General features: G+C 40.0%; 1 protein-coding gene across 2 annotated transcripts; it reads left to right on the plus strand.

Moving 5' to 3' along the window:
* Window positions 1–4,735: 4,735 nt before the first annotated feature.
* FLT4 (fms related receptor tyrosine kinase 4) lies at window positions 4,736–115,617 on the plus strand. Of its 2 annotated transcripts, none has more exons than XM_060765416.2 (30): window positions 4,736–5,025; window positions 46,740–46,830; window positions 53,597–53,871; window positions 70,020–70,132; window positions 71,295–71,457; window positions 74,074–74,213; window positions 75,021–75,192; window positions 75,284–75,401; window positions 77,215–77,369; window positions 77,810–77,972; window positions 80,267–80,408; window positions 84,642–84,750; window positions 86,781–87,140; window positions 89,279–89,425; window positions 90,402–90,533; window positions 90,822–90,928; window positions 91,687–91,822; window positions 92,287–92,391; window positions 95,655–95,768; window positions 95,999–96,087; window positions 97,640–97,802; window positions 99,386–99,480; window positions 101,215–101,337; window positions 102,724–102,835; window positions 104,811–104,910; window positions 105,198–105,303; window positions 107,638–107,777; window positions 108,501–108,621; window positions 110,414–110,499; window positions 115,007–115,617. In XM_060765416.2, the coding sequence occupies exons 1-30, from the start codon at window positions 4,965–4,967 to the stop codon at window positions 115,224–115,226; spliced, it is 4,158 nt and encodes a 1,385-aa protein (XP_060621399.2). In that variant the 5' UTR covers window positions 4,736–4,964; the 3' UTR covers window positions 115,227–115,617. The 2 variants fall into 2 exon arrangements, with proteins under 2 accessions (XP_060621399.2, XP_060621400.2); XM_060765417.2 differs by having other exon boundaries at window positions 115,010–115,617.
* The last annotated feature ends 1,888 nt before the right edge of the window (window positions 115,618–117,505 follow it).

Consider the following 117,505-nt stretch of genomic DNA (forward strand, 5'->3'; position numbering starts at 1 on the left):
TCTCCTGACATTTCACCTGCATCTATGGCATGTATCCTCAGAGGTTGTGAGGTCTGTTGAAACTAGGCAAGTGAGGTTTATATATCTGTGGAATATCCAGAACTAATGCCTGTTTGAGGCAAGTGTGAATGTTGCAATTGGCCACCTTGATTAGCATTTAATGGCCTTGCAGCTTCAATTCTGTGCATATTTGGTTGGTCTCAAAAATATTGCATGACTGAAGCTTCTGTAATTTTTTATTCATATGGAATGCATAGCAGCATGAGTTTACGCAGTCTCCATGCAGATCTTTCCAATTCAACATATCGTAAATGGTTGCATGTCAAATCATGAACGATTATTACTGTTACATTGCCTCTATGGTCTTTCTTTTGTTCATTATTATTATTATTATTATTATTATTATTATTATTTACTATGCTTCTATACCGCCATTCTCAGCCCGAGGGTGACTCATGGCGGTTTACAAAATGGCACAATTCGATGCCCACAACAGTACAAAAATAATTTAAACATTAAAAACATTTAACACAGGTAAAAATTCATTACAATTAACATCAGTAACACAATAAAAACCATAAGTCCTCTGCATTTCATTACCAAATACAGTAGATTTGGTGTAGTAGCTAAAGGATTTCTGAAGAACTGTATACAGTATACATGAGCCTATTTGGGCACCACAACAGTTGAGGAAATATCTCTTGGCCCAGCCATAGTCATAGCTACATTTCATGAGGTTGCAAGACAGTACCTTCTTGGTAGCTGCTCTCAGGGTGTAGAAATCCCCTCCAAAGACAGAAAACTGCCTCCTTACCTTTTGCCACTTTAGTGGCAGGCAGAGACCTTCCATTCCAACAGGTTTTGAGCAGATGAGTGGATTTAGCAAATTTAGCATTTAACAGAGGGGTGCTGTAGGGTTTTTTGTGATTTAAATTGTGCTGAATTCTGAGGTTGCCAGCCATAGAGGTGGGTGAAATGTTAGGAGAGAATGGTCATACAGCCTGAAAAATTCACAGCAACCCAGTGATTCCAGCCATGAAAGCCTATAACAACACAGCTTTCAAATAGTCTCTAGAAAATGCAAAAAAGTTGTTGTTCCCTTGCATAAGGCTCATCAGAACTGATTGTTTCATTCTTAGCAAAAAGTTTTCTGAAACTTGTTGAATGGCTATTCTTTTTTGGTGATGAAAAAACCTATCCTTGTTTTTTCCATGTTATTTCTGCTCCTGGAACCAAAATTTCTGTTAAAGAAATAAAGTCCAGGAATTCATCTACTTTGTAAGCTGGGATATAACCTACCTGTACAGACTTGAATCAGTTGTATCTGATTCAAGTCTAAGCAAAGGTATCTTTCCTAATGTTATCTTCAACTTATCTTCATTGCTTTTTAGCACCAGATTTACGGAACACGTCGTTATGCACATATCTAAAGAAGGTGCATTCTCAGCCTTCCTCAGTGTTGGAATCTTGTTATTGTTTGCCTTCAAGCAGTTTCTTGCTTATTGAAATCCTAAGGTGAACCTATCAGGGGTTTGACTGATGAGATTTTTTTCAGAGCTGGTTTTGCCTTTGCTTTCTTCTGCTGTTGAGCCAGTGTTACTTGGCTATAGTTGCCCAGTGGCTTTTTATATCCCAGTGGGTAGACCTGTAGCCAGGCCGGGGGGGGGGGGGGAGTTAGGGGTTGACCCCCCCCCCCCCCCCCGAAATTTTTCAGGTTAAAAAAAAACCTGGTTTACTCATGAATTTTAACTGGTTAACTAAATCCCCATGCTAAGTCTATGAGATGCAAAAAATTAAGAGTCCCTCCAGAACTGCAAGCACTATCTCAAGCAAATATTGACAATTTATTCACACTGTCATTACTTGCAGCAATAGCGAACCAACCAAGTGGGGGGGGGAGCGGGGCGGGGATGTTGAATGCTCTCATTAAGGAGGCCAGACTTGGTGGAGGTGGTTGACAGGGGCGGAGCTGCAGGCTATTGAAGGCTGCTCTGCCCCCTGCTATGCTCTTGGCTTCAGCGTGAGCTACGAGGCAGGTTTCAACCCCCCCCCCCCATTTTCAACCCTCCCTGAATTTTTTTTCTGGCTACAGCCCTGACAGTGGGTATTTGAACCTGTGTCTCCAGATAATAATAACAATAACAACAATTTTATTTCTTACCTGCCTATCCTTGTGGCTTGAGGCAGGTTGCAACATCGCTAAAAACATATCATCATCATCTTAATAAAATAAAAATGAATAAAATAGACATTAAAACATATTTCTACAAATACATATAATAAAATACACAGAACAAAAATTAAAAGATAGTGGACACAAGACACAAGACGTTAGTTTAACATTCATGGCTAAAACTGAGTGGGTAGGCCTGCCGGAAGAGATTCAGGTGTGTTTTTAATTGGTATAGTCCAACATAGCGCTGCAATGTGTACTACTGACATTATAACCTAAAGGTGATAGAATCAAAGCCTACACACAGTTTGAGAAGTCCACCCAAACCCTTAGGCCCCTTTGCACCTCTGAAGTGCCACCGCAGCCTCTTATGTTCCTGACACCCCCCCCCCCCTAAAAAATAAACTGCCTGTGTGCAGGTAATGCATTCTTCTCACACTAAATCAGGAAAACCCTTAACTCAGGTACGGTCAAACTTTGGCCCTCCAGGTGTTGTGGTTAATATTATGATCCGGGTTGTTGTGAGTTTTCCAGGCTGTATGGCCATGTTCCAGAAGCGTTCTCTTCTGACATTTCGCCCATATCTATGGCAGGCATCTTCAGAGGCATCCTCACAATCTGGAACATGGCCATCGCAGCAATCCAGTGATGCTGGCTATGGAAGCCTTTGAGAAATATTATGATCTGTTGGGAGCAACAGGACATGAGGACTCAATTCCACCCTCCCTCTTACGTTCCTAAAGTAAAGGTTTCCCCTGATATTAAGTTTAGTTGTGTCCAACTCTGGGGGGTGGTGCTCATCTCTATTTCTAAACTGAAGAGCTGACATTGCCAGCAGACACCTCCAGGATCATGTGGTCGGCATGACTGCATGGAGCAGTGTCAACTTCCCGCCGAAGCAGTACATATTGATCTATTCACATTTGCATGCTTTCAATCTGCTAGGTTGGCAGAAGCTGGCAGAACTGCTAACTTGGCAGAAGCTAACGATGGGAGCTCATCCCGTTCTGCAAATTTAAACCACTGACCTTCTGGTCAGCAAGTTCTGCAGCGTAGTGGTTTAATCTGCTGCGTTATCACAGTCCCTTCTTATGTTCATAAAGCACTCACAAAAAAGCATCCCTTCTTATGTTCCTAAAGCACCCAAGGATGGTAAAACATCAAACATGTGGGCATCCCCTAGAAAACGTTCTTGAAGATGTCCAATTCTCTCACACCAGAAGCAACTTGCAGTTTCTCAAGTTGTTCCTGACACACACACACAAACACCAAAAAGAGGTAGGCTGCATCTGTGCAAGTGAGGCATTCTTCTCACACTACATCAGGAAAAACCCTTAACTCAGGCATGGGCAAACTTGGGCCCTCCAGGTGTTTTGGACTTCAACTCCCGCCATTCCTAATAGCCTCAGGCCCCTCCTTTTTCCTTATGCTTAAGCGGCTGAGGAGGGAACGGAAGAAATGGTGGGAGTTAAAGTCCGAAACACCTGGAAGGGAGGCCCAAGTTGGACCAGAGCTGGCTTTGCTGTCGTTCTCCTTTTACATTCTTCCACAGCCACAAGGGAGACCACAAGGGCCATCCAGGCCAACCCCATTCTGCCAGGCAGGAAAAGCATCCTGTTCCACCCCTCAATCCATCAAAACCCCTCATTCATTGTATTGTCGAAGGTTTTCATGGCCAGAATCACTGGGTTGTTGTAGGTTTTTTTGGGCTATATGGCCATGTTCTAGAAGCATTCTCTCCTGACGTTTCACCTGCATCTATGGCAAGCATCCTCAGAGGTAGTGAGGTCTATTGGAAATAGGAAAGTGGGTTTATATATCTGTGGAATGACCAGGGTGGGGCAAAAAACTCTTGTCTGTTGGAGCTAGGTGTGAATGACCACTGTGATTAGCATTTGATGGCCTGGCAGTGCCTGGGGCAATCTTTTGCTGAGAGGTGATTAGATATGTCTGATTGTTTCCCCTCTGTTGTTTTGCTGTTGTAATTTTAGAGTATTTTAATACTGGTAGCCTGATTTTGTTCATTTTCAGAAAGGAGGAAACCATGAAAATGAACAAAATCTGGCTAACAGTATTTTAAAACTCTAAAATTACAACAGCAAAACATCAGAGAGGAAACAACCAGGGACAGCTAATCACCTCTCAACAAATGATTCCCCCAGGCACAAGCAAGCCACACCAAAAAAAAATTGCCAGACCATCAAATGCTAATCAAGGTGGTCAGTTGAAACATTCATACCTAGCTCCAACAGACAAGAGTTCTTTGCCCCACCCTGGTCATTCCACAGATATCGAAACCCACTTTCCTAGTTCCAACAGACCTCACTACTTCTGAGGATGCTTGCCATAGATGCAAGCGAAATGTCAGGAAAGAATGCTTCTAGAACATGGTCATATAGCCCGAAAAAACCTACAACATCCCTCATTCATGTTTACCTCCTCCTCGCCTTTCCTCCCCTATGGAGCGAGCCCTTCGACGTGAGCCCGGGCCCAATTATGCAAATGAGATAGCCTGGGCCCCGCCCCTCTCCCTGGCCGCCCTTTCCTCATTGACAGACCCTGAGTAGCAGAGCCCACTCCTTCTGGTTGCCCCGCCGGCCTTTTCGGGGCTCCCCCGCGCGGACACGCGCCCTCCCGCCTCTTTCCTCCTCCTCCCCGCGGTCCGGCTCTTCCTCCGCAAGTGAGGGAAAGGGAAAAGGAAGGGGAGCGGACCGGCCATTCCGCGTTGGCGGCTGGGCTTTGCCGGCTTCTCCTCGCGGGCGCCTGCCTGCCTGGCTGCCTCCCTCTGGAGATGAAGAGCGGCTTCTCCCCGCGGCTCTCCTTCTGGCTCCTTCTCCTCGCCGCCGAAACAGGTGAGCCAGCCCGGAGCGGGGCTCCCGTCGAGGGAAAGGATCATAATGGGATTTGGGCGCCTCTTGAGCCCCTAGACCCCAATGCTATGGAACCAGGGGAGGGCTGGCCTTCCTCTGGAAGCCAAAGGAGCCCAAAGCATTGAGCCAGGGAGGCTCAAGTGGGGCCACGCCGCATCATTTCTACAGTGTAGATCCAGCCAGAGGGAAAGCAAGCGGGGTGAGCGAGGATGATGGTTTAATAACTTTGGGGAAGATTGTTTTTCTTACTTGCTGTTTTATTTCCTAATACTTTAGGGCAAAACATGGGCCAACTTTGGTCCTCCAGGTATTTTGGATTTCAACTCCCACCATTCCGAACAGCCTCAGGCCCCTTCCTTTTGTCCCTCAGCCGCTTAAGGGCCTGAGGCTGTTCGGAATGGTGGGAGTTGAAATCCAAAACGCCTGGAGGACCAAAGTTGGCCCAGGCCCGCTTTAGAGGATGCTTACGCTATTGTGAGCGCGTGCCTCTCTGTTCCGCGCGTGCCTCTGGACGCCGCTGTGTCCCATCCGGACACCAGAGGGCGCTCGCGGGCGAAGAATCTTTTCTCCCCCTTTTCCTTTTGCATTTCTTGGAAAGGACAAACCTGCTCAGGAAATCCTCTTCTCTCCTGCAGCGTTGGACCGGGTTATCTTCTCTCTGGTGTATCTCTACCCTCTACAGCAGTGGTTCCCAACCTTTTTTGAACAGGGACCACTCTCCAAATTTATTTATTTATTTATTTACAACATTTATATGCCGCCCTTCTCACCCCGAAGGGGACTCAGAGCGGCTTGCAAGTAAAAAGTAAATACAATATATTATATTATTACCATAGCACAATATTAATATTATATATTACATTGTACTATAATATTATACTGTAATATTATTAGTAATATTACATTTAACATAAAATATATAATTATAATATTAGTAGTAGTAGTATTATATTGTATTGCATTATAATATTCTCAATATTATATGTATATACAGTATATTACGGGAGCCCCCGGTGGCGCAGTGGGTTAAAGCACTGAGCTGCTGAGCTTGTTGATCGAAAGGTCGCAGGTTCGATTCCGGGGAGCGGCGTGAGCTTCCGCTGTCAGCCCTAGCTTCTGCCAACCTAGCAGTTCAAAAACATGCAAATGTGAGTAGATCAATAGGTACCGCTCCGGTGGGAAGGTAACGGCACTCCATGCAGTCATGCCAGCCACATGACCTTGGAGGTGTCTACGGACAACGCTGGCTCTTCAGCTTAGAAATGGAGATGAGCACCACAACCCAGAGTCAGACATGACTGGACTTAATGTCAGGGGACTACCTTTACCTACCTTTACCTATACAGTATATTATATTATATTATATTATATTATATTATATTATACTATATTATATTATAAGCACAGTGCAGTCACAAGATGGAACTGCCTTCCTGGCCCCTCTCTTCACTCCAATCTCATTAGTACCAAAAGGGTTACAAATATCAGTTTTTGGTCAACTTTAGATTTGGTTTGGTTATTTGGAGTGCTAATTCAGAAAATTGCATTAGATAAACCACACCAGCTCTAGTTTCTGATACAGAACATTTGCCATCCAGTACTCACCATCTGTTTGCCCACAGAAAACCATATTTAATAAACTTTGACACTATAAGAGGGTTTTGCTAGATCAGTCGCTCTCATTGCAATGTTGTAGTAACAGTGAGGCCACAGACCATCTTTTTCTTCTTGTGGACCACTGGTGGTTTATGGACCACAGGCTGAGAAACACTGCTCTATGGGATAGTACTCTTCTGATGCAAATAGTTGTGGTATCATTACCATTAATGCAAGTAATAATAGCAATACTGTTAATGGTTGTGATTGTTCTCTAAACAGTTCTAATATTGTGGAGAGGGAAGGGTCGGTCTCTAAGAAGACCCCTCTTGAATGTAGGGGCCCTCAGGGGGCTATTCTTTCCCCCCTGTTGTTGTAACATCTATATGTGACCACTTGCCCAGCTGGTGCGAGGCTTTGGGATTGAGTGCTATCAGTATGCTGACGACACTCAACGCATTCTGAGGATGGAAGGCCGACCAGACTCCATACTCGATAATTTCCATCAATGCCTTGAGGCCGTTACTAGATGGTTGCATGCCAGCAGGTTGAGGGTGAATCCAGCGAAGACAGAGATCCTTTGGTTGTGTTGCCTGGATGGAGGGGTGATCCGGTTGCCTACCCTGGATGGCATGACATTATGCCTGGCATCTTTGGTAAAGAGTTTGGGAGTCCTTTTAGACCCTCTTCTGATGATGGAGGCCCAGGCCTCCGCTGCAAGCAGAGTCGCATTTTTCCATCTGCGTCAGGCTCCCTATCTGTCCAGGGACAACCTGGCCATGGTGATCCAGGCTACGGTCATCTCAAGGCTGGACTACTGTAATGCCCTCTACATAGGCCTGCCTTTATTGGTGATCTGGAAACTTGAACTAGTGCAAAATGCTGCTGCCCAGCTTCTCGCAGGGGTCTCAGCGAGGTGTCATATTACTCCAATCTTGCAGCAACTGCATTGGTTGCCAATTGACCACCAGATCACCTTCAAAGTGCTGATTCTTACCTTTAAGGCCTTATATGGCCTGGGGCTGGGGTACCTGAGGGACCGCCTCACCCCCTACCAACCCCCAAGAACAATCCATTCAGATGATCAGAATCTCCTTGAAGTTCCCAATTTTAGGACCTTTCACCTGATGTCTACTAGGCGTAGAGCATTCTCAGTGGAAACACGAGCTTTCCGAGATTTACTATCTTTTCGTAGAGCATGTAAAACTTATTTATTTAGGCTGGCATTTGAATCTGGTTGATTGAAAATTTTCTTTGTTTTTAAATGAAATGTATTGCATATGTATGTTGTAAACCACTCCGAGTCTTCGGGGAGTGGCGGTATATAAATTCGATTAATAAATAAAAAATAAATAAATATTTCGTACAAACATATTGGGTATTGGAATCAACTCTGAAAGAATGACTCAACAAAGTGTAAAAGTGCAGAAAAGAAACACATGAACCCAGTAGTCACCATCTGCTTGCCCACAAAAAAACATATTTAATAAGCCTCTGCACTATAAGAGGGTTTCGCAAGACAAGTTGCTCTTGTTGCAACAATGTAGTAACCGTGAGGCCGTGGACCATATTTTAGTTCTTGTGGACCACTGGTTGTCCTGAGACCACAGATTAGGAACCACTGCTCTAGAGTGAGCCTCACTGCAACCATTTTCCTGTGTGCAGGATATAAACTCTACCAACATGCAACCAATGGATGGTTCTCTATATTCTTGTACACTCCAACTGTGACATTATTTACTATTGGTTATGTTGGCTAGAGATGATGAGAAGTGTTGCCCAACAACTTTTTTTAACCAGGGACCACATTTTCCAGGGAGCACTCTCCAACATCAGTACCAAAAGCATTACAAATATCAGTTTTTGGTCAACTTTAGATTCAGTTTTGTTATTTGGGGTGCCGATTCAGAAAATTGCATTGGATAGACCATGTCAGCTCTAGTTTCTGATACAGAGCATATGCCATCCAATAGTTGCCATCTGCTCACCCACAGAAAACGTCTCGGCACTATAAGAGGGTTTCGTGAGACCAGTCACTCTCATTGCAATGAGGTAGTAATATTTTAGTTCTTGCAGATCTCTGATAGTCCATGGAGCACAGGTTGGGAACCATTGGTATAGAAGGAATGCAGTTTGACACCATTTTAACTGTCATGGCTCAATGCTATGGAATCTTGGGAGTTGTAGCTTTACAGGGGCTACTGTCTTCTCTGATAGAGAAGTGCCAAACTACAAATTCCACAATTCCATAGCATTGAGCCATGACTGTTAAATTAGTGTCAAACTGCACCCATCCTACATTGTAGTAGATGCAGTTCATGTCATGCTTCCCAAATCCGCCTATCAAAACTGCTGCTTGTTGGCTGGTGATGGAGGATGCCAGTACTGAACTCAACGGGGGTTTTCTGTCTCTGAGTCCCAAACATGCTTGGGACTGAGACCACAATTTATGTGTGAAGACAAGTAATAAGATCTTCATGTTGTCAAAGGCTTTCATGGCCATAATCACTGGATTGCTGTGAGTTTTCTGGGCTGTATAGCCATGTTCCAGAAGCATTCTCTCCTGATGTTTCACCCACATTTATGGCAGGCATCCTCAGAGGTTGTGAGGTCTGTTGGAAACTAGGCAAGGGATGTTTATGAAATGTCCAAGGAGAGAGAAATAACTCTTGTCTGTTTTGAGGCAAGTGTGAATGTTGCAATTAGATCTTCCTATCTAGTTTAGGGCGATGTGTGAAGGAGGCATTTTTTATTCATGGGGCAGAGATTTCCTCATAGGCTCTGTGCTCTATAGGCAGTGAAAGCTCATTCACACTACACAGTTAAGGCACTTCAGCTGTGATGGTTCCATCCTATGGTATCCTGGGATTTTCCATTTAAGCTATTTAGAAGTCTTGGCCAGAGATATATATCTTTCCCCACAATGAAATCTCTGAGCAATGCCAAATACAGGCAGTCCTCAAGTTATAAACAAGGGGCCATGGTGGTGCAATGGAGTAAAGAGATGAGCTGATGAACTTGCTGACCGGAAGGTTGGCTGTTCGAATCTGCAGAAGCTCCCATTGTGAGCCCCAGCTCCTGCCAACCTAGCAGGTAGAAAACATGCAAATCTGAGTATATCAATAGGTGGGAAGGTAAACGGTGCTCCATGCAGTCATGCAGACCACATGACCTAGGAGGTGTCTATGGACAATGCAAGTTCTTTGGCTTAGAAACGGAGATAAGCACCACCCCCCAGAGCCAGAAGTAGAAGCCTTTACCTTTATCTGTGTTTAATTGTTTCTAGGCACTGAATGTTTGCCTTTGGGTTGTGTCTGCTGGAATCTGCCCTGAGTCCCCTCGGAATAAACATTATTATTATTATTATTATTATTATTATTATTATTATTATTATTATTGGTTCTGTAGGTTTGTTCTTAAGCTGAATTTTTATATAATTTGAAATAGGCACATTTTAAAATGTAACTCCACTCACCATATCCATTAGTTTTGGATAGCATAGGGAAGGTTGAACACTCCTGTATTGATCGTTTTATTATCTGTTCAGAAGATTTCAGCTCACTTTCGGTCCCTGTGATGTTTGGATTTTGAAAAAAAATTGGCTTGCTGTGGAAACAAGTATCAGTAATACAGCTTCAGTGGAGACACCTTTTCCCCATGATAGCTCTTTCAGGAGAGAATTTCCCTTCTGATGGGTAGATTTCTCTCACTTCCTGTTGTCTCATTCTTAACTATGAACCGTTTGTAACTTGAGGACTGGCTGTATATACATAGCCATTCTGGGTGATATGGGCTCTATTCTATAAGACAGGAATGGAAAGTCACTTCTGGTTCTCCTTGCTTCAGAATATCGAAAAGTCATGGTGTGACTAAACTCAACATGAATCATCCATCATTATTTCAAGTTCTATCACAAGTGAGATTGGTGGGGATGAGGAGCAAGGCCTTCTCGGTGGGGCCCCTCACCTGTGGAATTCACTTCCCAGGGAAGTTTCCTCTTTCAGAAGGAAACTAAAAACATGGATATGGGACCAGGCCTTTGGGTAATCTGGCAGATAGACAAAGGACAATGACAACTAGAATTGATAGGATTTGACAATGTGGAATGAATTTACGGACTCTGAGCTGGCGAACGTTGAACATTAGATTGGTTTTTATTGATTGTGTTTATAACTTGACTGTTTTAATTGTTTTATAATTGCCATTGATACATGTTTTGTTTTATTGTTGTTGTTGGCATCGAATTGTGCCTTTTATAAGCCACCCTGAGACCCCCCTCGGGGGTTGAGAAGGGCAGGATAGAAATGTGTGAAATAAATAAATAAATAAAGTGGTATCAGGCTCAGGCTGGACAGCCAGCTGAGAGTGTGAGGGCTTCTTTTGGCTTCATAAAGGTCCTCAATCTCACCATTTTCTTACTAGTCTTTGATTTTCATTTTTGTTTGGATTTATTTCTCCTTTAGTTTTAAGCTAAACTGGCCTCAATGAGCAGCAATTTCTCATTCTGGAACATTTTTGCAACTGAGTTTTACAGAAATTAGGAGGTCCATGGAAATCGGAGGGGTGGGGACACACAGAGGCCCAGATGAGATCTCACACCTCTGTGAAGCACACAATTTCCAGCCCTGCTTTGAGCCTCCAAATAGTATAAATAAATGAATATATTGGGGTGGGAAACCCCACCCATTAGAATAATACACACACAATCTTTTTTTGCTAATGCTATGGGGATTTTAAAACTTGATATAGTTTACAGCCCTCACATTTTAATTTTTAACCTGGCCCTGTGTTTGAGTGGTTTCAATTGGAAGCTGGAGCTGATAGCTAATGGTGATCTGTTGTTCTCTTGCTGAAGCTAGCACTGTAGAAAATTATTTCAGTTTGTCGGCTTGGCCTTATCACATTGGGCCCTTGCACACTGCCATATATCTCAGTTCAGAGCCAATAATGTGGTATTTTATTCAGCTGTGTGGAAGGTGCATAAGTCTCCCTATTTCTTCCACTCCTAATACAATCACTCCTGTGGGAAACACAACAATTACTGATTTAATGGGAGAGGACAGAAATGGATTCAAAGGTGAAGTTCCTGCCCTGGGGCTTTTTAGGGGCCACATAGATTGCAAATATTTCTCTATCCCATGGAAGATTTTTCTTAAAAGCAAAACAATACTATTATTGGGTTGCTGTGAGTTTTCCAGGCTGTATGGCCATGTTCCAGAAGCATTCCCTCCTGACGTTTCACCCACATCTATGGCAGGCATCCTCAGAGGTTGTGAAGTATATTGGAAACTAGGTAAAGAAGACTGAGGATGCCTGCCATAGATGTGGGCAAAACGTCAGGAGGGAATGCTTCTGGAACATAGCCATACTGCCTGGAAAACTCACAACAACCCAGTGATTCCAGCCATGAAAGTCTTTGACAATACTATTATTGACTAGAATTATACTTTTATTGGTTTTATTGTTTCTTTTTTTTTAGATATGTCATCTATTTAATACATTAAGACACCCTTAGAGGCCACATGTAGCTACAGAACCACATTTAACCACCCCAGTCTATGTGACTTTTATGAGATTATGATTAATTAGATCGCAGGTTCACTGACCATGTAAATGTTCTTGAATCAGGAAAGCACCATGCACACATTATTGGGTGGTTGTTGTTGTCAGTCAGTTTCCTGAGGTGTTCAATCTGGACAGGAACATTCTGGACTTCTTTCAATTATGGACAAAATTAATGATTGTCATAGAAACATGGTGTATATCCTAAGTGGAATAAGATGTTTCTCTAGGTCTTTGTGACTCCATTAATCAGAAAAGCATTTTCATCAGCCTACCATGGTTGCATTATGCTTTCAAAATGATAGGGGATGTAATTCACTTGTAAACAAAAGTAAAATTTGCATCTTAATGGAACGTGCAATAGGTTGTGCAATCCCACAGAGACTTAGTTGTTCTGCCTCTGCATGTATGAACATACAATAAAGTTGTATTTCACCTTTTCTGAGATGGGTGAAGGTTTTTGTGAAGAAAGGCTATCTGGAGTTCAGATAGATGACTATAAAAAATCAGAAGGACCGCAGGAAAAATCTTAGTGCAGGAAGTTTTAGGTGTGGTGAGATCGATGTTTGCCTCACAAGGCCATTTTCTTTAACCCCAGATCCATGAATCATCATTTCTGTGATGTATTGTTTACTGCACTGAAAAGTAATGCAAAAAACAGCTGAAATGTATACTACTATGGGACTCTACAAGTCTAATGAACTATAAGAGGGCTGTGTGGATTTTACACACTCTGCTTCTATAGCTGGAATCGAACTCATCTGCATTGTGATGTAGTGTATGACATTTGTAGGTGATGTTATGGCCCCTTCCAAACAGCTGTATAAAATCCATAATGAACTGGATTATATGGCAGTGTGGACACAGATAATCCAGTTCAACACAGATTTCGTGGATTATCTGCCATGATATTCTGGGTTCTATGGCTGTGGGGAAGGGCCCTATGTTATTATTAACTGGTCTGATTGAGACACTGGATTAGCATGATTGAAATATTACAAACCCAGCTTCATATTTATGTTTGCATTTGTGCCTTTAAGTCACCCGTCAACTTATGGCGACCTCATGAATGTCATTGGGTTTTCTTAGGCAAAGAATACTCAGAGGTGATTTTACCAGCTATTCTCTCTGAAATACCTACAGCCTACAGTACCTGATAGTCATTGGTGGACTCCCATCCAAATACTAAATAGGGCTGATTCATTACTAATGCACAATCAGATAGGATTTGATGCTTTCAGGGTATTTAGGCCATTCCCAGGTGATGCAGTGATTCAAATATAACTGTATGTAAAGATCATCAGATAGTGTTTTCTATCTGCTGGACAGGCAATCTGACATGAGATTAACAGCCTCTCCTGAACTAATAGCTGGAAAGGAATGGAGAGGATGACATCATAGACAGAAGTTAATAATGTGGCTTTAGTGGATTTACAATTCCTTGCAGAAGTATTCGTGCACACACCCCTTGACTTTTTCATGCCCTCTGAAAGTTCTTGGACTCTACCAGCCTTATATTCTATTATTTATATTGGCTAGCGTTGATAGGAATTGACGTCCGACAGCACGCGGGGAGTCATAGGTTTTCCATTGCTGGTCTTTTTTTTTTTTTACTTAAAGAGGGTGATTATTATTAGTCTTGCAGTTATTATTTATCAGAGCATATGGATTTTAGGAAACCTGGCTGCAAAATGTGGGACTATATACACCTCTCTGGGGCCAAGGCTATCCCCAGAAATACCAATAGTGTTCTGTAGCTCTTGGATTCAGACAGGAAAAAACTTCATAGACTGAAACTAGCCAGTCACGCACACATGATCTTGACCTAATATCCTTTGCTGAGTTACTGCAAGCATTAAGTGGCATAAATGAAATGATTCCTTACCACTTTGGATGAAGTGTGTAATAAAAATATTTGTTCTTTTATTAAATATGCTGTTGTTGTTGTTTCAAAAACTAGAGACAGGTTTGCATATTTTGGGTTATTAGGGAAAGCATATTCTATGCTGCCATCTTCATTTTTATGAATTAATACAGACTGTTTACTTGAAGCACATAAACAATATGTGTTTGAGTATTGGACTTTGACTCTGGAGACGGGGTTCAGTTCTTTCCCCAGTCATGAAAACCCACTGGAGTAACTTTCAGCCCCAGAAAACTCCATGATAGGTTCACCTTAGGGTCCTTCCACATAGCCCTATATCCCATAATATCAAGGCAGAAAATTCCATAATATCTGCTTTGAACTGGGTTATCTGAGTCCACACTCAGCGTCCCCATATTGGAAATTATTTGCAGGCACACAACAACAACCATAAACAATGCAAACCAGGGTAGTGTAGAAATGACTGATGCATTATAACAGATTGAAAACTCTGAGAGACTAGGGTTCAAATCTAAGCTCAAAATAGGTGACCTTGGGCCAACCACACTCACTCAGCTCAGAGGAAGGTAATGGCAAACTTCCCCTGAATAGCTTTTGCTACAAAAAAAATGCCCTGTGGTAGACTTTGCATAAGTTGAAGTCATAAAGCGGGGTGATTAGAAGCAACTCAATCACTTTACAATTTTTTGTGCTACTTTCATTGTTAGAAAAATGCATACATGTAGACAGATAGCTAAAAATCCTCCCAAAAGTCTCCACACGCTGCAGAGCATGGTTTAATTAGTAATGAGCAAAATGGTACATTTGTAACAAACAAATAGTTAAGGAGTATCAAACAAATGTTACTTGTTAAAAATATTATCACTTGTAAACAGTATTTTGCAAAAGGAACATTGATATACTCTCTTTGGTCCCAGAAGTAACACAATTGTTTCTAAACTCTGAAGTGTGCTGATTTTTCCGACCTGCAGTACCTATCCAACCCAGATCAGAATACTTTCCTTGCCCGGTTTCTAGATGAAGTCTCCATTTACAAGTAAAGTGCTCAAGGCATCCTTTTGGCAGAGGGCCAAGACAAACGCAAACCCACAGCTTCCCGGAATGCTGCTGAAGGAGGCAGACAAATCCTTGTAGCAGACGTCCGCTGTCCTCTTTATGGAGGGACAGGCTGACATTGACTATAGAGGGCATGTGGAATGTATTATTGCCTCACTTTTCCTCAGTAGATCTCCCACCCACATACAAATGCTGCAACACCTGCTGCAACAAGGATGCTTTAGCTCAACGTATTGAGCAGGACGCTGTCTGCCCCCCATCACCCGGCTCCTTGCAGTTTGTGTCTTGGTGCGTAGGCATTCCAGTGGATTGCAGTGTGGCCCTAATTCCTCCTCTGTGGGCATAGAAATACTTCTGCAGCTGTTCTGCTATCCAGTAACTGGTTAAATTAATCCCAGGATTTTTATTGCCTCTGGCTATCTTAGAACTCTGTTTTTCATTTGATGAGGGTGACGTTAGTCCTGTGGGTGCATTTCCACTAAGGTCAAAACTATAATGGTGATGAAAGCATAAATGTATTATTGCTTCTCTGAAGTGCCTCATCATCAAAGGAATACAACCAGGCCATACCAGCTTTGCTAAGTCAAGGTGGTCAAGGGTTTTATTTTGAACTTTATCCCTGTTATAAAAAAATAATCTTCTGCAGTCTGTCTTGGTAACTCCTGCACGGCACAACTGTCATTTGGTGAAGGACTCTAGCAGCTCACTTATAGAACAGATGCTTTTTGGACAAAAGGACTCAAATTTCATCTCTGATTTCTCCAAATGGCTGTGACAAAGGCTCCTATCTAAAGTGCCTCAGAGCCATGGCCATACAGTTTTGACAGCAATGGACTAAACGGACTCGAAGTCATCTGTCAGATGTGTCTTTTGTAAATCCACATAGACTACAAAGCAAGATCTCCAGTTCACTTCCTTCTTCCTAGTTGTTTTTGTTACATCGGTCTTCTCTTGTTACACCTAAATTTGTAGCTCAGCTCAACTCAATTCAGATGTAACTATTTGGCAATAAGTCTTATCCAGGGGCCAAATCAAGAACTGATGGAAAATCCAAAATAAACTAGCAAGTGTCCAACGGGAAATTCAATTACTGTGCTACAGTTCATGAACGACTCCTATAAAGGATACAAATGCATTTCTGCTGAAAAATCTATCACAAGTCTATCATGACTTAATAGCCATGGGAGAGAAAGGAAAGAATGTGAAGCACCATGATATACAGGGCAAGACACATCTTCAGTCTAGCAGATACGCTCTGAAATGCTGTCTTCAATTAGCCCTTCAGACTATTTCAAGAATATATAGAAGAATTTAAGGCATCTATATAATAATGACTGCCCACTTATTTACATTTTTGTCATTAAGCTCATAATCTTTATGAGATTAGAAGAGAAAACAGTAAAATAAATCAGGAAATAGAATGGCCCAATATAATATTCATAGGAAAGGCAGCTGTGAATATATGAACCTTCTGGACTTAATCTTTAGGCAATTATGACATATGGTAAGGAGCAAAACAAACTGATAGGATTGCCTGTTCACAGTACTAAAACTGGACATGGTGAGATGTTCTTGAAAATTAGTCCATCAAATGGCTTCACAAGAGAAAGATTTCTGTTCTGGGTCTTTCAAATGTTAGTATAGTTGGTATTGAAAACAAGCAAATACAAATCTGCCTGTAAGGAAATAACCAGTTCATTTTGTAGACATATATACTTAGATTATTTGCATGAATTTAATAAACGGCATGACCAGATTTCCTGTACGCATTAATTAAATGTTCACATTGCTAAATGATGCCTTTATTGAACTTTAGACACCTGAAACATCGTTGGCCTCCAACTCTCTTTTAAGTGACACACTGTTGTGTTCTTCACCCAAGTATCTATTATCTCCTGTTGAACAGGTACCCTCCATAGAGTTAAGTAAACATAATGAACTGTGATGCCAGGCAAGATATCCAAGCCCTTGCTGGTGGAGGTCAGCAGTGGTTCATGGGAAAGGAAAAATTGGCAGCTGGGCCGGATGTCCTGCATTTCCCCTTTTCCTGCAGCCGCTTGAACAACGTTCCTTATTTAGCTTTCCTGATGGGCAGGAGGAATCTGATGGCGGAAACTGTCATAGCCTGATAACAGCTCAGAAAGACAGAGAGAGACCTCTCCTTATGATTGGTGTCATGGCAGACAGTGGGCTAGTTTTAATTTGGGATGAAGTAGGAGAGTTGCACAGTTGGCCTCAGAGCACCCTCGGCCCATAGTCTATCTCTCATTTGTGCAGGGTTGCAATGAACATTTAATAAACAGTATTTTTCAGTTTTAATTTGTTCACTGATGCATATACAACTCACTCTACATCCTAGTCAGAAAGTAATCAAAGGTGCGAAGTTATGACGTCCTTCAGAGCAGTTCTGATATGGGCAGCTGAACCAGCTGATGCAGGGAGGAGTTTGAGGCAGAGAAGGGGGGTATCCTGGAGTAGATTATCCTGGCTGGTATCCAGGTCTGGGCAGAGTTTTCCAGTGACTCAGTAGTGGCAAAGTGTCAGCAAGGCCAGAACAACAATGGTTTGGTACGTGGCGATGCAAGGCATGTCAGCTGGAGGCAGAAACCTGTGCAGAAGCAGCATTAATGAAACATTTGGGCACGTATGCTCAGCATGCGGGTACTTCAGCATGATCCACATACTATGGTGCCCTATGTTACTATGTGGGCACTATTTCCACGTGCAATAACTAAATTTAGCAGAGTAAATACAGCTCTACCAAAGGCATCCCTATGTGTGGACTTCCACTATTTCCTTGTGGAATCAAATGCCTCATGGATTCTGGGTTCAATCAAGTATTTGTCGTCATGGGTACATTTAGCATATATTGTTAACATGTTTGTGTTGCTATCTGTGTTAAGTGCAACAGTGCTTAGCAATGAAGAGCGAATAATACATCAGAGTGGGCCGTAGTAATAGTGTTATATAGTTTGACCCAGAGTGTTCCCATTCCTTGTCTAGCTATATTGATCCTTCTGTGATGTAAACTGATATTCTTAGGAATGTTGCTTCCCACATCTTCTCTTCCTCCAGTCTCTCTCTGTTCTTCCCTACAATGAAACAACACTACAACTCTTATATCCATGGAACCAATATACAGTTTCACTTAACAACAGTTTGAACTATTCACTTCAAGTCTCATGTACAAGCTACATTTCCTTATTGGTCATCCATCCCATTGAAAATAATAAGTTTCACTACTGTTTGTGATTTTACATGTCCATGCTAAGTCTGGGAACATATCCACATGGATATGGGGTAATGCTGTAGTTTAGATCAGTAACCCTGAGCAACTTTCCTGTTTTAGAATTAAGTTCTTATAATAAAGCCTTTATAATAAAGCCTTTAGTTTGTTTCTTCAAGCCATTGGTGACCTTGCTCCCTTAAGTAGGATCTCTGACCATTGCACACACTCTCTATCATAAATGTGTTCTTATCAGAGGTTCCCTACTCTGTATGGGATGGGGAGACAACTACTCCACAGTGGAACTGGGGAAGTTTTTCAGGCTGAGAGCAGGATTGACCCCAAGGGGCAATGCTAGGGTTTCATGGCTGGAGTGTGATTAAGGGCATCCATCTAATGTGGATGGAGCCAGGCTCAAAGTGGATGGGTCTATCAGTAACAAAGAGTAGAGCCACTGCTGGCAGCACTGCCTCCCTCCCTCCCCACCCCCAATGCTTCCCAGCTTCCCTCCTCTCAAGCAGATCCAAGTCGGGAAGTAGAGGGGAAACAGTACTTTCATTCTCATTGGAATGTCCCGCATAGGAAGCCTTCACTTTGTGGGTCAGCCGATGTGCAAATGGGTTTGGACCCTTCTCATAGCATGCTTATGGTTCTGATCCTTATCTTCTTTGAAGCCCACTCTGTGGGATGTAAACCTTACCATCCAGCACACATTTGGCTCCTTCTGGATGACCTCTCCCCGTGGAACTTGAATCTTGAGGAACTTGATAGATTAGTAACCAAGGTGTTGGATAGGAATCCCCCAACCCCACCTTTTGAGTCCACTCTCCAGATTTCCTTGCCTCCATAAAACTCTTTGATACGTTTGACTGAAACTCACCAATAGTTAGAAATGATTGATAAAAAAATGACTGATCAAATCTAACTCAATGCCTAGATACGAATTAGACAAAAATATTTGCATAGGCTTCCCCACACACCAAGGAATACATATGTATACGGATTACTTTTTTTCCTCAAGTCTAAAATGCCAACAAAAAGTGCCACCACCATTACTCCACCATGACAATGAATGAAAGATAACACTGTGGATAGGTTGTGACAGAACTCCTGCAAGCAGTCTTGACTTCTCCTTTATCCTTGGCCATGTTGAGATCATAGGCCATATAATGAAAGTATGTCAGTGGAGTGTGGTGTAGAAAGCTGGAAGTGTGGTGTAGAAAGCTGGATGCCTCCTCCATCCAAGGTCTGTGATGGAGACCTTAGCCAACCCAGCACAGTATTCAAAATAGCATGTCCATCCATTCAGGCACATGTGAAGATGGCAGAAAATTACAAAAGGTGAAAAAGAGATACCTTACATCATTTTGGATGCCTTACCAAAAGGATGTAAGAAGTAGTGCTAAAAAGAGAAGATGGACTGGCATTTGCTGAAGATCTCATTGAAATCCTCCTTGGATTTTTAAAATGTTACTATCCTTTACCATCTCTTTCCTACATAATGGGCACTTACAAATTAATGTTGAGATCACTCTGGATTTGATGTTCAGGCAGTCTGACACGTTTTGTACTCCCAGGGCTTGGCATTTCCCAGTGGTTACAGCCCCTGCCCACCCCCTGTTGCTTAGACAAAGTATAATGCTGAGTGAACCGCAAGCATTTTGCCTTCAACAACAATAGCAAGACCTGGGTGACATTTCAAATAGTGTATCAGCAGGAGAGATCTTGAAATTAGCTAGCATGAGAATATATTTTACTTGACCTGGATAAGTAATGAAATAATTCGTATTAGAATAGACGAGTTATCTGCTTTTTAGTTGATATTGCTGTGGATGGAGATAGAAAAATGTTGTATCACTACCATAGTAGATAACAAAAATCAAACATTTTTCATATCTGTAGGCCCAAAAACAACATGTCATACGGAGCCCCCAGTGACACAATGGGTTAAACCCTTGTGCTGACAGGACAGGTTGACCGACAAGTTTGGCAGTTCAAATCCAGGTAGCAAGATAAGCTCCTGTCTGTCAAGCTCCAGCTCCCCATGTGGGGACATGAGAGAAGCCTCCCACAGGATGGTAAAACATAAATCATCCGGGCATCCCCTGGGCAACATCCTTGCAGATGGCCAATTCTCTCACACCAGAAGCGACTTGCAGTTTCTGAAGTCACTTCTGACACAAAAAAACCCACTAAAATTAGTTTGGTTAAAAGCTAGCTAAGATGCCTGCTTCTGCCACTTTCACAGTTTACTAGTTCCAGAGGCTGGATCCCCAGTTTTAGAATACAAAACCGTAGAGCTGTGCTTCAAATCATCAAGATCAGATTCAGAGCCATTACTGAAACATCAGGTCTGTGGCATACCTTACTTGCCCAGGAAACCATTGCATTTAAAGTATTAATATCCCACTATTACAAGAGAGTGGTTTCTTTCATAAGGACCCTTTCAAACTTCACAATTACAGTGATCTCATTCAGTTCACTGCCTTGAGTGCATTCTATGCAATCCTGGGGTTTGCAGTCCAGAGAAGTATTCAAGCTTTCTGACGGAGAATTTGTAATGCTCCTTGATAAATGGCAAATTCTGGAATGCCATATGATGTAATTAGTGGAACCATCATGCTTGAAGAACCTTAAGAGAACAATACATGCACATGCATAACTCAGTGCAGCATGCCTTGCTGTCGTTTTTGTTGTTGTTATGTGCCTTCAAGTTGGTTTTGACTTATGACAATTTACTTAGAGGTTTGTCTTTGACTACCTATGGGGTAGAGAGAGTGTGACTTGTCTAAAATGGATTTCCATGGCTCAATAGTGATTTGAGCCCTGGTCTCCAATGCTCACAGTACTACTCTCCAGTTTTCTCCTTCTTCTTGTTGTTATTTCTGTTTCATTGATAACCAACCTTTTCTCCAAGTTGCTATAAATAATATCAGATCTCAACTAGAATATATCCATTAATCAATGGAATAACCAACCAGCAATTGATTTGATTGTCTTATTCCAATTGAGTATAGTAGTTGGATTCAGGCCCATGGTCTGTCTTTTCATCATCATAATAACCTTGTGAAGGTTAGGTTAGCCAAGGTCTAAGAACATATTTGAAACTGTCTCCATCCAATGCCGTTCTAACATCCTTAGCATTGCAACACATTGGTATTTCATGATCCTTCATAGTACTTTCCTTGGATTTGATCCAATTCCTGTTTAGTCTCATTAGGTCATGATAATGGGAAGAAAGCCTCTGCCAAAGAAGGAATAGTAACCATCCTTTTCATGTGCTGTTCTCAGGATTCAGAAGCTGCTCAGCTCAGGGCATAGGCAAGAACCTCTACCTTTTCTTACTGGTCCCTTTTCACTTGTCCACAGCTATACGAGTAAATATGACATGGTTGGACCTCATGTCTCTTCATAGGTCTACTCTCCTCACAGCTCTAATTTTTTTAATTCCTTCCCTCACAATACTGCACGTCATCATTCATATTTTGTAACGTGATAATTTCCTGCTTCCTGAGCCAATAGGCACATTTTGAAGGCTGACCTCTGGTACAATGGAAAACAAAAACTTTTCACAGCCTTGAATGGGAGTAGGGAGGGCTACTTTTAAAAACGCAGGAGTAGTATTAAAAAAGATCAGTGGTGATCCAAAAAAAGAGGGAGAGGATGGTTAACCTACCTTCCATTCATAATTGACAGGCCATATCCAAAGGGGAATTGGCGTTTTCAGATGAGCAAAGAGCATTCCCTCCCACAGCAACTCAAAGCAGCCAACTTCCAACTCCCTGGGGGAACGGAGGGGCTGCTGACAACCCAGATCCGAGAGGAGGTCTGCAGCGTGGCCCTGGCTGACCTGCTGGTCCTGGGCCGGACATGTGGCTACCTGACAGGCTAACTTTGGCACAGGACATCTCTTCCCTGAAAGGATGGAGCAGGGGAGGAAAGGGCACTGGGGGAGGGGAAAGGAAAGCTGACAGGGAGAGAAATTCAAACAAGGCCCAGCAGTTATGGGGTGGCGGAAAAGAAGGGTAAACCTGGCAGGAGAACTCAGGAAGTCAGGCAGGAGCGAAGCAGGGGGATGACGAGATAGCGTTTCCTGAAGAGGCTACAGAGAAACACAGATAGATAAACACCCAGAGGGAATGGGTGCTACTCTCTGAGCAAAGTCCTAGATGGCGCTACATAGCTGGAGACCTATCTAGCATTTCGTTTCCAATCTCTGTTCTGTTAATTATAAGTAACCCAAGTTAAAATTATCTTACAAAAGGAATGACATCCAGTGGTTCTCAACCTGTGGGTCCCCAGGTGTATTGGCCTACAACTCCCAGAAAATCTAGCCAGTTTACCAGCTGTTAGGATTTCTGGGAGTTGAAGGCCAAAACATCTGGGGACCCACAGGTTGAGAACCATTGAATTATACTGCATCATGCTATGATCTAAGTTTTTATAATTATACAATTGTGGGAGAAGGATTAATCAGCAGTAACTAGGGTTTTTTTTAAATATATATATAACTGCATATTTTCAAGTTTTGACAGAAAGGAGCAAGAGATTTGCATGGTCTCCTTTGTGTTTTACTATAAACATTAGAGCCACTAATTTTATTCTGGTGCAAAAAGACACACTCTTAAGGATTTTTAAAAACTGAGTCCAGGAATTTGATTTGAGGAACATAGATAAATGGAATTTGAAGTCCATCCACATAAAATCCATTCCCTGGTTATCCATAAGCTTTCTTCATTTTAGGAATGTAATTTATGGCAGGGAACTAAGGCAAGGGCAAATAACTTCTGAACAAATCCCTGGATTATATAAAGGCTTGTTGTCTGAGATGTAACAGATCTGATTTGGCACAAATTTGGTGGGATTCTTTTTTAAAAAAATAAGGTAGCTAAGCTTTGGATTTATTAAATATATTAATTGTTTAAAATTCTATAGAATGTCAGAAAAATCTGAATGATGCTTAATAAGCTAATATTATGTTAATAATGGCAAGCGTTTGTTATAAAATGGAACCCCAACAAAGATCTCACTATTATAAAAAGACTCACTAAAATAACCTGTATGACCAAGTTTATAAAGTTGATGAATTTTGTGGAGAACAGACACCATCTGTGGAAGGGGATTTTCTTTCCTCCATTTTGCAGCTTTTTGTGAAATGCTGCCCCCCCCCCCCCCCGATGCAAAGAAAATGTAGAAGCATAGTGATTCCCCTTTATTGTATATTTTCATTTCTGGATTCTTCCTTAACTTCTTTTAAGTTTTAAATAACTTTATAGTAGTCCTACATGGAAAACTTCATTGATTTCTATTGTAAATGTAAAATTGTTGTTATGTGCCTTCAAGTTGACTAATTTGCAGTAGCCCTCCCATAGGGCAAGATTTATTTTACTTTGCCATCCTCTTAAGACTGAGAGAATGTGAGATACCTGGGGTCCCCCTGTGAGTTTCCATGGCTGAGTGTGGAATCAAAGGCTTGTCTCCTGGAATCTTGGCCCAACATGTAACTACTATGCTACCACCAGCATTGAAGCGATGGTCTTCTGCCATCAACTCCGCTGGACCGGCCATGTTGTCCGGATGCCCAACCACCATCTCCCAAAGCAGTTGCTCTACTCCGAACTCAAGAACAGAAAACGGAATGTTGGTGGACAGGAAAAGAGATTTAACGATGGGCTCAAAGCCAACCTTAAAAACTCTGGCACAGACACTGAGAACTGGGAAGCCCTGGCCCTTGAGTGCTCCAACTGGAGGTCAGCTGTGACCAGCAGTGCTGCAGAATTTAAAGAGGCACGAATGGAGGGTGAAAGAGAGAAATGTGCCAAGAGGAAGGCGCGTCAAGCCAACCTCGACCAGAACCGCCTTCTACCTGGAAACTGATGCCCTCACTGTGGGAGAAGATGCAGATCAAGAATAGGGCTCCACAGCCACCTACAGACTCACAAGAATTCTGATCCTGGAAGACTATCCTACTCGGCCAACAAGGGATCACCTAAGTAAGTAAGTAACTACGCTACAATGGCTCATGATATTTCCAGTAGGAAATACTTATGATTAAAACCATTACCACAATTGAAACAATCAAACTATTTCATTTTGAGCAGTTGAGAATATACTATAGAAGACTATAATTTGACCTCTAAACTGGAATTCTTTTACCCTCAAGATTTCTGGTACAGGCAATAAGGTCCAAGATTTTCACTTCCTGTTCAAAGGCTGCAGGACTCAGAGCTTCTCTCTGGCCATGATGCCTTTGGATTCAACTCTGCAGCAAAAAGGCAAAGGGGAAAGACAGCAAGAATGCTCTTGTATGCAAGAAATGCTGGACAAAAAATATTGAGAAATATGTTGTACCAGAAGGAATCACAACAAATATTGAAATACATCCGGACTCCTCCAAATGTGGAATTTAAGAACCCCATCCTGCCTCCCACTGTTTATGCTGGCTGGGGCACTTTAGTTTTGCATTGTCTTGAGGGTGACCAATGAACAGGAGTGCAGCTTATTATTGTAATGGCCAGTCAGCCAACCATGCTTTTCTCTCGGCTGCCAAGCATCTTATGATTCAATCAGCCAATTTGCTTTCTGGCTTTATTTCTTCCTTCTGTTCCAATTACTATTCCCAATTCCTTGGGTCTAAATGATCATTAAGTCTGCTCGTTCTTCAGTAGGGTTTTTTGACAATATGAACATTCTTTTCATTGAGCGCTTAAAGTATTTTTGTTGCATTTTCATATTTCTCAGGTTTCGCTTCAGCACACAGATTCCTTCTTCTAGTTATTTAGTGACTTGTTGAGGTTCAGGCCACTTCCACATAGCTGAATAAAATCCCACAATATCTGCTTTGAACTAGGATATATGGCAGTGTGAACTCAGATAACCCAGTTCAAAGCAGCTATTGTGAGCTATTCTGCCTTGATATTCTGGGTTATATAGCTGTGTGGAAGGGTCCTCAGTTTCTGATGTGGTGAAAGAGTTCCCTAGTAAAGTATGTTAATAGCAATTAGCCATCAGTATGCCTTTCTCTCTGGCAAATCTCACTGATTTCTCATACTTGATAGGCCAAATCAGATGTAGTGTGTAGTTCCTGTGGAATGTTCTTTTTTACCTGGGTGTTATAAAAAAATTAATTAATTGCTTCAGGAGGTGCTGTTTCACTAAGCCATGGACAAGTTGGTTGAAGGTAAGATGAGAACTTCTCTCTTAAAAATATCCAGAAGGTAACCTCCCAAATTCTTTGGCATTTGTGCAGTTTTTTCATCCTGTTTATCCCCCTCGATAATCCCAAGAGAGGGTTCTTACTATTGTTGTTGTTTTAAGGAACCTAAACATGCAAACTGATTCAGATCTGTCTCTCCAACTATAATAATGTTGTTACAAGGAACAATTTAAAGTTGCCAGATCTCTTGTATTAATCTATCATATTTCAAAACAGTGCAACTCCATAAAACAGAAGAACTCAGCTTCTTGGCATCATCCATTTTTATTTAACAGTTCTGTGACAGTTTCTTGTACAGCCTAAAAATGCACAAAAAATTCAGGGTAGATGCCAAATTTCACCATATTGTTCTATGACCTAGAGCCACCCTAAAAGTTCTGTACATAAGGGGAGAAACTCTCCGTATCAAACTAACATTTTCAAGTTGTACATAAACCTGCACAAGAAGAATAGGCAATTTGGTAGGTTTGAGAAGCATGAGATCCATTAACTGGTTCCATTTTATTCCAGATCTTGTTTTGGCCCAGATGATGTGTAGGAAAATATTGTATGTATCTATTCATCTAAATCATACTGAATTTAATAGGAATTAATTCTAGAGAAGTTGATATAGAATTGTAGCCACTGCATAATTCCACTATCTTTGTTTCTGCTTCACCGTCCTGAATAGCAATAAGCAGTATGATTTCTAGTCCAGGAGTTCAGTGGAGACAGTGGAAAGTGGTAATGATCCCAATATGACCAAAGTGCAGAGAATCACCAGTAGGTTCTAATTTGAACTTTAAATGAGCAATTCAAGGTGCAAAACACTATCTTAATATCTTGGATAATCCTTTCAAGTTCAAACTAAATCCCAGAGCAGATCCACCATCCCATTGACCTTGGAGACAACAACATCCACTGAAATGAATCAACAAATCTTTCAGTTATTAGTGTGAACGTTGAGATTTCACAAGCCCTTTTCTTGGCGAACATAATAATGTACCATCTTTTTCTTCAGCCACTTTAACTGCCCATAACAACAATTTCCCAAATAAGCTTTATTTTTCCTGCTCTGAAGAAGGGTTCTTTATGGCAACACTTGGTGACCCTTGATTTGGGATGCTATTTCTTCAATATCAGTTCTCAGAGAATTAACTTTGTTTGGTCTCTCATGAAATCAGAATGGGATAAGTTATTTTAAGGCTCTCTGGGAAGACCCTAGCAATCCAAAAACCAAAATAAAGGATTAACTCATGTAACTACCTTTAATAATCACCATCTTTTGATATTCTTGGCTCCCCCATTTTACCAGTTTCTATTTTTTCATGCAATCCATGACTATTTAGCTTCCTGGAGCAAGAGGTCTCCTTGTTGCTTTTGTTAGTCTTAAAATTACAACATGCATTGTTATTGTTGATGATGATAATCACAATTTACTTTACAACTTATCCATTGCTGAGCCTTCCCATCTCCTTTTTTTAAATTCACCTTTATGATGAATTTATATCGCTTGCAATTTATTTTGGAAAATATATATATAAAAGTTTAAATTTTCATATTTGTATGTTTGTAATGATGTGAGCTTCCATCTCTGCCTGCTTATCTGCATGTTTTTGTATCCTGCCTTGAATCCCAGAACTGGACAAAGGATAGGAAATAAATACATTAATAACAATCGCCTCATTTGTCACCCTCCTGTTTTAACTCATCCTCAAGTGGAATACAGGATCGTTCCTTCATAGAGTCCCTATTCATGTGGCCTTGTTCTTACAAAATTGTGAACTCATGTTTTAGCCTTTCATGGCAGATGGTGCTTAATTCTCTTTATGTAGAAACAAACGTATCAGAGAGAGGTCAATATAAAAACTTTCTCCTTGATGAACTGCTTTGTGACCCAATCCTGAGGGTGGGGGAAGTGTGATGATGGTGATGATGGTAACAATGAAGAAGAACATGAAGAAAAACAACCTTCTTATTGGAGGGTTCATCTTCCCAGTCAGACCAAGAGTTTCCTCAGCTACTGGCATGTAGCCGGGGAGGGGGGGGGCTTGAGGGGCTTCAGCCCCCCCCCCCACGAAATTCTCATGGTGGTCCGCGATAAGGCCTTACTGGTATATTATTTAAACTGTTATGTTTATTCATATCATGATCTGATCACCATGCTCAATATATCCCATATGCATGGGGGTATTGGGGGTAATGATAAAAAGGTTTGCTATGGTAGACCCTCTTTCACTCAGACTCAAACCCCCCCCCCCCCCAAATCAAACTCAGCTCCCCCGAATCAAAATCCTGGCTACGGGCCTGCTCAGCTAGATGACTCTGTGCAAGAGACCACTCCCAAAGTTCCTATATCTTTAGGGGAGAAAATAACACAATATCCTCATCTAGAGCTCAGAAATCTTGATGGTTGTAAACATAGGCAAGAGTACTCAGGGGAAAGGCTTCTCAAGTGGAACAGCCTCCAAGTGAAAAGGCCCTCCTCATGTGCAGGACTTCTGGAAAAAAAAACATGAATACTTGATTGGATTGCCCTGATATGAATTGCCTGCTTGGATCCTACCAGATTAGACTTTGGATGGTCTGGACTTTGCCCTTAGAAAGTGCCCGACCTAAAACAGGATGTAGAGGAAATCACATGAACATTGAAATAACTGTTGATCCTGGACTGTGCAGCTCAGACACAACGTGAAGCATGTCTGAGTTGCTTCATTAATCTTCAAGACAATCTCTAATTTCCCCTTTTTTTAAAAAAAAAGTGTTGGTCTCTGCAGTGAAAGAAGCCTAAATTGATTCCAACTACTACCAGCAGTTAATACATCCCAGATATTGAGATAGGGTAAATTTACTGCTATATGTAGATGTGCTGAATCTCTATCCTTAGGCTTTCTGCCTTCAACATTATTATTATTTTATTTATGTAAATGTTCTCCTCCAAACAACAGATAGTTTCTAAGTTATTATTACCCGAAAGCTCTAATTTTCTTGCATGTTTTCAAAGCATCATTTCTATTGAGAAGTTGATTTAATCAGTTAATGAATAGCTTTGCAACATTTTAGTTTGCTTTTAATTAATGATAGCAATTTATCTTACAAGTGTCATATACTATCGTAGAACTTACTTGGGCAGACATGGTCCAATGTTATGAATTATCTTAGGGTAGGCCTCGGAGACTAACCTTTTAATTAACACCAGGTGAACCAGGTTGGAGGGCATTGACTAATCATTCATGTATTTATTTATCCACAGTTGGGTAAATAATAGATAAGAAATTACTCTGTGTGTGATAAATTCTTTGTAGGAGGGCAGACGTGTCTATGTCAAAATCAACACCTTATACATTATAACAAGGGTTTGACTAGAAATTATTGTAATTAGTAGTACACTTCGAAAAGTTGGGGCAATAGCTGAAACCATGCAATTAATCTTGTGTGGGACAGGAGCAAGACAGTGATGGAAGACTTAACATTAACCCCCATGCGAAGCACACATGGGAGATTTTCTGATTCCCTCTTGTGAAGGGAAGGGGGAGGCTGTTGGCACTGATCCTATTAAAACAGCACATGGTATGAATTCTGCATGTCTGGTCATGGTACGAATTACTTATTTACATATAAATTTAGTATGCTTCAGAAATATCTTCATTCTCATTGCTAAGGCTCAAAACAGCTTATTTTAATGCAAGCTAAAAATGCACATCCAAATTGACCTTTTATCCACATTAACATCTTTTATGCCACTTCAGGGAAGTCTTCATTGAAAGCTAACAAGTTTTGTGAGAGTCATTGGTAACAGAATATGGCAATCCATTGTTTGTTTTTAAAGCATGGAAGATGCTAGTAAAATAAAAGCAGAGAAGATCACAAAGAAATATAGAGAAGAATTGGTCTCTGAACAGAGTTTGGAACTACTACTTGAAGTAATGTGCTGCCTGTTATCTCCAATTAATATAATGGGCTGTGTTATTAATGTGTTACTGTCTATATAATTATTCTTAGCATTTTTCTATAAGGCACTGCTACTAAACACTACTTGCATTCAAGTGATGCTTCTGCAATAATGACTAAATGTTATTAACAATTGTAAAAAATATATAATGTTTATTCATTTGGACGAAAAGATATAAAATGAATGCTATTGCCTCTTATTTTAAAAAGCAACAAAGTAATGAGTAGCTATGTTGCTTTTAATATGTTACCTCCAAGCACCAGGATCTATGTAAAGAAAAGGCTCACAGCATATTTCTCGTCTGCACTAAAAGTCTACTTTCACAACTGAATTCTCAGTGAAACATATCAGAAATGGAGGATTGATTCAAGCTAATCAGTTGTACTTTCTTTGGAAGTTTACTTTCCTTGGATTTTTGCTTTCACTGCTTCTTTGCTCGACTGCTGCTTTGGGGGGATCAGTATGCCTCAACATCTCAAGACCTTTGATGGAAACCTGGCAACTTTGTTACATATCTTCATCTCTTTCCCTGGGACTTTATGCAGCTTACAAAATATAAAACAGAGCTCACATCAGTAAAAACATAAAAAGCTTGAAATACAATTCAACTAAAAACAATTTAAAAGCATATTCATTTTCAAAACAAAAACCAAGAACATTATAGCACATTAGCAAAAGTCTGTTTCCAAAGGGCTGTCAAAACAAAAAACATCTCCAACTGTTGTTGAAGAATACGATGGAGTCTTCTGGTCAATCCCCTCTTGGTAGGAGGTTCAACTGCAGATACCTTCAGTCTAATTTACAGCCTCATCACATTGAGGCTTTAATGCAGGCAGCCCTGGCATTCTGAAATGAGCTGAATTCTGGGGAAATGTAGTTTAAGACAGGGCATTTTGAATTCTCTGCCACAGGAGTCCTTGCCTTCCCAAACTACATTTCCCAGAATTCTGTTCATACAAGAAGAACAGGGCTGTCCATATTAAAGCCTTAATGTGATGAGGCTTTTAATCTCCCTAAAAAGGACATTCCTGATCCTGGGGCATCTGCTAAAAAAGACCGCTTTCGCATTTCCACCAAATGTACATTTGAGGATGGTGGGGCAGAGAGATAGTCTTCAACATGAAGTCTCAATATTCAAGTAAGCATGTATGAGAGATTTCAGGTAACCTGGACCAAAGTCATATAAGATTTCATGGATCTTTTGCAGCACCAATGTTTTCACACGTTGAATGTGTGCAAGACAAGGTATGTTTCAATTGTGGGTGGTTCAGATCACTGCTTCTTAACCTCTAGGTCCTGACCCCAAATGGGGTCCACTAAGATCTATGTTGGTGTCACACACAAAATTGGCAACAGTAAAAGATTTCTAAATGCCATCCATTTACACAAATCTCTTAGCAACAACATGCAGTGTTTATAGTGGACTCTGCAGAAAATGCTTCAGTTGTACTTCAAAAAAAGAAGAACAAGTCAGTTCAACAAGCCTTGCAAATGCTGATTTACCATTAAATGTTTAATTTGTTTAATATCTGGGGTCAAGTATTTTTTTTCAGATGAAAGGGGGTCATGATGGAAAAAAGTTTAAAAAGTCCTGGTTTAGATGAGTTGTAAATGTTAAAGGAACAAAAATCCATTATTTGGTGATATTTGCATATTTGCAGTGAGGGTCCTGTCTAGCTGACCTTTCAAGTCCTACTTTTCTTCTAATTAATGACTGAGCCAAGATATGAAAAACCTCAATCTATTTCAGTACCTTCATTTGAAGTTACGTAAATTGTCCATTGTAATTATTTTTATTTTCGTAATGTTGAGCTGTAAACCCAGCATTGCACTGACAATGGTATTTGTTCTAGTCTTCTGACTTAGCTCGGGGTAGAGGTGAGGAAAAGTAAATGCCACTTTTGATAATAGGAATGGAATCCATTTATTTTAAAAAATCATAACAAGGGAAATGGCATTTCCTTTCTCGATATTCCCTCTCCTTCTTGTTTGTCTCCAAGTTGATCTCTGAGCATTTCCAGATTAGTGAATACGTTGGCAGCCAATTCAGTGTCTAGACGGCCTTTTTGGGTTAGTTCCTTGTGTCAACAAGAGCAGAGGTTACTGCTGACTAATGATGTCAGCACCAGAAGTGTCAGGACAAGGCCAGAGATTTTGCCTTCCTGATCTGGACCTTGGATGTTCTTCCGCTTCTTTATTGAAGATGTGGTAGCTCAAATTGTACCTCCAGATTGCCTTGAACCAAATTAGGATAACTGTTGTTGCCATATTTCTATATTTAAATATATTTTAACGTTTGTAATTCACACATTGCTATAGTTATTAGTGTTAGCTGCTTTGAGTCTCCTTTGGTAGAGAAAAAGCAGGATAGAAATATGTAGTAATAATAATAATAATACCAACAACAACAAATCAGTTTGTAAAGAACAGAATGAAAATGCTTGCGATTTTCTCATATATGCTTGGGAAGAAGAGAAAGAGAGGATAAAACAGGACTGTACATGTAATGATAAACTGTGATATAGTTTTGTATTAATGTCTAAGTAAGACGTGTGTGGAAGAGGTGCTGATGAAAGAAAGGAACTATGAAAAAAATGAGAAAGGATTGCTGAAGGGCTAAAGAGCAGATAATCAGATCCAAAACATTTTGGCTTCAAAGTGTACCTGTGTTTTAAATATGGTCTTTATACAGACAGGATGGTTAATCAGTCCAGTGTTAAATGCTCTGATCACCCAGCTCCACAGCCATCTAAACAGCTGCATTCTGTATCTGTTGAAGTTTTTGAATATCTTTAAAGACAACCCCCTACACAGAGTATATTACAGTATCCATAGTCTAATCTGGATGGGAGAAGGGCATATGGAGCTAAGACAAGGCCTGCTTTTTGTAACATTACAGCTGGTGATTCAATCAAAGCTGATAAAAGTCCCTCCAAGCCACTGACATCACCTGTACATCCATAGACAGCACCAAATCTAACTGCCAACTTGGGGCTATTTCAAGAGCCTCACACAGACTTGAGGAATAATTAAGAAAGGGTTTGTTCATCTAAGCTTGTGGCAAAAGTAACAGCTAGTGATTTCAACTGTTATCAGAGTGGGAAGGAAGTCAGTGAGAAGGATAGAATATGAAGGAAGTACTCTGCTAATCAGCAAATCTGACAATTCCTTAGAGAATGGAGGGGAGGGAGAGATGCAAAGAATGCTGAACCAAGAAGCGATGAGTCTGCAGAGGACTTCCTGATAGTCGGAAGGGAGGCTTTTAAAAATATGCCTGAACAATGTTATATATTCCAGGATGAAATTCTATACACCTTCCACCTTGCTTTTGTGAACTAGTGGGATTTTATAATTTTATGTGGTTTGTTATTGTTACTGTGATATTGGTCATGCACTTATTGTCTTTTATGTGTTTGCACCTTAAGTGCTTTTGTGAGCTGCCCTGAGTCCTTGCAGGGAGATGGTGGTGAGGTAGAAATAAAGTTTTATTATTTTTATTATTATCTTTCCATTTAGCAAATCAAAGACGCAGAATGGGAGCATCGACACTGTAAAATTAATGAAGTTTTGATACTACTTTAACTACCATGGCTCAGTTTCATAGGATCATAGGAGTTGTACTTTGGTGAGGCACCAGCATTATTTGGCAGAGAAGATTAAAGCCCTTGTGAAACTACTGTTCCTATGTTCCATAGCATTGAGCCATGGTAGTTAAAGTGATGTTAAAGTGCATTACTTCTATAGCCTTAAATGTATCCTTGATCTTGTATACTGCAGTACCCATCAAATATGAAAGCTTAACTGGTTACTCATGCAGCTAGTTATGTCATTAAGGAAAATATAGTATAAGAATAAAGTGTAAGAAACTTTTGAAACAACTATGAGGGGAGTCGAAGCTGCATGGAAACGTATTTCTTTCCAGTTTTTCCAAGCTGTAGCTACTCTTGATCTATTCCTTTACATTGGCTAGTTGGATGGTATGTGCCTATTCTATCCAATCATTTAGTGTCTAAGAAGCACACACATTGGGCAGGATCATATGTCACTGTGAAGACTAGCATAAGCTTTCATGGATTACAGTCCACTTCCTGAAATGCATTAGGATCCATCAATGTTTCCGTGGAAGTGGACTGTAATCCATGAAATTTGATTCCAAAATATATCAGTTAACCAAAGCAGGCATGCGGCACCTTTAAGACTGTCTCTTTCAAAAGTGCTAAGTAACATGGGTTTAATTCACCCAAGCAGAGAAGTGTACTTCAGTAACTAGTCAATGCTTTATGACACTACAAGAATTTGTGCAAAACCACTTGTCAATAAAGTGTAAGCAGTCACAGATGACAAAACACAGTGCAAAGTTTTTGCATGGAACTGTAGCTACTTACACTGTGTATTTTCAATGTGGATACATCTTTGTAATCTGTAGCAAACATTTGTCATGTTGGGTATCAGTGAGCTAATGGTTATCTAAGTATGTATTCTATATACAAAAGATGGGAGCACTTTGAACCTTATTAAAAATAATGGCACAGATGTAGCTGTGTAGATAAAATGCAGTGCTCGACAAGAAACTATAATCTATGTAAGTTCCATGGTAAAGGCAAGGAATCAGGTTTAATGGAGGCAAGCCAAAAGTGTCCTTTGTGGAGGGCAAAGTCAAATGCTTCAGACCTTGTGTGATTATTTTGAGGGAATATCTTTCATTGTTATGAGTAACTGTAGGAAATCCTCTAACTACAATATTACTCTGTAATTTCATATTCATCATATTCATCATAATTTCATATTCAACATATTAATCAAATTCATTATATTTACTGTAAATCTCCACAAAATGTAAGTGTAGAATAGTACCTGCAGTTAGATCGAGACTACTTGAAAAACTGTGCTTTCTGATACAAGTCTTCCTGGGTCTTATCTTTCCAGAAGAGCTTTCTTTCCATGCGCTCACCTTCCCAGGCATTAGCTTCAGATGTATTGACATGTGCTATGGACAATAGACACGCTGTGTTTAATACGTAGTATGTGATTTTATGCATTTTAATTGTTTATAAAATGAAGGGCTTAAAGTCATGTTTGAATAAGGAATGATTGTATGTGTGCGTGTGCGCATGTATGTGTGTGTGTGTACAGAGAGAGAGAGAGAGAGAGTTGCATTGGGTCCCATTTTGGAAGAAAGATGGGATATAAATAAACAAAAAGCAAATAAATAAATAAAGCCTCACAGAGTTCCTAAAGATTTTCCTTATCAATGCACCCATGCAATGAGTGTATGTGGGTGGAAATGTAACTGCTTGTTTTAAAAGAGGCCCAACTCACAAGATTTCTTAAATGTACCTTTTCCCCTTCTTTAAGGCTCAGGATCTTAGCATTTGATTTATGTTTTTAAAATACAGGGCTGATCTGGATAGTCCTTATTTTCAAAGTTCTTAGTCAAGGTTGTTCATAATTATTACACAAATTACTAATGGATTCAAGTTACAAGAACAAAAGGTTTCACCTAAACATTGGGGATAACTTTTTTGCTGTAAGAGCTGTTCATTGGTGGAATAGGTTGCACGGCTGATAGATTCTTTTTGGAGGTCCTTAAACAAAGGTGGGGAGTCATCTCTCAAGAGTGCTTTAGTTTTCAGGAGTACACGGGAGGGGGCTTCTGCCTTGTTAATATAAATATTGCTTAGTTTATTTCTTTTCCACAATAAATGAGTGAATGTGGTACCTCAGAAACAACATTTTTGTTTCCAAAAATGAAGGAACAAACAGTCCTTCCTTCCTTGATTCTGTTGTGCCACTCGCAAAAGGGGGCAAAGTGTGGCCCACAGCCAGTGGTCTTTGGGGTTATTTTGCAGCCCATGAAGTAATATGACAGAGGACAAGTCAAGACTGTTCCTAATGTGACAGTTGTGTCATATGGAAGTGGTGTTCCTGACCCCTTATTGCAATCTGTGTTGTGAATGTTGGGTACTAGGGCCCAACATTTGATCCCCAATGTGAAGTCGCTGCCTCAGGCTTAGAGATTGTGAAAAAAAAGAGGGGGAAGTATCTTAAGGAAAACTAGAGTGTAATTGCGGCATGACACAACAATGCCTAGACAACTAAAAGCTGTTTTATCCATCTGTCAACACACCGAGGGGTTGTTTTGATATGTGCTGCAATCAGTCACAAAATGCTGATTCAGAGCAATTAAGCCTTCCCAGGCAATGAGATATACTTATCAAGAACAAAGAAAAATGGACAACGTGGGAATTACTTCTTCCATGTGCCAATCATGATATAGTTCCTGTGCAAAAAATGCTGAATCAGCAAACTGAATTAATACAAGAAGTTTGGTGACAAGTAAATGTAAGCAATGACAGATGATAATTCCACTTGGGATACAGCCCCTCATCTGCAGCTTGCCCCTATAAGAACCATAAAATAAAAGATCAAGGTCTAGAAAAACCAATAGGAAGTGCAGTTTTCCAGAAATAGACAAAGTGTGAGTGGCTACGGAATCTTGCTTCCTTTTTCAACATCCCATCAATCCAGTTCTGTTTGTTTTAATGTTCTGTTGCCAGCTCTCTTGGAAACCATCTTGAAAAAACAAATAGTTGTGAAGAGGTGGCATGCCTTTTTAATTACACTAATTATTTCTCCATGTTCGCTGTGTGCATATTAGACTATATATATTAGACTATATATATATAGAGAGAGAGAGAGAGAGAGCTGGGTGATATATTTTACATCCATACTTGCTTGCTAGATGTTAACATGTGTCATCATGCATGCTTCTGAACCCACTTGGTGCCCTCCAGCATCTTGTGGAGAGAAAAAGCCCGAAGAGGAAATGTGGCAGGATATAAATCTTGCAGTGGGGGGTAATGTATTCTAGAAGAAAGATTTCCCTCACACCTTGGGATTTCACTAGAAACACAAACCATCTGTTTGTCTATCAATGCTATTCCCTTGATTTTGGCAACAGATAGGGAATCAGTGCTATTCCCTATTTGTTGCCAAAATCAACTGCTCAGGATTCCAACCTGATGGATGCCCTTTGTCAGATGATGAAAGTAGTGAAATAATTAAAGATTTCCCATATCTTGGCTCAGTCATTAATCAGAATGGAGAATGCAGCCAAGACATCAAAAAGCTAAAACTTGGAAGTGCAGCCATGAAGGAACTAGGCAAGATCCTGAAGCATAATGCTAGTTCCCACTTATATATCTATAGGTGATCACTCGTGGTCAAGTATGATTGTTTTCCAAAGGTGATGGTGGGTCCATAAGTGATTGTGGAAATCTATTCTGGATTCCCATGGTCTTTCGCTGTGAGAACATAGAGGTGAAAACAAGGCAATCCTGACAAGGGTTTGCTTGATGCTCCTTCCTCTTGGCCCATTTCTCCCTTTTGCCCTCTCTCTGTGTATCTTCAAAATCCACAGCACTGTTGTAATAATAGTTAATCTCCCATGACAACACTCAAGAGCCAGGGCTTCCCAGTTTTCAGTGTTAATACCATTTTTAAAGGATAGCTTTAAGCCCATCTTTAAATCTCTTTTGTTGTCCACTGATGTTTTGTTCCTGTTCTTCAGTTGAGAAAAAAGTAACTTCTTTGGGAGACAGTGATTGGGCATACCAGCAAAGTTGATGGCAGAGAATCGTTGCTTCGGTGCTGGTGGCCTTTGTGTCTTCCAGAATGCTGACATTTGTCCACCTGTCTTTCCAAGAGATTTGTAGGATTTTTGAAGGCAACACTGATGGAATCTTTATACAAGTCAAGAGTGATGTTTGTAGATGGTCCATGTTTTGCAGGCATACAATAGAGTTGGAAGGGCAATAGCAGAGGCGGCTCAACACGGTATGCAAATTACGCTTTTGCGTATAGCGTGCATCTCGGGAGGCGCTCTTGAGGAGCTCTTGAGGTGCACCTGCCCTCTTTCAGGACCGAATTTCCCTTCTGAGTGGTCAATTTCTCTCACTTTCTGCTGTCTCACCCCTGTTCTTAACTAGGAATTGGATGTTTGGGACTGCCTGTAGTATTTTTTAATGGGTGGGTTGTTGATTTGATCTTCGAGATGTGAAATAAGAGGGATTTGGGCAGTGTTGGCCCTTTTGCAATTGGCTGGTGACTATCTGAAATCATAGTGTTTTTTGAATGGATTAGAATATTGGGTTGCTGTGTGTTTGGCCATGTTCTAGAAGCATTCTCTCCTGACGTTTTGCCCATATCTGTGGCAGGCATCTTCAGAGGTTGTGAGTTCTGTTGGAAACTAGGCAAGTGAGGTTTATATATCTGTGGAATAACTACCAGGTACTGTTTACCCACAAACATCAAGAAATTACATATATTAGAAACCAACTTTCTCATTACTTTCTTTTCAAGATCACCAGACTGGATCACAGCAACGCGTGTCAGGGGACAGCTAGTGTATGTGTGTGTGTTTGTGTGTATCTTGATGGCATGGGACAACTTCGGCCCTCCATGTGTTTTGGACTTCAACTCCTACAATTCCAAACAGCCAGTAGGAAGTCCCAAATACCTGGAGGGCCAAAATTTGTCAATGCTCCTATATATATATATGCATACATATATATACACATGCCTATATATATATATATATATATATATATATATATATATATATGGTTGGGGAGGGGGCGCCAAAATACTGTTTGCTTACCATTGAAAATTACCTAGGGCTGCCTCTGGGCAATAGCTTTAGTTAAGATTGCCCATTCCATTGTATTTCTCATTTCTGTGTGTAGTTATGAAAGTGGGACATTGAAGAAAGATGATATGAGAAAATCAACTTGAGATGTGATGCTGGAAAAAATTCTATAGATATGTTGAATTGCAAGAAAGACAAATAAATTTGTCCTAGAGTAAATCATGCTTGAACTCTCCCTAGAAGCCAATATAACTAAACAGACTGATATATTTTGAGCATATCATGAGAAAAGGTTACTCACTTAAAAGGCAATAAAGTTTGGAAAGGTAGAAGACAGTAGGAAAAGAGAAAGAATGCATTTCAGTTGGATGGATTTAATCAAGGAAGCCATAGCATGAATCTGCAAGAAATGAATAAACCTGGTTATGATAGTGTGACTAGGAGTGCATCTGCACTGTAGAATTAATACAGTTTGTCATCACCAGCTGCTGTGGCTCAATGCCATGGCATTGTGAGAATTGTAGTTTACAAAGCCTTCTTTGCCAAAGAGTGCTATGACACACTAAACAACAATTCATATGATTCCATAACATTGAGCCATAACAGTGAAAATTGCATCAAACTTCATAATTCTAGAGTTTAGATGCACTCTTAGAAGTCTTTCATTCATAGAATCATCATAAATCAAAGCTGACTTAACAACAGTTAAAAACAACAGTTGTATGAAGAATGTACATAAAGAAGGGCTGGTTTGAGGTACAGGGAGATGGAGGGATACATACAAGCTTTTGATTGGAAAATCAGACCTCTTTTTAATACCTCAAAACCTGTGTCTCCTTCCAAATCTCTGGATTTTGGAAAGGGATGACAAAGTGGCTACCCGTGATGTCTAGAGACCAGTATTTTCAAGTACATCTTTATGTATCCAACAATTTAAGGACTATCCTTCAATTTCAATGGCTCACGTGGTGGCTGCCCCCACACTTTGCAACTCCATCCCTACAGTGGCTGAAGATGGCTTTTGTCTGGTTTTCCTTCTGCCAGCAGCTGAAGACTTTCCTATTCCATCAGGCTTTTATGAATTGATTTTGAGGTTCTTGTAATGGTGTGTTGTTTCATTAACTTTTTATATTCTCTAGCTTAATTAATTTTAAATGCTTTAAACTCTGTTTTTTAACCTAACTCACATAAATATACTAGTGTTCGCCAGAGTTTGGGAGAACCAGCTTTGACCCTCGTGCTGAACTGTGAAACCTGCTAGGTGACCTTGAGCCAGTCTCATCTCTCAGTCTTATAGACATTTCAGGGCTGTTGTAAAAGGACAGTCATGTATGCTGCCTTAAACTCATTACAGGAAAAGTGGGCTATAAATATAACAAATATTGCAAACAAATGAGTATCTGGAGGAAGAAACAAGATATTTGGGGAAAACTCCCTTTTGCTGCAGCAAAGGAAGAATTAAGGACAAATAGATGAGAGGAGTCCTTCCAAACTGACCGGTCAATGTTACAGATGTTTGTGTCACTCTCCCCCACCCTTCACACCGCTTGTGCTGTATTCCAGTGGAGAGTTTGTTCCTTTTCCTGTTGTACTTGTGGGGAGCCTCAGACAGGATACATCTGCAGGAATCCCACAACCTAAACCTGCACAGACCATGTATTTTCTTCCTCCCCCCATTCCTGTCATGGTGTTGTTGCCTAACAGGTCATAAAGTGAAGAGAGATGTTTCATGTTTTTGTTGCTTTGCATCCTTCCTTGTCTCCTCCACCCAGTTATATGTTTGTTGAGAATCTTTTATAGCTAGCCTTTTGATTGTATCTCTAATCAAGCAAATGGAGGGCACCCAACTCACCTATTATTGTTTGTATGCTCTGCCTTTACTTAAGGGAAACATTAGTTGATTGGGGTTATATGTAGCACAGCGGCCCAAGGACATACAATCTACTACACACTGTGATGGATGAATTGGAGGACAGCTTCCTACCTCTACTCCAGTGTGGAAAAAAAGTTTACATTGCAACAGCAATCAGTCCCACTTTGAACTGCATATCAAGTGGGAAAGGGGGCGGGACAACAATAATTTATATTCCTTCCTTCATTCCAGAATGTATGTGCTACTTTAAAAAACAAACGCTTTCTCACTGTTTATAAGGAAAGGATGCACATTGCAAGAGCACTGAGAACAACAATAACACAGTTCCACATGCAACTATTGTTGTGTGCCTATGTGCTTTCAAATTGATAGTGGCTCTGTGGTGACCCAAATCATGGGTGTGTTTTTAGGAAGATTTGTTTAGAAGTAGCTTACTATTGCTTTTGCCTGGACACTGATAGAGTGTGACTTGCCTTGATATCAGCCAGGTTTTTGTGTGTACGTGTGTGGATATGTGGGGTTTGAACCCTCATTTTTGTTGTCCTACTAGTCCAACACTCTTTACTGAAGCAATTGCCTTGCTTTTTATTTTGTATTAATTTTATTTTATTGCTTATCTTCTCTCTTTATAAGCACCACTGAGGAACCCCTACCAAAAAACTGGAAGAAAAATGGACCTTATTTCTCAGTAAGACAGACAGGGTTTACCATTCAGTGAAATAAGAAAGTGTTGTGTTCTGATTTAAACAAAAGAAAGCAGGTATATTGACCTTTGTTCCATAGAGAGTCCTTCAGCCACAGCCTTTAGAGCTGTCGTCTGTCAGAATAGATTGATTTCTAGATCAGGCGTGGGCAAACTACTGGCTGTTAGGAATTGTGGGAATTGAAGTTCAAAATACCTGGAGGGCTGAAGTTTTCCCATGCCTGTTCTAGATCATGCATGGAAGTACAGTCCCATTCTGTTTGTTTTTAGACAAAGGATGTATATGTTTTTCGAAGTGTATTTAGAATTGCTCCTGTGAACCTTATGTTTTTGATGTAAGGAGTCCTCCATATGTCCATAATGTCCTTCGATTTTGAGTTCGCAGCCCCACAGATGGTTCATGGTATCCTCACTTCAGTCCTATCATGCTTATCCACAAGATTCTTTCCTAAGCACATAGCAGAGGGACAAACTGATTCTGTATCAACAATATTCCAGCCATCTGGGCTCCAGAGTTTGTAGTAGAGTCAGACGTGTCCAGCATTAAATTGGAAATATGAACTTGTATTCAGGATGGATAAGCAATATTTTTGTTTTAAATGGATTCTATTTTCAGGGGATTTCACAAAAATGCTTCCATTTATTTTCATAACCACCGAACCCATTTTTTGTACAACATCCAAATGTTTTCTTTCTCTTTTTTGAATAGGACTTGTTAAGTGATTGCTTCAGGGAGAAAATGATGCTTAACCCTTTCCGTCTGTACATCTTTTTCTTACTTGTTTCTCGTGCCAATCTGGAACACGTTTTCAGTTTGAATTTGTCCTTCTATATTCTTTACCAAGGCTTGAAGTAAAAGGCTTGAAGGCTTGAACTCAACATGTTCTGCAGCCAGTCAGGCTCAGCTGCTGGGATGTCTGAAACTGGATTATATGGGATGCTCATTTTTAAATAAAGTAATGAAAATATGGTATTAATTATTTTTTAAATCACAGCTCCTAATTAATATGGTAAAAATTAAAACCTGCCAGATTTCAAAAACCGGAAGGGAATGAAAAATAAAGATGGAGTTGGATAGGTAGGCATAGGCATAGACATCTAATCAGTGGCTTTCAACTGTCATTACTTTCACTTACTTTTAATATCTTCATCTAATACATTCATACCTAAAAGTGTGCATGTATGTTGTATGCATGTTTGCTTGATTCTACTTCTTGTTTTTGTTCTTATCTTAGGCTTTTATTGCACGGAGGTGGCAAACTAGCACAGCAGCAGGACACTCACCCTTGGTGACGGTCCCTGTTGCACAATGTCAGGCAAAACCCATTTTGGATCCACAACTTCCCTGCAGTGAAACCATCAAGGATTATTGATGAGCAAACCCACAGGAGGAGGGCAGAGTTATGCCATCCATTTGGAAGTCAGGTTTTGCAGAGCTGAGGCATCACAATCATGTGATGCCAGTGGCTGTGCAAAGCAGTAATAGTGTGGGACAGCAGTAATGTCCCTATTCCCAAGGAATTCTTTTCTGTCATCTGACTAAATACAAATTGAGGATCTATGGTTATAACTTAAATTGTTCAAGTTCTGCATGGTGACTGGGGCTGTACAGTTGTGTAAAACACAACTTGTAAGGATAACGTGTCTGCAGCCCTCCATGGATTCAGCTGCTATCCTTTTTTAAAAAAAATTATATCTATTATGAATTGAAGTGCACTACATCCTCCTAGATGGTTGGTTGCCTAGTCAGGTAGAGATGTATTTAACTTTAACAACATAAATAAAAGCATTATGCTTTCTACAGCATTCCTTTGGACCAAATGTGTTTCACATAAGCCCTACGGGCTAAATCTAGCCCATCACGTCATTTTATGTGGTCCATGAGGCTTTCAGTGCCAGTTACATTTATACAAATGAGCTGACACCCTTACTCTAGGTCAACTTCTGTCCATTCTGGTCAGAGCTTGGAAAAGTGGAGCTTTTGTTTATTTGTTTTTTTGGTTGTGTTCTTGTGTTTTTGGTTTTTTGTACTACAGTATCTTGAACTCTGAGATTCAAAATTCAAAAAAGTAACTTTCCCAAGCTCTAAGTGTGAATTGAGTCATATGAGTGCAACAGTTTCCACTTGGTCCTTGTGGGTCCATATTAATAATCATTTGTTCACCTGAATTTTGGCAATCTGAACATGCTTTACTCAAATAATTTATTCCTAAGGATTTTTTGTTTTCCAATGTAAGTACAGTAATAAAGTTTGCTTCTTTGATCTACAGGTAACTCTATTTCACATTTTAAAAAACTAAAATCCATTAGCAAAGATGACAAGGACTTTAACTTAACAACAATCCATGGAGAGTCCACCTTTATTCTTTCATTTCATATTGGTGTTATGATAGTGACAGCAGGTTTTATTGCTAATATTACTCCAGCCACTACTACAGGAAAAGCATGGTTTGGAGATCAGCATGTTCCTCAGAGATATATGTATGAGACTGCTGATTCCAGTCCAGTTTCTATAGATATACTTAATCAAATGAAGTCAGTCTGAATTACTTCTTGGAAGGAAGGAAGTGTAAAACAATTAAAAGGAGCAAGGATGTCTACACAGAGCAAAGTTTCAAGCAGGTCATTCTGATTGGGCTATTAATATTCTGCACGTTTCTTAGGAGTCTGTGGGGAATCCGCTTCCCAAATACAGTCTCTTCTGCTTGTTTGGCATTTCTTACCTCCTTTGCCATACACTCCTTTAATCACACTCATAAAAAAAAACAAGCAGGACAAAGATGCTTTATATCTGAATATCTAAAATACAGAAGTAGAAAGACATTCTGTCACTTATAAAACAGTGCGAGTTTGGGGAAATGACGGGAGAATGTAACTATAAAAATCAGTACTCTTTGTTATCTTTGTTTTCAGCATTCATCTTAATAGGCACAGTATGTTGTCTATACATAAGAAGCCCATACCCATGGGGAATTCATTCCTGGCTTGACTGTTGTTTGTGAAACTACAGATATTACTCAATGCCATTAATTTGCCTCACTTCTGGTCAAGGCATACCATAGACTTGTGTTGGAAGGACAATTTGCTAGGTCCTCTGATGAAACAATATGTTCACTTCTGGGGAAAACAAAGGATAGAATTGCTTGGAGGACTAAAAAATGCCCAGAGAGTCAATTCTTTCTGGGAGCAGGTAAATGAAACCATAACTATGGATTCTGAACTAACATGGGTCTTATTGTATTTTTAAAAGGAAGCTAAAGGTAGAAAGAATTCTAGCAAATGTCAAGGTGAAATAGAAACCCTATGATAAATATATTCCTGAATACGAGATGGTAAAGTATATAATTTATAGACCAGGAAATGTTAAAACTGACCTTGCTTCAAAAGTATGAATGATGCTCAGGTTTTGGAAGGCCCATTCAGTATGGTCCATACAGGAGACCAATGGAATCCAGCAAATTCCTCAATGTTCTGGGTACCTTTCTGGTGTACAGAGCAAGTGCTTCTGCCAAGGTTGCTGTCTTCCAGTGGAATGGGAATATATGGTGGTTCATTAACATAGACTTAGCGCCTTCTCTGATATCGAAGAACCCACATTACTTCTGGTTATCCAGTGAGCTCTAAGTAAGTAACCAGATTGGATAATAGTTGGGAAAGGCTCCATGCAAAGTTGATTGTACACAAGTTTGTGATGGTGTGGGCAATGAAAAAAGCTTACTTTGTTGCCTCCATTGGATCATCATATTCATTCATCAAGACATTCTGGGTGGTATAGGACATAAGATTTGGGCAGTGGAGGTCTGAATTCAACCAGTAATCTTTATGGCCATCACTAAGTATTCTGAGAATAAAATAATGATTTCTTGTCATGACCCACAGGTTTGGTGTTGGGAGGGATAGCCAATACTCCAGAGGACAGGAGCAGGATTCAAAACGAACTTGACAGATTAGAGAGATGGGCCAAAACTAACAAAATGAAGTTCAACAGGGGCAAATGCAAGATATTCCACTTAGGCAGGAAAAACGAAATGCAAAGATACAGAATGGGGGACGATGCCTGGCTCGAGAGCAGTACATGTGAAAAAGATCTTAGAGTCCTCGTGGACAACAAGTTAAACATGAGCCAACAATGTAATGTGGCAGCAAAAAAAAAGCCAATGGGATTTTGGCCCGCATCAATAGGAGCATAGTGTCTAGATCTAGGAAAGTAATACTACCCTGTATTCCGCCTTGGTTAGACCACACCTGGAATATTGTGTCCAATTCTGGGCACCACAATTGAAGAGAGATATTGACAAGCTGGAATGTGTCCAGAGGAGGGCGACTAAAATGATCAAGGGTTTGTAGACCAAGCCCCACGAGGAGCGGCTTAAGGAGCTGGGCATGTTTAGCCTGAAGAAGAGAAGGCTGAGAGGAGATATGATAGCCATGTATAAATATGTGGGAGGAGGGAGCAAGCTTGTTTTCTGCTTCCCTGGAGACTAGGACGTGGAACAATGGCTTCAAACTACAAGAATTGAGATTCCATCTGAATATTAGGAAGAACTTCCTGACTGTGAGAGCCATTCAGCAGTGGAACTCTCTGCCCCGGAGTGTGGTGGAGGCTCCCTCTTTGGAAGCTTTTAAACAGAGGCTGGATGGCCATCTGTCAGGGGTGATTTGAATGCAATATCCCTGCTTCTTGGCAGGGGGTTGGACTGGATGGCCCATGAGATCTTTTCTTACTCTATGATTCTATGATTCTCAACATCATAATAAGCCTGGTTTTATATAAAGAGATTCAATTGATGTGATGCCTGCAATAGTACAAACAAGCACATACTCATATTATGCTTGCTCTTCTTTGACAGTTAAAGCCAGCAAGAGGGGAGAGAGGGAGAGGTCTGGGTTGGAGAAGCAAGCACTGTTATTCTACAATGCCGCCTTGTACCTTTCATATCATGTTAATGGATTTGCTGTAGGGTTTTGATCAAATTTTGAAGGAACTATGCAATGTGCTAAATCATATACTCCAAATCCAGCACCTTGGACAGCGCAAGCCAAGCCCAAAACAGATCTAGTGGGCCCTTGGTATTTAGGGGTTTGGCTCCAGGACTCCACCCCTCAGGGATAGTAAAATCTGTGAATGCTCAAGTTCCATTATCTCCAGTGGCTGGAGCTAGAATTAGGGAGAAGACTTGGACCATTGCAATTTTTTTTGGCAACAATGAATCTTCTTTATCCAACAGTGAGCATCTGTCACCCACAGTTATACTCCTCTCTTGCAGAATGTGTGGTTGTGCACATATTGTGGACATTATCATTATGTTCCAAGAGCATAGCATTTCTTGCCTTATAAGAGACTTGCTCATTTTTGAATGTTAGTACAAGACTGTCAAGTCCGTTTTTAAAATATACCCAAAAAATTAATACAAATTAAAATTGGACCAGAAGTTTAGGGAACGTTGTTAAATCACATACTGCTTTAATTAGGTGCAATTGAAAGCTGATTTTTTTAAAGTTATTTGTTTTGAAAAAAAATCCTCCTGCCCCTAGCCATTTCTTCTTCGTTCAATATATTCTCCAATGTAGAGGTTACAAAAGAGGTGTCAGCTAAGGCCACTAAAAGCCCACTGATCCACCCCCTTTCAGTTTGGGAGGCCATGCTTAAATGCAGGGAGATATGAGCCTCATCACAGTGGGCTTATCTGGATCAGAGACCCATATGCTTCATTGTGAGTAGAATAATACGTTTCACCTGCACACCATACATTTAATGCATATATTTCAACATTTACAGTTGTCAGTGAGAACTTTCTCTTGCTTTTACATGTTGACATAACGAAAATCGGAAAGTTTTACTAATTGGTTTTTTACCTGGTTTTAAATAAACTACCCTGAATTTTCAAACCAAACCGGGTTATAACTCATACTTGATAGAACTTCTGCAATAAACAATGTTAATGAGTTCATGACTGGACATACTGATTTTTACAGAATTGTTTCTTTCTTCCTCATCTAGTGAGTGGTTATTCTATGACCCCACCAACTCTTAGCATCACAGAAGAGGAATACGTGATCAACGCTAAGGATACCCTGAATATTACCTGCAGGTACTATAAAACGCCCTTTGTTCTTCCCAGTTGTTAGATGAAATGATTCTCAGTTATAAATACTCTGTGGGAGCCAAATCCACTCGACTTCTTGACATCTGTGAATGTTGCATTTAAGTATGCTCATGATGAATACCTCAAGTGCCATTTCCAATAGATGTTATGTTAATCTGTCACAGCATAAAAAGGGAAATGGGGTGGTGAGAAGAACATATTTGGTAGTACTATTTCAGCACGATATTCATGGATATTAATCCACTTCTGCACTGAACATTAATCAATAGATTGAAGCAGTGTTTTAATATTTAAAGAGGTCAAAATGGCATCCTATTAGCAACATACACAGGTCCACTATATACTTACCGATGCCTTTTTTTTTAGTATACTATTTCAGAGGCTAATTTCTTCCACTCTCTGCATCTCATTGCTGCATGTGATAGCACTCCCTGGCACACATTCTGTTGTTGATGGGAGAGCAGAGGAATAGGAGGAGTGTCTGGCTCTGCCCCTGTAGCCAGGTGCAGCCTCATGCCATTATCCACTGAGATTTCTGAAGGATTTTGGCTGAAACTGTTCTTATCTGTGCCCCTCCACAAGCAACAGACTATGTCCTATGTGTCTTGAGGTGGTGACCAGGGAACTACAGCAGAATTCCTCTCACATAATTTCTTTCTTTCTTTCTTTCTTTCTTTCTTTCTTTCTTTCTTTCTTTCTTGAATTTAGAACCTGCCTTTCTTTTGAAAGGTATTGAAAGCTACTTACAATAATTTAAAAAGATGGCTCTTAAATATGAATTTACAAAAGGGAAAAAAACTAATTAAACACTATTATTGAAAACATACTTAAAGACAATGAAAAACACAAACATATGTAAAACTTAGTTTCAATGAAGGGTTTAAAAATTAAAAACATCACATCACTTACACACACAAGAGAGCTCCACAATTCAAAATTCAAAGCCCGTGAAACTGAAAGACCTCCCCTGCACATCTTACCAATTCTGCTAACTTAGAATCATAGAATCCTAGAGTTGGAAGAGACCTCGTGGGCCATCCAGTCCAACCCCCCTGCCTAGAAGCAGGAATATTGCATTCAAAGCACCCCTGACAGATGACCATCCAGCCTCTGTTTAAAAGCCAAAGAAGCCAAAGAAGGAGCCTCCACTACACTCCGGGGCAGAGAGTTCCACTGCTGAACAGCTCTCACAGTCAGGAAGTTCTTCCTAATGTTCAGGTGGAATCTCCTTTCTTGCAGTTTGAAGCCATTGTTCAGTGTCCTAGTCTCCAGGGAAGCAGAAAACAAGCTTGCTCCCTCCTCCCTGTGACTTCCTCTCACATATTTATACATGGCTATCATGTCTCCTCTCAATCTTCTCTTATATTAGGAATTATTGTCTTTCAGATAGTCTGGGTCCAAGCTGTTGAGGGCTCTAAAAATTAAAAACAGCACTTTGAACTCTACCTGGAAATGGAGCAGTGGAGCTGTTTCAACTGGGGAATCACATGGTCCCTGTAGCCAGGCCACGTCAAAAGCCTGGTCGGAGTATTTTGAACCTACTGCAGTTTCTAAACAGTTTTCAAAGGCAGCCCCATGTAGAGTGTGAGACAGTAGTCCATTACTACCATTGCCAGGTCTGAGTTCTGAAGAAATGGGCATAGTTGACACACTACTTTTAATGGTGTAGATTCACTCCTGGCCACAGCTGAAACCTGTTCATATGGACTCAAAAATGAGTTCAGGAGTACACCCAAGGTGCAATCCTGAGATTTTAAGAGGAGTGAAACCCCATCCAGCACAGACAGAGTCCCTATTCCCTTATCTGCCTTCCATCTGACCAGGAGGACCTCTTTCTTGTTTGAGTTAGGTTTCAATTGGTTCACCCTAATCCAATCCATTACTGACAGGAGACACTGGTATAGTATAGAAACCACATCTTTGGAATTCAACAGAAAGGAGAAAAAGGGTTATGTTTCAACAACATATTGAAGACACAAAACTCAAGATAGCCTCTTCCAGCAGTTTGATGTAGACCAGTGGTTCTTAACCTGTGGATCCCAGGTGTTTTGGCCTTCAACTCCCAGAAATCTGAATGGCTGGTAAACTGGCTGGGATTTCTGGGAGTTGTAGGCCAAAAACCTCTGGGAATGCACAGGTTGAGAACCACTGATGTAGAGTCTTACGCAATGTTGAACCATTTAGGATTTCTGCCTGTGTTGAACAGTGACTTGCCATGTTCTTAGCAATCAAAAACTACAGCTGTTAGATCAGCTGTTATAAATATACATTCTCCAATTTCTGATTATAAACACTCAGGTGTTGCTGATACTAAAATTTCAACAATAGCCTCTAATATACTTTCAGAAACGTTATGGCATAGTGTCTAATACTCTTTATGTGCAGAATTATTATTTTCACCCATTTTCACAAATTCAAGGGAAAAAAACAATAAAAGCTAGAAGAGGGACATAGAACAAATATAACTGAAATTTGAAGCACATTAAAACTAGTTCTGCTTGCCAAAGGGGCTTTCAGCTTGTGTTTCTTGGACAGCAACTTTCCCAATGTCACAAAGCAAAACATACTTGGAATGAAAAGGGCTTCGCAGGACAGACTGTGATATAGCAAATAAAACAATGCAATATCCCTTTCATCAGCTGTACTTGAGGACCGATACCGGAAGACCCCCTACCCAGAGAGGCTCTGCCCCCGTGACTCAAGTCAAATAGAAACAACTGAGTATGTGCTCCTCCAGTGCCTGGTCTACAGGGACATTCGATCCAGACTTTTCTGCCTTTGCTATATGATTACCCAGGCTGTTCAGGACAATTTTACACCACCCTGCTGCTCTCAGATACCAACCCAGTTATAATTTATTTATTTTATTTACTATATTTATATCCTGCCTTTCTCAACCCTGAGGGGGACTCAAGGCAGCTTACAGCATAGGCAATGATTCAATGAGTCGCCCTTGGGCTGAGAATTGTGGTATATAAGCGAAGTAAATAAATAAATAAATAAATAAATGCCTTTAAAACAATATACATCTAATATACAACTACTGTGAATAAGCATTTCAATTAAAAATTAAATGTGATTAAGAGCATTAAAGCATATAAAACATTGCAATTACAATTATAAAACCACATTATCCACAATCATGGTCAGGTCATTCCGGTAATCATTACACATAAATCCAAGTCCATCTATTGCACTATGTTATTTGCCAAAGACTTGATACCAAAGCCACGTATTCACCCTCTTTCTGAAGGCCAGGGGAGAAGGGGCTCATCTAATATCACTGGGGAGCGAGTTCCATAGCCGAGGGGCCACCACTGAGAAGGCCCTGTCTCTCGTTCCCACCAATTGCACCTGTGAAGGAGGCAGGAATGAGAGCAGGGCCTCTCCAGACAATCTTAATCTCTGAGATGGTTCATAGGGGGAGAAACGTTCAGACAGGTAAGCTGGGCTGGAACCCTTATATAATATTGCCAAGTTTTGTGCAGCAGCACTTAAAATCCGCCAGATAATGACTAGTTCCAAAACTTAACAAACTAACTATCAGCTAACTGAAATGTAAATCAGTTCTTCCCACCTCAGTCTCCTCAAATTGTGTCCTGAATGCACCTACCCCTCCATCAATTTTCCTCCCTCTTCTAGTCCCTCCGCTTCTCTAAGTAGTTTTTGTGCTTTAACCTTCAACATACATTTGTTTTCTAGCCTTTTAGATTTTAATGTACAATGATTCAATGATTTGATGTGACTATACCTCACTCTCCATATGCTGATCTATGGCTGTAATAAATATTTTTGATTTGATTTGAATGTGGTATCCTTAATTACGTTTTCTTCCATTTTACCTGGAAAAGACAAAAAAATGTATAGATCTGCAATGTGATTGACTGCCAAGAAATCAAAATCAATGTCCACTGACATATCTGCATAGACTTTGCAACATGGTCCTGTGGCTGCATATTCTCCATACTGGGTCCTTCTAGTAAGAATGGCTGTCATCAGACCTTTTCCCACATACATTAGGAAAAATATAGCATAGTTGATGATACATCTCCATCCTACATGCCTACATACCTTAATGCCTACATAGCCTTGATGTTATGAGGTTGGACACAGCTCTTTGTTTGATACCCTTTTCCAGAAAGAGAAAGCAGTTGTGTTAACATTGACATTAACATTTTTGTTCAAATCACATCAAACATTTATTTATATAACAGACTCCCAGGGAGCAGGAAAATGCCTTATTTCTAGTCTGGCTTGTTATGTTGAAAGCTCCATTTGCCAAAGCAAAGAGACAGGGATGTTCATACAAAAGAATTTTCCCAAAGAGGGATTCACCCCTCACTGCTGTTTTGATCCAGCTCATCTTTGATTCTTCAAGGGAGATGTGCACACTTCATCCTAGGTTGAAAGCAGCAAGAAGGAAATGTTAGTTTTATTGCGACCTTGCAATTATTGAACATACTGCAGTGGTCTGATGCTGGACTAGGATGCTGAGAGGCCAGGGTTCAAATTCCACTCAACCAGGAAATCCACTGGGTGACCTTGGACAGGTTGTATGTTCTTATCCTCACAGAAAGGGAGGGACAAATCTTCCTGAAAAAATCCTTGGGTTGCCATAGATCAGAGATTACTTGAAAGAACATACTAACAAACAGGATTCATATTCTTTTACAAGATTAGGCCCCAAAATTCCTGCCTCTACCACAGTTTAGCTTCTCATTCTGTGAACAGCTACAAAATCAGCCCTCTGTGAAATAAGAGCAAACTATATTGATTGTGTGCCTTCATCTTGGATAGCTCTGATGAAAATTACTGACACCCTTACTGACAGTATCAGCCATGCATGAAAGCCTTTCCTGCTCTTAAGAAAAAAACTATTTTTCTCCCTTCTCAGGTGTAGGTGGTAGGCTTTTCTTTCTCTAATGCTTCAAGACAAGTAGGAGGAAGAACTAAACAATCAATTTTTCACTAATTCCAGTCCAGAAACTGAAATGATGAGCATATGTCCTCCATTCTACTTTGTTACAGCCCTTCCATTTGTTCCACTCCACATATCATTCAGTTTAACTTGAAGACAAGATGCCCCTCATGACCATGGTTCTATGACCATCTCTCAGACTGAGCACAGCTGCAAGTAAAAACCCAACCACTTTCCCTAGCTCTCATCTGGGAGAACTAGGTTTGGTTCTTAAGTGCTGAACCATGCAGAACCTTGCCAATTTTGCAAGCTTCTCCATAGTTGAATGACAGTCATATTCCACACCAATGTCCCAAGATCCAAATCGGTTGGGGAGGGTACCACATCTTTTCAGTGGCAAGATAACATTCCACCCACAGATCATGGGCCACCAGTAATCTTCTGCCATTGATAGAGAAGCCCACAAAAATGGGGAAGGGAGATCTTGCACTGATCTTCAGAGATTCCTGGAAGTCAGGTAAAGGACACACTGTTTTAGCATTCTTTTGTATCTCAGAAAAAGAATTAGTAGAAAAGAAACTAGTCAGAATTATTTTTTTAAATTCTCACAAGGACAAAGTGGTGAATATATTTGTTAAAGTATGACACCCTTGGTTTAGTAGCCATCATTTTGCTTTTGATGGAGAAACGTGTACCATATGCCACAATCCCTAGTCACTTGGTCTCCACATCCATACAATAATCTCTGTGGCTATGTTGACTTAAAGATGTGAAGTGACATCATAGTAATTCCTATTTATCATGTTACCATGAGCATTCTGGTTATGTGAGAGCAGCTTTCTCTGTCCCAACACTGATTCTCAATGTGTGGGTTACAAATAGAAGATCCCAGTTGCAATTATTGGAGAGTTTATGTATTTATTTATTTAATTAATTAATTTCATTTGTATGTCACCTTTCTGTCAGAGTGGGACCCAATGCAGTTCACAAAAATCTAGCTAAAGAGATCCACTAGCACAGTGCTACTCAAAGTGGTGGTCCATGGACTGGTGGAAGTCCCTGAACCACTGGCTGCTGATCTCTGGTGAGTTTCCAGGAAAGAAACTATGTTAGCCAATGGGCACAAATATGATGCTGGTCTCTGGCATACTTTGGGCAAAATAAGTGATCTAGCAGGTGATGAGAAAGACCTCTAGCTGAGATCCTAGAGTGCTTCTGCCAGTCAGAACAGAATATACTGAGTAGATGGTCAGATTTCTGACACAGTAGAAGGCAGCTTTCAAAATTCCATTAGGATTCACCAAATTACAACTCCCAAGAGTTCTTTGTGGAAGTTGTATCAGTTAATAAATATAATTTACATTGTATAATTTGAATAAGTTGGTAATGCGGCTGTGTTTTATGTAGACCTGTTTCATGCATTTCAGGACATCATATTGGTTCTAATTCTTGACTGCAGGGTGGTTTTTATTTTGTCAGACTCTTGCATCTTCCTCAAGCACATGTTTATTTCTGCTAAAACTCCTCCTTACTTCTGAGTACTTTGTATCCCGGTGGTTCTCCTCACAATATTCATTTTGAGAGGCCAATCAAGAGTCATTTGCAGGCAGAATTATAAGTCTGCCTATCTCGTTCTCTGCTCAGCTTTTCTGCCTAGCTAAGATGGGAACTCAACACCCACTTCGTTTATTAGAGGAGGTTACTTGACTTCTCTTTGTTGTTGACATTAAAAAGTGGAAGAGGGAGGGCAGGTTAGAAAATAAGATACAGCACAGGAAGTCATTTAACAATGTTGCTAATTCTCTTTCTGGTGTTCCTTTTGTTTCTGCACAGAGGGCAGCATCCCTTGGAGTGGTCGTGGCCTGGGGGCCGAGAAGACTCCATTCAGATTGGAAAGGAAAGTGATTCTGTGGTGTTAGTGAGTCTTGATGGTATTCGAACAGTCAAGGAAGAAGATTGTGAGGGTACTGAAACCAAGCCTTACTGCAAGGTGTTGACAGTGATGGGGACTCAGGCTAATGACACAGGCTACTACCGCTGTTACTACAAGTACATCAATGCCAAAATTGAGGACACTACTGCAGTCAGCACCTATGTATTTGTGAGAGGTAAGAGAGCAAAGACATGTATGGCTAAACACAGGTTGCGCACCAAGTGAACAAGCACGTTGGCCACACTATTTTATAGTAGATTAAAGCATTATTGAAAGACTTTATTATAAAGCCAGTTGATAGCAGAGAGCCTTTTGGCAGTGCAAATCATTGGAAAGAAAAAGAGAAAGGAGAAATGAAGCAACCTGTGAATTCCAATATGCAGTTTTGCCAACTTGTCTCTGTGTTCCTGATCTGCTCCATCATTCACAGTGTTGTAGCTGGTATCATGCGCCATTCTCTTAGAAGGATTATCTTGGTAGACCAGAAACACTTTAAGCAAATATCTTGGCATGTGTTGATCCCAAAGAACATGCACGTTTGTTTGTTTGTTTGTTTGTTGTTGTTGTTGTTTGTTTTCAGTTTGTTGTTTGTTGTTGGGTTTTTTTGTTTTTTGTTTTTTTGGTACCATCAGACTTCCACATTCCCTGGGATTAGACATAGAGGATCATCATAAAAGTGGAAAAATCACAAATAATAAAACCAGTATTTTTGTTATTTTTTGCCAAAGAGAACTTCTCTCTGGAAATCTCTAGATCCCCCACTGTAACTCTATGGTCACCTTCCTTCAAAGCAGGTATACTTGTTCCAGAGGGAGTGTGACTCCATCCAAAACAGACTGAACCTTACTTCTCTGGCCTTCAAACATTCTGTTGTGTCCTGATAGGAAGAATTGTCTCCAGCTTATTGGAGTTCATTGAAACCAGGCACTAATTGTGTAGTGCCAGAGAGACACACACTTTGTATCTCTGAGTTGCTGTGACCCTCCTTATGCTCTTGTCATATGTAGCCATGGATATGAATGACAACTAAGAGAAACAGACTGTTGATTGAACTGAGTATGTAAAGGAATGTAGAATCATAGAGCTGGAAGAAACTACAAGGGCCATCCAGTGCCCCACCATGCCATGCACAATCAAAACACTTCTGACAAATGATCTTTCAACCTCTATGTAAAAAAAAAATGAAAGCTCCCTTCTGCCCTTTCCTTCCCAAAGTTCTGAGTTTTCATCCTTATGCAGCATCTGATCAGAGCAAAAGTCATGCTTCTTACTCTCCAAACATTTCTCTGGATATGTGTTGGTTCCCTTTCTCATCTGCGTAAGGCTGGTTGAATCCAGAAAAATAAGAGTGAGAGTGTAAATCCTTATCCTCCTGCTGAGAATAAATCAATATGCATCTTCTTGTGTGGGACTGCTGAAGATCTGCTCTGTCTGGGAGGATTCAATTACATTGGTGCCTGGGGGGATGTTGCTATTGGACAGGAACACAATAGTTTTCAGTCCCAGTGCACCCTAGAACTACACAAGTGGTCCTGGCTTGTTACTGTTCAGGTTTGCTTTTAAAAAGAAAGAAAGAACATGAACCCCCTGTTTGGGAGGGATGGATGGAAAGTGGGGTGCTATTTTAAATTAAATGGAATTAAAGAAGGATGAATAACTATAATGTTGTACTAGAAGAATGATAAGAAGCATGGAAGTTTTTCTTCTTTTTTCCCTCACTGTTTTGCCATAGCTCCTGAGTGATAAACCTGGATTTTCAATATTTCCTAGATTTTTGCCAGTTAATGATGTGCTGACTTGCAATGTATTCTGCTTTTACTTCTCCAATGAATTGATTGTTATTCTTGACCAGGAATTAGGCAAGACTGCCAAATCAAAAACAGGTTATTCAAATATGAAGATCAGTATGGATTTGATTTAAAATGTGCAATGTCTGCCTTGTTCATGCAGTCACTCACTATTTTTAAGTTTTTCTGGTTGCAAAGATATCCCACACTAATTATCTGGGTTATTTTTTTACTGCATTTGCTGAAGAATTCTAACATTGCATTCCTAAACAGATATTCAATAGTAGATCTTCAACACAGATCTTACCTTAATGTCGTGAGGTAAAGAACAGCAAAATTATGTTATTAATCTGCTACTTGTGACTTTAGAAATGATTTCTAATATGTGAGTTTGCTCATTCTAAAGCACATTAATATGGTAGTATTTTCCTATGTTTGCTTCATGTATTCTGGCTAATTAAAAAGCATATGTTTACTTTTGCAGAGGGAGGAACTGGCAAAATTACCTCCGAGTGTTTCTTTCCTAGGAAATTTCCTAGGAAATGAACAGACAAATGATCATTCACAATTCCTTGTGTTTTTACTAGAACTCTCAGAACCTGATGCAAAAGGCATAACTTGCGTCCACCATACCAGTTGTGTTACCTAGAAATTGTTATTGAAATGCGTTAAAGATATACATACAGAATAACACCTGTGTTGTCGAATGCTTTCATGGCTGGAATCACTGGGTAGCTGTATGGCGTTCCACCCACATCTATGGCAGGCATCCTCAGATGTTGCTTGGTTTGTTGGAAACTAGGCAAGTGGGGTTTATATATCTGTGGAATGTCCAGGGTGGGAGAAAGAGCTCTTGTCTGTTTGAGGCCCGGAAATCTCACAGCAACCCAGAATAACATTTGTTTGCAAGTTCCACTTTGTGTTTGATTAATATCCTGAGATTCACCAACGAGGATCTGGAATAAAAGAGATGCAGTTAAAACCGACTTTTTGTGAAATACCGTGAGCACTCCCTTTTAAAACTGGAAAGGTTGGATAAATATAAATATGTAAATAAATAAGTGCTGGACCCAGAAATTTATTTTGAGTGCCCCATGTATAAGCAACAGTGGCTCTCCTTGCATTTTTGGACTGCGGTTCCCCATAACACTTCACCATGGAGTATGCTTGGGAGTTGTAAGACAAAAATATGGAGTGCCAAAGTGACCTACCATGGGAATACCAAAGGAGAACTGACCTCATATCTATTAGTGCATAAAATCAACTCTGTTTTCCTTTTGACTATGTTAAATAATTGAGAACCAACTTGTCAATCTAATCTGCAAATCAACCAAATGACTGCCAATAGATTTCAGCATACTAGCCTCAGATCTTGTCCTACCCTAAAGCACAATCTGAGCATTTTTGTAGTCACATTCCCTTGCACTTGTACATGCATGCACCATCTCTTTCTCCCTTAAGAATTCTCACTTCATTACACACACACACACACACACACACACACACACACAGAGCACATTTCCTCATCAGCCCATCTCAAAAGCCCATCTCAAAAGCCCATCTGAGTGGTGACAACCAAGTCCTTAGAAAACAGGGTGTTACTGTTTAAAGATAGCATATGATTTCTGTGAGGTCTGTGGGTATTAGTGTAGATTGTAGACTTTGGATATTTAGAATCCAGTCTAAATATAAGAGGGGCAATTAATAGTGAGCCTCAGTAGTTTGCCAGCTGAGCAACTGTTGCTGGTATTTTAAAATAAATCATACTCCAATAACAAACTCTAAATAACAATAGCCAAAGGCTTTAGAAGTTTGGCAGGAATTTCCCCTCATGAATGTTAGTTCTCCCTTAATCTAATCTGTCCTTGGTCTTTGCTATGAACATCTGTGGCTGTTCCTCAAATGCATCCTGAAGGAATATTTATATAAAAACACAGAGATGGAATAAAATCCAAAACCTCTAGTCAGGAACGTTTAGCAACCAAAGAGCTGATGTACAACACCACCCATGAAAATACATTTCAATCATGACCTTGTGCTTCAAGCTAGGATGGTGAAATAGATTTGTTTTCTTAGTCTTTATAGCTGTTTCCCTTTGTCGACACAATGGGGAATTAATCTGGGGATTTCATAAGCTTCTAGAGAGAAACTTTGAGTACCAGTGTAGTGATGCAGTCATTAGTATGTCAGACCATGGGCAAATCTACACTGACTATATTACAGCTTGGAACAGGTTTGGGAGAAACCAGTTTCACTGTGTGGGTGATTAGATTGCCATGCCTGGAACTGGTTTAAGGCCAGGATGATGATTGGAGTGAACATAGAACCACTATCAGCAAACCAGAGGCATTTGACTTTTTTAAAAAGGGAAAGTGACATTTGAGAATTGAGGTTATCAATTACCCTTCTCAGAGGGCCAATTATCCCCTTGTTGCCCAGCCATGCTCTTGGGGTGATTTTCAGCCGTCCTTTCCATTCTGAATTCTTTATTGCTCTTCAGCAGGGGTGAGTATCTACAATGCATCCCACATTTTGCAAAGCTAGTGGAGCTAGGATACATTTGGGTCTGCTGTAGCACACTTTAAAGCTGGATTTGGATTTTTTTGCAACTTTTCAAAATACATTTTATTCCTTGTAATGTTCTCCACAGCATGCATTACCGCCATGCATTTTGTGGCTGCCATGGTTTCAAGTCCTTTTGAAGCTGCATTATACTGTCTATGTAGATGGGGCCTATGAAGGACACACAAACACAAATGCCCAATAAGAAATGAAGCTCAGACCTCACAACCTCTGAGGATGCCTGCCATAGGTGCAGGCAAAATGTCAGGAGAGAATGCTTCTGGAACATGGACTTACAGCCCAGAAAACACACAACAACCCAGTGATTCCAACCATGAAAGTCTTCAACAACTCATAGACTTTGCCATTGTCACTCAGCCTGGCCTGCCTCACAGGATAGATCAGTGATCTATCTCTAGTCCTCCAGGTATTTTGCACATTGACTCAGCTGCCTTGGGCAAAGATTGGGATTTGGGAAGTTGAAGTCCAAAATACCTGGAAGTCCAGAGTATGGGAAATACTATTATGGATGAATGTGAGGTGGAGAAGAGGAAGATATGTAAACTGACCTAAGCTTCATAGAAGAAGGACAAGACAGAATTGTAATAAATAGCTAATTTAAAGTCTTACTCACAAAATCTCTTTATCCTCCACAAAATTCTTCATTCCCTACACAGGCATCATAATATCAATGGATTTGTTAAACAAAGACAATTCTGACTGTCATTATTATGTATGTTATACTGGATGGCTACCTGGATAAAATCAGTGGACAGATAAATCTGTATTTCATTTTTACAAATCTTTTTATCTTAAGTACACCTAAAATAAAGTTGCGTTGATCCGGTCTGACTTCGACGCCATGTTAACTGCGGTCTCTGAGGATGTCCGGTTTTATTGGATTCATTTCAATTGGTTCAGCTTGAGGATGTGGACAGGATCCTTGGAGAAGTGAGACCCACCACATGCATCCTAGACCCCTGCCCATCCTGGCTGATAAAAGAAGTCAGAGGGGGTTTGGCAGAGTGGGAAAAGGTGGTGGTTAATGCCTCCTTACAGGAAGGAAAGTTTCCAGCGAGCTTAAAACAAGCTGTTATAAAATCGCTGTTGAAAAAGCCATCACTGGACCCCACTCGATTCGACAACTATCGGCCAGTATCCAATCTCCCCTTTTTGGGCAAAGTCGTGGAACGTGTGGTGGTGACACAACTCCAGGGATTTCTGGTAGACACTGATTATCTAGATCCGGCACAGTCTGGCTTTAGGCCGGGACATGGAACTGAGACAGCCTTGGTCGCCTTGGTAGATGATCTTCGCTGGGAACTTGACAGGGGGAGTGTGTCCCTGTTAGTTCTGCTGGACCTCTCAGCGGCCTTCGATACCGTTGACCACGGTATCCTTCTGGAACGACTCGAGGATATGGGACTTGGGGGTACTGCACTGCAGTGGCTCCAGTCCTTCCTCGAGAGACGGTCTCAGAAGGTGTTACTGGGTGACACCTGTTCGGCTCCACAACCGTTGTTGTGTGGGGTCCCACAGGGATCAATTCTGTCCCCGATGTTGTTTAACATCTACATGAAGCCGCTGGGAGAGATCATTTGGAGTTTCAGACTAAGATGTTATCTCTACGCAGATGATGTCCAAATCTGTCACTCCTTCTCACCTGTCACCAAGGAGGCTGCCCAAACCTTGAACCGGTGTTTGGCCGCTGTATCGGACTGGATGAGAGCTAACAAATTGAAACTGAATCCAGACAAGACAGAGGTCCTACTGGTCAGTCGTAAGGCCGAACAGGGCATAGGGTTACAGCCTGTGTTAGACGGGGTTACACTCCCCCTGAAGACGCAGGTTCGCAGTTTGGGAGTGATCCTGGACTCATCGCTGAGCCTGGAACCCCAGGTCTCAGCGGTGGCTGGGAGAGCTTTCACGCAATTAAAACTTGTGCACCAGCTGCGCCCGTACCTTGGGAAGTCAGATCTGGCCACGGTGGTCCACGCTCTTGTTACATCCCGAATAGATTACTGCAATGCGCTCTACGTGGGGTTGCCTTTGAAGACTGTTCGGAAACTTTAATTAGTCCAACGGGCAGCAGCCAGATTACTTACCAGAGCGTCATACAGGGAGCATACCACCCCTCTGTTGTGTCAGCTCCACTGGCTGCCGATCCAGTTCCGGGCACAATTCAAAGTGCTGGTTTTGACCTACAAAACCCTTTACGGCTCCGGCCCAGCGTACCTGTCCAAACGTATCTCCTTCTATGTCCCACCTTGGAGTTTAAGATCTGCTGAGGGGGCCCTGCTCTCGGCCCCACCTTTATCACAAGCGAGACTGGTGGGGATGAGGGACAGGGCCTTCTCGGTGGTGGCCCCTCGCCTGTGGAATTCACTCCCCCAGGAAATTAGGACATCAACATCCCTCCTCTCCTTCGGGAAGAAGCTAAAAACCTGGATGTGGGACCAAGCGTTCGGGTAAGCTGGCAGATGGACAAAGACAACCAATAATGACCAGAGTAGGAAAGGACATTGTTAGGCATCGAATTGTGCCTTTTGTAAGCTGCCCTGAGTCCCCCTTAGGGGGTTGAGAAGGGCGGGGCAAAAGCGCTCCAAATAAATAAATAAATAAATAAATTTTGCTTTGATTGAAGCTGCACAAAGACAAATTATCATGGAAGTTTCTGTGATGGATTATGTTAAAGAAACCTAAACTGATTTAGTTTTATTCAGAACAAACATTTTGTGGGAAAAGTTTAAAATAAGCTAATCAAATTTCACACTGGTGAAATTTCACAATAGCTGCTGCAACCTGCCATAACCATACCCAAGCAGGTAGAAATGCCTGGTTAACATCAAAGTTAGAGCATTTGGGACTGATATAAAACATATGTGTTCTGTAAAGCTCCAGGGACATTGCAATAAATCTGTTTCAGAGAAACTGCAGTAACATAGCACCAAAACCTAATAATGTTTAATAGCCCAAAATAGGAGAAAAACCTGCAGCAAAATAAGTCATCTCAACAGATGAAGATGAGAGGAGAAAATTATCAGTCAAGTTACAAACAGTTATGGTTGCTCTGCTGAGATGGCTCGCTGAGGGGACTCTCAGTGGGCACTGGGGACAAAAAGTGTATCATTCCCTACCCCAGCCATGCTCTTGCTGCTCTGGAAAGCAGTATTTGATCCATGCAGAGCTGATTAAGAGCCCCCCGCCCCCCCCCCCAAAAACATTCCAGAAGGAGATTGTAGCACCCATGACCCCCTCAATTCTGCCACCAGCAGTGGCCATCTCTGTTATTAGAGAGCCTGCTGCTTCCTGAATGCCTCCTTCTGAGGATCATCAGACACATTTCCTCTGAGAGGTTTGGCTTACCCTACATCCTAGCTATGAGGACCACAGACCCAAGGATTCAAGGGGCAGCCAGTCCTATGAAGCAGAACTACCCATTAAGAGGTCACATTTGTTCTTCCTGATGAGTAGCAGGAATGATTATGGGGCTTATCATATGAGGCATGTGCATTGCAACTTGTTGATGTTGTTTATTTGTCTGGTCACTTCCGACTCTTCATGACCAGCCCACACCAGAGCTCCCTGTCGGCTGTCGTCACCCCCAGCTCCTTCAAGGTGAGGCCAGTCACTTCAAGGATACCATCCAACCATCTTGCCCTTGGCCGGCCCCTCTTCAGGAATGACTTTGGAAGCTTTTAAACAGAGGCTGGATGGCCATCTGTCAGGGGTGATTTGAATGCAATATTCCTGCTTCTTGGCAGGGGGTTGGACTGGATGGCCCATGAGGTCTCTTCCAACTCTATGATTCTATGACTATGGGGCTTATCACATAGAATCATAGTTTGGAAGAGACCTTGTGGGCCATCCAGTCCAACCCCCTTCCAAGAAGCAGGAAAATCACATTCAAAGCCCCCCTGACAGATGGCCATCCAGCCTCTGCTTAAATGCCTCCAAAGAAGGAGCCTCCACCACACTCCGAGGCAGAGAGTTCCACTGCTGAACAGCTGTCACAGTCAGGAAGTTCTTCCAAATGTTCAGATGGAATCTCCTTTCCTATAGTGTGAAGCCATTGTTCCGCTTCCTAGTCTCCAGGGCAGCAGAAAACAAGTTTGCTCCCTCCTCCCTATGGCTTCCCCTCACATATTTATACATGGCCACATGAGGCAGGTACATTGCAACTACAGCAAGATAATTATGTCTTTGGCTGTAGGATATAATATGATGTTGTTTCCTTCTGTTTTCTCCTAAAGCAGTGGTTCTCAACCTGTAGATCTCCAAGTGTTTTGCCTACAACTCCCAGAAATCCCAGGCAGTTTACCAGCTATTAGGATTTCTGGGAGTTGAAGGTCAAACCATCTGAGGACCCACAGGTTGAGAACCACTGTCCTAAAGGGAGTTTGGAAAACCTTTCTTTTACAAATACAATCCATTAATGATCTCCTTTTGTAAAATTAAGACTTTCCAGATGTCTCCAACTGGGAGAAGAACACTCTGCTGTTATCCTGTGGTAATTTAGATCCATCTGTCTCATGATAAGGTCCTATATTTACAGTCACCAAAGCCCCCACACAGATCCAAACGTTTAGGAAATAGCCATCCTATACTGCTGGCACTAATGAAGTATGAGATCTATGGCTGTTTCCCTCTCTTCATCTTGAGAGGTGTGACCCCACTAGCTCTCATCCCCACTCCTCTGTGAGTCAGGGATTGCATGGATGGTAGGTAGGCAATGAGTAGCTAGGCACTCAATCTCATCTTCAACCTCCTTCTCAGATGAGGAGTAACGGCATTGTCTTTCTTTGCTTTTCCCTCCTTCAGTTTGATGGGGAGTTGCCACTGCCATCTTTAGTGCAATGGGGAGGTGAGGAGAGAGTCTCTGGTAACAAAAGAACTTGGAGTACCCATGATCCGGAGGGCAATGTTTTACAGAGTCTAAGAAAATGGTTCATAAAATATTGACTGCTTGCATGTATAGATATTATGTTGAACTTACTACATCACTAAAGTATGTGGGATATTTATGGTAGAATGATTGCCTTGTGTACAAGATGTCTCATTCATTTGGCTGAAGCACCGATTCAGAGAACTACTTAGTACAGTGATTTCTTTTCCCCCAGACAGACTTGCCAAGCTAATTGGGTTTTATGAGTGTGCATGTGCATGGGGAGTGTCTAATTGTTTTAACTGGCCATAGTGGAAATTTGGCTACTTTATGTTTTAATACATGGATTGTTGTTTCAATACTTGGAATGATTTTTATCTGCCCATTTGTTGTTTGTTTAATGTGTTTCCTCCCTTGTTACCCAACCTGAGTGCTAATTTTTAAAGAATTTAAATATAAATAACCAGTAATAAATTTAACTATAACACTTTCCTATGCATGTCATTAAAAGAACACTCTCATTAGTGTTTGGATGTCTGTGTTTCTATGTGTGTGCACTCCCATCTGTCCATCCATCCATCCTTTATAGTACCAGCCATATCTTAGCAAAATTTAGAAACTTTTGTTTATTTGTGTAGTTAAGTTTTATTACTTCAGAGCCTATTAGGACCCCCAAGGCAATATACATCAGCTAAACATATATATATATAAAAAATAAACCAGTGATCTGACAAGGAAAGCAGATATGTGAGGAGGGGGATAGTATTTGTTGCTGCACACCCATTTTTGTAATAAAAAGATCCAAATTATGTTCTATTAGTCACACTTCACCTCTGGCTATTTGTCCTCCATTCAGCAGCATAGCAAAGGCTAAGATGATTTCCACACTGCACAATTGCACCTGTTTGATCCCATTTTAGGTATTCATAGTTGGTTGTGGTACTTGTTCCGGTCAAGTCTATTTTTACCATTTCAGGTTTGATGCAGCAATTTACAAAACACAAACCTCCAAAATTTTAGAGATTAGATAATTGTAAAATATAAAATACAAAAGGGCACAAGGCAAGAATGCCCACTGTCCAGTTGTCATTCATCTTGGCATTTGAAGTGTTATTAAGGAAGATAAGAGAGGAGGGGAAAATCAAAAGGCTGAAAATTAAGAATGAAATATTCAAACTGAGAGCATTTGCAAATGACCTTATCAAGGACTGGAAGCCATTTTGAAACTATGTTTAAAAAAGAAAGAAGGAAAAGTTTTTATAGAAGACTTCATAATGTAACCTGTTAGAATATGTGTAGGGAATTTATAAATAATAAATATTAGGCCAGAAGGAAGAATAAAAAAGCAATGTAATAGGAAGGAAAACTGCATTATATATTAATGTCTCCAACCCAAGTGACAGGAAGTCATTAAATTGGGACGGGTGGGAGGAGGGGAGAGCATAACAAACTCAAATATTGTATAGATGTTATTATTTATTTTATTTACAGTATTTATATACCATCCTTCTCACCCCTGGGGGGACTCAAAGCCGTTTACACATAAATAATGGCAAAATTCAATGCCTTACAGTGGGCACCAATACGATGCCAATACAAACAATTACAATAGTTAAACCACAATTAAATATAAATCATAATTAAAACAATACATCAACAAGCATTAAAACAATAAAACAGTCTCGTCAGTCGAATCGCCATTGCAGTCACTATCCCTCTAAAATGCTACATACATCTACTGTCCGAAGGCTTGATCCCAGAACCATGATTTTAATTTTTTTTCTAAAAGCCAGGAGGGAGGGAGCGGATCTTACCCCATTTGGGAGTCTGTTCCATAGGCGGGGGACCACAGCCGAGAAGACCCTGTCTCTCATCCCCGCCAGACACATTTGTGCTGTTGACGAGAGCAAGAGCAATGTTAGGAAGTATTGTATTGGTTCATGCATATATATGTGTATATTAAGCTTGGTTGATCCAAAAAAAATGGTTCAAAACTTGTTTCGGATGTAGGAGGTGCTGGTGGTTCAATTCAGAATTCCAAATCACTTCATTAATGGAGGAGAGAGACCTTTGGGGGCCTTGGAAGCAGATTTCACAACTTTGTGAAGGCAAGGTTTGAATGTATGGGATTTGTAGTGTCTTCTGTGGAAATGCACAGCAAACCAATAAATAAATAGTGGAGAGAGAGACCTTTTGGAGCCTTGGAAGCTAATTTCACAACTTTGTGAAGGAGAGGCTTGAATGTATGGGATTTGTAGTGTCTTCTATGGTAATGCACAATAAACCAAGGAACAAACAGAGCACTTTTGGCCTTAGAAGCTGATTTCACAATTTTAGGAAGGAGAGTTAGTGTTCAAAGAGTGGCTTGAATTGATGGGAGATCTAGTTCTTTTGAAGCAATGTGCAACAAACCAAGACACACTAAGGCCAGAGAGACCTGCTACAACGCTGGTACTTTTAAAAATGTTGGAGTGCTTTGGTTCGTCAGTGTTGTTCCTTCCACCCATGCCACGCACCCACACACACCAATGCCCACCCAGTGCCCACCTGTCCCAGACCCCAACAGCAACAACACACAAGTTGCAAGGCAGGCAGGCAGCCAGACAGGCAACAGCCCTTCTCCCAGCCCTTCTTTGCTGCTTGCTTTCTTGCCCTACTCTTCTTCCAAACTCCATTCAACACAACCTCGCTTCCCTTTTTCTTTCCCTTTCCCCTTCCCTTCCTGGGCTTTGAATGAGCCTCTCAGCCTTGTACTCCCCTTTATATAGAGCAATGGCTGCTGAAACCCCTCCCCTTTCCAAAACTTATTGCCTGATTGGTTGGGAGGCAAGCAGCCTCCCAGCATGCAAGCTGCTTGCCTCCCAGCATGCTAGAGGGCTGAAAAAACGCTGAATCATTTCCAACTCACTTCCTGAGTTGTAACAAAAATGGCGAAAAAAGCTTTGGAAGGGCAAGGGAACTTCGGGTTTTAAAAATACTTCAAAATTGCTCCAAAAAGATAATTTTAATGAATTTATAACAAATTACAAGTAATCCGAGACGGACCTATCCATGCCTAGTGTATATAGATTTGTTTCACTGTTTTATGAATATGTAATAAAATGTATTAGTCAAGGGGGGGGGGGATACCATACAGCACCTGCCTCATACTTAAAAACATTCTGCTTTTTTAAAAAGCAAAATTAAAACAGTATCAAAGGCTTACCCTGGATTTTAGAACCAAGGCTATAGAAAACAGTGCAGTCTGGCTGCCTACTGAAATATCAGAATGAACATACGCTGTTTCACTACTGAGTGGTAATATGGATTAAGCCATATCTCATGTAGTCACCAATCTGGCTTCATGGAGTGGTGGGATATGCAACAGGGCCTCTGTTGTGGGTCTCAGATTCCAGACAGACTGACTCATATGGATAAAGCAAGTCATTTCATTAACCTGACTCCAAGCCAATTAGGACTTTATCTCCCCTGAACTGAAGCTTAATCAATGCACCAGTAGAGATCACACTGTTCAATCCATGCCCTCCTTTATGGAAAATAATGAAGCACCTACATATATACTTTTTACATACTTACCCAGTTTCTCTTTATAGACACAGGATATGGGATGCTGAAAGATAACGTAGGATAGTTCATTGTTGAAAGCGTGTGCTGGACTTTTAAAAAATCCATACTGTACCTTTGATCTTCCTCCTTTGAATTTATCTTGTGGAATTTAAACTGCACTTTGGGAGATATGATTTATTTGTTGCAAAGATCTTTGCCACATCAATGATACTGTATTTTGAGTAGTCCGTCTCAACAGTAGAAATTCTACAAGCAAATACACTCTTTTAAAAAAAAACCTCTAAAACTGCGATTGAGTTGAAAGTTGGCCACAGCTAAGCACTTTTGACAGATGGCTCTCCAGGAGAGTCCATTAGTGCCTGAAATGCTGTTGCTAGGAGGTTTCTTCCAAAGTTTAGCTGAGATCTGTTGGCCTCCACTTCATTTTGGTGAAGAATCCTGCAGCTGTAGTCCAAAAATATCAGGAGGGGCCCCACTCTGCCCATCCCTTTCACAGATCAACCTTAACTATATGAGCCAACACACCCATTTAAAAACAAGAATCTAAACTTTTGCCATTGCAAGAACACGTAATTTTTTTTTAAAAAAAAACCCTCTAAAATTCTGTACTGCTAGATTAGCTAATAACTCTAAATATGTTGAAGGATAAAGGAGCAATAAGATATAATGAATGCTGCTGGAAAATCTATTTGCTCTTGCAATCAGGAAAGAATATAATCAGAAACAAACTAGACTGGGCTGCTGAAGGATTGGATTGACAAACCTTGAATGAAATGCAGGCAGGCAGGCTGGCTGATTTCCCAATCACGTCATTATTCCACAGTTCAGAGTATAAATTTGCTCTGTTATAAACCTGTACAGACAGAAGGAATGAGCAACAGTTAAAGAAATGAGCAACAGTGTCCAAATTTGGACTTTTATGTATCACATTTGCATCTTGCCTTTCTCCAAGGACTCAAGGTAGGATATAGGATATCACTCTGTCCTGTGTTTGCCAATAGCATTGCATACTCCCCAATATTTCACAGGTGTCAACCAGGACATGTGTAGCCAGAAAACATCAGATTGTAGTCCAAATAGCAAACATTATTAATGAGGAAGAATCCACAAACAAAGGGAGGCTGCAAGAGAGAGGCATAGAGTTGGATAGAACCCATAGGCCACTGAGTCCAAGCCATTGCTCAGAGCAGGAACTTCAACCAGAGCATCCCAAGCCTCCAGAGGAAGTGACCCCACCACCTTTTTAGATCATTGCTCCTGTTGCCAAACTACTCCTACCATCTAGACATTCCTTCTAATGTTCAATCGAAATCTACCATTCTGTAACGTAACACTATTAAATCTGGCCCTATTCCTGAGGCAGCAGAAATCAATCCTGCACCCTCTTCTCTGACAGCTTTTGAGGTCTTTCAAATTCAGGGGTGATTTGAATGCAATATTCCTGCTTCTTGGCAGGGGATTGGACTGGATGGACCATGAGGTCTCTTCGAACTCTTTGATTCTATGATTCTATTATCTTACCAGAGGTTTTGCTGAAATCCAGATAAATTGCATTTACAGCATTCCTTCTACCTACTAAATAACCTGTCCAAAAAAGGATATAGAATTAGTTTGTCTGAATTTGTTTTTGACAGTCTGATACTGGCTCCTATTTGTCACTCAGATGCTTACAATCAGACTACTTTATAATATTTTCTGGTCTTTCAGCTGATATTGAGGCCCAGTTCATTGGTCTGTAGTTCCCTGGATGTTGTGTGTGGGGAGGAAGGTTGGGGGTTTTTTTTTTGGGGGGGGGTTGTATTTTTGTACAATGTTGGCTCTTTTTCAGTCCTTTGAAAACATTTTGCTTGAACCTTTAGGGAAGGACAAGTTTTCTTCCTGTCCTCTCTCACTGCTGAGTTAAATGTATGCAAATCATTTTTGCACTTTGAACTCAGTTTGCAACCACTAAAGTAAGCTGGGGACAAGGAGAGAGGGGATTGAAAGAGGAAAAAAGCAATTTTAAAAATGGGATGACAGAAGATTGATCAGGACTGTCCCAACTGGAACAGCTGGAGGGTAACATACATTAGATTAAGAAATAATCACTTAAAAGTAATCTGTTTCCATTATTTGTTATCACTCTTCAGAAGTAATTCATTATTGTTATTCATTACAATGTTTTAATGTTGTTTGTAGCACTTCTTATTGTATTCTTTGTTGATTTTTCATTACCCTTTATTTTGTAGAAATCCTGAAACATACCTTGTGATTGATAATAGAAAGACATAAATGACCGATAGGGAATAACATTTTAAAGTAATTAGAAAAATGTTGCAGGGTGTTACTCCGTAGACCAGTAGAATAACACTGTTTTAATTTGTTACATTGCTTTTGAGATGCTACTTTGTTAAATCCTCATTATCAAAAGGAAACTCTTTGCTGTTAATTAGTTGACTTCCCACTCATTATTTGTAGTGTCTGGTTGTTGTAACATATAATGTTTATTTGAGCTAGGTTAGAAACAGCACTAACATGAAATGGGGGGGAAAGATTAGCACTTAACCAAAATGAGCTAAGTGTTTTGTTTTAACCAAGAGAGAGTACAGATACATGTGCGTAGGTATTTTCAAGTCAACTTAAGGCAAACCCATGAATTTCACAAGGCTTTCTTCGGCAAGGAATGCTCAGAAGTGGCTTCACCAATTCCTTCCTCTGAAATATAGAAATAATAATAATAATAATGATGATAATAATAATAATAATAATAATAATAATAATAAACTTTATTTATACCCCGTCACCATCTCCCCAACAGGGACTTGGGGCGGCTTACATGAGGCCAAGCCCAACAGCGCATTACAATAAAATAAAAACAAAACACAAAACAACAGCATAATAAATACATAAAACATAAGAATACAGTAAGCAATGTAAAAATACAATAAAAAATCATTCACAATCACAGTGACAGCGAGCGGGCCGCATGTACAGGATAAAATACTAAAAACAGCATGAGATAGGGATGGAGAAGATTATTTGTGAAGAGAAGCTCATCAAAAATGGGGTTGTAAAAAGACCTTCATATGGGGGGGGGGGGTGTATTATAGGGACAAACATTGAGGGGGAGCAACAATATATGGTTGTATGGGTTATATAAAATTCTGCTGCCAGGATTAGTTTAGACATCCTGAAGATCCCTGGTGTCTGGATAAATATTTCCTTTGCTTTGGAGATTTCCTTTGGCTGTGAAAGGCAAGGGAAATAGACTAGAAATAAGAGCCCAAAAAGTAATTATGGAAATAATCCTATAGTCACTTACCAGGAAGAAACTCTCATTGCGTAGTGCTTACTTTTGAGTTGACATATTATAAATCTATCTGATCTTTTCTCATAATTTCCTTATATGTATATTTGTGCCAAACTCAATAGTGTTTCACATAGAGTTTAAGCATTTTAGAAATAAATAAATAAATAAATATCCAGCTCTGTTGAGGCTTTTTTTTGTCTTCTTTTTCTCCCATGTCCATTTTATCCTTCCAGATTTTGAACAGCCATTTATCAATAAACCAGGGACTCTTCTTATCTACAAAAAAGAGGTTATCTGCATCCCATGCCTGGCATCCGTTCCAGACCTGAACATCACTTTGCTTTTGGTAAGAAACTTCACAGTGGAAAAGGATCAGACCTCTGCCTTGTTTCAGCTTTACCAGCTTGAATAGGAACAGAGAAAACATGGAGGAGTTGCGGGTGGGAGCAAACAGCTAAAGGGAACCTGCTAAAGCAGTTATCCTTGAAAATTCTTAGTGATGTTTTCCAGTAACATCTACAGCCTCTTCCCCCGCTTCTCGTTGGTCTCTGTTCTCTTGCACTGCTCTCTTCATTTGTTCTATCTAATGTTTATGACCTTTCAGTGGAAGTATACACCACTAGGGCCTTCTGGTGGTGCAGCAGGTTAAACCACTGAGCTGCTGAACTTGCTGACCAAAAGGTTGGCAGTTCAAACCCGGGGAGTGGGTGAGCTCCCACTGTTAGCTCCAGCTTCTGCCAACCTAGCAGTTCAAAAACATGCAAATGTGAATCAATCAATAGGTACCGCTTCTGCGGGAAGGTAATGTGCTCCATGCAGTCATGCTGTCCACATGACCTTGGAGGTGGCTCTTCAGCTTTGAAATGAAGATGAGCACCACCACCACAAAATCAGACACAACTAGACAATGTCAGAGGAAACCTTTACCTTTACTATACACCACTATTGTACAGAGATGCCTGAGAATGATGGAATCCTAATGAAGCAAGGAAAACACTTCATGCAAAGCCAGTTTTATCCAAAACGTTTTGTGGGGTCCTCACATTGAGTACATCAACATTGTAGAATCAATGCAATTTAACACCTCTTAAACTGTCATGGCTGAATGCTATGAAATCCTGGGATGTGCAGTTCAGTGAAGCACCAGCACTATCTGACAGAAAAGGCTAAAGACATTGTAAAACTACAAATCCCATTATTCCATAGCATTGAGCCATGGCAGTTAAAGTGGTGTCAAATTGCATTATTTCTACAGTATAGATGCACCCTATATATTCATTTTAATTGCCATGGCTGCGACCTATGGAATCATGAGGTTTGGTCAGGGGCACTAGAACTCTATGGCAAATAGTTCTAATTAGCCCTCCCTAAACTTCCAGTTACAAGCATTCCATAGGATGTTGCTATGACAGTTAAAGTGGAATCATAGTGTTGTAACTGTGTTGTGTGGAAAGTCCTCAAGTGCATTGGCAGCAACCTCAGTAACTTTCTAAAATTTCCATTTCTAGACAACCTCTGTCATCTACCCAGATGGAAAGAGCATTCTGTGGGACAACAAAAAAGGAATGTTAGTTCCTACCAAACTGATCAGGGACTCATGGTTTGTTCAATGTGAAACTGTCATCGACAAGAAGTCCTTCAAATCTAGTTTGTTCCTTGTCCACATTGCAGGTGAGTTGGTCATTATGAAATTATACCTCTTAAAATGATCATATAGTATAATGACTACAATGCCTTGGTTATGTGAATGTAAAAACTATTTTGTCCTGCGATCTCGTTTTACTGTACAAGCACTTCAGTTTTTCTGCCACATCAGAAAGAGAAAAGGAACCAACCTTTTGACTGATTCCAGCAGGGCCATATTTTTAATCTTTCTCCTACTAACGTTTTTGAATATTCAAGTACAGACTTTTCCTATTGCGCTTCTGGACCCTTCCCAGTCTTATCAGTTTTCCATAATGGAAGATAGTTTCAGCTTTTGTGCTTTTTATATATTTTTGGTGTGTAAGAGCAATTGTGCAAACTGTACAAATGTTACATTTTAAATATTAGAACTCAAAAGGTACATGTATGGAATTTTTGTAGGAAATTGCTCATGCCAACTAAAACAACCCTAAATTAAGATAAAATGAAATTGCAATAGAAGTGAAGTGAACCAATCTTTTGTACAAATAAATACTCACATTCCAGACACTGGCAGCCTTAATTGTTTTTTAATTGCTTCTTACCAGATATAATAATTGTTCAAAATCCTTTCTGGCATAGCATTCCACTAGTCCTACTCTCTGCTTATGGCACACTGTGTTGTGTGTGTGTGGGGGGGGGGGGGATCCATTACCCTCTAAATACTTTTTGGGCTATAGTTGTTACCAAGCTTAGCCATCATGCCTAGTGGCACAGTTATATTGTAATGGTGGCTGAGAGAAACTGCAAACCAAAACATATATAGGCTGTTGAAAGTCTGCAATCCCGTGGCAATGAACCATTCTGCAAAGAACCATTCAGCCTAAGTGTTTTGAGTGGTCAGAGGTCCGTTACAATCTGTCCCTAAGGCAGGGGACCCTGACCACTCGACAGCTCGTTGTGAAGAATTTGCAAGGTTCTTTGCAGATAAAGTCACTCAGGTTCATTTTGACTTAGACACACACCAGTGTTGATGCAGATTCCATTAATGTAACCTGTGCTTCTGCTTGTCCTATTTTACTGGATTATTTTCATTCTATCTCACCTGATGACATGGACAAGATCTTGGGAAAAATGAAAGCAACCACTTGTATCCTTGACCCTTGACCATCCTGGCCGATTAGGCAGACCAGGGGGGGACTGACTGAGTGGGTAAAGGTGCAGGTAAATGCCTTCTTAGCACAAGGCAAAATTCCAGCTAGCCTTAAGGAAGCAGTAGTAAAACCATTACTTAAAAAACCAGTACTGGATCCCACTCAATTAAACAATTATTGGCTGGTTTCAAATCTCCCCTTTTTGGGCAAGGTTCTGGAAAAGGTAGTGGTTTCTCAGCTCCAGAGCTTCTTGGAAGAAACCAATTATCTGGATCCACTTCAATCTGGTTTCAGACCTGGTTATGGAACTGAAATGGCTTTGGTCACCCTGGTGGATGACCATTGAAGAGAATTAGACAGGGGGAGTTTGTCCCTGTTGGTTCTCCTGGACCTCTCAGTGGCATTCAATACCATTGACCATGGTATCCTTTTGGGTTGTCTTACTAGGATGGGATTAGGAAGCAGTGTTCTACAGTGGCTCCGTTCCTTCCTAGAGGTTTGTACCCAGAATGTGGTGCTGGGTGACTCCTGTTCGACCCCTTAGCCATTGGCCTGTGGGGTTCCTCGGGTATCTATTCTGTCACCCATGCTGTTTAACATTTACATGAAACAGCTGGGAGAGATCATCTGGAGTTTTGGAGTTTGGTGCCATATTTATGCAAATGATACCCAACTCTAATACTACTTTCTACCAAAAGCCAAGGATGCCATTTCTGTCCTGAACCAATGTCTGACAACAGTTATGGACAGGATGAAGACGAATTGATTGAAACTAAATCTTGACATGACAGAGGTGCTCCTGATAAATTGTAAGGCAGATCAGGGTATAGGGATACAGCCTGTGCTGAATGGGGTTTCACTTCTCCTGAAAACACAGGTCTGCAGCTTAGGGGTGATGCTGGATTCATCGCTGACCCTGGAGCCTCAATTAAAGCTTATGCGTCACAATTAAAGCATACCTTGAGATGCCAGATCTGGCCACAGTGGTATATGCCTCAGTTACTTCTAGATTGGACTACTGCAACACGGTCTTACTTTATAGAGTGGTCAAAAGCGTCAGCTGGTCCTCAGGTCAGCAGCCAGGTTACTAACGGAAGCACAATACAGAGAGAGAATAACCCGCATGTTGAGGCAACATGTTGAGGTGTTTCCTACCTGATGAAATTTAAAGTGCTGGTCATTACCTTTGAAGCCCTAAATGGTTCAGGTCTAGGCCGCCTCTCCTCGTACGAACCTGCCCAGATGCTGTGTTCATTGGGAAGGCCCTCCTCTCAGTCCCACCCTCGTCCCAAATCTGGCTGGTGGAGACAAGATAGATGGCCTTCACTGTAATTGCCCCAGACATAGGGAGGCATAGGGTTTTTCAGGATTGTTATTCATTGTGGAGTAACTTTTTGAAACTGTTTTTCACAATTGTAGCAATAGTTTCATGTACTGAAGAAGAAGGTTGAATTTGTTTTGCTTTAAAAGTCATTTTTCTTACCATTGTATTTTGTTTTGTTTTGTCCAGGAAATGAACTTTATGACATTCAGTTGTTCCCAAGGAAAGCCATGGAGCTTCTAGTAGGAGAAAAACTAGTGCTCAACTGCACAGTATGGGCTGAGTTTAATTCAGGAGTGGATTTCCAGTGGGACTATCCTGCAAAACAGGTATGCAGACTTATTCCTGTTCATATCTAGCACCTATTGATAGTATGTATCAAAACATTTTTTTAAAAAATCCTCTGCATGGAAAATAAGCATGACTGTCTTCATGACATATTGTTTTTTCTATGTGAGGATAATTATTTTGGAAGATCATTGCCATGTGAACTTCACCTGCATTCTGAAGTGAAGATATAGGTTTACAGAATGAGGGACTATGGGCTCTTCGGGAATCATCAGCATGTTGCTCCTTGGAGTTGGCCATGTTTTGTTGTTTGATCTTGCTTCTGCATCATCTCCTTCAGTCCTTTTCAAGAGTTCGTTAAGCAGTTGCTTAGATCTGTATTAGGGCTCTTACAAAGTTTTTTTTTTTTAAGAAATAGGGTGTGGCTTCCTGACGTTGGCCTATACAGGAATTTGAACTGCAAATTTTCAACTTTGATTTTAAAAATAGAGGTATAGAAATATAGAACAAAAGTGCCATTTCACTGAATCACTGACGTACAATAGACTATAAAATATTTAAAAGAAAGTGAAAAGGGTCATTCCAACTTGTCCCCAAATGTTAAAACAAACACACATTTAGGGGTAGAAACAAAATGTTGCAGCTGGTGCTCGGAATTGCAGAAATTCTGTTTTTAAAAACCAAAAACAAATGAGGACTACAATAAAAATGCTGCAACCTTTCAACACTTTTGCTCTGCCTGGAGGAGCCCAAGAACTCTCGAGTTCTCTCTCCATCTTTTCACAAAAACAATCCCTCCTGTTGTATTATCTGGTTATTTGTTTTCTACTATCCCATTTTTCTGGCAGATGAACCGGAAAGTAATTGAACTGCCTGAGAGGCGCTCCCAGCAGACACATACAGAACTCTCTAGCATCCTGATAATCCAAAACATGAGCCAACAAGACCTGGGAAAATATACATGCAAGGCTAGCAATGGGCAGCAGAACCTGAAGGAGAGCATAGATGTCATTGTGCATGGTAAAAACCCTTCATTCAAGCATCTCAGCTGTAGCTTGTTTAACCAATTTCATTCCTCCTTCTCAACACTCTTATTCATCTGGTTTTACAGAGAAGCCCTTCATCAACGTTGAGTGGAGGAAGGGACCAGTAATAGAAGCAACAGCAGGAGATGAAATTGTGAAACTGCCAGTGAAAGTGGTTGCCTATCCCCAGCCAGACTTCCAGTGGTAATACATTTTTATCAACACATGAGTGTAAAAAGCAGCCAATATTGTCAAGATACCTTGGAGAAGATCAGATGAACTGCATTTCTCAGGATAGGCTCTGGGGTTGTTGTTTGGAGGGAAGGGAAATAGGAGACCAGAAAGACCGCAAGAGGGAAATCTTGTTTGGAGAGGAAAGACACTATTCTCTTACAATATGAAAAGTCAGCTCTGGGGAAGGCGGGGGGGGGGGTCTGTTTAAAAGTCCGAGTGCTCTGTGTGTGAGAGAGTTTATTTGAGGATGATGATTATCCTGGAGCTTGTCTCATTAGCCAACATCTTGTGCTGTTTAGATACAGACTACTGTTTCAGCAGAGACGTAAACATTCCTTTGTATCTTCCCCCACCATCCAGATTCTTGGCAGACATTAGATGTGGCATCAGGAGGATCTTTCTCATCATTAGTTCAGTTGCCAAAAAGGCAAACACACACAATGGCTCCTCATATTTCTCATGCCTTGCCTAACACCTGTTACTCTTTGAGAACGCCAAGGCACTCCTGACTAAGGAAAAGCCATTGAGTGGAGTAATGAGAGACAGCAAGTGTTCTGGTCTGACTTGTAGCCCTTTGCTGTAGCCAGAGAAGATAGAAAGCAGACTCTTAATGGATGTCACATTCTTACCAAACAGATGCAGATATGTTGCCATGAAAGACAGAAATGGATCCCACCTTATCTCCCTTGTTCTGTGTATGCCATTGTATGCTAGACATTATTTCATTTCTTTGCTCAGTTAAGTACTCCAGATGGTCATTTTCAAATCCAGGTTGAGAATCCCTTATCAGGAATTCCAGAATTAAAGATATCTAAAATATGAAATTGCCCATATGGATGGCTAAGATAGTGGCACCATTGCTTTCTGAAGGTTAGTGTGCTTTGTTTTATGCACAAAATTATAAAATTACCTTCAGACGGTGTGTTTGAGGTATATATGAAACATAAATGAATATTGTATTTTAAAATCACCTCCAAGATATCTAATTAGGTAATGCAAGTACAGCTAATCAAAAATCCCCAAATTCCAAAATCACAAGCACTTCTGTCCCCAGGATATTCAACCTGTATACTAAAAATTCATGTGATTATTGTTACCTTCATATTAGGCTAATCATCCTCTCTCAGTCTGACTGACTTTGCTAGATTTTTTGAGATAAAGTAAATACTTAAATGTTATTAGTTTTCGCCCAATAACTATGGCTTTGATATATTGCATACTATTTGTAATGTAAGGAGTGCCAACTCCACTCATTTGAGTTACTTTTATATTTGCAGGGTTAGTTTGGGAGGGGGGATACTATGGGCTGCAATTGCTGGTTTATACTGCAGCTGATGCTTTGTTGTGGCTGTTGAGAGGGGACAATGAGGTGGGTGGGAGAAGAGGGTGCCTTGTACCATAAGCCAGTACCATGGAGCATCCAGATATGTTTTTAGTGGGTGAAGATAAATATTTAATTATTTTTGAGAAATAAGGGAGGTAAAGGATTACTTTTTTAAAAAAAACTCAACTATACTAACTAAATTGTTGGACTGTAACAAAAATTGCTTTTTTAAAATAATTCTCCAAGTCTTTAAATAATTAATACTGTATTTTGGATCCAAAATTATAGTTAATGTTTTGTTTTGAATTTTTTCTAAAAACACCTCCAAACATGAAAGAAGTATGGTAAGATCCTTTTAAAGAAGTGCCATATTTTAATGTGGAACTCTGAGGTTGTCTTTTTGAAGGAAACTGCCAATTCAGACACCTATCTTCTCTCTCTCTCTCTGATTCTTCTCAGGTTCAAGGATGGAAAACTAATTTCCAACAAACAATCTCAATATTCACTGCAAATCAAAGATGTGGCAGAGCAGAACTCGGGTTCCTACACATTGGTTTTGAGGAATGGTCTGGCTGGATTGGAGAAGAGCATTAGTCTTCAGCTGGTTGTCAATGGTAAGGAAGGAACAGATCTAATTAAAAAGAGAATCCTGAGGCAATTTGTACATTGACAGCTATTATACCCCGAGATATTTTTTTCAAAAATTAATTGTCAATCACGTAAGTTCAAATCATTTTACCCCTCAAAGTCAGTGGATGATTTCTGAGATGAAAGTTGGAAGAGATCACAAAGGCCATACAGTAGCAGCAGAGCGTGAAACTAAGTACTGAAGGGAGATCATGAACAATGATCTTTGATCTTTGATATTGCTGTTTTTAAATTGTGTTAGATTTTAGCCTGTTCTTGTAAGCCGCTCCGAGCCCCAGGGGAGTTTGAATAATAAATAAATAAATAAATATGGCCAAGTAAAGGGCTGGCAAAGAGGGTGATGAAAGTGATAAATCCTATTAGAGTAATTACCAGTGTTGGTACATTGCAACTCTTCTGCTTTCAGTTCCTCCACAAATCCATGAAAAAGAAGCATCTTCACCTAACATTTATTCTCGTGAAAGCCGACATGTGCTCACCTGCACCGTCTACGGCATCCCATCACCAGAGAAGATCCAGTGGCAGTGGAGGCCGTGGACACCTTGCCGTATGTTCTCCCCACGCAGTCTGTGAGTGACTTTTCACATCTTCTTCCTTCTCCTCTTCTTCCCCTTTTATTCCTCCTTCTGTTTCTCCTCTCCACTTTGCTAAGTTCTTAATGCTGTAGTAGGGGAAGGCATTAGTATTATTCTGAGTTACTTTCCTGTCTTAGAATGGAGTAATAGCAATAAATTTTAATGGGTTGTTGTAGGTTTCTTCAGGCTGTATGGCCATGAGACCTCACAACCTCTGAGGATGCTTGCCATAGATGCAGGCAAAACATCAGGAGAGAATGCCTCTAGAACATGGCCATATAGCCTGAAAAAACCTACAGCAGCCCAGTGATTCCATCACTACAATAAAGTTTAGTTTCTTTCTCCAAGCCATCGGTGTGTTTGTTCTCAAACCAAGATATCTAACTTCTTCCTGTGCACTCTAACAAAAAGAGTGAGGCGATCAAGGCTGATAATTATCTAAAATGGCAGTTGTTAAAATGGACTCAGCTCAGCTTTTTGACTGATTCAGTGAAGCAGGAAAAACAACTACAAAAGTACAATATTTCAGTATGATAAAATCCTACAAATAAATACTAATACAGGCAGTCCCCAAGTTAAGAACAAGATAGGTTTTGTAGGTTTGTTCCTCAGTTAAATTTGTGTGTAAGTTGAAACAGGTACATTTTTAAGTGTAACTCCAACCAAATATATGTTTATATTAGCTCTACACGTTCTTTCACATGAATGTGTCCTTTGACAATGCACACTTTTGACAATGTGGAAGTGCTCTTTGTAACAAGAATACCAGGATCTCTGCTGCTGTTTCAGATTGTTAACATTCAGGAGTGAAACTGCACTTTTATCCTTTGGCTGAGGCCCTTAGCAGGGAAATGCTTTTATTATTGAGACAGAAAGACAGAAGAAGGCCTCCAAAATAGCCAAGAATGTGATAGGGCACAACACTGACCCAGGAGGAAGTGAGGTGTCAATAGAAATACTGATGCCACGAATGTGATGTTTGACTGGCTGAGGAAGCAAGGGCACTTCCAGCCCCATCAGGATGCTTTGTGGCCCTGTCAGGAAGAAGAGGAGCTAGTGAATTATGACAATTGCCTCCCAAGGACACTCAGTTTCTGTTTATCCCAGCTCCAAAGGTTGTAAAAGCCTTCATCGTGATTTCCTGTTTTCTAAACAGATGCTCATATTGTGGCAGTAACATTCTGCCTACTCATCAGCCCGAATAAAGGCAAACTTTACTTTCTCAGTTCTTGCAGAAGTTGAGCATTTTAAACAAATTGTACTCTTATCTATGAAGTTTTTTTATGCATACCTATGTTCCTCATACCTGTTCTTTGACTTAATATTCATAATGGCACATGGACACTTTTAGGACAGAAAAGTAACTCAGACCTATGGGCAATCTAGTTATGCATTCTTGTTTCCACCTGACCCACTATGTGTCTTAGAGTACTTCAAATTAGAAGATGGAGACAATAAGCCTTTCCTAATTTTGTTTCCTGGAAAATAGTACAGTCAGTTCCACACATTCACTGTAGTTAGGTTCACAGAACCCCTGTGAAATTAAAAAACAATGACTAAATATTTGCTTCTTTTTATTAACTCAGAGAACCTATGAATTTCTACACCTTCCAGAAGAATTCTGCAATCAGCTATTGCTGAAGCATGACTGGAAGACGTTGACCATTGTGTCATATTACAGGATCTAGAGATTCTTAGAGATAACATTTTAATCAAATCCATGAATAATCACTTCTGTAAAATACAAACCACATACATGGGGGGCTGACTCTGTAGTGGCCCCTGAATATGTGTTCTAGGATTCCATACAGTCAATAAATGGAGTTATGTGAGAAGAGCTACTTTTTTGGTCTATTTGGAATCCCCAATCACCAATCAATTCCCCAGGCTGTCACAGAATCATATTGCTTTTTCATGCTACGTAATTAAAAGATTACGATTCCACAATAACTAATGTGGCTGAATTACATGGAATTAGTAGTTTGGTGAAGCATATTGTTCTGCAGCGAGAGCTAAAAATACTTCTCCCTAAACTGGATTCCATAGGATGTAGCCAGGGCAGATAATGCATAGCCTTATTGGAGAGGGAGGAAACATGTTTTCTCTCCATTCTCTCCACAGTGTGATTAAATTTATTAGTTTCTATTGTGTAATCCACTTTTCTGTCTTATTTACATATATTGATTATATCCTATACAATATTATATGTCATGCACCTACCTAGCCCTACTGACAAGATACCTTATATCTCTTTACCCTCATGTCTTTCATGGTTTCTGGAAAAACAGCAGCAGACGGAGGGCTGTCCGACGTCACCAACGGGACCGGATGCCCGAGTGTAAGGACTGGAAGGATGTGTCACAGCTGGATGCTGTGAACCCCATTGAAAGTATTGACACCTGGACAGAGTTTGTGGAAGGAAAGAACAAGGTGAGGCTATTTCCCTATTTCCTTTCGCCGTTGACCTAAAACTCAGGAGATGTAGCTTCTCAGGGCAAATTAATTCTTCATCATTTTTCACTTGAGGCCAACCTGAATTAGCTTCACCAGATGATGTGTTAATTATGACACTGTAATGTGGCTGTAGACACACACACCCCAAATGGATTGCAGAAATGGACCAAGTATGTTGCGAGTTTGGTGGGGCATGTTTCTGTGAGGTAAAAATGCTTATTAAAATCCTGTTGTGAAATCATCTTCAAAGACGTATATTTACAAAAGTTAGATATGAAAGAACAATGAATAGATATGCTCATCTATGTCCTGAGTGTCTCTTTACTTCCTGTCATAGTCTAGAACAGTAGTTCTGTGGGTCCCCAGGTGTTTTAGTCTACAACTCCCAGAAATCCCATCCAGCTTACCAGCTGTTAGGATTTCTGAGGGTTGAAGGCCAAAACATTTGGGACTCACAGGTTGAGAACCACTGGCCTAGAAGTAGCTTCCCTAACGACGTTTTATATTATTGACTTTGGAGAAAACACATTTATTTAGTTAGCTATTGAGTTTGCATTCAGTTAAATTCACTTTCCTTCCCAAAATGGGACTCTGTGGTTCACAGTAAGACTGAATATTCAATGCAGTCCAAGAGTGGCTGAACTGTATCCATTTTAAGGAATGTGGAACTCAATGAAGAGAATTAATTGCTTAATTACCCAAGAAATAATTTCCAAGCAAATCATTAGCTTGTCTTTTTATGACAAAGGATTCTTCTTGCACACTAGAGTTGGGGAACTGCTTTTCCATGCTGGATTGTTGCTTTTCCACAATGAGGCAGAATTAGTAAAATGATTCCATGCTTTAACAGAATGCTGTAGTATTTCCCTCATGAATGGGATTTAGGTGAATCATAGCTGATCCCCTTTTCCATCCGGACAACTTTGAACTAGAAACTTTAATTGAATAATTAGAAAAACTATTGAAAAGCAGTTAACAGAGTACTCATCTCTGGGCAACCCCACAGCTATGATCAGTACAAAGCAATGAAATCAACCCAGCCTGTAAACATTTTAAACATTAAATCCCTAACAGTACTTTGGCTGTGCTCACCCACACTATACTAATACTGCAGTTGCAGTTATATTTGCTTGCCACAAATTTGCCACAAATGAGCTCTAAAATAATGAAGTAGTGAAGTACTTACATCTCTACTTGTAATGACATTCAAGGCTCTATATACTACTTCTGACAGATCTGCTGAAGAGACCATCCTTTATGCTGCACTGCATAAGGAGATGAAAAAGGACCTTATCTGTTTGGCACCCAAATTATGAAATGCCCTCCCTTTGGAGGCCTGCTTGGTACCATCACTAGCTTCATTCCAGTAGCAATTTTTTTAAAAAATTGGCTTTTCATTAGAGGTTTTGGATTCTAACTGGTTTATTCCATTTAATGTGACCTGCTTTAACTTTGTCAAGTTGTTTAGTTGTTCGCTGTGCTTTTAGTTTGTTTAAATTTTATTTTTAAATTAATTGCTTTGACCTGCTTGAATTGATTTTATTTGTAGAATACACTGAGATCCTAAAAAAGAAGGCAAAATTAAAATATGTAATACCTTCTGTATCCATTTCACAGTACACTTTCATGCACACACAAACACATTCAAAGTGAACTACCATTGTAATACAACTGCAATAGACCATCGATCAGAGGTGCTTTGATTGTGCTTTTCCTGTATGGCAGGGGGTTGGACTAAATGTCCCATTATATTGATGTACTGATGTATTGTTATATTGATGTAGTTGCCTTAGTTACTGTTTTAATTGCTAATGTTGTGCACTTTGTATATTGGTTTTGCTGTAAACCGCACTGAGTCGCCTACGGGCTGAGAGAGTGCGGTATACAAATAAAGTAAATAAATAAATAATAAATGTGGTCTCTTCCAACACTATTATTCTATGATTCTAACTGCATTCTTCATTCTCTGCCAGCCATGTAGAAAAAAATCCTTCCAGTCATTAAAGTGAATGTGCCAATAACTTGTGTTTTTTAAAAAACACGAAAATATTGGCTGTCAGATATTTTGTGGTATTCCATAACATCTCAAAAATTGAAGGGATGTTTACAAAGATCTTGTTTCAATGTATTGATGCTAGACTAACGTTGATAGCTATAGAATTTCAAGATTCTGCAGTCCATATTCCCTTAGGTTCCCCCTGCTTTTCTTTCATGGGGTTTATGCGATTTTGAAGTCCTGTTGGCAGAAGCAATGCTTTTCATACCTTGTGCTTTCAATTTGATACCTCATTAATCTCTTCAGGATCATATCAAGCGCTCTCACAGATTATCCAACGTTGGCTTTGACTTTTCAAATAAACACAGTGATAAGGTAGAAGGTCATGATGAAATGTGTATGGCTAGGAAGACATCCAAGTATATCTTCAGACATTCTATAACAAGCCATTAATAAACTGAACATTTGTATTATACAGTTTTATCATCTACGAATGTGAAGCTAATTTTATTTAAATCTGTTAAACGCTACTGAAATGGCTGTTGTGTCACTGAAAGGATAAAAATGCAACAGATTTGTGTGAATTGTTCAGCCAGATTTTGGAGAACTATTATTTCTGTATGTAAAGAGAAACAAAAAGCTAACTTATTGGGACAACCATTATCCTAATTTTATGGGAAGTGTGTATGTGTCTTTGTGTTTTCCTTGAAGTTGTGTCTATGAATTCCATAGTGTTTTCTTAGACAAGGAATACTCAAGAGTAGTTTTGCCAGTTCCTTCCTCTGAAATATAGCCTACCGCCTGGTGTTTGTTAGCGGTCTCCCAACAAAATACTAATCAGTGCTGACCACGTTTAGCTGCTAAGGTCAGATAGAAAAAGTTTTTTAAAAAAGCGGGAATAGTTGAGGCATATAAAGGGCAAAAAGCACAGGAAGTAAACATTGATTGTTTCCTTCTTTATTATCTGTATTGTGCTTTAAATTACATTTCCCACCTTCCTATGGATTCAGTTGCAAACTTTGCATTAGTTCACCAATCTACTTCCATTACAGTGAATTTCATATTGATGTCAGTAGAAATATGTGAATTGTGGTGCCCCTTTTCACTGTGAGAAGTTTCATTTAAATTCCGTACTGGCGAAGCAAGCATAGAGGTTCCTGTGTATCTTCTGCTATTTCTTTGGTAGATTTTTTTGCTTGCTTATCTTTGTGTTTGGCTTCTAATGTGCAATTTTAGTCCAAGATTAGCCAGCAAAAACCTGCTTCTTTCCATTCTCCCTTGTAAGTATTAGTGTCAGAGTCATGCATACTTTTCTGTGACTAGCTTCCTGTTCTAGGTGACAAAGTCAGTTACCAAACATTTGCACATAACAGTGATGTAGGCGAAAGAACAAACAAATGGTACTCGGTTTCCCGAATGTCACGTCCTGTTTTCATTCAACTCTCCAAAATCACTTCCTGTTCCAATGCCATAGTCAGGAGTTCCTGACAAAAAGATGACAGGAAAGAAAGATGCATGTTCCTTGTTCTCTTTCAGCTTAGCTTAATGGTTGATGCCAAGAAATTGACTTTTTTCTAACCCTCTCCTAATAATAAGCAAATGGTGTTATATATCCCAACATATGATCCATAAAAGTCAATTTGTGTCACTCTGTTTGTGAGCTGTTTATGTCCTTGTTCCCTGTAGTAATACTCTTTCATCCTAGTTCCCTGTTAAAGGGAATTGTGCTGAATGCAATACTCTGCCTTGGTTTTACCCTCTTCTTGTTGAAGGAGTGCCTGTTGCCAACATTTTCTGCAAAAGTAAATGGTGAATTGTGATCATAGGATGATACAAAATGATTATCAAATGACTGACTGAAACAAAATGATGATCAGTGACAAACTAGAGTTATTGATAATAATTAGTGTGTACACTAGTTATTATCAATAACTGACCTTGACCTTGAAGGAGTTTGGGGTGGTGACGGCCGACAGGGAGCTCTGGTGTGGGCTGATCCATGAGGTCACGAAGAGTCGGAGATTACTGAACGAATGAACAACAACAACAGTGTGTAGACACCATTAAATATGTCATTATTATACAATTTCAAACCTCATAGAAATGCAGCTTGAGCAACATCTTCCTTTCCAGCTAGGAGATAAGGTACGGTAAAAGTTCTGCATTTTTCCATTTTCCATTTAATCCATTCTGCTTTTCTTTTCCTTCACCAGACGGTCAGTAATTTGATCATCCAAGAAGCCAATGTTTCTGTCATGTACAAGTGTGTAGCATCCAACAAAGTTGGTCGTGATGAACGGCTCATCTATTTCTATGTGACTAGTGAGTATCAGAATGCAAAGGGGCTCACCGTTTTTCCTCTGTGTATGTCATTTGTTCAAACCATGCATACCATTCATAGATATTTGGAGGATTCAGAGATTTGAAACACAAGCCAACCTCATCCTCCTTAGAAACAATTGGATTGAGCATGTTTATAAGAGCATAATGTACTCACAATCAAGCAACAATCCATTTCATTGCAATTATAATCACTGTGTATCACACATATCAAATGCAAGGCCACAGACTGAATCTGGGCCACCACGTCATGTCATATGGCCTGCAAGACTTTCAGTGCCAGGGGAACATAGTTACATTTATACAGTTCTACAATTACAAACAGCCCTTTGAAGGCAATCATAAGGCTGATGTTGCCTTCGGTGAAAATGAGTTTGACACACATGGATAAGAAGATGTAGACCACTGCTGGAATCACCAGAAGACATTGGTGACTTGATAGCAAAGCATAGTATTGTACTGTAAATTGTAGGCACTACACTTTCACACATGTTAGGAACAGAAGACCCCCCCCCCCCAAAGTGGAAAAACCACAAATACAAAAGATCCTTTTTAAATCTGGGAGTATATTTATTTAGGAATTTTTAGGTCCTCCAGCATGATTCTATCATCAGCTTTGGAAGTTACGCTAGAGGAGCCAGAAATTCGTAGAGAAGTGTTTGTTCCCTCTGTTAATTCCTAGGTCCCCCAGTATAACTCTATGGTCATTTTCCAACACTCAAAATTGACTAGCAGTTCCTTGAGAGAATATATTAATCAAATCCATGAATAGTCAAATCTGCAAAAGTTAAACCCTCAACTGTGGAAAACCAAATGTATGTAGACTCCCACACTCCAGATTTATAATACATGAGATTTCTTTGTTAAACCTTTCATCTAATTTTGGTTCTTATGGTTTGATTTTGCTGGTAGAACTCTGTCACTAAAATCACTTAAACCATGAGCACTTCAAGTCATGATTCATCATATGACCAAAATCTTAAATAAATGTTCAGAGTGGGATTTCAGCATTTGAATTTTGGAAATTTTACTTTCCAAATATTTTATGTTTTAATATAAGGTGTATAGTTTGAATTTAAATGTTTTATTTCAAACTGGCAATTAAAAAACCATGATCATGATGATGAACATACTTAATACAGCTTCCATAAGGATTTAAATTTTGGAAATCTAGATAGTTAATGAACAGCTTGGTTTCTGTTATACATTATAGTAGCAAAGAAAGAGATATCACAGGGCTAGAACACAGAAAGCACAAGTTGAGTTCTCCTTGTAAGTGGAGAAATCCAAGCTATTTTAGCTGGAAGACAGAGTTCCCAGATGTTTCTGGTGCAGTAGCACCCTCTAGTGTCCTGCTTCTCAACTAGATTGTATCCCTAACTCTTGTCATTATTTAGGAATCTGGTGTTTTGTCCTCTCAAGAGTGTGTGAATTCACAGATTTATGAGTGTTGTTACTACCAATGCCTTTAATCTTCTGATAGATATGAATGCCGTGTGTAATAGAGAACTTATATTTGTCTATTAGAAACCCACATAATTTGACAATGAGAGCATGGGACTCATTCTCAATATGCAGTCCCTCTCATTGCTTTTCTCTCAAGCTGTATATCCAGTCTTAATAATATAAATGTGAATTGTGGTTGCATAATTGTAGCAGACATTTTATCTCAGTAGGCCTTGTTTTCTCTTATTTATGAGCAGCTCCTTTCATTTTTTTTAAAGATGCTGAACATTATTTTGGTCTGGAATTCAAGAAGCATCTGTTTGTGTGTGTACACACACACACACATATATATATACATACATACATACACACAGAGAGAGAGAGAGAAAATATATGCGAGATCAATGATTCCCATGTTTCCTAAGCACACAGCCATGAGCAGCAGGGCATCCTATATGCTCTGGATGTAAAGGGATATTGTATCCTATATACCTAGTTAGGGCCACATAATTAGATATTGGAGTCTCAAATCACACACCTATTTCATTATGTTGTTTTTCTGGCAGCCATCCCAGATGGATTTGAAATTGAGTCACAGCCTTCAGAAGAGCTCATTGAAGGACAAGACTTGAGGCTAAGTTGCAATGCGGATAACTATACCTATGACAACCTGCAGTGGTACCGGCTCAACCTCTCCACACTCCACGATGAAGAGGGCAATCCAATGGTTTTGGACTGCAAGAACGTCCACCATTATGCAACTAAAATGCAAGGAGAATTGCACTTCAAACCCAGCTCCAATTATGCTGCATTGACACTCACCATCCCAAGTATTTCTCTTGAGGATGAAGGAGATTATGTGTGTGAAGTGCAAAACAGAGAGAACAATGAGAAACACTGTCACAAAAGATACATCTCCGTGCATGGTAAGGGAACTGGAATGAAAATGTCAAGGCTCATAAATAGGGCTTTGTAATGATGAAAGCTGTATAGAAAGGAAAATGTTTGACTGAATCAAAATAGTGTAGGGAATTCTAACTACTCAGATTTATCCTGGAAGATACTCTATGGACTACAAAATGATCTTGTTTGTAAATAACAGGTCTCTTCCAAATTAGTTAAATATGTTGTAAGTTGCAGTATTTGTTTTCAAATATCCAAATAAAAATAATCTTCTTTTCCCAGACTATGATATGTTTGGCAATTCCTAGTACCAGCTGCAACATTTTATCTCACTTTCAAGAGAGTTTGTTTTAATTCCAGCACATCCTCTATGTTGTTGTTGTTTTCTTTTAAATTAGTGTTACAGTACTATATGACATCAGCAAAGTGGCATTTTTCTACTAAAATTCTATGACTCTGAAGCAAAACAGTAAAATCCTGGGAAGAAAAAACTTTTCCTTCAAATCATAGGACTATCACAGCAAACAATGCTCTGAATAAAAACCAAAAAAGTTTAAAAGAGCCCTTTAGTGTAGATAATAAAGTGTTACAAACAATACCCAGAAAACCTAGGCCCCTTCTACACTGTCCTTATATCCCAGGTTCTGATCTCAGGTTATCTGCTTTGAACTGGATTATAGGAGTCTCCACTGCCAAATAATCTGGGATAAGCAGATAATCTGGGATCAGACCCTGAGATATAAGGACAGTGTAGAGGGGGCCCTAGAGAGCTATATTATAAGAACTCACACATCTTTAAATCAATCTGGAAAAACCCACAGTTTTCATGACCGGAATCACTGGGTTGTGTTAAGAAACACCAATGTGCACAATTTTAATTGGAAGAAATAATGTTAGTGCTAGGTCTCAAAACTGGAGGAGCAGAAAAAGTAATGGCTCCAATAAGAAATGCAGTGATTATTATTATTATTAAATGGGTTTTAAACATTTCTGAAGTTAACTTCAATTTTGAACATTAGAGTCAGAAGTAATGAAGCTCATAGGTATCCTGAACTGACTGTCAGGTTCCAGTGGTAGCAAAAGGGCTCTTGTTAAATTTTTGAATAATATTGCTTGCAAATGAAATGTCATGGGCCATAACAGTATACTCTTATTTGCAAAGCTCATATTTTGGGACAAATATATTACTTGTAGATTTTTAGGGGCCAAGGGAAAGGGAACATTCCTGCCCATTCATCTTTACCATCATCTCTAACAGCTCTTCTATTTAATCTCAAGATAATAGTTTGAAATTAGGTTACAAGGATCTTGGGATTAAACAGAAAACTCTAACAAGTCTTCTATTTAGTTAACTCTAACTAAAGATTATGTTGGTTGTGTGAGAGAGCTGGGTATTGCCACCTCATGCCTCCTGTCTTCTGAAGTGTGAATGTTTCCTGCTAAGCTTAACTATTGTGTGAAATAGCACCAACATAAACTGTGGTTAAAATTAATTCACTGAAGCTGGTTCCTAAGTGTTTGTCCATAGCTTAACTCTTGGAGAATGTTATGTCTCCTCCACCCTTCAGAGCATGAACTGAGATGTCAAAAACATTTTAAAAACCCCAACTTTTTGTGTACATACAGCTATCCCTTGGTTTCCGCTATGGTTTGGGTCCAAGACTTTCCACAGACACCCAAATCCATGGATGCTCCAGTCCCATTATATACAATGCCACAGTAAAATGGCACCCCTTACATAAAATGATAAACAGTTCAAACAAATGCCAGAGATAACTTGTGGATCTGTGAAATAGTGGGAGTTTACAACAGCTTTCACATCAGCATAGTTTATGGCAAAATTTAAAGGTTTGCTTTTTAAATTGTCTTTTTCAGTTATTTTTGAGTTGTGGTTGGTTGAATCCATGGGTGCAGAACCTATGGATATGGAGGACCAACAATACTGGACGCCACACAAATCTTTCTAGAGAAGAAGACTGACACTTTCTTCTGTTATAGTTGGATCTCATGACAGTTACACAGCTTTTACATATTTTGTTTATTGTTTAAAAGGAAATTATGATCAAAATCGCCCTTCTCCTTCCAGAGTGTTTCTTGTCCACTTTCCATCCAAATTATTTTTGTGTGCTTGACTTTTATTACCTTAATGTTACTCCTCTAGCTCTGGAAATTCCCAGGTTGAAGCAAAACCTGTCAAACATCTTGGTGAACGTCAGTGATTCCATAGAGATGCGCTGCAGAGTGGATGGCACACACATCCCAAATATCAACTGGTATAAGGATGAGAAGCTGGTAGAAGAGGTCTCAGGTAGGGTGGACTGGAGGCTTTGGTTTGGGGCATAGAGATTTGAAAGTTAGGGTTCATGTTTTGTTTTTAAGTCATTGTTTATGTGGCATTCGGTTCAATCGTTTTCTATTTATGGTATCGAAATTAGTACAGTGATGTAACTAATGCAGGTAGAAGGTTGAGCTTATGCAAAACAGTTCAGACTACAGATCTCCACTCAGCCATGTAACGCTTTGGAAGAGTTTGGATCAGTGTCTATTACAGCCTATCTTACGTCAAAGAATTGTTGTGATGATGAAATGTGGGGAGGATGGTAATAAATCAATGACCATACCTTGTGTTAGATGCAGATATACAGATTTACAAGAAATAAATCAGATCTATCTATAATTAATGCAAAGGAACCAAGTGATTGGAAAAGTGCACATTAATGTAAAGTTTATTGAGATAGTTCCCAATGAGGGAAGGAACACTAATGTGTATTTTTTCATATCTCTGCCTTTCAGAAAATACTTGCAGGATGTCTAGCTTTTATTAATAATAATTCAGATATGGACATATTGGTAAACATTCCCAAAAAAAGCTGTGAATTAAGATGATCTGTAAAAATTACCATGTGGTAAATTAGAAGCCATTTTCTAATTTTCTAACCGCCACCTGGAATTGGTGTCACCTTTCTGCTTCAGTTCTCTTTACGGATTTAATATTTTCCATATGAGTTGTGTCTTTTTGTGATGTATTTGGGTGATACTGTTTCATAAGCATTACCGTTGGAAGATAAACCATATCTCCATGAATGTGCCCAAGGACCTTTGTAGTTGTGGTGACTGATGGTCAAAAGAACCAATACCATTTTTGATCATCCTGGTCTAATTTCAGTCCAGGCTTCTGCTATCTAGAAAGACCTTTAATGTCCGACCAAAGTATGAGAATCCAAGCCCTGCCTAGGCACCGCTTGGTCTCACCTGAAAGCCCTTGCCCTTCTGCCTATTTTCAGGGATTGACCTGGCAGATTCCAATCAGAGGCTGAGTATCCAGAGGGTGAGAGAAGAGGACGCTGGGCTTTACCTGTGTAGTGTCTGCAATGCCAAGGGTTGTGTGAATTCCTCCGCCAGTGTTTCTGTAGAAGGTACTATTATTAACTTCAACTCCCTAAGGAAATGTGTTTTGAAAGAAAGCCTAAGGCAAAGAAAGCAAGAATCTAACTGAAAGGCCCTTTGCCATGCTGAAATAACTTCATCATCTCACATTCAAACCACAAAAATAATCCTCCCCAATCTTGGCCCAACCTGAACTAAATCAAGAATATTTCCAATAGAGTTTTTACTCCTCTTGATGTGGTTTTGCTATGTGCACATTTCAAGCTTTTTTTTCTTTCTGTTGCTTATCCTGCCATTGTTCTTCCTGACCTCCATAGGTTCAGATGACAGGACCAATGTGGAGATTGTGATCTTGATTGGGACAGGTGTCATTGCCATCTTCTTCTGGATTCTCTTGATCCTCATCTTCTGTAACATTAAGAGAGTAAGTAACCCCAGATGTTAGGAGGAGCTTGTTATATATACATAGCTATTGTTTTACATGCATAACTAATTACATGCAAAACTAGTTGTTTCTATAGAATTCCTTTTTGCAATAACCGAGGCATAACTCAAACAAAAAGTAAACTGTCAGATGGTTGCATTAATCCTCCAATGCAAAGTGATGGTCAAGAGTTTCTGACAATGATTCCACAGGATGACCAATGACAACTTCTATGTTCCTACTCAATAGGTTTGGTTTTTTTCTTTGAGTCAAAAAGGCTGGTTCTCATCAGAACAAAAAAAAAACAGCCCTGGCTTTGACAACCACCTCTGAACACAGCTGGCATTGCAGTGGAAGGAAAATCAATAGGGCTGCCCATTTCTAGCTAAACAGATTCCTTTTGTCATTTTCCCAAAACAACAAAGCACATATTGTTAATTTCCTCTGTTTTAAGAGATGAACTGGGGATATTGCACAACCAAAGAACAAAACTCTTGGCTTGTAAATGTCTTTGGCAAGGACTAATGTGTGGACAAGTGGAAAAATTCAATGTGTCCTAGTGTTTTTTTAAAAAACAAACCAATTTCAAAGGAATATGGTATTAAAGCTGAAGTATCCTTGCCCCCAATGCATTGCCCTTTTTCATTGCCCCCTTTACTCTGACAAGCAAAAATTCGAGACTTGGGAGAAAATGCAAATTAATAGATTTCATTCCACAATGACAAGTATCTACAAACTTTCCCTTCCTTTCCCTGCAGCCCGCTCATGCTGATATCAAGACTGGCTATCTTTCCATTATCATGGACCCAGGTGAAGTTCCTTTGGAAGAACAATGTGAATACCTGCCCTATGACTCCAGCAAATGGGAATTTCCACGAGAGCGACTTCGACTAGGTACATTTTGACATGTTCTTTGTTGATGAGTAAGGAATAGGTATAACTATTCTCAGTTGTTATTGCCTATAAGAACAGACCATGTGGGTCTGTCAAAAAGAGAAGTAGATGATAGACTGAATTGTAATGAAATGACTGTCTTCTTCCTTTGTATGCCAAGGGGAGCAACAAATGGCATCTCTGTTCATTTAGCCACTTCCTTCCCTTGCTTTGTCACCACTGGGCTTGTTATATTTCCTGTCCCTTTCTATGAAAGCACCACCACCTGAAGTTGGTGAAAGAGCCATGCTTTCCTCTTCCTTTTTCCCACACCATTTCTTCTTTTTTGTCCCTAGTTTCCTGTTTTGCTTTGGCCCCATTCAAGTTACTATTTTATGTGCTCTTTGAGTAGTCCCCTCACTTGCACCTTGAGTGATAAGTTTTGCTGTGATTCCTTCCTTCTCCAATTTCATTTTCTTTTTCAGGTAAAGTCCTGGGCCATGGGGCTTTTGGGAAAGTGATGGAAGCCTCTGCTTTTGGAATTAATAAGAGCAACAGTTGTGAGACAGTGGCAGTTAAAATGCTCAAAGGTAGGCAACATAAATTGCAAGGTAAATATAAACATCAGCATTAAAATACAATGAGACCAAGAGTTTTAATCCCAGTTCAGCTTTGGAAACCCACTGAGTGACTTGGGTAGGATCCCCTGGTGGCACAGTGAATTAAACCCTTGCGCAGGCAGGACTGCTGACCAAAATGTTGGTGGTTCGAATCTGGGGAGCAAGGTGAGCTCCCATCTGTCAGCTCCAGCTTCCCTTGCAGGGACATGAGACAAACCTCCCACAGGATAGTAAAACATCCAGGTGTCCCCTGGGCAACATCCTTACAGACGGCCAATTCTCTCACACCAAAGCAACTTGAAGTTTCTCATGTTGTTCCTGACATGAAACCTTGGGCAAATAAAACTCTTTCATCCACTAAGGAGAACAAACTACCCCTGAGCAAATCTTGCCAAGAAAATCATATGATAGCATTGCCTCATAAGACAGAAACTACTAGAAAGCACAAAGAAATGATTCGTTGCCTGTTTCGTGACATCCATATGGTTAAGAGTAATCACTGAACCAGATTCTTCTGATTTAAATAGCTCCTTCACCAGCTCCTGGATACCCACTTGTGATTATAAGAGGAGAAGCCAAAAAACTCACCGACTTTCATGGAAGTGACTAATGATCAGCTATAGATTTTTCTTAATGCTTGATTTCTGGGCCATTAACTCTGTTCATTCTGTCACTAACAATAACTAGAGAATGTCCCATTCCACCCTCCTCAGCTGTTGACTGTTGGTAGCGCAGTGGGGGAATGTACCATCTCATAGCTGACTAATCAGTTTGTAGCAGATTAATTAATATAAATACTATGGCATATCAGTGTGGGTAATTTTTGGCATTGCTCCTTGAATATAATGTTTCATTAAATAACACACAACTGAATCAGATCCAGATGGGAAAGAATCAAGCCCAATGACATCTAGACAACTGATTTGTACTAGAATTTCACAGTGAGTGAGGACAGATTGGTATTTACCAGCCTGTAACTTATTGTGGTGTGCATCAGAGGCCTACTCATATTACATATGTAATTCTAGCACTTTGCAGCCGTGGTTCCATCTTATTGAACCTCACTGAACCATCAGAGTTGTCTGGCTGACAATTGGAAATGCTCATTCCTAAACTGGAAGTCACAGCTTTCCACAAGAGATAATTATGGCAGTAAAAGTGGCCTCAATGCACCATGATGGGATAGTGTGAATGTGCTCTAATAGGTAAGCAAAAGGCTTGGTCAAAACAATTTCATTATTCACCTGCTCTCAAAGACGTGTGGGAGGTTCCCCCACTACTTGGCAAGATAGTACTGACAACTGCATAGGTATATCAACTGGTACTTGATTCCATGGCAAGTTGTTACTAGGCAGATGGTAACCTGTATTCATATAGCAATTTTCTTCATTTCTTTTATTGGGTTTCTTGGAGGCTGTAGTCAAAGAAAGCAGGTAGCCAAAGAGGTCTTAGCTGTGGTATCATTCCAAAGCCCTGCCTTACAGCCCTGTTGTCTCAAATGTTATTTAATATGCTCCTAAACCATTAATATGGTCACAAACACAGATTCTTTAAGCAATCAAAACTAAGATTTTTTTCACAGAAAGGACAGAGTATCTTTAATTAATATTCTGCCAATTATCTTTGTTTGCATATTAACCACTTTTTATTATCTTTGTTTGCATATTAACCACTCTTTTTAGATTAAGTCTACTTCCTTAGATGCATTAAGGAGGTAAACTAAAGGTACATCTGTGCAGTGGAATTAATGCAGTTTGACACCACTTTAACTGCCATGGCAAGGAACCCCTGGTGGTGCAATGGGTTAAACCCTTGTGCTGGCAGGACTGAAGACCAACAGGTTGGAGGTTCAAATCCGGGGAAAGAGAGGGTGAGTTCCCTCTGTCAGCTCCAGCTCTCCATGTGGAGACATGAGAGAAGCCTCCCACAAGGATGGTAAAACATCAAAGCATCTGGGCATCCCCTGGACAACGTCCTTTCAGACGGCCAATTCTCCCACACCAGAAGCAACTTGCAGTTTCTCAAGTCGCTCCTCACATGAAAAAAATTGCCATGGCTCAATGCTGAGGAATCATGGGAGTTATAGTTTGATGATGTACTAGTACTCTTTGGCAGATAAAGCTAAAGGCCTTAGAAGCTGCAACTCTCATAATTCCATAGCACTGGGACATGGCAGTTAAAAGTGCTATCACGCCGCATTAATTCTACAGTGTAGATGCACTCTGAATCTATGGAAGCTGATATCACCAACTTCATTCCCTCATTTGTCGCTAAGGTACTACAAGATCCTTTTGCATACAGCTATTCTCCAAACTATCCAGAATTCTGCCCTCAAGGAAAATGTAAGAAAGAGAAAAGCAGCTGAGTGCTTGTCCTCAGAGCTTCTGAATGGGCAAAGGGAATGGGAGTCCCAGGAAGGGAAAAACCTATCTGTACTGACACAAAGCAGTGCCAGGGAAGGCAAGGAACAAAGGAGAGAGATCTTAATATTTTGCTCAACATACAAAAATACTTAAGGCTTACTTGTCTTTTAGAAACACTGATTAATGCTTGAGCCCTAATCAGAGTGCTGCAACACTGAAAAACTGGGAGGATCTCATTTTATAGCATCTAAAATTAATAACACATTCCCCTAATCAATGTTAAATTTTAAATTGCAGCATTTAAAACTCTATTTATTACAATTCACTGTTGGAATTCTTCTAAAATTAGCACCAGCATCAATTAGGGTAGAGAGAATAGAGGGAAATATATTTTCCCCTGGTTATTTCAAAGGGTTTAGAGTTTAATAGGGTCATTTAAAATGAAATCCGAGACCTGAACAGTGTTTGTAATGGAAATCTACATCTAAAAACAATCTTGGCCAAATACCAGAAAGCCAAGGTGAAAACACAGTCATTCCACTGAAATTAGCAATTTTTGCTACTTACCATCATCAATAAGGCATAGCTTACATTTGCACTAGAATGAACCCTATTATGTTAGGCTGTAATAAATTTGCCATGGAGGCACAAAGATCTGGATTAAACTGGAGCTGTTTGATATCTCTTTAAACTAGATTGATATGTTCTTGAGCTTTGAAATAACAGCTAAACATATATTTATTCATTTGCTGCAATATATTTACTACAGCTTTCAGTTGAGCAATAAAATCTAGAGCTTTGGAATAGCATATCATCTTATGAATGTGTAGCTAACATAATATTGTATTGTTGTTTAAAAATTGTTTTCAGAGGGAGCGACTGCAAGTGAGCACAAGGCACTCATGTCAGAACTGAAGATCCTCATCCACATTGGAAACCATCTGAATGTAGTGAACCTGTTAGGTGCCTGCACCAAACCTAATGGTAAATATTGCTGATTAACCTAGATGGCAAATGAGAGATTTGAAAAATATTAGAAGAGCTATTATTTTCTCATTCACTCTTCATGCCTGCGTCATATATCATCCCAGGGCATTTTTGATAGTATGTATGAGGAGTGTACAGTATGGAAGTCAAGCCAACACAAAGCTGCCCACTCTTTGTTAATATATTTCTTAGTATCTTGATAAGAATACGTTTTCTTTCTTTTTCAGGTCCACTTATGGTTATTGTTGAATTTTGTAAATATGGAAATCTTTCCAACTATCTGAGGACTAAACGGGAAGGATTTAGTCCTTACAGGGTATGTGAATTACAATAATTCAAGTACCATTTTTATTGAATATCTTAAATGCTGTAATCATTTTGCAGTGAATAAAAGATGCTGAATAAGGAAAATTATAACTCCCAGTTAAAGTTGAATGAAAAGGGAAGGAGCAATCTACTATCCCTTTAAGACCAAGACTAAATCCATGCCTATAAAATAATTTGTCTGTACATGGATCCCAGTCCTCTTTGAAAACACAACATTCCTCTGGTTTCACAGTGAAGGAACTTTGGAAATGAATAATAATAATAATAACAACAACAACAACAACAACAACAACAACAAAAACTTCGACTTGTGATTTTGTGATTAAAAAAATCCAGCATATATATCTCGTTTTCTGTGTCCTACTGTGTTTTTGTGTCAGTATAATAATAATAAAATTTATTTATATTTGGCCCTATCTCCCCTGGGGGACTCAGGGTGGATTCCAACAAACAAAAAGGCAAACATTTAATGACAATAAGTACAAATATAATAACCCAGAATACCCCATATAAAAGACATCTTAAAGTATAGCTTAAATAAAATGTAATCTATCAAAAATTATAACTAACATAAAACATCAACATAAAAAATTACTATAAAGTTTCTAAGATATTTTTGCAATGTGTATTCTGTGTCCAAATCAGGACAAGAGTGGAATCAGGGGTAGGGTGAGACAGACTGGGGAATAATTACCTTGATATCCTTGTCCAGCAAGTGAGCTGTCACCATTTTTTTACATTCAGAGTTTGTATGTAGATAACCACATATTAATTTATTCAAGGGTCTGACATTCTGTGTTCACTGGGTGTATATGTTGCATGTTATTAAACTCAACAGAAATTTAATCCCACACTTTATTAAAAACGTCTTAGATCAGGTCGTACTTCTAAACCCATTTACATTCAGTATATGTATGGCTTACACATGTATATACCACTTACAAAGACATGAAACTACAACAGGATTCATGTAATTATTTTCTGTACATAAAATGCTGTTTTCTGTGCAAAACAACCATATGTAAATTTTGCACAGAAAATGTTCAAGACTGAAAAGATTCTAGCCAGTCCAGGATTCTTTTCCTCTGGGATGCTCAACAATTGAAAGGTGTGCTTTTTAATGTTTTTTTTGAATATTTGTGGATTTTTCCCCAACTCCTACAGAAGAAACAGGCCAACACTATGGCTGGTGTCACTATTTTTCTCCTAGGAGTTTAGCAATTGCCCATTCCAACTACCATCAGGTCTGGATGTAGCACATGTTTAAATGTCAGTTTGCTGGGGAACAACAGAGCACAGAGGCTGCTCATTTCACATCAGCTGGTTTGCTCCTGTGGGGAGCAGGATGCTGAAATAGGTGGGCATTTGTTGAATATCCCTCTTATATTCACCATATGTCTTAGAGTTCTGTGGTAGATGAGGTACAAATACATGGATTCATCACTGAATTTCCTCTTGCAAAATGTGGCTTATAGTTCTGGTTCACTGAACCTAAAGCACAACATCTCATGGTAACCTTTATGGTTTGGCCTGCTTCCTAGGAAAAATCTCCAAGATTGCGAATCCAGGTTCGTTCCATTGTGGAATCAGTAAGAGCAGACAGGCGAAGTCGATCTGGTACCAGTGACAGCACAATCCTTAACAGACTCCTAATGAACAAGAGCCAAGCATCAGTACCACCGCCACCTCCTCTCATGCAAGAAGGTAGCTATCCAGTTCTTCCCTTTAGTTTTCAGAAGGAAAGTGCCTTCCAGAGAATATGAACATAAAGTTATTGAGATCTTTTTTAATAAGTGCTTTCTACTCATAAGTGTGGTCCATGTTTAAATCAATAATGTTCTCTTTCATTCCAGAACTAGAAGTGGGAAGAAGTTCAAGTAACCAAGAAAGAATGCAAGGTTGAGGGCCCTTCCAAACAGGCCCTGTATCACAGGATCTGATCCGAGTTTTTCTTCTTTAAAGTGGATTATATGAGTCTGCACTTCCAGATAATCTGAGATAAACAGAAAATCTGGAATCAGATCCTGGGATATAGGGCCTATCTGGAAGGGCTCTGAGAGGACTAAATTTTGTTTCTCAGCACTATTAGCCAGAACAAAAAGTGAAAGAGAACACAAAAGCTTGTGCTGTATTTACTGAGAGTTGCATCCTACTTCCCAAGTCTTGAACACCAGTTCTGGGACTTCAACTTCAGCAGACCATCTCAAATGATCATATATTGTGTACATCATGGGTGCTTTCTTGCTTTGCTTTAAATTAAATTTTGTGAGCTGGAATTTTTATTAAGGGGTATGACTAATAAAACTGGTTCCCTGGGCATGAAGCTAATATTCAAAAAGTCATGGGATCTGAAGAGCTTGGAAATGTTGCTTTTGGAATGTTGCACCCAGAGCAAGAAATTCTTAAGGCGTTATATTCCTTAATAGTTACTTTTCCAAGGTACAGTATCATACAATGGACTGTATAGTACAACACCTTAAAGAGCAGCATTTAAAAAAAATTATCTAATCTAGGTGCTGAGTAACAAATAGAAGTAGAAAGGTACAAAACATATATGTATCAGTGCTCATTAAAAAATGAAGTAGACTTAAGTCTATGAAAGCTTGCGCTACCAACTTCCTTCTCTTAGTCTCAAAGTTGCTACAAGATCCCTTTGTATACTATCGAGTTATGGTGAGCCCATGAATGTAATAGGATTTTCTTAGACAAGGAATACTCAGTACTGGTGTGCCAGTTCCTTTTTCTGAAATGAAGCCTGCAGCACCAGGCATACATCATACTGATTTTTTCACCAGGAAACAGATGCATAACTCCCCACAGGCACGTTCCAATCTCAATCTTGGTGTCCTGCTATATATATCACATCTGTCTCACATTAATTTAACAACTCTTGACCAATGTCAAGCACCACTTTTCAGTTTGTGCAAAAGCAATATCTACTGCAGGGAGACTTGGTAACCTATAAAGACTCGGGTTGTACTCTGGTTTCTCTTTAGAGTGTATAAATCTTTCACTTTTTGCTTATATAGTTTCAGGTTGTGCTTACAGAAACACAAATAATAAATAGTAGACAATTATAGTCCAACGCAAAGACCATTGAGATCTCTTGAATTTAGCATATTTAACTGTGCCCTGGATTATGTCTAGTTTCCCCACTACTCTCTTTACATAGCCAGTAAATCTTCATGGAACATCCTCAAGAAAAGGGAAACCATTTCCATATGAAAGTCACATTTTTTCTGTTACAAACTTTAAGAATATAACCTTATACTTGCATGTTTGTACAGTGGATGATTTGTGGCAGAGCCCTCTGACAATGGAAGATCTGATCTGCTACAGCTTCCAGGTGGCCCGTGGTATGGAGTTTCTTGCTTCCAGAAAGGTGACTTACTTCATTGATATATCCTGACATGCATTTTTTGAGGGTTAAAATTGGGAGGACACGATGTAGGTACATAAAATTCTTCATGGTGTGGAGAAGGCAAATATGAAAAAGGTGGAACTAAAGAGCATTCTATCAAATTAGATGACCGCATCACAGTCTACGAACCCACACGATCACTCCGGTCATCAGGAGAGGCCCTGCTCGTGATCCCACCCGCGTCACAGGCGCGTTTGGTGGGGACGCGAGACAGGGCCTTCTCTGTGGTGGCCCCCCGCCTCTGGAATGCCCTCCCGAAAGATCTCAGACAGGCCCCTACCCTGGCGGTTTTCAGAAAGAACCTGAAAACCTGGCTGTTCCAACGTGCCTTCTCAGATTAGGAACCCCACTACCAAAGCCCAGAAGCACTTTAGTAGAGTCAAGATCACCCTCACCGCACACTGCACCTATATTTTAACCCCATATCCCTCCGACACTTCAGCCCTTTTAATCCTGTACCCTACTCCGGCCGGCTCAGTTTTAATAATGTCCTGTTGTATTGCTATTGTTATTGTTTTCTGCTTTAACTGTTTTATTTGCTATGTATTGTATTGTTGTATTGTGTTGGGCTCCGACCTGTTGTAAGCCGCATCGAATCCCTTGGGAGATGATAGCGGGGTACAAATAAAGTTATAATAATAATAATAATAAATTGAATCCAGAATAGGCAAAATGAAGTATTTCCTAATCAAGTACCCATAATAAAGGGTGATAAGTCTGTCAGTGGCCACAATGACTATTTAGAGCCCAGAGTTCCAGGAACAACACCCAGTGTACTAATAGAAAACCAAGACTTAAATCCAACTGTTAAGTGAATGAGAACTTGTAAAGTCATCACTTATGTAAATGTCATTGACTGAGTAAGCCTACTATAGTTGAGATTAACAACTGATTCAGGCCTCATTCTTCTGCCATGAATGTAGATATAATCAAAATCATGAATGTGGATAGAATTCATATACAAGAATGTAATATCTGCAGAACTGGAGAAACCTAAGGCTTATAGAAGTATCAGAATAATGTAAGGGAGAATCATTTGAGGGACATATCCTAAAACGAATCAAGTCCCACTGAGACTGAACCATGTTCATAGATGAAGGGATGCTGTTTGTTGGAAAAGAGAAAGAAAAATAGGAGATGTATGCCTTACCTGTGCCACTGACATTCTGTCACTAGAGGGAAACAGTGGAAGGCTCTGCTTTCATGCATCACATGGACAAACTGCCTAGATATTTTTGATTAAGCAGAACTTTCCTTACATTTTCCTCAAATAGGAAGGCTTGTATGCAATAAGTTGGGTTAGCTGCTTTCTCAAAAGGCACTGTTGCTTATGGTACGCAAAAAAGACCTGGATAAAATGACTTTAAAGCAGCGATAGGAATTATGCTACCCTCCAGATATTGTTGGGTTGCAATTTCCAGCTTTTTGCACAATTAGTTAAACTTGTTATGGATAATGGGAGTTGTACACCAATAATACCTGCAGGGCTGTATAATTCCCACCCCTACCCTAGAGGAAATACGTAGGTACTGGTGGTCATAGTATTAGTATGCTGTTTTACGTACTCTTTTTAGAGGAAAGATGTGAAAGTGATTTCTGCATATATTTTTCATATTTTTTGTTCCTACCACTGGAATCAATTTTCAGGAATGTTTTTTGTCTCTCCATTCCTTCCCTGGTCTCATTTCCCTTTAGTGCATCCACAGAGATTTGGCAGCTCGTAACATCTTGCTATCAGAAAACAATGTGGTGAAGATCTGTGACTTTGGTCTCGCCCGGGATATTTACAAGGACCCTGACTATGTCAGGAAGGGCAGTGTGAGTTACAGGCTATGTATATAAACAAATGGCAATTGCTTTTAGAACTCTGTAGTTATCTAGCACTCTGCAATCAGGTACATGTTTAGCATCCCTTATCTTGAACTCCAAAATCTGAAACCGCCCATATGGTTGGCTGATATTGTGACACTTTTGCTTTCCCATGGCTCAATGTACACAAACTTAGTTTCATACACAAATGTTTAAATTGCCTTCAGGCTATGTGTACAAGGTGTATATGAGACATAAATAAATTTTATTTTTAGACTTGGGTCCCATCTCCAAGATATCTCTATGTTCAAATGCAAATATTCAAACATCTGAAAAACAAAAATAAAATCCAAGCTGTTTATTATCTAAGCATTTCAGATAAGAGATAGTTAACCTGTATTTGCATAGCAGCCATTATAATGCAAGGGGAAAGTTTACAATCTGTTTATTATCTAAGCATTTCAGATAAGAGATAGTTAACCTGTATTTGCATAGCAGCCATTATAATGCAAGGGGAAAGTTTACAATCTGTTCTACACAACGCAGGAATGAAATAAAGAAACACATTGTCTAATGCACTTGTCTGGCACAAAATACAAATGTTATTTGTATAAAAATTGGACAATGTAAACCAGGGATAGAAAAGTTGTAGTGCTATAGATGTTATTAAACCATGCCTTCTGCCACTTGAGTCCATTGGCTTTACTGGAGTAATGCTTTGGAAATGTAGGTCTGTCTACAACTGAAGGGAAGACAGTTCCCCACTCATAGTATAAACCTTTAGTGCTGCCAATTATACCATATGGCTATAAAATGTAACCTATAATCTTTAGTAATCAACATGGTTTCCTTGCCAAAAAATATTTTCACACATCTGATGTTTAGCATCACTGATATGCAATCCCCAAATGAAATTATAGTTTGCGTTGTCTCACTATTGGTAAACAGTAAACAATAGAAACACTGAAAGTGGCATATAATTTTATTTATCTCCTTCAAAACTGTTTTGAATCAGTCACTAAAACCAATAAGCCTGACTTTTAAAAAAATATCTGTCCTGAAGTGCACATCATCAGAGTTGGATTTCCTGATTTGTTTGATATTTATCCAATAATTTTGAGGTAAAACTTTTGCCAATGTTCAGCTTTCTATCTGTTCTGGAAATTCGTTAGTTTCACTAACATCTAGGTAGATTGATAATACCAGACTGCAGCTGTTCCAAAGCAGACATTCCTTGCTTATCTCATTGGGTGTCTGCCTCTCTTAGCTACTATTGGATGACTGGAGACTTTCCTTTGGCTCTTTCCCCACCTTTAGTTGCTATTAGGGAATTTTTGTTGCCATAATGTTTTCCCTGACCTGTAACTTCCATGCAAATCTATTTCTGTCATGTAGGCTCGTCTTCCCCTAAAGTGGATGGCTCCAGAAAGCATCTTTGATAAAGTCTACACCACCCAAAGTGACGTCTGGTCCTTTGGAGTCCTCCTGTGGGAGATCTTCTCTTTAGGTGAGTAGTGAACAGTTGGGCTTTCTGGTGGAACCCTTATATTTTTATGAAACTGGGTTGCTGCAAGAATCCCCTAAATTGGCTTGTTTTCCCAGCACCTTTATATATGCTGCTCTAACTCAACTACAGATGTTCTGCTATTGAAAGACAGAGTCACATTAGTCCATTTCAGCATAACAGAAAAGATATAACTGTTTCCAGCACATTGTACAAATTGAAATATCTGTTGACATCCCAATTATTAAATAATCTACTCCAATTTTGTTGCAAAATTTTGCTGGTCCTGTACCAACCTGTATCAACAAACTAGAGTCAATATTTTTCTTCACTTGTTGTGTTTATCCCCCCATCTTGGCTTTGTATGTAAAATGTATCTCCCACCTTTGTCCCTCTACTCTTATGGCCAGGCTTGGTTGGTGGGAATGAGAGAGCAACCCTTCCTTCTTGGTGGCTGCCCCTCGACTCTGGAACTCCTTTCTTCCCAGGGAAGCCAGAATGGCACCCTCCCTGCTGTCCTTCCAGTGACAGGCTTTAAAAAAAGAAGATTTTTAGGAGCAAGTCAGGGGTGCTGTGGTTTTTAGCTTTGAATGCATTTTGATGGATTTTAACTGTGAGTTTTAATACTGCTATGTTTAATTCTGCTTTATTGTTTTTATATTTGTATATTGTCATACTTGTAATTACAAGCCACTTTGAGTCTCCTTTGGGAGAGATAAAGTGGGGTACAAATAAACATAAACATAATAACAACAACAACAACAACAACAACAGCTGGTGGGATCACAAGCTGAAAAAGTTACAGAAAATGAACCCGTCAAACTACTTTGGGACTTCCGAATTCAGACTGACAGAGTTTGGAGCACAATACTGAGATTCTGCATGGGACACATAGCTACAGTGTCATAGCTATAAAATCATAGAGTTGGAAGAGATCTCGTGGGCCATCCAGTCCAACCCCCTGCCAAGAAGCAGGAAAATAGCATTCAAAGCACACTCAACAGATGGCCATCCAGCCTCTGTTTAAAAGCCTCTAAAGAAGGAACCTCCAACACACTCGGGGGCAGAGAGTTCCCCTGCTGAACAGCTCTCATAGTCAGAAAGTTCTTCCTGATGTTCAGGTGGAATTTCCTTTCATGTAGTTTGAATCCATGGCTCCACGTCCTAGTCTCCAGGGCAGCAGAAAACAAGGCTGCTCCCTTCTCCCTGTGACTTCCCCTCACATATTTATACATGGCCTTCATCATGTCTCCTCTCAGCCTTCTCTTCTGAAGACTAAACATGCCCAGCTCTGACTCAGGTTCCAATCTCCTAAAACCCACCTTAAAAACCATAGAGAGGAAAAGAGTTCTGTGGATGGTGAGTGGGGTGCTGAAGGATGATAGGCCCAGCCCAATCTTACCAGTGAGTCATGGTGTGCCAAGCAGAATCAGGATCCCTGTGAGGTCTTAATGCAACTCCTCATTGCACAACAACTTTCTGGCAGGCTGGGTCAGATGTGGCATCCCTCCCTGTCCCACTCAGCAATGCTGCCAGAGTCCTTAGCTTGGTCTGACTTTCAAGGTAGTGTTTAGGGGCATTTTCAGTGATGGCAATAATGTCACATTTGTAAATGTGAATATGAAACAGTTCCAAGGTTGTAAGTCTATTTTACAACATCATAACTGCCTGACAAGATGCCAACATCAATTTATATTCTGTCTTTCTCCTGGCATGGGACCCAAAGAGGCTTCCAACAATTTGAACAAAGTTCAGCTAAAATCTTACTTTACATAAGTTAAGTGACAATTTAACAATCAACTCTGTTGAAAAGTACATAGTTAAAATGATTTAAAGTGCAGCTAAAATACAGTTTAAAAGATGAAAAGAATTGTCAATATTGTTTTTGCTGTCCCACATAACCAATTATATGGAAGCGTTCTTGCTTTACTCACTCCACGTACACATGGCCTGACACTTTATGGATTATCTTCTTCAGGTGCCTCCCCATATCCTGGAGTGCAAATCAATGAGGAATTTTGCCAAAGACTGAAAGATGGCACTAGGATGAGAGCTCCAGAATATGCCACTGCAGAAATGTGAGTGAAAGCAGATTGCAAACAGCCAATAATTTTAAAACACCAATAACAACAGACAACCAAATGTATATCCAGAAAAAGTGAGATTGCACAATCCCAATGCATTCATTTACTTCTGGAATAAAATTGCATTCAATTCCTTCTGGTGCTCAGTTATAGTATGCAGCCTAAAAACTTGTCTTTTATGTAGAAAGGGTCTCTCATTTTTGTTTCAGCAGCTATTTTTGATTGATAAGGAATAAAGAAGCTGATTGCTTTGCATACAGACCTATATTTGTTCTTGGCAGTTACCGTATAATGCTGAGCTGTTGGTATGGAGATCCTAAGGAGAGGCCAACATTTTCTGACTTGGTGGAGATCCTGGGGGACCTTCTTCAGGAAAATGTCCACCATGTGAGTCCCCATTCGTTATCACTTCATGGAAATCATCTGCAATAGCCATCTCAATAGTTATTTTTCTGTGTTGAATTGTTAAGTAGAGATTTAGATCTGAGATCATGGAAAAGTTTCTGTTGTACAGTCAAAAACAGTTCTGGTGATGTTATTAGGGCATTCCTTTTTATCAGCTTCTATAGCTGGTATGCATACACTATATTCATATATTACATGCATTTTAAGGGTATTTGCAAGCAAGGAGCCAGGTGAATGACTTTGATGTGATGACTGCATTGAAGCAAATAAGGCTTCCTCACAAAGAAGTCAAATATCAGCATTTAAATAGGAACTAAAAGCAAAAGCAGGATCTTCATTTTATTGTTGCAGTCTATTCAGCACCATTGAGTTAGAAGGAACCAAGAGAAAGACTGTCAGTGCTTCTGCCTTGTTAACAGATCTTTGAACCCCAAGACAATAGTTTTTTAACAAAAGGAAGTGAATGGAAGTAACTTTCTGTTCACAAGTACATGGTGGTCAAGCAATGACCTGTGGACAAGTGGGAAAATAGTTCAGGATGATTCGGGAAAAGCTTCTAATGATTAAAACTAAAAGACCTGATTGTCTACTATCAGTCTGATTTAGAATGAAAGAGCCAGAGTCTGCCAAACTTCAAGCAATTTCAACCAAAGAGGAAATGCCCAGACTATATCACCACTACACTCAGAATGAGATCCTCAGTTGTAAAGTACCAAGTTTTGATAATTCATTGAAAAATTAGTGTTTTTTTCATGTCAGGAGCAACTTGAGAAACTGCAAGTCGCTTCTGATGTGAGAGATATAGCCATCTGCAATGACATTGCCAAGGGAATGCCCAGATGTTTGATGTTTTACCACCCTTATGGGAGGCTTCGCTCATGTCCCCGCATGGGGAGCTGGAGCTGACAGAGGGAGCTCAACCTGCAGTTTCCAGATTCAAAGGGCTGACTTGTTGGTCAACAAGTCCTGCCAGCACAAGGGTTTAACCCATTGCACCATCAGAGGCTTTAAAAAATAGGGATATCAGGGTAGAATTTCACCAGACCAAAACTAAGACATCAGAAATCACATTGCATAAGATCATCTATTGCTATCTTGAAGTCTGTTAGTCACGCGTGTACACACACACTTTTAAAAAAATAATTATTGCCCACTGCCCCAACAGTACAGCTCAGTCATCCCAGATGGAGACTTTTCTACCTATGACTTTAGGAAGGAAGCAAAATGAATTTTTCATGACAGCTCAAGATTTTCATGTTGTTACACATATAGGATAGAATCATCTTTATTATTTGGCATCTGGCACTCTTTATGCTAGCATTTCAAGTATCTTTCAACTGAGTAAAATCTAGCATATGCATTTGATTATAGTCAAGTCCTGCCAATAAAAGCTGTAAATTTGACAAGGCTTTCAAATGAACAAAGCCTTGTTGTTGAGTTTTGTGTGTGTGTGAAATATGTTACCAAATTCAATTTTATTTTTAGTGGAGCCTTTCCATTTCCATTTCCCTTTCCTTTTTTTTTTTTTTTTTTTACTACTTATGTGATTAGGATTGTAGCCTGAAATTAGAAGCTGTCTCTATAAATCATATGTCCTTGTGTGTTTGTGGGTTGTACTCTTGGACCTGTATAACACAATACAGTAGAGTCTTACTTATCCAAACTTCACTCATCCAATGTTCTGTATTATCCAATGCAGTCTGCCTCCCACCCAGATCCACAGCTATTTCAATGCATTGCAATGTTTTGGTGCTAAATTCATAAATACAGTAATTACTACATAACATTACTGTGTATTGAACTGCTTTTTTCTGTCCATTTGTTGTAAAACATTATGTTTTGGTGCATAATTTGTAAAATCATAACGCAATTTGACTTTTGATAGGCTTTTCCTTAATCCCTACTTATTATACCACATTTTCGCTTATCCAATGTTCTGCCGGCCCATTTATGTTGGATAAGCGAGACTTTATTGTATATTAAACCACGAGGGCTTAAAACAGACTGCAGAGAGTTAAGTGGGGCTAAAAGATAGCAGAGGGTGGCCTTGTCCATGTATCCAAATGAAGTAGAGCATTTTATATCATTTTCTAGGTTAAATAGCATTTGTTTGATGTGTCTTTTCATGAAACCCCTCATAAGCATGCATCTACCCAATTATTCATAGCATCCATTAGTTCTACAAAAATGTTTGACTGGTTTTTCCCAAAAAAGTAGAACAGAGACCATGGGAAAACTGCATGCACCTGCACTGTTGCTGCTTTCTATTTGTGAAGCTTTCTATTATTTATAAACATTTATCTACATTGCCACCAGGAGGGGAAGGATTATATCCCATTGAATGACTCTCAGAGCTCTGAAGATGATGGCTTCTCGCAGGTGGCTTCCTCTATCCAGCAGAACTCTGATGAAGAGGAATTTGACACGAGGATACATTGTCACAATATAGCAGCGAGGTAAGTCCCCGCGGACTCCTAGAAAATATAATGGGGGGAAAGCCTAGTCCAGAGCCAGCCAGTAAATGTCCAAGGAGTGACTTTCAGATGAGAATACATTCAGACCACGCTGCTCCTGTGCTGCAAAGCAGTATGTCACAGCTAAGCTAATTTGTCTGAAAAGAATAATGTAAAGGGAAAACTCCTTCACCTGAAGGGTATGCCTAACAATAGTTCCTTTCACTTGTTAATTGCTGTTTAATCATCTTCAACCTAAGGCATGAATGAGAGACCTCCAAGTCACCTTGCCATCAATAGCCTGCTCAGGTCTTGCAGACTCAGGGCCATGGCCTCCTTGTTGAAGTCCACCCACCTATTATGCGGTCTTCCTCTTTTCTTACTGCTATTGTACTAAGCATAATTGCCTTTTCTAGTGAGTCATGTCTTCTATTTAACTGTTGCCAAAGTATCATAATCACAGTTTAGTCATCTTGGCTACTTAGAAGAGTTCAGGCTTGATTTGCCCTAGGACTCATTTACTTGTCTTTTTTAGCAGTCCGCAGTATCCTTATAACTCTTCTCCAGGACCACATTTCAAATCAGCTGGCTTTCTTCCTAACAGTTTTTTCCACTGCCTTGTATTCACAACTACACATAAAGATGGAAATATGATGGCATGAACAATTCTGATTTTAGTATTCAATGATTTCCTGACTTACCGGTTACTTCTATTCCCTCTTGCAGATACTATAACTGTGTATCATTCCCCGGCTGTTTGACTGGTGGGAATCAGATAAGGTGTCCATCTAGAATAAAGACATTTGAAGAATTTCCTATGACACAAACTATGTATAAAGTACATCCCGTGAGTAAATCAAGGTTTCAGATTGGGGGTTGGGGTTGGGTGGTTGTTTGATACCATGCCTTTCTCCTGTAGGGAGATTGATTGATGTATTACCCAGCCTTTCTTCCAAAATGAGTGTTAAGTTGCAACTTAGCTTCTGTCTTTCCCACAACTTCTCTCTCCCAAGCTCCAGTCTTCCACAGAAATATTGCCTAGAGGCTATGAAAAGACCATTCAATTTCCTCTCCGATCCCGACATCTTCCCACAGCCTCTTGTTGGGATTGGGATTTAAAGGGAGTGAAAGTTGCTGTAGAGAAATACAAGCTAGATTGTCAGCTGCCAAACATCTTCAACTTTTCCTCTTTCACAACTTCCTTCCACAGCACCCTCCCCCACAATCTTTTGCAAAATTTCTGGCTGGAGACTGTGGGTCTCAAACGGGAGCTGTCATCTTTCCATGAGCTTCCCTCCTCACCCTTCAGTTGGTTTGACAGTTGTAATGTCTTCGTAACTGATTATTTCTGCATAGCTTTGGGGCTGGAGGAGGGAAAGGGAAGGAAAGTTACAGAGAAGCACTACTCAGCAAATGACAGCTGGAAAAGCTGTGTACTCTTCAATGAAAGAAACAGAATTTCCAGAAAAAGCTGCACAGCTTTCTGTCATCTCAGGGGAAAAAAACTTTCCTGCACCTTTGAACAGCATAGGAAGAAAATAAATTGATTTTTCCCAACACCCATTGAGATGGCACTCTTTCTAGTTGGGACAGCTGTTCTCCCGATAGCCTATCAAATAATTGCTTGGCAGACTGTTAAGAGTTTGATTTGGGTGGGGAAGAAGGCACATGAGAAGAGTTAATTTTGTGCCTCCTCTCCTTGGGTAAATCACATGTCACTGATGAAATTATCTCGCTTGCATAGAAAGAAGGAGCTCAAACCTCCCTGCCCTAAAACTGGGGAGGGAAGTCTTTGTATCTACGTGTGTCTTTACTTGTTTGTTATCACTTCTGTGCATATATGGCAGAGGCTCCTGATCCAGCAACCATTGTCCAGGAGGCCCTTGGGGCAAGACGTCTGCCCACCCTGTTGTGATCTAAAGGTCACAAAGTACAGTTGGCTTTAGAATAGGAATTTCTCTGCATGGGAAAAGCACAAACCTCATCCCCCACACACAATTTTATAACTGCTCACTAATAACATGCCTGCCATGCTGAAAGGCATGTTTGGAGAGAAAGAAAGGGACTTAATTCATCATGCCCTCCTCTCAGTTCCCACCACTTTTGATCTCCCCTACTAACATATCTGCTTATAATTTTTGTTCATTGCAAGGTTTATTTGTAGTTAGAACATTTCAAAATACGTTCTCAACAAAGCTGGCTCTTCCAATGGTGGATTAATCTGTCTATTTCATTTTCTGTCATGTTAACATATTTAGCCCCAAGTACATATATATTCCATCCCATTTCTGTAGGTCTTTGCAAAATATTTTTTTCAAATTGACAAAGAATTGTGTGAAAAATTCCATACATATTTTTGCATATATCCATTCTATTTAGTATATACATTTTTGTAATTTCCTTTACTATATGGTTTTATGGACCTTATATCCCCTGTGATGTGTATTTTTATACATATGTTTTGATAAATCAGCTGCTTCATAGAATTTGGAGAAGTACAAGAACTGGAATGCATACCAACTTAGGTACTGGCTCAGAAAAAAAACAAATTAGGCCCATTAGTGTTGAAATGAGATCCAAATGAATTTTTCTCTATCCCTTGGTGCTTTTAACACTTCACACTTCTGTTTTCTTTTCAGGATAATCAGACAGACAGCGGAATGGTTTTGGCATCTGAGGAGTTTGAGAGAATAGAAAATAGACACAGAAAAGAAGGTGCTTCCAGGTACTTCATTACCTAGCTCTCTTATCTGTGTCTCACAGCCTTTAGCAGCAGACAATATACGGCAAGAAATCTCACTGCAGCCTTCTCTAAATGTGCTGGGAAGACAGAAATGCAAGCACAGTCATCCTCCTGTAACCTGCTGCTGGCAGCAGCATTCCTGAAGCCATTTGTAACAAAGAGATTTGATCAAGCTTAATGGCTTTTGAGTGGAGCCCTTGAATCAGGTGCAAGGGCAGAAAAGGGGAAAGGTTTTTACACTGTCATAAAATACGGCAGGCAATAAGGGAATCTCATGAAACAAATGTAGCTTTCTGTGAAGAAAACACTTCCTTTGAGGAATGCCCACATGTTCCCAATTGCCAAACTTCAAAATATTGTGCTTGGGAAACAGTAATCAGACTTTTGTAATGCTGTCTGATGTGCATCTGTAATCTGCACAAGACAGTCAGTGTAGTGCAGTGGTTTGAGCATTGGATTAAAACTCTGGAGATTGGGGTTTGAATCCCTGCTCAGACATAAAACTCACTGGGTGTTACCTTGGGTGTCACACTCTCTCAGACTCAAAGGAAGGCTATATCTCTTGTGGAAAAAAAATCATAGAATCATAGAGTTGGAAGAAACTTTGTGGGCCATCCAGTCCAACCCCTGCCAAGAAGCAGGAAAATCACATTCAAAGTACCCACAACAAATGGCCTTCCAGCCTCTGTTTAAAAGCCTCCAAAGAAGGAGCCTCCACCATAATCCAGAACAGAAAGTTCCACTGCTGAACAGATCTCACAGTTAAGAAGTTCTTCCTAATGTTCAGGTGAAATCTCCTTTCCTGTAATTTGAAGCCATTGTTCTGCATCCTAGTCTGCAGGGCAGCGGAAAACAAGCTTACTCCTTCCTTCTTTTGACTTTCCCTCAAATATTTATACATGGCCATCATATCTTCTCTCAGCTTTCTCTTCTGCAGACCCTTGATCATTTTAGTCACCCTCTTCTGTACACATTCCAGCTTGTTAACATCTCCCTTAATTTTGGGGTCCAGAATTGGACACCTTATTCCAGGTATATATCTTGCCAAGAAATCCCTGTGAAAGGGTAACCATACGTCAGAAATTACTCGAAGGCACACAGTTGCCACAACAAGAACAATATGCATGTAAAAGACAGTGAAATAGCCAGTAATAAAAATATTCTCAACTCCTAACAAACTGCATTAATTGGATCTTTTAAACTTTAAAAAAACCTTACTGGACAAAGATAGGCTACATTACATCTATTTTGGAAGGCAGAAGTAGACCACACCCCTAACCAATGATGATGACCAAAGTGGCTGGCACTAATCAAGCTGGGATGACACTAGGCAAGCTGCAATTGTGCTGAATTGAAACTGCATCCAATTTAGGGATGGCAGGAATTATTTGGGAATACCTTCATCTTGGCTTAATTTTGTGCCAACACATTGGCCATGTCCCTGTGCTAGAAGAGGCTTGGATGAGACGTAACTTGACCTCCTCCCACTTCTCTGCCCCCTTTTTAAGCTTTTCTCCTGGCAGACCTCAGCTGGCAGAGAACCTCTGCCAACAGATTGCTCTCTTGGCAGATTTCTGAGATGAGCAGGCAAAAGAGGACTTTTGCCAGCAGAAGAAGCATGTGCCAAATCTTAACCCTTGCAGCCAGCAGATCTTTGCTGGTCTGTCTTTCCCATTGAAACAAGCTTAAATGTGCTTCATTTGGCTGGTTCATGCTGTTATTGTTGCTGAGCATTTCTCTCCTGTCTCCCATATCTCCAAATTATGAAATAGCAAATACTAGCAATGTTGTCTTGCTCATAGGAATGCCTCTGCTTTTTTCCTTAAAAATATACATTACAATGTATTTGGGAAATGTGTGCTTTTTCTGCACTATGGAATATCATCTCCCTGATTTGCAAAAGCTGGCAAACATGCTAAACCTCCTCATTGCCCCAGCAATAAAACTGTCACTTGCCCTCTTCCAGAAATAACGCAGTGACAGGATATTGCATTATTGCTGCAGAACTGGGGTTAATAAAATGCAGCATAACAAAGAAATTCTGGGTGATTTATCATCTGGATAGGCCTGGAGGCGAACATATACTTTTGTGTGCACAGTACATTTACTCCACAGCTCAGAAGGTATTGGGGTGGGAGGAAAGAAAGTATAGCTCTGTAAATTAAAACAGGAGAGCCAATGAGACTGTACAGAAAAATTATTTCTTCTGCGGCACATAAGCAGATATTATTAATGTAAAGATAGGCACAGCTTGTTGCCACATAAAATGCCTCCCCCTTCACATCTGCACTTTCTACTAGATTACCAAGGCATTTCTGATTTAGTTTAATTTAGTGTATTGACATTTTTATTGCTTCATATAAGCAAAATTACTCTTAAAGTAATGTAAAAGAAGAAAAATACAAAAAATTACACCATAGTATTACAAACCGACTAAAAGTATATCTTGAGAAGATTACTTAAAACCACTACTATTCTTATTCAATTTAGGAATGAAAGGCATAAATATTACAGATGCCCTGGGAAGTGGAAACATATTTGTCAAAAAATGTTATATGTCAATTAACTAATTAAACATATTTTGCAATATGAAAAACTCCCAACTTCCAAATAAAAATGACCTTTAACCAGAACCATCAATAAAACATTCAACCCAATAAAATACAAGAATCTAATAAATGTTTTAAGAAGTGCAGCTTTTCGGCCTCAGTAGCCCACAAGAAAAATCTAGGGAAAGCAAATGCCTTAAAGGCTTTTCTGAAGGGGGCTGAGGTACTCTGATGGGACCACAACTTCAAGGGTACAGCCAAAACCAAAAGCCCTCCCTTGTGCTCAGCAGGCAGGTAAATCTCATCCCAAGTGGGGCTTTACAAGTGATTTTAGGCAGGCTGGTGTGGGTGAAGCTGGGCCTTTCAGATAACTGGCAATACTCCTTCTAGCAGTTTTATGTAGATTATTAAAAACATAGCAGAGAAGACAGAGCTTTTTCGTACTCTATAACAGGCATGGCAAACTTCGTCCCTTTAGGTATTTTGGACTTCAACTTCCACAATTCCTAATAGCTGGTAGGCTGTTAGCAGTTGTGGGAGTTGAAGTCCAAAACACCCGGAGAGCTGAAGTTTGCCCGTGCCTGCTCTACAAGCTACTCGTGGGTGATTTTGAAAAATCCATAGTTTTTTTCTACCACCCCAGACCCAAGAAGTACTACACCAACTCCTCCTAGTAAACCAGATTCTAAACACATGCTTTTACTAAAGGGAGATAGAGGAATGACCTTCATCTTATCTGACATGAGACTTGTTCCCCCACCCTAAAGTTGTAAGTCTCCTGTTGTCTTGCAATAGAAAATTCTAGTGAATTTTGCCATTTTCAGGAACTGGAAACAGTCTTTAGGACTGGATGCAGTCCATGGTTTATCTCTTCCATAATAGCCTAACCAGGTGGCCCTGAAATGAATATTAAAGTCCCCAAGAACCTCAGTGCTGCACGTGAGACCACCTTTGCTATTTCTCAAGCAGAGGAGACTATTAGGCAGTGATGTGGGTATTACATCAGCAGAATCCCAGTCTGGTTTTGACCTATAAAGCTCTAAACTGTTCTGGCCCAGCTTACTTGTCAGAACGCATCTGCCTCTACATTCCATCTCACAATCTAAGATCATCCGGGGAGGCTCTGCTTTTGCTTCCGTCAACATCACAAATGCATTTGGAGGGGATGAAAGACAGGGCCTTCTCGGCTGTGGCCCCCCCCCCCCCACCTATGGAATGCACTCCCAAATGAAATAAGATCGACTCCATCCCTCCTGGCCTTCAGAAAAAATTAAAATCATGGTTTTGGGACCAGGGCCTTTGGGCAGCAGATGTAATTTGCACCATAATGGACATTGACTGGAATGGTGTTGCGGCAGATGACATTGTGACTTTGTTTTATTGTTTTAATTAATGTTATATGTATTGGTTTTAATGATTGTTTTGTATTTGATTGTGTTATATTATTGTAATTGTGATGCAGCGGTCTTGCACCGTTACTAATGTAAGCCGTCCTAAGTCCCCCTTCGGGGGTTGAGAAGAGACAGGGTACAAATGCCAGTAATAAATAAATAAATAATAATTCTCTTACATTCCCAGTCTTGTTCAGATCTGGCCAATTCCTGGGTGAGGGGCATAATTGAGCAGGGACTCAAAACCCTATAGACCAGTGGTTCTCAACCCGTGGGTTTCCAGATGTTTTGGCCTAAAACTCCCAGAAATCCTAGCCAGTTTACCAGTTGTTAGTATTTCTGGGAGTTGAAGGCCAACACATCTGGGGACCCACAGGTTGAGAACCACTTCTATAGTTCAAGATTGCCCCTAGGCTTATGAAATGCCACCCTGCTAAATGGCTTAACCTTTCTGTCATTAAGAAGCTTTCTCTGGGAGACCAGCTAGATGATTTGTTGGTCAGAACTGAGTCTCCATCTCACTTTTTCTCTCATTCTGTTTTCCAACAGCAGTAAAGGATTCATTCGAAATGCCAACTCAATAGTAGATTCGTCTGACCAGAGGGGCAGGTGTCGGCCATTGCATCAGGCCCAACTCCGAGGCCAGACTTTTTACAACAGTGAATATGGGGAACTGTCAGAACAGTCGGAGGAAGGCAGCTGCACTCCACCTGAAGAGGGTCCCAGTCCCTCCTTCCTTCATGCTTCATTTTTTTCAGACCAATACTAAGGGGAATGGATTATGGACACACCATTGCAAGCAACGTCCCCTTCTCCCCTTTAAATCGCTTCACCGGAAGCCTCCATTCCTTTGTCCCAGAAGAATCTGGCATACGAATCCCCATGGAACAGTTGAAAAATGCCTTGGAAACGAAGGTGACAAGTTTTCCAGCATGAATAAGAGTTCTTGCATTTGGCACGGACATAATTATTGATCGGATGCTATCTGTTGTTCTTTTTGATTAGTTCCTGGGTGCAGTTCTGTGGATGAAACTGAACTGTTCTGTCACCAGATGGGTTGCCTGTGTTAAGTGCTGCAGCCACTATTCAGTATTCAGCCTCCATTCAAATACTTTGCCATAATAAGCTTTATTGGGTCAGATAAAAATAGATGTGTCTTAGCTTGGTTTCTTCCTGATATGCCGATTTGTTTGTTTCGGCTCTTGTTTCAGCTCAACCAGCGGAGAAGGGGGACAAAAAGAACGAAATATATTAATATAAATAACAGAAGCATTGGGGTTGAATTTTTGCAGTGGAAGAACATATAGACATTCCCAGTCGATGGATCAGTACACAACTCTGTGTTGTTGCTATGTGTCTTCCCATTGTTTCCAGCTTATCGTAACCCTAGGGTGAACTTATTACAGGGCTTTCTTTGGGAGATTTGTCCAGAAGGAATTTGCCATTACCTTCTTCTGTAGCCAAGAATGGGACATGCCCAAGGGTCTTTCAGTGGATTTCCATGGCCAAGCAGCAATTTGAACCAGAGCCCTTGTCCAAAAACCATTACAGCACATGGTCCTTACACAACTATATATTACATACTTAATTCTTGTATGGCCTTTCATGTTTCACGTATGTTAGAAAACAAGACAATCCCAGTCTTTTATAGCTATCACTTGGCTGCTACATTTGTGTTGGTATCGTTGGCTGTTCCAATACAAAAAAAAAACCATTTCATTTTTGTCTGTTAATGGAATCCGGCAGTAATGGGTTCCAGTAGTGAATTCATTTTCTTCACTCTCTCCTGAGAGGTAGGAAAGTACATAAGTACTAAGAGACCAATCTGAATATGAAGAATACCAAACTCAGAACCTATGGATGTGCCAAGGGTAATATTTTCCCCAATATTCTTCTTTTAATTAAAAAGTGTGTCTGCATTGGCTACATGTGTCTCATGAAACCTGTCAGTTACATCTCATGCTGTATGCAGAAATGTGTCAGAGCCATAACTGACATTTTGCCTGAATGGCATGCCTCCAATACAGGTTGCTAATCCATTTTCACTGAGTTTGGTGCCAATCATTTACAGCAGAAATCAAAAATTATTGTATGGAATTTTTTTCTTTTGGCACAGAATGTACCAGCATTAAACTAAGCTGGAAAAACAGATTTTTCCCCCTCTTAGTATACAGTAAATGAATAAACTTCTCCTTATAACAACAAAGAAGTTGATATTCAGAGAGAAACTTATGAAGTTCTTATTGATATTTAAGTCCCAGTATTTCTTCTTCTCTTAAAGCCCTACACTCTTGTTCTTTTCAAGGTATCATCTAGCAGCCCTTTGGTGCTTAGTTTCCAAGATCATGTGCCAGTTGAAAAGGTAGGCAGACAAACTCTGACATTGCTGCCATGACACTAACTTAGTATATCATCGGGAATCACGCCATCATGTCCTGTTTCTGACAAGAAATCCCAAATTTCATAGTCAGATTAAATATTCTGAAAATAATTCATGCAGATGTATCTAATTTGCATTATTTATTTTGATTCTGGAATTTGAAGGTCTTTGTGAACAAATGCACCCACCTGCCCCCTGCTGCAGACACTGTCTTTATCCCAGTCAATATTTTTGTTTTTAGTGTAGTTGCATCCGCAGATGGTTGCGGTTGGGATTTTTTCCATATGCGGGAAATGAATATGGAGAAAGCCAATCCGAACTTCCCTTCGGCAATATTCTTGACATAGCCTACCAGACTTTCCCCCTGCACTCTACCTGAAAGATATTGCCACAAAAAACCTGACAAGAGCATCTCTGAAAGGTTTATGAAATGAATTTTGATCTACTTCAGAATTTTCTGGTGGTGTCAAGACACTCCTGTTTTTGAAAGTGTCTCCATGTCAAAAGATTTCTGCTTGCAGGCCAGGCTTCTGTTTATTGAACTTATTGTGTTGATTTGGCTTATTTTATTTTTCTTATTGGGCATATTTTTTCCAGATTATATATTTTGCCTCCATAAGAAGTCTTTATGCATTTACATATTTGTAACTGTTGTTGTCCATGCTTTT

This window comes from Anolis sagrei, chromosome 2 (assembly GCF_037176765.1).
Source record: "Anolis sagrei isolate rAnoSag1 chromosome 2, rAnoSag1.mat, whole genome shotgun sequence".
In the NCBI taxonomy this organism is placed as follows: Eukaryota; Metazoa; Chordata; class Lepidosauria; order Squamata; family Dactyloidae; genus Anolis; species Anolis sagrei.

Excerpts from the sequence above, each read along its gene's own strand:
- FLT4 (XM_060765416.2), top strand. The coding sequence starts at position 4,965 with ATGAAGAGCGGCTTCTCCCCGCGGCTCTCCTTCTGGCTCCTTCTCCTC. Across the intron at positions 89,426-90,401 it reads GCTGGTAGAAGAGGTCTCAG|GGATTGACCTGGCAGATTCC; the intron begins GTAGGGTGGACT and ends GCCTATTTTCAG. Across the intron at positions 97,803-99,385 it reads ACCTCCTCTCATGCAAGAAG|TGGATGATTTGTGGCAGAGC; the intron begins GTAGCTATCCAG and ends ATGTTTGTACAG.